Here is a 144,179-nt window from a genome sequence, read left to right as displayed (position 1 = left end):
TTGTGGAAAAGCATCTTTGTGATTGGCTAATAAAAAGCAGTTAAAACGTGGAGTACATATCATAGGATGAAATTTGGTCAACTCAACCACACCTGCTACTTGCATTTGGAAGTCACTGTTCGAATTTAAAACAATCGTGAACTTTTAACCTGCACCTGCACGTGCTGTTAAATGTTCGAGAAAATGTTGCAAAAAAATATCGTTAGGTTTAAAAAAATTATGAACTTTTAACCTTCACGTGTTGTAGAATGTTGTAGAAAGTGTGTTGATAGAATACGTTGCACTTCTGACTTCTATGTGTCCTTGAATATTAAAAAAACTGTTTATATGAAAAATTCAAAAATTACCAATAGAGAGAAGTTTTGCAATCTAAAAGAATCAAGCAACTATTCTAAATTGTTCTTTACATGTATTTATGTGTGGAGCAACACAATTACAGACACAACAGCACCTTCATTTCATTCAGACAGATCGCACAAGTGCGGAAGTCCGGAAGTCCGGGAGGTGTGGTGAGGCAACACGAGTGGGAGCTGTGTGGAGCTGTGTGCATGGCGGAGCTGGGCAGTGTGAGCCTCGGAAACCCGAACACCTTGAGCCCTGAGCGCTGAGCCCTGGCGGCTGAGGAGCGACCGGTGAAGTGCAAACAATCTGTACACCAGCAGAGCCAGTGGAGCCGCCAGAGCCGAGGCGTGCCGCGGGAACAGCTGGTGAGCCACGAGGATAGGGAATACCGGTGGGCTGAGGTGAGAGCAAGCCTACAAACGACTTCAGTGCCTATAAAGTGCCCTCCGTGCCTTTAGAGCCTCTATAACGCCAGGACGAGGGAGGAGGTTATAGGAGGCCTGAGGCAGAGCCTGTGGCAGAGTGGATGTGCCGGTGTTGGTGCGGCTGTTGGTGTTTATTGTGAATCCGTGGGCGGAAGGTGCTTCAAAGCTGCAAGACCGTGGCTGCACCCTGAAGGCCCCCTGAAAACTCCTGAAGATCTTAGGACCACAGGAGCTACAGGGGGAGAGGGCCATTGTCTTTGTCTTTGTTAAAACACATGTGCTAGGGGAAAGTGAGCACTTGGCCAAAAAAAAAAAGTGTGAGCAGAGTGGAAGCAGTAGTGGGAGAACTGCTGGTGCGCTGGCATGCTGACATGTTGTAGCACCAATGTTAAGGAGTCAAGAAGTTGTTCTGACATCAAGCCTTGCAGGAGTTGTCTATGACCCTAAAATTGCGCTATAACTGCAATTGTGTCTGCGATTGCAGGGATTCGCTCTCTCCGGGACTGCTACAGGTTATCTACGATACCCAACGGAGAGCAGGAGCTGTAAAAGCTGCAGGACCACCCTCATCGGAAAGCGAGCTTGTGAATTTTTATTTATTCCTTCAATCGTCCTGCATTGCCTGCATTGCCTAATCTGTGGCGTATATTGTGGCATATACTGTGGTACACAAGTAAACACGCATTGTTGAACAAGTATTTATATATTTTGAGGGGGGTAAATAAGGCTGCTATTTGAAATGTGTTCAGGCAAAGAAAGAACTGTGGGTACTCCAAAAAGACGTGCCTGAAAAACTCAAGCACCAAAAGTGCTAAGAAATACTAAAGCCTAAATTAAGGGGGTAAGCCAAACGTTAATTTCACCAATAGCTAGGATGTTTTAAAAATCTACTAAAATTCCACAGAAATTTGATTTTATGCGTGATCCAACAACTGCACTTTTGTCAATGCATCTAGAAGCAGAAATAAAAAGCCTGCAGACCCCAATCAAGCCAACAAATAATTTCAAAGATTATATAGATTTAATTGATGTAGACTGGGAATCGGACCAGGTAAACAAATTGCAAACTAAAAATCGTGAAGGTCAAATAAAAGAGCAAACAGAGGATGTGGATCCATTACATTTATTACATCCAGTATACCAAACACTATCTCCACAAACCGGAAATAGAGAGACGGATAAAAATAGGACGGAAAAACCAATGAAGGATTTTTTACAAATTGATAAGACCAAGAATACGTCCACTGCAGGAGCTCCGTGGCCAATTTAAGTAAAGGTTGATTTAAGGAAGAAAAATGAAGATTTAGTCAATGAATATACACTGAGCACTAAATAAGGAAACCAACAAAAATGCACAACGTGTATAAATAATCCTGTATACGGGCCTGTTATGCAAAATAATGCTTGCGGGGAGAAAAAGAATAAGGAACAGAGTTCTGAAAACCAAGAACAGGTGAGCATAAAACAAACAAAAACATCAGTAACTATAAACAAAATTGTAGGAAGCAATGATCAACCGGTATTTACAAATAAATATTCTACTAATAATAATAGTATGGCTTCGCCAAAAAATTTATCAGTAACAACAAATATAGAAAGTGGACATGAGGATACTAATATTTCAATGTGTGATAAGGAAACAGACATGGACAACAAAACAAAAAATAAAGACAACCAAGAAGTAGGATCCATATGGGATATATTTTATCAAACATCAGTATTAACTCTTGGAGCTCTAGCAGTACAATCTAATAAAATGGATACTCAAATTGATATACTCGGAGTTATGGCAAATACAGTCGCTGGGATTGAGCACAAATTGGCCGAACTGAATAATCTCATAATTAAAGCCCAAAGGGAAGCAGCTTCAAATTATCTTGAATGCACATGCGCTCCCTTAATTAACAAATTGGTAACTATTCCAGATGTCGTGAACACAATCTTAGAGGATGTCAAAGATATCGTCTGCAAAAAAAAGGAATATCATAGAGAGAATTGTTGTTACTCAGATAAAAATGTATCTGCTTTGATAGAGGAAAAAAATATGGAGCAATCGGGTGAAAAAATAGATACCGAGGCCTCTGCTATACCAAGCACGGCAATAATACTGAGTAAAAAACAAGATATAAACAAGAAAAAAGGTATTGAAACACTGTCGGATTCCTCATATGACCTGAAGGAAGGCGGAGAAAATGATGAGAATTTAATAACCTTTGAAATAACAAAAAGACAAAGGAAAAAACTACGTAAAGCCAGAAATAAGGCGAAAAGGGTAACTGTAGTAAAAACAAACAATAATATGGATACACCATTAAAAAAGGAAAGTGCAGCAAAAAAATAGATATCAAATGTGGTAAACAAAAATCTTCTTTACCGGACTGAATTTCATACGGGATCTTGAAATAAAATAAAATAGCTCAGAATAACAAGAGGCAGAATCCGTGGTATAAGAGTTTCTAAATGGGCTTTATTCCATCAAAAAATGGCCGACTCGAGTCGCGGCCTTCAGGTTCCGTCACCACGAGGGTTCAGGAAGTGAAGTACAATAATTTATTGACAGACATGCATTTTTATAATAAGTACATTACAATGAAACGAATGTAGAAGGCGTAACATTTGATAAGAAAAGTGACAAAACAGGTACGTAATCGAAACTAGGCGTAATAAGGAATAAAAGAAACATGATTGGTTAGGATTATCAGACATAGGTGGATCTATAAGATAATACTTGGCATAGATGCGCGCGCAGCAGCATGACGTGTGATTGACGTGCAACTAGGGGGTGAAGGGGACTTGACATTTAGCTCTACATGTGGAGACGAGAAGTCTGGGGGGTCAAGTCAACCTAATCCCAAATCATATCTAACATCCTATGTTTAAAGAACTATGTTATCCACAAGGAAGGACTCTCGGACAGAATCTAGTCTATACTGACTGTGTGCGTGCACAAACGCCTAAGTGTCTATATGAGATGCGAGGGGCAGAAAACTTTCCATGGCAGCAGGGCTATGAATCACTTGCAGGAGGACGGAAAGGCTGAGTCCTTTGCTTGTGAGCTAAAGGAAATGTTTACCTAAATCACTAGACAGGAATGCATCGGCTGAAGAGCAAAATAGATAATTCGAAGGTGAAATACAGCTTCTTGGCAGGCAGGCGAAAACTGGCCGAGGCAGGCACCGTTAGCTGCACAGGGAGTAGGGCAAAGTTCATGGATACAGATGCGAGCTCAAGCTGAAGCTGTCAAAGACAGAGAGCAGGGAAAGGCTTTGAGGACAGAATCGGGCCTACTTGCCTGAACTGTAAAAATGGAGTAACTTAGCCATATAAAGTCGGTGGCCTTTCATACTTAGGAATCGAATATCCAGCCCATCGATGGCGGATCTGACAGAGAACATGTCGACGGTAGACACACATATGTTTGCGTCTTAGAAACTGGAACTAGAGGGAACATACATGTACTTGTAACATGCATATAGAACCGTTGGGGTCCAAGATAGGGGACATAACTGATCAGGAAAATCCACATTTCCACATTCCCTCCTTGTCCCCTACTTGCCCTTCAAGAGATATCAATCTTCATCATTCCATCGATTTGCTCATGGAGCATCATTTCTTCTTCCTTCTTCTTCCGGCATTTTGAACGAGAACTGTGATATGGAATGCATGATGTGGCACACAGACCACAAATCGCTGGTCCACATTGTAGGCATAAACAACAACTGAAGAGCATAAGAAGGCCAATACCTAGGAAGGATAGAACTCTCCATCCCCAGGCTGATATCACACTCCAAAACCACCCGGACCACGTCCAAGTGCCTGGATTTTCGTGTATCTGGCTTACAATCTTATGAAGGCGTGTTATAGCTTGATATACAGATGGCGAATTTTCTGGTATGAATATGCAGCAGCTGGATCCGATGATCCTGCAAGCTCCGCCCCTATCGGCCAGGATGACGTCAAGGACAAGACGATTCTGGAGAACAACAATTCTCATCACTGATTGTTCCTCTGTCAGATTGCCTAGGGCGGCTATAGTCTCATTTACTACAGCTTCAAGAGTCTTGGTGAGTCTACGTATCAGCTTACTATTTGATATTGTACCTATATAGGGAAAGATACCTTTATTGAAATCTGCATACTTGTCCCATGCCGTCTCAGTATAATCGACAACTGGGAGATCTCTTCGCTCTCTATTGTGTACTAAATGAACATTTCGATAATAATCAGGGGGAGCTAGAAAAACAGGTGGCAGAAGGAAAGCTATGTAACAGGTACCATCCCAATCTAGAGGCAAACGCATATATGCAGTCTGACCACATATAAAGTAAGAATGGCGAGAAGCTCTAAATGAAGATTTACCTTGATCACTATATTCTACTGTAGTAACGCATTGGCTATGGCCCATGTGTATGGAACCAACTTTTCTCACACATAATTCACCCTTAACTGGAAATACTGACATAGTGGGCAGAATTAGTTCAACTTCGGATTTGACATTCAAAATCATAAGATTAGGCGTAAAATTACCTAATTTATACACTTCATTTTCTAAATCAGTTCCTGTTCTACTGGGGTGACCCTCCTTATTAGGGTGACAGACTTCGAATAAAACTAGATTCAGATTTCCCCATATCCAATGTTGTTGATAAACTGCTGTGTCTGGGTCTATGGAATTTAATAAACTAAACCATGCTCCACAGGAGCCATTGTGTGTGAACGGATGTGGAAAGAAAGGCAGAACTCCTTTGTTATTCTGATAGGGAGGGAGTCGGCCACACACCCAACAATTGGTGGCATTACTAGTCTGATGGGAATGATGTAACATACTAATGAATGTGTTATTGCGCAGCGCAAGTCTATAGGACAACTCATGTGGGGGGAATTCACTAAAAGAATGTTCGTCAGTTATATTGAAAGCACGTTTAGAAACAGGATAATACATATGCAACAATATACTTGCAGTAACTAAAAAACTCAAGAAAAACAAAATTAATAAAGTCACAATACAGTGGTTACGCAGTAATTTACAATAAGCATGTCGTTTCATTATGATTCTGGACTCTACATGATTCAGACCTAAGGGATACATGTCGGGACAGATTCAACCGCTTCACCTTGGAGAGGACTTAAACAATCAAATCGTCCGACAGTTTAGATCTGGACCTGAGTTTCTGCTTGTAAAGTTCGGTGCTACTGGCCTCAGCCAAAGGTAGCTTTGAGTCAATGGGGGAAGACACACGGGGAGTACTGTTTGTGTCAGGAGGAAGTCCATGAAATTTCTTTATATGGCTGGAATGCACCCAGCCTTTTCTCCCTTCGATCTTCACAGCTGTTCTGGTCGTCAGCAGGACCAACTTAGGACGCTTCCACCTTGGCTCCAGTTGGGTTTTCCGATCAAAATTCCTGACGAGAACATAATCGCCGGGAATTACATCATGAGGTTTCACCTCGGTGTTGTCGGGAAAAGCTGCGACTACCTGTGAACGACAAGATTGTAGTGCAGACATCAAGGAAGCCAGGTAATCTGTCAGCATATTACAATCAACATCAGTTATTTTACGGGGTATAGGCGTCCCCCACATATTCGGTGGTCTACCAAAGATCACCTCATAAGGGGATAGCCCTGTTCGAGAGTGTGCTACCATCCTCATGTAAAATAGCGCAACTGGTAAAGCTACTATCCAGTCCACACCTTTCTCCTGACATATCTTAGACAGTCTGATTTTTAAAAGTTGATTATGTCGTTCCACGAGACCTGCTGCCTCGGGGTGTCGGACACAGTGGAATTTCCACTGATATCCCAACAAAAGTGAGACATGTTTCATTAATTCGGATGAGAAAGGCTGGCCGTTATCTGAATATACAACACGTGGTAAACCGTACCGTGGGAAGAATTCTCGAACTAGCTGCTTGGCAGTAGTCGGGGCAGTGTAATCTGATACGGGATACGCCTCTGTCCAACGGGAGAGAGCGCAGACAACTACGAGAACATATTTGAATCCTCGACAACGTTCCATCTGAATATAATCCATCTGGAGGACTTCAAAAGGATGGTCAGGAGGCTGAAATCCACCCTGCTCTACGGGAACACTCTTTCCTGGATTAAACTGACAACATATCATACAGGTACGAACCTTTTGTTTAGCTGCTGCTCGTAAATGTTTGTTGAACCAAATGTGCTGAATGCTGTCTAGCATAGCCTTCTCTCCTAAATGTGCTGGACTGTGAACTGTAGCTATAATGACTTGAACCATGGAATCAGGGAGAAACCATACAGATTTCTCCTTCGTCATCCATCCTTGATCTGTCTGGATCCCTCCTAGTTCAGTCCACTTCTTTATTTCTTCTGCTGTGGCATGTGTCTGTATATCAATTACGTCAAGTGCGGGATCCTTAATTGTCATACACTGTGTTGGTGTCTGAACTATTGGCTTTGTCATGTCTAATGTGCGATTCTGAGCAGTCTGTTTAGCTGTTCTGTCAGCTAAATCATTGCCTTGAGAAATGATATCAGTAACCTTCGTGTGTGCTTTACATTTCATAATCGATATAGCAGTAGGTAGATGTATTGAGTTTAACAAAGCATGAATGAGGGGTCCGTGCTGAATGTGGGCACCATGGGAAGTTAAATAACCTCTCTCTCGCCACAACACGCCGAAGTCGTGTACAACTCCGAATGCATAACGTGAGTCAGTGTATACATTAACTTTCTTATTTGTGGCTTGAATACAGGCTTGTGTTAGAGCAATAAGTTCTGCTGCTTGGGCGGACAAAGTATCTATACAATTTGTCTCAATAACTTCAGTGTCTGTTGTGACTGCATACGCGGCCACTAAATCTCCTGTACTTGTTCTCATGCACGATCCGTCTACATACAACGTCAGGTCTGGATCTAACAACGGAACGTCTGTCAAGTCTTGTCTAGGTTTCGTCTTTATTTCAATGATTTCAACACAATCATGAGCTAGTGGGTCTGTTCCAATTACAGGTAATAGTGTAGCAGGATTCAATGTATTACACCGTCGGATCTCTATGTGTGGTTGAAACAATGTCAATTCATAACCGGTAAGTCTTGCTATGGTCAAGTGTTGTGTTTGTGTTCGGTTCACAAGAACCTCTACTGCATGTGGTACTTGTACTGTCAATGGATGTCCTAATACTATGGCATCGCTTTGTCTGATTGCTAAAGCTGTCGCTGCCACTGATTTCAGACATGCAGGCAAAGCCTGAGCTACGGGATCTAATGTACTGGAAAAATAAGCACATGGCTTGCGTGATCCTGCTTGATCCTGAGTGAGTACTGACAAGGCAGTACCTTCGCGTTCTGTAACAAAGAGTGTAAAATGTTTGCTATAACATGGTGTTGCTAAAACAGGTGCTTGACATAAAGCTTTCTTTAAGCTTTCAAAAGCTTGTGTATGTTCCTGAGTCCAAGGGAGAACAGTCGATGTGGCTGCCTCCTGTGTGGTTAACTGAATGAGTGGTTTTGCTAGAAAAGCGTACTGAGGGATCCACTGCCTACAGTATGAAGTGAGGCCTATGAAAGCTCGCACCTCCTTTTGTGTCTGGGGTATTGACATGTTAGCAATTAACTGGATGCGATCTGGTGTAAGCTGCCTTCCCTCCTTGGACAGCGAGTGACCAAGATAAATAACTCGCTGGACACAGAATTGCAGCTTAGAAGGAGACACCTTGTGCCCCTTGTCGGCTAGGAAATGTAAAACTGTCAGAGAAGCTTTTTCACATTCTGGCTCGCTTCTCGCTGTGATCAGCAGATCATCGACATATTGAAACAGTGCAGTATTGACTGGCATGTGGATACTGTCAAGTTCTCTCTTCAGTGCTTGGCTGTAGATGCTGGGGCTTTCTGTGAATCCTTGGGGAGCGCGTGAGAATTTAAAGCTGCGCCCATTTAAACTGAATCCGAACAAATATTGGCTTTCCGGATCTATTGGGACGCTGAAAAAGGCATTCTTGAGATCGATTACAGTAAAGAATGTTGCTTCGGAATCAATTGCTGTCAACAATGATGATATATCAGGGACCACAGGGAATTGTGGTACAATGCACTTGTTTAGTTCACGCAAATCAATAACCAATCGGTACACTGGTGGGGCAGTAGGATCAGTTCGTTTAAGAATCGGAATTATCGGTGAATTACATACATTGGAGTCTGTTTCTACAACTACTCCCTGGACAATCAGCTCATCAATGATTTTCAGCAAAGCCACTACAGCATCATGCGGTAACTTGTATTGTCGCATTCGTGGTAGTACCACTCCTGCTTTCAGGGTGACTCGATAGGGTGTAATGTTCATGCAGCCAACATCCGTAGGGCCTTGTGCCCATAGATGTACTGGTAAAGTCTGTAGTCGGGGATCCATGTCTCTAGACACATAGTGACCTTTAAAATCACGTAAAAACAACCTTACTCCTTCCGGAGAACAACATATTATGGCTCCTAGTGCTTCCAGAGTTTTAATTCCTAACAGATTTTCTGGGCATGATTTAGTAAGCAATAAATCTGTAGTTCGTGTCAAAGGTCCTATCGTAAGTGGTAGAGGCTGTGATACTTCATTAACAATAGGTTTTCCTGAAAAACCAAGGGAAATATTTTGAGAGCCTGAGAGGGGTGCCCCTGGAACTTCACTACGTTTTATGGTTGTTCGACTTGCCCCTGTATCGAGTAAGAATTTTCTATCTTGACCTAATAATTCACTATGTACATAAGGTCCTTCTTGATCTACAGGAATCTCGATAAGCGGTAAGTCAACTTCCCTCTCTAGGCTTGTTCATGCGTAACGCTGATACTCAGGGTATTCATACTGTGCAGTCTGATACATTTGTCGTGTTGTGGTTTGTGTGGCAGTAGCAGGCAACGGCGGTGCAGCTGGCACAAACTGTATGGGTTGCTGTGAGGCTGGCATGGACTGTTGTTGAACTGGCATGGACTGTCCATGCTGCATAGCTCCTTGTTCATTCTGATCTTGTCTAACTAATCGTGGTCTCTCCTTTGCAATACCTGTAGCTATATTACGTTTCAGGACTGGACAATCGTGTACATAATGGCCCAGTTGTTTACAGTAATTGCAGCTTCCTTTTACAGGAACTGCAGAATCACCAGAATGTGTCACACCCTTTTTGTGACCATCTGCTGGTACTGTCTGAGAAACTAGCATTTTCATTTTTGTATCCTTCATGCGTCTATGCTCGTGTTCTTGTTCATCCCTAATTCTATTGTGATGATACTGTAACATTTGTAGCATTTGTGACGGAGTGTTACTTTGCCAGGTACTCTCGAATTTCAATATTCTATTCTTTACTGGAGGCAATGCATTTTCCACTAATTTTGTCACAAATAAATGTGGATATGAGTCACTACTTGCTTTTATACCACTATTTATACCAAAACATTTTTCAAATCGAGCATAATAATCGCTTGTGTCTTCATCTTGCTTTTGTTTGCAGGCTGTGATTGCACCCCAATCTTCCTTTTTTGTAGTTAATAAACGTGGCAGTACCTGTACTAGTAAACCTGGTAACAGTTTAACTTTATCCCCGAGCCCTGAACCTGCAGTTCGGCCCCTTTCTTCCTCTGCTAATGCTGTCCAGTCTATCTTTTGGTCACCCACTTCCCACTCTTTTTCTTTCAGTTTTTTCATAAATGCCAGCAGGCAAAAGCACCTTTAATATCGTCATAATATCAGGAAAGGTGTACTCTCCCATTAGTAACATGTCTTTAATTTCTCGGTGGAAACCTGCTGGGTCTTTGTCATGACTAGGTACTACTTTCTTCATTTCCAATAATTCCATTTTTGATATGGGTGTGTAAACAAATACACGGTGAAACTCATTGTCTTCGCCTTTTATTGGGTGCACTTCTCGTAGGGGATTTTGTCTATCCATATAGTACGGCGCTCTCTCTCTGCGGGGCAGCGAGAGAGAATCCGGACTTACAAAAAGGACATACTGCTTACGTGACACTAATATCTCTTTAATTAGCTTGTTACTAGAACCTCTCCATCTGTTTGTGAGTAGTTCCGTTAATATATCAGGTAAAGGACCAGGGTCAGCATGTTGACTCTTATATAATATGAGGAGTTGCTGAATCATATAGATTCCAGCTAAACGTTGTTCATCTGTACTGAGATTAAAAAACGTGTGTGCTACGGTCTCATCACCGTATTTTTCAGGACTGTCAATCCAGTGAACGGCTGATCTGGCTAACTCTTGCTCATCCATGGAATCGAGGAAGTGGTAACCCCTTCGTTCTCGTAATATTTTATCTGCGGCTTGAAACGAATGTTCAGGAGACTTCAGATTTATTATAGGCGTCGGATACGTTCTGCTATTATTTGGGCATACTGAGTGTATGGGATCAGAAAAACATCTAGTATTTTCACAGGATCTTCCTCTGCCTACATAAGCTATGGTCTCTGACTGTCTTGCGGAATTTCCTGATTCGGACATTTCATCTTGCTCAAACTCGTCTGTTCCCAATCTCTCTTCATGAATACGCTCTATTTCTTTACGGTTTTTTCGGCACATGGCTATTATACAATTTTGCTTATCGTGTCTCCCTTCTGATATATTCTGACTCCATTTTGTAAGAATAAGCATTGCATTCGGGTCTACCCCCGGGCGGTCTTGATTTCTGATCACACAGTTTATGAGGAAACGTAACAGTTCCCCCTGTATTTCTACTTTCTGGAATTCCATAGCTCTGTTAATACATCCTGGATCTCGTCCTGTTTGAACAAAATGATATATGTTATCTAGATGCGTAGTCATTCCTGGTAACCTTGCTAAATACTCTGCGGCTCGCCTGATACGTAATGATGCCAGGACCATTTCGTCCTCTTTACCAACCACTGGGTCATATCTACAGTTTACAAGGAGTTCCTTAAGCGTACGTTCACTTACGAATTTAGGTGTACGTGAATGTGCTGACTCTTGAAAAACAAGTTTATTTATTCTGGGTGGTGTAAAGGTAATGCTAGCACCTCCCGTGGCCCCATCTGGGGCGTCGGGTGTGAATGGGTTCGTTGAACGTGACACAGCAACTATGGGTGTCGATACCCCTGTAGAATCGACTGCGGAAACAGATGCGGAAACAGATGTGCTTGCTGACGCTTGCGTCGGGACTTGCTGTTGCACGGGGACAGATACCTGATCCTGACGTTGAACCCCTACACCAGACGGTCTATGTGGTGCGGCGTTAGCATATTCGGGAGCTGCGTCGTCTAGATATGAGGAAAGAAAAACATCTTCTGCGGTTCTGGGATGCCCTTGTGGATGTACCTTAATTGGAAATAATGGGGGTGGCAAGTCTTTTGGCATTTCTGGAGCAGCCTTAGGTAGTCCTTCGGCTAGAAGGGGATACATACCATTCATAAGAGCATTTCTTTGTCTATTTACTTGTTCTGATTTCACTCGGATACCTTCCTCAATTAATAGACTTTCTTGAGCTTTATTTGAACTTTCTTTACTCCTCTCTTCTTGTCTACGTGCTTTTTCTGTTCGTCTATGAGATTCTTTACGCCATAACTCAACAGCGTCTTTCTGTGACTGTCTGACCTTTCTTTTCCATAACTCTTCCTCCACTTTCATGATGCACTCTGCATCCCAGGTTCCCGCTACGGGCCACCTTTGACTTTCCGGCAATCCCTTGGTATAGTCTACCCATAGATCAAGAAACAATATGGCATCTAAGCCATGCTTATGGTACATGAAATGCCCTGGAGTGTCCCTAGGAGGAATAGGAACTGCTTCTTCAAGCACCCCTTTTCTGGTAGTAATCTGTCTTAACTTCGAGAAGAGCGGCATATTGACAACTGATCTGATACTTACTCTTGAATTCACTAAATACGAAAAACACAATAATGAACAGTGAACAATGAACACTCATTCATACCACAATATTTGAACACTTTAAACATTAAACATTAAACATTTTAACAACGACCGACAATGATGACAGTCTGCCTAACTAATCACCACGCTGAATTCTTGACAATAACTGCATACTTCGGAATACTTGATATACTGCTAAACAGTACATATACACTGCTAAACAGTGCAGACCGGATTTGTGTACCCAAATCCGTCTTGACCGGCACAACCTATGTGCGCGTCAACACGCCTCCCCGGCGATGGTACTCACCGAGTAGCTCCTTGAAACGGAAGGCCTCAGAGAAAGGACAGGACTCGATGACTGCGGACAGCGGACCCTCTGGACATCGGGGTTTCGAAATAACTGGTGGGCCTCTGTATACCTCGGATCTTGCTCTCTCAGCTAGGCTCTGGTCGGGATACTTCGCACTTCTCACCGCCTCGTCTGGGTTGATCGCAGCCTCAGTCGCCCCCGCTTGACCGGAGGGAGCTTACAGGAAATCCTGCTGGTACGCGTTTATGGTCCGTCCAGCTGTGGCAGGAGACCGGGCCTGCAACGCACCGCCGGCGCGTGAGATGAGAAAGTGTCCCTGTTCGGGCGCCATTATGTGGTAAACAAAAATCTTCTTTACCGGACTGAATTTCATACGGGATCTTGAAATAAAATAAAATAGCTCAGAATAACAAGAGGCAGAATCCGTGGTATAAGAGTTTCTAAATGGGCTTTATTCCATCAAAAAATGGCCGACTCGAGTCGCGGCCTTCAGGTTCCGTCACCACGAGGGTTCAGGAAGTGAAGTACAATAATTTATTGACAGACATGCATTTTTATAATAAGTACATTACAATGAAACGAATGTAGAAGGCGTAACATTTGATAAGAAAAGTGACAAAACAGGTACGTAATCGAAACTAGGCGTAATAAGGAATAAAAGAAACATGATTGGTTAGGATTATCAGACATAGGTGGATCTATAAGATAATACTTGGCATAGATGCGCGCGCAGCAGCATGACGTGTGATTGACGTGCAACTAGGGGGTGAAGGGGACTTGACATTTAGCTCTACATGTGGAGACGAGAAGTCTGGGGGGTCAAGTCAACCTAATCCCAAATCATATCTAACATCCTATGTTTAAAGAACTATGTTATCCACAAGGAAGGACTCTCGGACAGAATCTAGTCTATACTGACTGTGTGCGTGCACAAACGCCTAAGTGTCTATATGAGATGCGAGGGGCAGAAAACTTTCCATGGCAGCAGGGCTATGAATCACTTGCAGGAGGACGGAAAGGCTGAGTCCTTTGCTTGTGAGCTAAAGGAAATGTTTACCTAAATCACTAGACAGGAATGCATCGGCTGAAGAGCAAAATAGATAATTCGAAGGTGAAATACAGCTTCTTGGCAGGCAGGCGAAAACTGGCCGAGGCAGGCACCGTTAGCTGCACAGGGAGTAGGGCAAAGTTCATGGATACAGATGCGAGCTCAAGCTGAAGCTGTCAAAGACAGAGAGCAGGGAAAGGCTTTGAGGACAGAATCGGGCCTACTTGCCTGAACTGTAAAAATGGAGTAACTTAGCCATATAAAGTCGGTGGCCTTTCATACTTAGGAATCGAATATCCAGCCCATCGATGGCGGATCTGACAGAGAACATGTCGACGGTAGACACACATATGTTTGCGTCTTAGAAACTGGAACTAGAGGGAACATACATGTACTTGTAACATGCATATAGAACCGTTGGGGTCCAAGATAGGGGACATAACTGATCAGGAAAATCCACATTTCCACACAAATTAGACGCATCCTCTAATCAACTTGACGTAGGAGGAAAATTAAGGAAAAAAATATTAGAAAACCAAGACAGTAATGTAACTGGGATGAAAAAAACCTTGAAAAAAAAAGAAAAATATTATGATATCATTACTAAGTCTGGGAACAATTTGGACAAACAAAATTCAGTCACTACAAATATAATTACACTAGCAGATAGAACTAGCCAAAGGCCTTGTTCTCCAGTATTTGAAGTAAATAGTGACCAAGAAAAAGAAGCATTATGCAAACTTAATGGAAATGTATGTGTAATAAAAGAGGTCACTTCTTGTGATATTCAAAATGAACAAACAATAAATATGACCCAAGTCATGAGGCCCCCAAATCTTCTTGAGCCTAAAATTGCAGTGCACAATCAGAATGATGAGCAAAACTATATGGGACAGTTGATTCAGAAGGCAATATATCACAACCAAAAAACTGCACTAAGTATAGGTGGGAACATGAACCAACAAAAAGATAATCGAGCAAGGAATGAACTGTGGGTTGAGAAAACATCGATTCATTCCTTGGAAGTCAAAGAAACAATAGAGGAAATGAGACAAATAAAAAAATGGGAGAACCTAGTGATTGAAAGAAGTGGTCAAAATCGGCAAATTACATATGAGGAACAGGGAAGAATTGAAGAAAAAAGAGAAGTATGCCTCTTAAAAAAGTATGCTCAAATTATTTTCACACCATTATATGACTCACGGGGTAAACACGATATTTTGAATTGAGGAAATATCCTTCGGCTATTGAAAACAATGGGAACATTGGAGAAAGTAACATCTGAAGATATTGAATGTGTAGGATTTTGAACTAATCCCGAAGGCAAACATCCCCTAACGCTCTTAACAGTGGTCTCTGGGTTTACAGCGGATTTAATCATGCAAGAGCAAGGAACCTTTCAAAACTGGGGGATATTAATTAGTCAACCGACTCCAAAGGTCTATCCAAAACCTTTTTTAAAAACAGAAAGCCCGACAAAAAAGCCAAAGCTGGCAAAAGATGATTCAGTTTTTTCCATATTAAAAAATCCCCTTGGAAAAACATGTCTTGAAGAAAAAAACTCTTCCAATAAAATAAAAGTGGAACATGCAAATGGCATAAATGAAAAATGGATTGTGACAGCTCTACATGGTGACGAAGAACATTGACAAAACTCAACACAGGCATTATTAGTAGAGCAGAATAGGGACAGTTTTATAATAAGAATGTGCTCATAGAATATAAATGGGATATGTAAAAAATTAAAAGATGCCCAAATAGATGCACTACCAAGTTCTAGTCGTGTTATACTGTTGCAGGAAACATGGGCAATAGACCCATTTATGTTACATCAATATAAAGGATATTTTAAACCTGCAACCAAAAATTACAAATGTGGTCGTCCATGCGGGGGGCTTGCAATATTTATATTGACTGATTTAAAAATACAAACAATTGTAATCTTCTTGCTGTAAAGTTGAGATATACATCGGGCAAAGGTAAGATTCAAAAAATCATAATATTGATCAATATATATATTCCACCAAAACAGAGCACTAGGAAAGAAATGTGTGCTGCTCTAAATAGTCTTCTTCTGTAGCATATTTTGGAAGAGCCATTGGCACATTATATCGTATCAGGTGATTTTAATATAAACTTATTAATACATTATCTATGGGAAGACCTTGTCCGGTCCCAGAACCAACAATGGGAAATCCATGAACAAATAACTGATCCTCGAACAAATATTAAGCAAAATAGAATGGGGAGAAACGTTTTGATGGACATGGAGGCATTGGGATTAAGAATATTGAACGGTAGATTTCCAATGGATATACCACCTGCTTGGACATTTCATTCGCAGAATGATAATTCACGAATTGATTACACAATGGCTTCATTATATATCTTCAATAACGTGATTTCCTACCAACTGAACGAAGTGCCGGACAGTGACCATAGTCAACAAATAATGAAGATAAAACTATCTTGTCCAAAACCTCAAAAATATTTGACAACGCAAGGCCAGATCTGTACAATCAATTACAGGAAACTCATATGGAAACCAAATAATGCGGATGATATAAAGGAAAAAACCCAAAACCTAGTTAATGAGTGTTTTAAAGAAACTGTGATGACAACAGTAATAGAGCAATGGGAACATTTTATACGGAAAATAGTGAAGTCTAATGAAAAAACTGTATGTGTACAAAGAAAACAAGTGACCCGGACTGAAATAAGAGAAAATAACATCATTCTCCCGTACACTGTGAGAAAAATTAGACGCACACGCAACAGACTTAGGAAACAGCTAACCAGGTTTCCGTTAAATGAATATATAAGGGTACAATTAAGAAATACTAATTATAACCTGAGGAAACTAAATTGGAATGAACAAAATAAAGTTAGACAAGAATTGTGGACAAAAATCTTCCACGCAAGTACTCAAACAAACTCAAGGGAATTCTGGAGACTGATTAACGGTCTGGTCCGACAGAATAAATCTGCCGTAGGATCTCCCCTAACTGAAGACGAATGGTCTACGTTTCTTATAAAACATCTAAACCCAGAGTCATCACCAAATATTGAATGCAACATACAGAAAAAGATGGATAAATTTGACATAGAATGTAAATATGAAATTAATATAACTCAATTACAAGTGGCCAAACTGATAAAGAAACAAAAGGATGGGGCACCTGGCCCCAACGGTATTCCGTTTGCATTATATAAAGAAGATCCAGAATTTTGGTCCGTATATCTAACTGCTGTCTTTAATGAAGTGGTTCAGAGTGGATTAATTCTGAAATCGTGGAGAGGGTCACTAATATCTCCTATCTTTAAGAAAGGAAATTGGCAATTGCCAGAAACCTACCGCTTAATTACCCTTCAAGATACTGATGCAAAATTGTTTGCTGGGATTCTATTGATGATTTTAACAGATTGGGCAAAGAAAAAGCAGGTGCAGACCTTTAATAAATCAAACAGGCTTTATTAAAGGTCTGGGAACCTCCACAAATATAGTAATATTATCCGTACTAATGGATAAGACAATCTTAGCAAAACAACCTTTATATTTCTGTTTTGTGGATTTTAAATCTGCTTTTGATTGTGTTGATAGAAATCTTCTGTGGACAAAACTTGAAAAACAAGGAATTCCTGATACATTGTTAAAAATGATTAAGCTTCTGCACTCTGATACTTGGAGCAGGGTGAGGATTGGTGATGGACGCACACTAACAAAAGAAATCCCCATGTCTAGAGGACTAAAACAAGGGTGCGTCCTGGCCCTCCTACTTTTTAATTTATTTTTAGCTGATCTTTCTACGGCTTTAAATGAAATGAATGCACATCCCCCAAAGCTAGCAGACAAACAAATATCCAACTTGTTATATGCAGATGATGTTATACTCTTAAGTCACACTAAAATTGGATTGCAACGACTAATCAATTGTATTTTAAATTTTTCAAAGGAAAATGGTATGATAATAAATTAAGCTAAGACCAAGGTAATGGTTATTACCAAAAACACGCCACTTAAATATAAATATAAATGGTTTTTGGAAGGCAGCAAATTAGAACAAGTTGTTTCCTATAAATACCTGGGTGTTATTTTTAATGACAATGGAAACTTCTTGCCACAAAAATGGATATTACAAGGAAAGCTAATACCCTGGTTGCGGCATTTAGGACTATTCAGAAAGCTATAAGTGACTTGTCTTATCGTCCCTTTTTAAAAGTAATTGCTGCAAAACTACTACCAACTTTAACATATGGGAGTGAGGCAATGAATGGGAAAGATGCGGGGATCATTAATAGTGCGGTTGCAAAAACCTATAAAATGTTATTGTCCCTGCCAAATAATGCCTCACAAGCACAGGTGAGATTGGAATTTGGGTTAAATAATCAGCAATATGCAAGGAAAGGACAAGCACTTAAAGTATGGAATAAAATAAAATATGACCAAGATAACCAAATGTCTCAGCTGTTGTGGCAAGAAGTAAAAAATAACAGAAAATTACACGCCTGGTCCTATCTAAATACAGCGATAGAGGAATATTGCATAACATCGATTTGGAATAATACAATTGCTCAGGAAAGCTTAAAAAATCTATTAATAAACTTACCAACCACCTATCCTTGATAAAGGATGAAGACATACTAGTGAAAAGGCTATAAACAAAAAAACGTACGGCTGACCAATGTTAAGCACACCAAATCCCAAATCAATACACAATTTCTTAATAGGTGCAAAGACACGTCCAGAGCATGCCGTACTTGTGCTCTACTGGAAAACCAGATATACAAACTCTTTTACAAAGAGACGGTGCACCAAGGGAAAAGTCTTTTCAAGAATTCCAATTGTTGTTCTTTTATTTTCATTCAACTTTCAGAAAAATCAAACTCAGCCAACGCGTTTCGTTCTCTACGAACTTCGTCAGGGCATAGATTGTTTCTAAGGAACGACCACCACAAATTTCAAAAATGGCCGACTTCCAAGTGGTATATTTGTTCATATAAAATTGTATACGACCTCTCCAAATATAGATGCGATCATAAATGTATCACCGGCTAGTTCAAATATTAGTCGGACTCTTAGTTCAGTCTGTATGTATCACAGATAAAAATAAAACAACCTTGTTGTTGTATATTTAGGCCCAATGTACAGGCTCCATTTTTCTTTCGAAACGGGCGCTATCTCGGGTCACCGGCGAAAACCTAAGAGAACGAAACGCGTTGGCTGAGTTTGATTTTTCTGAAAGTTGAATGAAAATAAAAGAACAACAATTGGAATTCTTGAAAAGACTTTTCCCTTGGTGCACCGTCTCTTTGTAAAAGATACTAGTGAAAAGGAATCATGCATGGCCAATTATAAACAGATTTAAGGGAAAAAAATGTTCAAAAATATCTTGAAACATCATGGTCTAAGAAAAACAAATACATATTCATTAAAGCTAGATTTGGTCGTTTGCCAGGATTATGTCACTTACCTCCATGGAAGAGAACAGAGGAGGACAAACTATGCAGGCTATGTAAATCTGGCCAGGAGAACATTATCCACTTACTGTGTCTTTACCCGGAGTTGGAATATGAAAGAAAATCCACTCTTAAGAAACTACTTAATAATCGTGGTGTAAGGACATGTAGGCAAGCCCTGATAGCATGCTGTTATCCTGAAGACTTACTAATGAATTCTGCATTTGTAAAATGTATATGTGCTGTTGGGAAAAAGCTGGATGTATTTAATATGATTTTATAATGGAGTGTGCTAATATATATTATATAAGTAAGTTTTTTTAAATATAAATATGATTGATTATTTTATAATTTTTTATTAACTTTGACGATATTTTAGCAATTTTTGTAAGATTTTAATTAATCAAACAAATAAATAAACTTGACACTTGAAACCAGGAAGAGGAACAATCAGGGAGTGGGGGGACGGGGGGAGATGGGCACAATGGCACACAGGCACAATTAAGTACAGCACAACTACAAACAAACCATGGCTAAAATGAAACACACCAACAAGGAGCACAAGTCACACAACCCGCCAACATCACACCACTGCACAAGCACAGAAGTGAAAACCACACTGCCTAAAAGGGAGAAGGGTGAACAAAACTTCATATGAAGGGACATCTCACACACAATGCAGCACACACACATAGAAAGAAGAGCACACCAATATCCAACACAATGTTGTCCAAACACAAACATTCGCACAATCGAACACAGGACACAAATGCACTCGCTTGTGGTGGATAAACGTCCAAAAGCATCAGTGCGAAACAGGCACGTGAGAACACATAAGTACAAACCCACAGTCCGGATGGGGTAGCAATTCATGTATGGCAGGCAGCCAGAGAGTCCGTGACACACACATTGGCATACAAATGAAGACACATCACATTTGGAGACAATTGAAAATGTGGAAATTTTATTTAAAAAAGTGCGTGTCTGTATGGCCAAGAGTAGTGCCACGATATGCAGACAAATGCAGCAGCATGCCTGAATAAGGAATGTAGGAAAAAGTCCATGTTCTCCTCGGGGCAGTCCATCACCAACACACGTCAGTGTCAAGCAGCATTGGTTGTCCATGCCTCGGACATGAGTCAACGCCAATGCAGCCATGTCCACTGTCATCTTGGGACATGTGACCAGATGCACAACGTGAAATGATGCAGCGGGACACGTGCAATGGGGCACATCGAGTCGTGGTTGCAGGTACCTTGTCACTCATCCATGAATGCGAGTGCAGCTGCGTAACCCACTATCTCTAATGAGTGATGGTTGGCCACAATATTTGACATGTCGTCGACGTAATCCATCAGCTGACTGGGACAGATGTGCTGACTCCAACCACTGTACCCAATGTGCACCAAAGCAGAATCGGGGAGTGGGTCAATTTGCTCACTGCATACTACGACACATGCAATCTCCCAGGCCCAGTTCCCAACATGCATGCCAAACATCCATGCATGCCATAAACGGGCATCACCATGAAACTTCTGGTTGTGGGCCAACAGGGGGTGCACACATCTGTCATAATCCATGTCAGCTACCCACACGTTGGAGAGGCAAACGTCCATGCACCACTCGGATAGGCATGTGCAACATTGCAACACAGGTTGAAAACAGGTGGCACAGACGCCGCATTGCACAACTAAATGCGCTCCCAATGACCTCCTTATGAAAAGAGCAGTGAGAGATAGTATACTGAGCAGTGAAGCGTGGACGCCTGCGGTTCTGGATGTGGAGCGGTCCCAGGCTCGCCAACGAGGCAACAATGAGCGAGCCAGCAGGAAAAGAGGGGCTCGATGGACCGACATCCAAGTAGGTGACTACGTGGTGGGGAAAGACCGACACCCCGGATCCAAGTTCCGCACGCCGTTTGAGCATGAGCTCTGGAAGGTAGTGAAGGTACAAGGAACTCTCATTGTGGCAGAGAAAGGAGATCAGCGGATTACCCGAAGCATGTCCTGGTTTAAAAAGGCTTGTGGTCCGAGTGAGACAGTGTCTGAGTCCGAGAGAGAGAGCTGTGGGATGAAGCTGATGCTGAAGTGCCGATGGAAGGTAGCACGTCGATCGAGGCTACTCCCGAAGGACAGGGAGGGGTGGCCGAGCAAAGTACCTCCGACCATGACCTTGACTGTCATCACCAGGAAGCCGAAAGCAGTGAGGACCGGAGCAGGCACACTCCCTATGGGTTACGCCGCAAACCAGAGCCGAGTTCCAGGTTGAGAGACTTTCTGTGCTAAGGGAGGCTGGATGAAACAGTGGACATTCAGACTGCCTTGAAGTTGCCTTGGGAAGCTGTTTATGTAAGTGACTTTAAGGACTTTCCATGTTGTTTGGTGAACTTACATTTATAGGTTGTATGGGATGTAGTGAGCCACCCGGCCACTGCAATACATTGTAGCGCAGTCAACTCCCTGAGCCGGGCGCGGACCAGGGAGTATATAATAAAAGGTGACATCAGCGCACGTGGCTGACGGCACGGACTGAGCAACTGAGTAGACATCCTTTATTGGGCTCCGCCGTCAGGAGTTAGGCCTCCCCTGCCCCACACCCTAGAAGTTGGTTGAAGCCCCGGCCGCATGTCCCAGGAATTATCTAAAGGCCCCCGTTAGGCTAGCCGAGTACCATGGAGGTATTAAAAGGCCCTCACTGAAAGTAAAGCAGAGACGGAGGTTGATGATTTTAGTGGGCACCCTGGAGGGCCGAATCACTGACTTTCCGCATATTTATTGACTCAGTGGAGTAACTAGGACTTTACTACTGAACACGAATTTTAGCAAAGCACTTCAACTCCAGTCAGGGCAGGGTGATGGGCGCTATATACATCCAGTTACAGTACAATATAAATGGAAATAAGTATTCTGAAAATCTCACTGCTGTGTCAGTTATTAACAAAACTATGCTCTAACACGGTAGCAGATTACTTTAAATAGTCATTGTAGCGTCGGAACGAAGCAAAATTGGCTCATAATCTATCTGTACTTTGGGTGGCCCAAACCGAGTAGTTTGTGAAAAAGTTACAGTGGAATTGTTTACCAGTTCCGTGTGTTTTAGCTCAGCCATCCAGGAATGTTCTTTTTATTCTGGGACTTATTACCCTGCTATAATGGTGTGTTAATAGGACTACAAACCCCTCAAGCAATGAAAACCAGTACAGGATGAGCTACTCGCGCCCATGGACCTGGGTAACGCGAGACCTTATTTTTTTGCAGATTTATACAGCCAGACTGGTTCCAAGATCATTAGAGGATTTCACATGAGCACCAGATTACATTACACAAGGTCAGATTTTCTTTTCTTTTTAGGCACGGGGAGATTAAGCGATATACCCAGAATCACAGGATGTTGAGCCAACACCAGATCTTGAACCTGGTTCCCACTTCCAAAGTTGGCGGCTCAGGCTGTTAGGCCACATTTCCAGCCCTTTTCAAGTGTTTTCTTTAGATTCATTCTGAGACATGTACCCTGTTTATAACTGTTACACGAAGAGGTCCCTTGCTCGCCCGAACACACCCCGCCCCATCCCCAAGTTCACGAACTTGTTGCCTGTCGACAAACTGGCGGCAGAGCGGTCCCAGAGCTCATTACCGAGGTGCGTGCTCTTCCGCGCGGTGGACAGCTTCCCCTCTGGGCCGCAGATACACGCTGGCTGCTCAGGCGCTGTGCTTGGCGTCCATTCAGCCAACAGCTAACGAGGGAGACGCACACTCAAACCTCTGGCCCAGTGAAGGCACAGGACTGGAGGAGCGGGGCGCACTTGTGGCAGGAGGTGGCCGCCTGCCTCGCGCAGAGGCCTGAGATCTCCCGCCACAGCCAGCTAATAGAAATCAGCCATTACAAAAATGGGGTGATCCAGTAGTGATCAAGGACCTGGGTAAGGTATGATACAAAAAACAACGGTCCTAGACCTTCATTTATAAATCAACAAAATGATTTTGTGAGCATTCATAAGAACAAATGAATCACTCATAGAACTTAATATATTATTTACAACAGAAGAGTGCAACAAACCATAGTCTGGTTCACCATGCATTTTATTTTCATGTCAAATGGTGAAAATCATATGTACGTTATCAATTTAGCAGAGAAGGTTGCTCCAGAGGGAACGTGCATAGGAGTGAGGGTGCTCTAGTGGAAAGTGGTGAGAAAGAATATTCAAAAAGATGGCAAAGGAAAGTATAATACATCAAAACAGTTGGACTGGTTTTAAATCACCGTCCTTGAGGGCCTGGCCACGCTATTCAATACATAATCACAAGTATATTTCAGTTTCAATTTACATAGAAATCAATTCCAGTATGGCACGTGGGGGGTAAATTTCGGGGTCCAGGCTAGATTAAGGGGGCGTCGACGTTTCAACCCGTCTTATGACCATGAGGGTGATTTGATCCTCAACCTTGCGGATCTTCATCAGGACAGGGTGGGGCAACCTAGGAAGGTATGGTGCCTTGTCACATACCTGTGGGATGAGTGGGAAAGAAAACAGAGGTCAGGTCGTTGCACTGGGGGTTAAAATCTATCAGCATAACTAAGCAGTATAAAGGTAGCTCACCCACCGTAAACTGTGATATTGATAACGTACATATGATTTCCACCACTTGACATGAAAATTAAATGCATGGTGAACCAGACTATGGTTTGTTGCACTCTTCTGTTGTAAATAATGTATTAAGTTCTATGAGCGATTAATTTGTTCTAATGAATGCTCACAAAATCATTTGTTGATTTATAAATGAAGGTCTAGGACCGCTGTTTTTTGTATCACAGCTAATAGAAATCATACTGATTAGGATTAGTGCAGCCAGCGGGCTGAGGCCGCTAATCTAATAACAATTCCCAGGGTTGCTTTACTCTGGGGAGGATTTGTCATGGATGCTGGAGGGGCAGGATTACCCTGGCAACATGGCAGGACTGGGGAGGAGACCCAGAGGGTGCCGCTGCCTGACTGGCAGCCGCACTAAGGGGAAGTGGCAGGGTCAGGCGGGGCCCGTGTCCCACAGCCAGATTACAGAGCTCGCCCTCCGTTCCTTACACTTTAGGGATGTTGTCCGACAAACGGGAGCTTAATTCTGTCAGAGTCCACAAGAGAACATACTCCTGCCCTGTGACAAAATGCCGTCCCTGCTGAGAAACACGATAATCTGCCCATTCAACAACAGGTACTAGGCAGGAGAGCTGCGCTGCGGTCACTGTTGGGCGCCTTGCTTAGAAAAACAACAAGCGCGCGCACCTTGCACTGAAAGAGGAGGAGGCAGCAGGGGTAGAGGAGAGAGGAGGGGGCCTGCACCTGTTTCCCTTGTGGGAGCGAGCAGGAACCATATGTTAATTACAAACACAGGGTTTCAAAGCTCGTTCCCGCAAGGGAATCGCCAAACGTGCACGCGTTGCCATTCAAAGCAACGTTTTTGCCTGCAAAGCTGACTCGATTTCAAAAGGTCTTTTCCTAAGCAGCGCATGTGCGCTGCATAGGCGAGACCTAAAAAAGTTTTTGAAGCAAGGATACTAAAAGAATATTATATAGGTTTTAGGCATGTGATAGTTACTTGCCTACTGGACTGTAATTAATGAATCAAGACTTAATTTTAATTGTGAGCCCTGATGACCGCAGTGTAGGCCAGAGGTAGCGGTCAGCAAGGGCCCATAGCCATGTGGCGTTGAGTTGAGTTGCGCAGTTAGTGGCACCAGAAGCATTGAGAGTGTATGAGCCTGTGATGCTGCTTGGTGCAGTCGGGCTGCACTGGGAGCAATGTCTCTTGCCTACTGGACTGCGTCATCTGCAATCGCGACTGTATCTGAATTGTGAGCCCTGCTGACCGCAGTGTAGGCCAGAGGTAGCGGTGAGCAAGGGCCAACAGCCATGTGCATAGGTTGGTGGCCCCACCGGCCTGCGTAGTTCAGGTTCAGTGGCACCGCGTGTCGCCTGCCTTCCACATGCAAATACGCCTCACTAATCGAAGGAAGTCTGGTGCTGTGGTCGCTGCTATGAATTTGGGGTCACTGCCATTCAGGAGTCAGGACACAGTTCCACATGTGGGATCGGCTTTTGTTGAACAGGGTTAGTGGCACTGCGTGTCGCTGGCCTTGCATATGGAAATATGCCTCACTGATCAAAGGGAGTCTGGTGCTGTGGTCGCTGCCACAGACTTGGAGTCACTGCCATTCAGGAGTCAGGACACAGTTCCACATGTAGGATCGGCTTGTGTTGAACAGGGTTAGTGACACCACGTGTCGCCGGCTTGTGTTGAACAGGGTTAGTGGCACCACATGTCGCGGCTTGTGTTGAACAGGGTTAGTGGTACCACGTTTCGCTGGCTTGTGTTGAACAGGGTTAGTGGCACCACGTGTCACCGGTCTTCCACAGTGTAGGCCGGAGTCAGCGGTCAGTAAAGGCCCACAGCCATGTGACGTTGACTTGAGCTGCACAGATAGGGGGCATACAGTCTTCTCAACCGATTATACTCTTTTACACAATTTGCATCGGCACTAATCTTGAATTGTTAGCCCTGCTAACCGCATTGTAGGCTGGAGGCAGCGGTCATCAAGGGCCCACAGCCACGTGGCGTTGACTTCAGTTGCACAGAGTTAGTGGTACTTGAAGCACTTAGCGTGTGCGCAGTCAGCGATGATGCGTGGTCCGGGCTGGCCGCACTGGTCGCAATGTCTGTTGCCTACTGGACTGCTTCATCTGCAATCACGAGTCGCTCTGAATTGTGAGCTCTACTCACCGCAGTGGAGGCAGGAGGCAGTGGTGAGGAAGGGCCCAGAGGCACGTGTTGTTGACTTGAGCAATGTCTCTTGCCTACTGGACTGCGTCATCTGCAATCACAACTCAATCTGAATTGTGATCCTTGCTGTCTGCAGTGTATATTGAAGGCAGTAGTTTGTACAGACATAAGTCCGCAGTGCTGTGCCGCTGGGGACCTGTGTGGCGGAAGCCAGCGATCAGCTGAGGAGGCTTGCGGTCACGTCGGCGGCCTCATGGCAGGGTGAGGGGCGCCGCGCTGGCAGTCGCTTTGCCCTTCCCACAAGTGAACCACGCCCAGAGCTCCGGCCTATTTATTCACACTCCTACGCTGAAGTGGCGTACCTCGGACCAGCCCACTCCAGTTACGCTTATGCTTACAGGGGGGGACAACACAGCTACATGACTGAGATCTTCCCTAGTGTTTGACATAACATGGTTGGGTCCACTGTCCACAACCCTACAAGCACCAGTAGTATTTGTGCACATGGAGAGGTGTGTTCTGCATAGGGAGATGTGTCCAGCACATCATCGCTACACTTTGCATTGTGTGCATTGTTATTCATGGGTGAATTGCTTCCTTCACATATAGTTTGTTCACACCTGTCTCAATATTCAGCTATTGTGTGGCTGAGAGGCCATGCCGTTTTCGGAAAGTTCGCTGTCTTGTTCTGCGCTGCCTCGGTGGTGGAGGGGGGTTCCTGGGGGTGGTGGTGAGAGTTATGGCGTTCTTGTGTGTCGGAGCTGCTTGATCATTAGGTCTATGACATGTCTTAATGTTCAGATGTGGCTCTGGGCTGGGCTCCCTTTTATACTATATGTAGTTGTTTAATATTTAAAAAACAAGAAGACATTATATAGTTTAAATACCAAATAAAAAAATTACAGTAGGGAGAGGGGTGGTACGGGGGGGAGGTCCTGAGGGTTGGGCAGTGGGTGTTGTGTCCTTCTTAGGTGTCGGAAAAAACTATAGGTTAAATGAACATTATAATTAGCAGTTAGCATTAAAAAAAACATTGAAATTCACTGAAAAAACCATAGGTTTCAGGGACGTTATAGATAGAAATTAGTATTTAAAAAACCTTTCAAATTCACTGAAAAAACCATAGGTTTCAGGCACATTATAGTTAGAAATTGGCATTTAAAAAAACCTTTGAAATTCACTGAAAAACCCATAGGTTTTAGACATGTTATAGTTAGAAATTAGCATTTAAAAAACCTTAGAAATTCACTAAAAAAAACATAGGTTTCGGGGATGTTATAGTAAGTTGGACATTTCACTCATACAAAACCATAGAAATTCCACCGTTATAGTTAGTTCAGCTAACTATAACTCGCGCCCCCGCAATGCACTGCTGATGACGTCATATATTACATCATTTATGACATGGTCAGTGACATCATTGATGACATCACTGATAACATCTCAAATGACATCACTGCTGACATCACTGATGACATAATCCATGTGACAATCTGATGCACCTCCCCACACACTAATATAACCTTTGATACACTCTCTGTAAAATACAGACTACCATTTTCAATACCATTGACACACTAATACCAGTTACTACATACCAACTCTACACACACATCTACCCATTCACCCATATAATCCCTCATACATGCAGTCACTGATCAGAAGAACACTATCAAATGCACTCATACACCTATATAGACATTGACACACCAGCACTCATCCTAGTCAGTTATGTACTCATCCTAGTCACTCATGCAAAGAATCAATCACAGTTCCATTGACTCATCTACACAGTTATACACACACCACCTCATTTATTCATACAGATAGTAACACATACTTAGTCTCTTATATAATCACTAACACAAGTATACACTCATACATACAACCACTCTCACACTCACTGACTCTCACATATAGTCATTTCTATACACCAACTCTCACATACACTGCCTTTTATATATGTACTTAGCTGGACATGTGCACCGAGCCATCGATTCACTCACCAAGACGCCCATACACACACTTACCCACCCATACAACTGTTTCCACCTGCACTCTTTAACTCATACACCCTGTCAATCAACCACTCACACATCTTTGCACAGAGTCACACATACCCCAGCCAACCACACACACACTCAGTCTCCTATACAAATACACAGGCAACTAATCAATAACCCATATAGACATTCATGTAGCTACTGACCAACCGATGCAGCAGCTTACACAACAACAGACAGTGATACAGACATTCACACACTTTAGACACTAACCCATGTATTCAGTAAGATACATTTAATCATTCACTTAAACAGTCAGTCATACACCTACTAAATCCTCCATCCAGACACTTATACATCCATTCATTCTTCAATACAGCTTGCTATATATATAATACATATTTAAATTTTAAAGAAAACCACATTCACTGGATGATGTCATCAGTGATGTCAGCAGTGATGTCATTTGAGATGTCATCAGTGATGTCATCAGTGATGTCACTGGCCATGTCATGATAGATGTAATATGTGACGTCATCAGCAGTGCATTGCGGGGGCGCGAGTTATAGTTAGCTGAACTAACTATAACGGTGGAATTTCTATGGTTTTGTATGAGTGAAATGTCCAACTAACCATAACGTCCCTGAAACCTATGGTTTTTTCAGTGAATTTTTAAGGTTTTTTAAATGCTAATTTCTAACTATAACGTGCCTGAAACCTATGTTTTTTTCAGTGAATATATATATATGTATATCATTACACCTATACATATAAATGCAATAAGAATTTCATAAAATGTGAAACAGTCCTCCTTATCAAAACATTTTATTGATTGATTTATTTAACGGATAGTAAAACAATAGACTTAATTAAAATGGTCTCGCAAGGGAAATACTATGCATGAAAATACATTTAGAAACCAATAACTTAAAAAGACACAAATGAAAAGACTACTGAGCTATAACATATGAGATATTGATAAAATAATTCACATGCTGTTGGAGGTAGATTCTCTATTGCATTTTGCATTACCCTTCATAAAATTGATTCTATTTAGATGCAAGCCTGCAAAGGGGAGGAAAAGCTCAGAAAAGTTTCATATTCCTTTAAAAATAAATATGTGTATAAAATAGAGGGTGTGGGTATTTTTGTTACACAAGCCTACTCTATGGTAGACACCAATTATTGGACCACTCGTACTAAATATGGTTGTCTATGTTTTTACAACTAGACAGATTACATAATTTCTCGCACAAGACCTGTAATGAAGCAAACATGTCTTGGGAGAGCTTTGGACGCTTTTCATATATTTTCTTTCTCTGAGAGACTATTTAGACAACACACAATAATTTTGTACATGGATATCTATCTCCCTTGCAAACCTCTTTTCATGAGACTAGATCAACCATGAACATTTTGGAGAAGGGTAATATAAAGCAATGAAAAACATTTGATATTCCACACCCCTAAGGAAAACCCGAGCTGACTAGGCACCCTTTATTGTGAAATCAACTTATGCATCTGAATGAAATGACTTATATGAGGAGTGTTGCATAGGATCACAGGTGCACACAGGATGAAACATTTGTCCTCGGTCTACATGCATTCTATTGAGGCCTGCCAGAGTTTTAGAAAAAGTGGACATGTCTATTGACAGGGCCTCCCAATCTGTAGTGAGGCTGTATATCAGCAATGAATAAATGAACAGGCATTTATAAATCTCTCTATTACTCCAAGGATTGTCCTGGTGCCCTACACCACTGCCCATGCACACATAGAAGGCCTAATTAGTTTAGACCTGGTTAAACAACCCCATATGTTGCAAAATAGCAGTCTGACAATTACAAGTTACAACACGTTTATCCAGGTCCATCAGGAGTGATGTGACAAGAGGGAAGTCAAATTCCAGTCAAACGTTGTAGACTTGAGCTGCTCCTCGAAGGAGTTCCACCTTTTCACTTGAGATTTGTGACTGAACACAATGTAAATCTTAACATATATGAAGCACAGGTCAGATGTAGGTGATATGCTAAAGAAAGCTGGTTAGAGGTAGGTGTCATCAAACAACATATGTAAGAAATGCATTTGTGGGTAATAAAAGGCTTTCAATTGTTCGAAAGGTCATAACTAACAATCATATTGGCATGATGGAGCGTGTCACTGAATATGATGAGCTTTGACTAAATGATACAAATCGGTTGCTCTTGTTTACTTTTCACTGACTTTGACCGGTAACTATTTTCATTCAGAATGTGGCACATCAGATTTTTTTTCATGCTCATAAATTGTCAGTGGCGGATAAATAATATAGCCAGTTTCAGCCTAAATTAGCAATTCCTATGTCACGTGAGATGGAATATCACTCGTTAATATGCGTACCATTACTTCGCAGGCTTTTACTACGCAGTTTTTACTTACCAAATACCATTACTACGCAAGTTTTTAGTTTGCACACCTTTACATTGCAAGTGTTAATGTATGTGAACTAAAAACTTGCCTAGTAATAAAAACAGACCTTTACCCAAACACTACACTAAATACTAAATACAAATACACTACCCTACACATAACAAACTCTAAAACACTACCCAAACACCCAAACACTACACTACCCTACACTACTCAAACACCACTACACTACCCTAAACCCTAAATCACTACCTCCAGCACGACCCTGCCCCTACCCCCAGTCCTGTCCCTACTCCCAAACACTAACCTTCACGACCCCCAACACTACCCTAAACCCTAAATCACTTCCCTACACTACACAACACCACAACACAACCCTAAAACCTAAAACACTACCCCCTGCACAACCCTCCCCCGACCCCCAGTCCTGTCTCTACACCGAAACACTACCCTGCACGACACCCCAACACTACACTAAACCCTACAACACTGCCCTACACTACACTAATACCACAACACTACCCTAAATACTAAAACACAATCCACTGCACAACCATCCCCCGACCCCCAGTCCGCTCCCTACATTACAATGCAGGCACCAATGCACAGTGGTGCAGGGGTCCTTCCCGCAAAAAAACAATCTCATGAGGCTTTTTCCTCTTTCTATGTGTGCACACATGAAGGAAAATATGTCTCCTTGTTACTCCTGCTGTGGGGAGGCATGAGGTTGTGGCACTACTCCAGGTTTACGTGATTAGGTAAATCTGGGACAGCATCAAAATCTATGGGTGTTGCATGGAAAAACCCACTGCATTGCCCATGGAACGCCTCCCAGGCACTGCTTGGTCTTACTCCATACCCTATGAGGCCATGCAAACCACGCAGAGTGGCTTTGGGTCTCCTCATAGATATAATTGAGAGGCTTGCACCACATTAGTGTCAAAAGAAGCGCAAGCCTCTCATAAATAAGCCCCTTAATGTTTACGAACACATCAATTTCATGACAAGAAATGCAAATCATCGGCTCTGATTTATGAAAGGGATCACACCTTGACACAAAAAGATATCAGCAGATTGGTATGCAGATTGGTTTTGTGAGCACAATCCTATCTGACATTTCATAAATGCATTGGACCCTCTCACACCGGCCTATCTTGCAGCATCCCCTCTGATCTTGGATGCTGATCTTCCTGTCCTCTTAGACGACAATTCACCAATATGCCATAATAGTAGAAGTGACATCACATATTCTCTGACCTCCATGAGTACAGCACAGAAAGTGGCATCACATAACCTATGCCTCTGTTGACATCACTGCAAATGATGACGTGGGATCTTTGAGCATGATGACACTGCTGAATATGAAAACCCAACAGCAGGTGCAATGCAAGCTTATTAAAATAAGAAACATGTTCTAAAACAGACACTAGCCTAACATCAGACATATACTGCTATAGTATGTGCAGGGATACAGTAAATACATATGAGAAATGTGGGCCTTCATGTACTGAGGTACAGCCATCATATGTTAGATGGCGTCATAATATGCCCCAGTATAACTTTAATGCCTATGCAGAGCTCCAGGTGCTAACTCTGTCATCAAATGCATTGGTAAACTACCACAGCAAGATTTTCTCAGACACTCATAATATGAACAGCAATGGTCAGCAGTAGTGTAAGCTTCTGACAAATACTGAAATTGAATACACAGAGGGTATGATCAATGGTAGCACCCAAGTTAGAGCTTTGACTAAGGTTGGCCCATTGTACTGGGATTTCCTGGTTTCTACCTAGAGAGTGGACACACTCTAAATCACAAAGCCTGGTGTATAAGCCATGGTTAACCAGTTGAAGAAACCTAGATAATTCTGCACCTGTTTCATTGCTCAATCTTATGAGATGGAAAGCCCTTATTGTGCCCTAAAGATGTAATTGTTTCTGTCTCCCAGGCCACACAAGGACAGTGCGTCTACAGCTGTGATCACTGATCAGCACTGCCTATAAAGCATCACAGTCTGAAGCTCACAAGCCATGAGAGATGGTCTGTCACGGAAATCTGTGACATAGAATGATATTCGTGTGGCACGATTACCTCCAGAATTATATTTTGGTGTGTTTTGCCAAGGGGCAGCTCCTCCGCTATGGCGGAGGAGTGTCACCCACTGCGTTTAAGCAGTGAGAAACATAAAATACAATAACTTAGAATTATTGTCATCCTATGTTTTGTGTCCTGCTGCTTTGGGACGCGCAGGTGAGCAGGGCTACTCTGCACTCCGAGGAGGGCGGGGAAGGAGTGGTTTGCCCACTCCTAAGTGCTCAATTACTGTCTGGTCGGCCCTCTCGGGGCATCTTAGTACCACATTCCGGCACACGTACCATCCGACCAGTCTACAGGACCCCGGGGGGCATTCCTCATCTGGGGCGCATTCTGTGTCATGTCCGGTGCCTAGCAACCTAGGGTCATGTACTTATACCTAGTCCACACAGTTGCCGACCTCTTTGTTTTCCTGCTGGCAGCGCTGTCACCCACCCTACACATACCCAGCATGCCGGTGGTGCAAATGGCTTCTATTTTGAGCATATTAATTGTTTACTTCTTTTGCTGGCAGACTTACAGGGCGATGTAAGGGCAGTTTGGTACATAAGGATACCATCTCAGAGAGTAAAGCATGAGGGCTCTATGCCAAACCCCTTAACTGCTGGGCCTCCCGCCCCCCAATCTCCCAACCCCCCAGCTGAGTCCTTTTTTGGCTATTTGAGGAAGTTTGTGCTCACAGCTCCATACTTTTTTTCCACATAGGTTATCCAAGTTGAGTCAATTTTTCTAAAAATCTGTTCATTCTAATGGTACCCAAGGTGTGTGGATTTACCTTGAGGGGAAGGAGAAGATAGACACAATATTCTGAAAATGTTAGTTTTTTTAGAACAATAGGAAAAAAGTGCTCCGGATAAAAGTGTTTGGTTTTTTTAACCTAAAAATGGCAACAATGAATATCTTGCTGTGTTAGGCACCATCTTCCCAGCTCTCAGGAACATGCAGCGCTGAATTCAAAAGAACAATATTTTTATCACAGTTTTGGTATTTTTGAAATAAGTAGCCCATTTTTCCTATTTTTTGTGCCCTCAACCTACTTCCATTTTGTCGTGGATCCAGGAAAGCTATAGATGTCTAAAGAAGTAGACTAAATTCCAAAATCAGCAAGGGGTCATATGTGTAGACCCCTCAGGCTTTTCCCAAAGAAACTAAGGGGCTTATTTACAAAAAAAAGTCAAGCAATGCACCGTAGCAAGTCACCTTGCTGTGCTACACTGCGTGACAGTGAAAGTGCTAGAATGCACCGCATTTAAGGTAATACAGTACATTCATGTCCTTTCTCCTGTGCTGGTGCCCTTTTGACAGTGCCCGTGTTGCATGCAGGAGTGTTGGAAGGGAAATCTTCCTGCACCACAAGAGTCATGGGAGGCATTTTCCTCTTTCTATGTGTGCTGCACACATAAAAGGAGGAGGAAAATTTGCGCTGCATTGCGTTACTCCAGATTTTTTAAAGCTACTCAGAGCTGCACAAAGTGGCTATGCGTGACTTCAAAAGTCTGACTTACAGGTTTGCGTCATGCATGTATGTGGTGTGAACGTGATGCAGGCCTCTCATAAATGAGGCCCTAAGTGTTCAAATAAAGAAATATTGAAAATGAGTAGGAAAGAACGGCCATTTGTGACGACGTTTTTATCTGTAACATTTTGTCACAATCGCCAATGTACAAAAGCAATATACTATTACTGTGGCTAGACCCTTCTAGTTTTGGTGATGTATAGGGTTTGTAGGCTCTCCAAGAACCCTAGGTACCTAGAGCCAACAACTGAGCTACACCGTACAATGGTAGAGTGAACAATCATTTGCAATGCAATCGGTCTCGCCTTTGGGACCTTATATGTATTTAGCTATGCAGCACATTAGCCTGGGTGCTGAAACATCTACTGTTCTTTAACATGGAGGGAAGGTAAGCACCAAACTGCGTGACATGCCAGGTATGGGAACACATGGAGAGAAATATTGCCTTTCAGCGGGAAATGGTATAGTCCAAAGCTCTGTTTTTATTATAAACACTGAAAATACAAGATTTGAAAAAAATATTATTGTCTACATGTGCTCGTGGAAGACAATTTATATGGACTGGAATCTAAAGAATGCTAAAGTGATTCTGGTATTTTACTGACCGCTGCTGATCTTTTTCTATCATGAAAGTTAAATAGAGGCAGTTGCCAGAAAAAGTTCAAAAAAGAAAGTCCCGAAGCAGAAAACAATTTTAGTATTTTACTGATCTCTGCTGGTCGTTTTCTATCAAGACAGTTAAATAGAGGTAGTTGAACAGAAAACAAAGGGTCAGATTTACAAGAAAGTGACGCATCTGTAGAGATGCGTCACTTTCCCTGCACCAACACGCAAAACCCTTGCGTCACCATGGATGCGCCGTTTTTACAACCATGGCGCAAGGATTTACAGATGCGACGCAACTCCAGCAATGCTCAGGGGCGCCCTATGCCTAACATGCTGCGTCACTCCTTACGCCTCCTTCAAGCAGGCGCAGGGTTTTGACGCAGCATGGACGTAAAAGTGACTCAGTGAAATCTTGTAGATTTCACTGCGTCACTTTTACGGGGTTTCCTGCGATGGAACGCCCATCCTGCACACATTAAACCTGATGCAGGTTTAATGTGGAGCAGGGCTTCACAACGTGACGCATCTCCTGGATGCGTCACGTTGTAAATGGGCCGCAACTTTTACGCTGCCGCTGCATCACAAAAGTGACGCAACAACGGTGCAAAAGTGACGAAAGGGGCTTGTAAATCTGCCCCAAAGTCCTTTAGAGGAAGCAGACAAGTCCTAGGGCTGATCTCCAGAGCCCACAAAGTACATACACTTATTAGTATATACTAAAGTATATACAAAAGGTCTTGAATTCTCGACCTAAAAATGAGTATCTCCAATGTATGTATTTCTGAAATGGGCACAAAACATGGAGTTTAGGAGCAGTGGTTGTTTGTACATTTCTGAATTTGTAGGTATCCGTACTAGCATATGATTTAAAGTGTATATTTCAAAATATCTTCTTTCTTACACACTGGCTTGCATTTGGAATGCACAATTGCATTAAAATCCATATGGAATACTAAATGGTCTGCTATTCTATGATGCCACATGTCTTCCGATAAAAATGATACATTACTTGTTGGGTTTGGTCTAGTGCTCGCGGCAAGAAACGGCCCAAAACCCAACATGGATGCATCAAATGTTTGCACTCCAACCTGACCCTTTTTTTGCAAAGTGTATAGCTGTGGATTTTGGGCCTTAACTTAGCTGGCACCTAGGGAAACTTGACAAACCTGAACATCTTTGAAAACTGGACACATAGGAGAATTGAGAGTAGGGTGACTTCTGTGGCTCTCACCCCGCTTTTATTTACTCAGAGTCCCTTGCAAACCTCAAACTTTGACTAAAAAACACATTTTCTTCATATTTCTGTGATGGAAAGTATTGTAATCTGCAGGGAGCCACAAACTCCCCAAGTCTCCTGATAAAAGTGGTACCTCACTTGTGAGGGTAGGCCTAGTACGGTGGACAGGAAGTGGCCCAAAATGCAACATGGATACATCACATGTTTCCACCCAAAACTGACCCTTTTTTTGCAAAGTGATAAGCTGTGGATTTTGGGCCATAGCTCAGCCGGGACCTAGGCAACCTAGCAAACTTACACATTTTTGAAAACTAGACAACCTTTGAACTCCAGGGGGGTGTGACTTGCATGGCTCTCACTAAATAATTTTATCCGGAAGCCCTTTCAAACGTCGAACGTTGGTAAAAAACACTAATTTTCCTCACATTTCTGTGGCGAAAAGTTCTGAAATCTGCAGGGAGCCACACATTATAAACCACCCTGATTTCCAACATGTTCCCCAATAAGGATTGGTGCCCCACTTGTGTGGGTGAGCCATAAGACCACAACACAAAATGCCCTACAGCGCTACGTTGAGAAATAAGCAATAAGGGTAGCTACGGTATTTGAGGCTGTGCTGTGGCCCCACTCATACAAACCTACGAACCACAAACATTTTTTTAAACTAGACAACCTGGGCAGTACAGGGTGGTGTGCCCTGCATGGATCTCATGAGCTTTTCATAACCACAACGCGCTACCTCAAACTTTGCCTGAAATCACACATTTTCCTTACATTTCTGTGATGAAAACTTCTGTAATCCGCAGAAATCCACAAAGTTCCTAGCAACCAGCATTACTCCACTTGTGCCGATAAAAATGCTGTGCAACGTGTGTGGCTGCCCCTAGTGCTTATGACAGGAACAGATGAAACTGAGGTCAATAGGAGTACCCGCGAGTCCAATTGATCTTGTTTTGATTTGTTTCTGTCATGGGCCCTAGTCCCAGCCACACAAGTGTTGCAGCATTTTTATCGGCACAAGCCACAAGTGAGGTGGTGCTGGGAAGTAGAATTTTTGTGGATTCTTATCACAGAATGTAAGGAAAATATGCAATTTCAGGTATAGTTTGAGGGTTTTAGGGCATTGAGGGTAAGAAAACCTAATGGAATCTATGCAAGGCAAACCACTCTGGAATCCCCTTGTAGTGTAGTTTCAAAATTGTCTGTGGTTCAAAGGTTTCCAAGTATAGTGGCTAAGCACAACCACAAATCCCACAGCTACCCCTATCGCTGATCTCTCCACGTGGCATTTCAGGGTTTTTATGTCGAGATCTATTGACCCACCCACACAAGTGAGTTACCATTGTTATCGGGAAACTTGGGGGAATGCCAGGTGGTAAGAAATCTGTGGTTTCCAGCAGATTCCACAAGTTTTCCTCACAGACATGTGAAGAAAGTGTGTGTTTCTAATAAAAGTTTGCGATTTGAGGAGCATTGCGAGTAAGAAAATGCTGTGAGATCCTCGTGAAGTACTCTATTCTGGACTCCCCCGGGTGTCTTGTTTTTAGAACTGTCTTGGTCTGGTAGGTTTTCCCAGGTGGCAGTCTACTCAAGCCCAACAAGTGTTTGCCATTCATCATTGTGAGTAGGACCATATTGGGAGCTAGACAGAGTCTTGTGGCCCATATGTAAAAACAACACCTAAAGGAATCAAATTTCTTCTTGTTTGCCACTGGAATGGAATTTCTTAGTGTACGGGGGAGCAGACAGGCTGTTAAGGCTTTACGGGTTAGGGTGGGCAGAGGGTTTGGATGGGTCAGAACCACCCCTTTATTTTATCAAAAAAAGATATTCTTGCCATACAGAGGGCTTCCTGGCCCCCAGGGGCAAATTGGGGCAAACCTCCTGTCTGTCCTGGAGAAGGGCAGAAAGAATGGTTTGTTCCTTATCTGACTGTGGGGGTATGGCTAATGCAAGAGTGTGATACCCTCATCACTTTCTTTTGCCCCAATGGCAAAATCCCTAGTGTCAGGATTGCAGGTGGACTTCCTACACCAAGGAGCGTATTTGGGGCACTCTCCTCAATTGAGACAAAACTCCTACCTGATGCCAAGGGCTGTCAAAAACACCCATTTGTACCTTCTTTTTTCTTTTTTATTAAACCGCCTTTATTGCATTTTTCATAACATTTAATTACCCCCCATCCAAGCAAACACAAAACAACAGAAACAGATTAATGTTGAGATAATGGCCACGAGATATGGTGAAGCTATATATATAATAACAACCTATACTTATTCTGATCACAACACATCATAATACCATACCACCGGATAACCAAAGGGGAAAGAGAGAAAAGGAGCAAAACAAAGAAAACCAAAGAAAGTATCTGAGGAGCCCGTGTGATCAAGGAGAAGCGATGAGTTAATTCATATCCTTGAGATACCAGCCAGTCCCTCACAGGGGCCCATATTTTAGGCCCCCTTTTCCGAGCTCGGTTACCTTTGTGTGCATAGACGGCCTTTTCCAGGTGATAGATTGAGATTAACCGGGCCAACCAGTGATTGAATGATGGAGGGGCTGGGTCAAGCCATGCTGACCCTGCCACTATTACACCTTCTGTTGAGAAGGTATGGCTTGATGCCAGGTTAGGTTGCACCCTCCTTTTGTTTGTTTTTACTCCATTTTGAAATGCCTGGTATTTAGTGAACATTCTGTCCACCACGGAGTAAATTGGGGTGAATACCCTTATCCACCCCCCAGGATGGCAGAAGGTCTGTTGGGCCACAGTGGGGGGGGGGGGCATGGGCCCACACCTGGGAGGGGTACCTCCCCCATATAAATACTGCATAGCTGTAGTGTCTGCAAATTGGGGTATTTGTTCCAATCCATCCAAAGATGGTGCAGAGAGACTGTTTGTGTTCTTATGTGAGTGGGGGCATGGCCATGTCCATGGTGGTAAGAGCCCACCACATATGTTTTTTCACTGGTGTCTAATGGGCTTTCTGCATCTGTGGGGCAGAAAGGGGGCCTTCACCCCCATTTGTCCTTCAGGGTGAGCAGAAAGATTGTCACCATAATTTTTGGTGGTGGGGCATAGCCATGCCCAAAGTTGGGCACCCCCGATCCCTATATCTTTTTTTAATTGACCCTAGTGTTTAGTGGGCTTTCTGCCCCCCCCTAGGGGGCAGCCCAGGGGTAATTACCCCCATATGCCCACTGGGGTGAGGGGTAGAAAGACTGTCTATCCTCTTGTTGAGGTGGGGGCATGGCCATTTTAAACAAAAAAGGCATTCCCTGGTGTCTAGTGGGCTTTCTGCCCAAGGGCATATTATGGGTTATCATACCCATCTAACCCGTCAGGAGGGTGCAAAGACTGGCAGCATATTTATTAGGGGTAGTGGCATGGCCATGTCCATATATTAGCAGCCCCCACCCTTATATACATATTTTTTAATTGCCCCTGGTGTCTGGGGGCAGATCGGGGGTAATTACCCCATCAACCCCCAAGGCGTGGTGGAAAGACTGCCTGTCCTTTTGTTGGGGGTGGGTTCCTTCCCATGCCCATGGTGGACAGCTACCACCCCTATATTTCTTTTAAAAAAGGGCCTTCTCTGGTGTCACCCCATCAGCCCTCGTAGGGCAGAAAGACTGTCACCATATTTTTGTAGGGATGGGGGTATTGGCCATGCCCATACTGGGCAACTCTCACCCCTATATTTATCTTTTTTATGTACCCTGGTGTCTATTGGGTTTTCTGCCTTCCCCAGGGACCGGATTGTGGCAATCATCCACATCTGCCCCTCAACAGGCCGATTTTGGCCCCAGGGATCCAGTGTGCAGCCTCAAGGCCCCAACCGTCCCAGCTGGCATTGCTGCTGCACGCAGGGAGCTGCTGATAATGCAGCTAGCTGCATGCAGGAGAAATAGTTTTATCTCTTTCGCTGCCCACATGTCTGCGGGCAGGGAAAGAGATGAAACCTCCACTTCCAGCATATGGGAGCACTACAGCTTCCACCCGCTGGAAGCAAAGTGTTTGCTTTTGCCTCCCGCCAAGCAAAAGCAAACAGCTGCATCCCGGGGGTGGGCACACCGGTACATAGTAGAAACCTGCCTGGGGGGCCTGGCGGGTGGTCCCCAGGGCCATAATTGGAGCGTGTGTCATGCCACCCCCTCTTTTCTTATAGTTGGCCCCAGGGAGATGGTGGTCCCTGGGTCCGCGCATCTCCTCCTATTCATTTTATTTGTAGTCCCGGGGTGGTGGCGGACTCCAGGCCCCATGGGGTCCATGCAGCCCCCTGCTTTTACTTTAACGTAAGCCTAGGGAAGGTGGTTGTCCATGGGGCAGAAAAATGCCCATGGAGGGAGGCCACATGCACCCTCCTCCTTTAATTTAATAATGGAGGCATGCCCTGGACTCGGCCTGCCTAGATGTTTAATTAAAAACAAGTTTGGGAGACCACACTTTTTCAAATTCTCAGTTTTGTCACAATTTCGCAGCTACATGATTTTTTAAAAGGGATTTTTTGCCCAGACAGGGTCCCTTGGGTGCTTGGGGGTCAGGGTATTCCTACCCTGCCCTCTTTCTTTGTTTCACTTTTTTTGTGGGATTCAGTTGAAGCCGAGTCCCAAGATGGCTCCAACACTTCCTGGTTGAAGTGTTGGCGCCACAATCAGAGCTCTGCAGATCTCAAGCTTGTCATTATTTGCAAACTAGCTGTGATCATAGATAAACAAATTTGGATTTCCTTTATGATTTCTCACAAATACTGAACGGATTACACCAAATAACAAAAGGCGCAATCTGCGGATCAAAGCTAGCTTTCTGCCAAATTTCCGTCCAGTGTTCTGGCTTCAGGCGTGACTAAAGAGTCAATGAGAATTAACATGGGAAACTCACTTTTTTTAACCCCCCCCCCATTTTTCTTGGCCCCTGCTTGACAGATCACCCAGACACTCTCTATGCACAACAAGATTTACCAGATTCGTCAAACTGCGCCAAAGATATAGCGAGTCAAAAATGCGTTTCCTGTGGAAACATCGCCTTTAATATAACTACATACTGGCGACTGCCAGTAGGTAATATAAATATGTATTTATAAATCTATACTGGCGGTTCCTAGTAGGTAGTTATAGTTAAGACCTATTTTTCATAGGAAAAGCATTTTTTTACTTGCCTATAACTTTGGCATTGTTTGACCAATCCTCATGAAATTGTCCGAAAAAAGTGTCCAAGTAGGTTTTGGTTGTCATGGAAAGTTTGTGGGTGATCCATGCAGTGGGGTTCGAGAACTAGGGGTGGTAAAAAAGGGTGCATTTGTAATGTTAACTGTTGTGAAACCTACAGGTCGAACCGCTGAATGGAATTACACCAAATTTGGCAAAAAGGTACATGTTGTTACCCAGACTGTGCTTTTTGTTATTTGGTACACATCCATCCGGTAGTGTTTTATAAATGTAGGCTAAAAATTATAGATATATCTCTGGTCATGGATATTTAGTGATGTTTTCGCGATTTATCACAGATGCAGGCCCCAATAGGAATGCTCTGATTGGCTGTATGCAACCTGAACAAAAGTTGCGGCCGTCATTTTATTGTCTGGTAATGCTTTCCGGGGCGGAAAATTTGTGTGAAAGCCCACATAAGGGGTTAGGGTGGAGGTACTCTGAGCCCATGTTTGAGAAATGGGTGTGTTAATGACATAAGTTAGGTGCTCTAAAATTGATTGTATTGATCGCACGCGATATTCGCGACGATGCTGCGACTGCCAGTGCGGCCCCCATGTACCATCGCAGGGACATCGCAAATATCGCAGTGACATCATGAATATTGGAGGAAACATAAAAATATGTTTATACACAACCTCACTGGTCACTGTCACACACTCATGTATGCACTCACAAACTCAGAAACTAATACACCCATTAACATACCCACTCACACACTTATACATCCATTCACATCCCCATTCAGATAGTTATGAACTCACTCACTACTAGGGGTGGGCGGAATTTGCGGAATTAACCTTCGCAAATTATCGCGAGAATGTTTAAAATTATCGCAAACAAGCAGAAATATCGCAAAGATGCGGAAGTTTTTTTCCGGCATGTTCGCGAGATTTTCTGCATGGTTGCGGGTCGCCAACTTACCCATGTGGTTGCTTGCGGGCGCGGCCATCTTGTTTTGAGTTGTTCTCGCGGTGCATGATCGCGAGAAGAAAGACGTGATCGCGCGACGCATGACGTCACTGCGGGCGCGAACTGTCGCGAGACAGCGCAAATGGCTAAAAACAATACAACATCTCATGGAGAACGCGACCGGATCAAGAAAACTTGTCGGCGAACGCAGGGATTCAGGTAAGGCGATCGCGCGCGCGCGAGAATGTATCATTTTACAGCGCGAGCAAGAAACAAATTATCGCCAAGCTGCGGAAACCGGAATTTTTGACATTTTCGCGCTCTCCGCGGAACGCAAAAATGTCAAATTATCGCAATTTCCGCGAACGGAACGAAATTTTTGCCCAGGCCTACTCACTACCCATTCAGGTCCTTATGCACCCACTTACAGGCACACCTATGTATAAACCCGTTAAGAGACTAATGCACCCACTTAGAGATTCAGTCATAGATTCAGGCATACAGTTTCATACCTATTTAGAGACTCTTACACCCACTCACAAAACCACCTCATCACTCATGCACTCACTCACAGACCCACTCAGATACTCATGCAACCACTTACAGACTCACTTGGAGAGTCACGCACCCATGTACAGACCCACTCAGAGACACCCACTTACAGAACCACTCACACATTCACATATGTAAACCTCAGACCCACTGAGACACTCAGACACACACTTACAAATCCACTCAGGCACTCATACAACCACTCACACACCTATACATTCACTCTCACACTCAATCACATACTCTCTCAGAGACGTAAGAACTCAGTCACTCACTGATGCACTCAGAAAGTCCCATATCAACTCACAAACTCACATATATATACACACACACACATTCACCCACTCAAGGCTCATGCATCCACTCACAGACCAATCCAGACACTCAACCTCCCATTCATGGACCTACTCAGACACTCATGCATGCACTCATTCACCCACCCTCTCAGAGACTTTTGCTCTCATTCGCAGACCCATTGAGAGTTACTCAGACACTCACACACCCATAAAGTCACACCCTCTCACAGACCCACCAAGAGACGTATGTACCCAGTCACTCATACACTTAAGACTCACACATGCACTCGAAGTCCCACTCAGAGACCCACGGACCTACTCACAGAACCACTCAAACACTCATGCTCCCAGTCTTAGACCCACTGAAAGACTCATGTACTTAGTCACAGTCCCACTCAGACACTTATGCACCCACTCACTTACCCACTAAGACACCCACTTAGACATGCATGTATCCACTCAAAAATCCAGTCAGACAGTTATATACTTACTTACAAGTGCACAAAGGCACTCATGCGCCTACTCACAGATTGACTGAGAGTCATGCAACAAATCACAGACCCACTGAGATACTGATGCACCCACTCACAGATGCACTGTGACAGTCATGCAGTTTGTTACAGAAGCATTGAAAGTCTGATGCACCATGTTACAGATTCACTGAAATAGTTATACAGTGAATGCAAGACTTACTGATACAGTCATGTATTCAGTTATAGATTACACTGAAAATATTATGCACTGTGTTATAGAGATATTAAGGGAGCTGTACATGCTAATATACAGTTATTTAGATAGCAATGTGTTTAGTCTGTTGATTATAATCCATTTTGCAGGTATAAGCTTTTAATGTGGTGGTGGCTATAAAATGTATGCAATTGTTTTGTCATTTCACAATGTATTTGTAGCAATCGCAGCTACCAATTGCATCGCGACGCCCGACATCACTGCGAAACAGAAAATCGGTTTAAATGGTTGCTTTTAGACAAACTCCCTACAAAAATATGACTTTAAACTGTGGGGTAGTAAACCCCTAGTGTCTAAAGTACTGTCCAATGTCTGCATATATATATTTTGCACCCCCTAAAAAAGGTACGTCTGTTGCGGTTACTTGAGTCATTGCGCCTCTCTGCTCAATCGAGAAAAAAACAGGAAGTAGAGTTCAAACCCAGTTTTAAAAAAAAGTTACTAAAATGTGAGTACAAACATGTTCTTAAGTTAGTAATGTGTGTATTGTAATTGTTAGAATTCATTTTTTTAGTTAACATATAGAAATGTGGTGGTGGTCCTTGAAGGTTTGCGTTTATTTTAGATTTCGCAACGTGATCGCGACGTTGTCGCAAACATAAACAATCTAAAGAAAAAAACTATGCTTATTAATCTACTGAAGAAAATTCAAGCTTATAAATAGACAACTTATAGAGCCATTATATACAGAAAACTACAATTTGAAAACCTTAAAAATGTAGTTAAAAAATTATAGGTTGCAATGACGTTATAGTTGAGAAAAAAACCTTAGAAATTTACTGAAAAAAACCAAAGGTTACAGGGACGTAATAGTTAGGAAATAGAATTTTAAAAAACATAGAAATTCATTGTAAAAAGCAAAGGTTACACGGACACTTTATTTAAAAACTAGCATTTAAAAAATCTTTAAAATTCACTAAAAAATCAAAGGTCCCGGGGATAGTAAAGTTAGGAAATGGAATTAAAAAAAACCTTAGAAATTCACTGAAAAAAATGAAGATTACAGAGACATTATAGTTCGGCTCAAGTTTCACTTGTACAAAACCTGAGAAATTCAGCAGTTATAGCTAGCTGAGCTAACTATAACTCATGCCCCCGCAATGCACTTTTTAAGACCGCAAATATTACATCACCCATGGCATGGTCATTAACATCACTGATGAAATCACTGATGACATCTCAAATGGCATCACTGATGACATCATCCACAGAATCTCTGACACAGCTACTCACACCCCCATATAACCTTCCCTATACCCACTCCAGCTTCCATAGTACCATTCTCAAAACTACTGAAACACCCATACCAGTACTTACACACCCACTTACTGATTCATAGGTCTACACACACACATCCACTCAGTCAGCCATACAGCCTCTCATACAGCAACTTGCTCACTAATACAGCCACTGATATATACACTCATACACCCATACAGCCACTCACACACTGTCAGTCACTCATAGAGATATTCTCACACCTACTCACAAAGATAGAGAGTCAGTCACACAGCCATTTATTCACAAATACAGTTATACACACACCCACTCCCTTATTCATACAAATACTAACACATATTCACTCAGACATACAGCCACTATTACAATCCTTTACTCACACATAAGTCACTCATATACTCCAACACTAACCTATTCTGCCAACCATACAGGCACTTATACACCCACTGATTCATCAATACACCTTGGTATATGTATTTAACATTAAAAACACTCACAGTAACTTAACTGGATGATGTCATCAGTGACTTCGAGTGATGTCATTTAAGATGTCATCAGTGATGTCAATCACCATGTCATGAGTGATGTATTATGTGAGGTCATAAGCAGTGCATTGTGTGGGCGTGAGTTACATTTAACTCAGCTAACTATAACTGCTGAATTTCTCTGGTTTTGTACAAGGGAAACTTGAGCCTAACTATAACGTCTCCATAACTTTTGTTTTTTTCAGTGAATATATATATTCAGAGTATTAGACGAAGAACAATCTTTGTTTGCTAATAACTTTGGCACCATTTGAAGAATCTTTTCATAACCTTCCAAATTAAAAGTTCATCAAACTCAGCCCTTTACTACATTTGCATATATGTGAATTTTTATCAACATCACTTGCAACTGTCATTTTTTTCAGATTTGAAATATTTGACATTTCTTTTGAAAAATATATTTATGACATTGATCATTGGAAAAACACTTGTCTGAATTAATCAACATGTAGTTCTAATGAAGTGATAATATGTACGTTATAAAGTAGGCATTTTCATTTCTGAACCTGCTTTGTATTATGAAAACTTCCTCACACATCTGATGCTGAGAACACAAACGAAAAAGCTGTGAATTGCATTGTTCTTCAAGCTGTGTGCTTGCTTTAAGTGGTATGTATAGGAAAGTACAAGCCTTTGAAAAGATCTGAAGAGTAGAGGGCACAACTGCTCAAGCAATGCCCACTATTGTTATTATAAGCTCCAAGTAAATTGTAATTGGAAGAGTGTTATTCTTGGCAGAGAATATTGCTAAATGTTCGAAGTGGAAAACTAGAACACACATAATCAGGTTGTCCTGCTTCAAGGCAGCAGGATGGAGCTGCTGATCCCAGCAAACATTGTCATATAAAAAACACCCACCTGGATAGTTATGCCATTGAAAACAGCTGTGACTGTGAAATTAAGGTATGGCTGCATGTCATCGAACATAAAGCGATGAAGGGAATCCATGTTTGGGGAAATACACCAATAGCCCTCCCACTGCATCATTTTAAAAAAACATCACTGGCCGTATTATACATTGTGCCCCAAGGGGGAAACCGGTGTGTGCACCCGTTTTGTGTGCCCCGGGGCACAATGGTATTAAAAGGACCACAGACATTTGTGCACCCTCTTCTGTAATACAGATAGCGCTGGTGCACATGTTGCACCAGCCTTATCAGAATACAGCATTCCCTCATTTGCATGGGGCATGGCACCATGCGAATGAGGGAATCAGTTTGCCTCTCCGACGGCATGATACTATGGGCTCGTAAAGGCAGCCATCTGTAGGGGTGAAAAGGGGTCCCCCGGAACCCCTAGACATCCCTTTGCAGGCAGATGCTGTCACTCACTGCACCCTCATGCAAGGGGATCTCTCTCCCCTCTTGAAAGTGAAGACAGGTCGCCGTCTGCACTGTGAAACACGGAGCAGCTTATAAACAGCTGCTCCGTATTTGAACTCAATGGTTTCCCCTGTGGGTAGCATGAGTTCAGGGCTGTCCTTCAGACAGCCCAATCTATTTAAAACCAGGCCCTCTCACCCCCAGCTATGTCCAGGAGGGACCCCAGATGAATGGCGATGTCGAGGCAGGCCCCACACCATGGGTAAGGTCCGCTGCAAGCCAGTTCCTCCTCGTGAGGGCACCCTAGGCTCAGTGGTGAGGCTTAGTTCTCACTCCACTCTAGCAAAATCTGCTGGGCAGGCTTAGGCTCACCCACCAGGCAACATGGCGATTTTTTTTGAAACCGTTTATTACAAGTCTCAAGAATATACAAGTATGGGCCTACAACCTTCCGGCCGGCCGCTAGTAATGATAGGAGCATAAGACATACATTTATAAAACACGTGGCGTTGCAGAGGAGCATGCTCAGGAGGTAACAACGTCATAAGCCACATCAGCCAGACCCCACTATACGGTTTCATTTTAAATTACGAAGAACAAGAAAAACCACACCCACAAGGCAACCCACAATCGGAAATAGCAGCACGTGCTCCCCTAGAGGGGGGATCCCAACTATCCACAGGAGTCTAAAGAGGGGGAAGAGAACAGAGCGAGGACTGGGGGAACCCAATGCCCAGTACCGGGGGAAGGAGTCGGCTAAGGGGACGGGGCTGGCGAGGTATCAGGCAGCAACGGTGGTGCACAGATACCCCCGCGGTAGGCGTTCCAGGGGCCCCACACTTTCACCCATGTCCCAGGCTTACCCCTCGCCACATACACCACCTTTTCTCGAAACATGCACCAGTCCATGTGTTCTTTCCAGGCCGATACCGTCGGGGGCCTCTGGGATCCCCACAGTTGAGCAATATCACGCTTGGCTATCATATATCCCAGAGTCACCCACCACGTCTGCGGCGCCGAGTAATCAGTCGGTTCCCACACATTCAACAGGCATCTCCTCGCTTCAGGCAGCAGCGCCACATTCGTAACCACTCGCAGGACCTCATGCACACCACGCCAGAATCGCTCCACCTCCGGGCATTCCCACAAGATATGCAGAAAGGTCCCCAAAGCACCACACCCACGCTTACACAACCCATCTTCAGCATAGCCCATACGCAGAAGCTTTGGCCCCGTCATGTAGACCCGGTGGAGTATCTTGAGCTGGACGAAGCGAAGGCGAGCCGGTATGGCCACCTCCTTCGGGGAGGCCACCGCGGAGGTCCAGTCCTCGTCGTCCAACTCCAGCCCGTCGGCAACCCAAGCCTCACGGAGGGCAGTCAGCAAGCCCGAGCGGTCGTTGATCAGTTTTTTGTAGATCAGTGAGATCGTGCTGTCCGGGACGTGTCCATCCAGCACTCTATCCTCCAGGGGGGAATACTCCGGGATGGAGGCAACGTCCGGGAAGACGGAGCCCAGTGCATGACGGACCTGCAAATACCGAAAGTACTCACTGCCCTGCAACTGAAATTCCGTCTGCAGCATCTCGAACGTTTTAAATCCTCCCCTCGTCCAGAGATCCCCCACTTTGCTGATGCCTATTATGTCCCACTTCTCGAAGCCCTTCGAGGTCCACAGGGAGCCCAACCGCTCAGACGCATATAGCGGTGACGCCCGGGTCAAACGGTCCTTCCACCCCATAGCTGCATTGGCCGCGTGCCACACTCGCACCATGACACGCGTGGGGCCCATCAGACGAGCGTCGGGCGCGCTAGAATAGAGCGCTCGATTGTAGTCGCCACCTGGCAGTAGAATCTTGTCCATTTCAAATGCCCGGTTTAAGGCGGGCCCGTATAGGCCATGGTTAATTGCAGCTAGCTGGGAGGCCCAATAGTACCGTTTAATATCCGGGAGGGCAATCCCCCCGTCATACCATGGGAGCGTCAACTTCGCCAGGGCAATACGCGGCCTCCCGTCCCAGAACAGGCGGCGTTGCAGACTCTCCACCTCACGGAAGTAGCGCGCCGGGACTAAGTCCATAGTGTTCTGCAAAGCGTACAGGAAGCGTGGCAACGACATCATCTTGAACAATGCCGCCCGGCCGAGCGGCGAAAGCGGCAGGCGCCGCCAGCGCGCGACGTCCTCCTTCAGGCGCTGGAGGGGGGGAAGCAAGTTCCGTTCGTAGTGGGCCTCCGGGTCCAGAGTAATGAAGTACCTGAACCCCCGCGAGGCGATCTGGATCGGACAGCCCCGCGGGAGGATGGGAGCCTCCCCAGAGAGCACATACACACATGATTTAGCCCAGTTGATGACAAGGCCGGAGTTGCGACCGAATGAATGTAAAACATCAACCAGTACTATTAGTGATTTACGTGGGGAGGCGAGGTACAAAAGGATGTCATCAGCGTATAGGGACACGCGGTCCTCATACTCGGGGGTCCAACGGAGACCACGGATAGAAGGATGCCACCGCAGCCACTCCGCCAGGGGCTCCAAGGCAAGCGCAAACAGGAGCGGCGACAAGGGGCAACCCTGTCGCGTGCCCCGGCCCAGCTCGAACGGGGCCGATACTCTTCCGTTCACAACCACCTGCGCCAATGGGCCCGAATACAACAATTTGACCCAACTGATGAACCCTGGGCCAAATCCAAACTTCGCAAGCATCTCCCAGATGTATGGCCACTCAAGCGTATCAAACGCCATGGTGGCGTCTAAGGACGCCAAGATGGCCGGTTCCCGTATGAATGGGACACGTGCGAGCACCCCATGCAAACGCCGCAGGTTCAGGGCTGTGTTGCGATGGGGAATAAAGCCGGACTAGTCCTGATGAACCAGATCGCCCACCACGCCGACCAGCCGATTGGCCAGTACCTTGGCGAGAATTTTGGGCTCCGCATTCAGTAGCGAGATAGGCCGATAGGATGTAACCCGGTCCCGAGGTCTCCCCTCCTTGTGGATCACCACGATTGTAGCCAGACGCTGGTCCAGCGGGAGGGAGCCCAGCGAGTGGGCCGCCAGGAACATTGCACGGAGGTGGGGCGCCAGTGCATCCGGTACAACTCGATAGGGATACCATTCGGGCCCATGGCCTTGCCAGAAGCGACCGAACGTATGGCGAGGGCGATTTCGTCGGAGGTGGGAGCGGCGTCCAGCGACACCCTGTCCTTCCCGGAAAGGGACGGCAGCGCGATATCCCTGAGCAGGGCACGGGAATCCTCTTCAGAGCAGGAAGAGACCGGGGAATACACCTCGCGGAAATAATCCGCGAAACAGGAGACAATTTCTTCTGGCTCAGTTACACACACACCATCCGTTTTCTCAATCAGCGGGACCACACGATTCGCTCTCTCCTTTTTGTCCAACCACGCTATCAGTTTACCAGCCTTATCACCCACATCATACAGTCGCCCCTGTTGCTCTCTACTGAGGCCCCTGGCCGCCTCCGTGACGAGGGCCCTATAGGCCGCCTGCTTGAGTTGGAGGACATGTAGTGCAGCATCCGTCACCCCACCTTCTAGATTACCCTCCAATTCGGCTATTTCAGCCTCCACCCGGGTCACCTCCTCCCGCTCGCGCCTCCGGGCGTGGGAAATAAGGGATAGGGCCTCCCCTCTGAGAACTGTCTTGAAGGCCTCCCACAGGGAGATAGCCGAAGGCACGGACCCTACATTCTCATCAAAATATCGCTGCAGGGATTTAATCAAGTCAGCGCGAATGGTGGGGTCGCGCAGGTACCAGGAATTGATTGGGACTACCCTACCCTCACCCCTCGGAAAGACATCGAAATGTAACAGGAGCGGGGAGTGATCTGAGATACCCCGTGCCAAATGGCGCACCTCTCCCATCCTCCCGACATAGGCCGCCGGGACAAGGACATAATCAAGCCGTGAGAGACTACCATGGGCCCCAGAGTGGAAAGTGTACTGCAGCTGCGTGGGATGTTTTAAGCGCCAGCAGTCCACCAATCCCAGTGTATCCAAGAGGCCGGATAGCCACGCCTGTGCCCGGGGGAGGTCCCTAGGGGGGTGGCGATCCACAGTACCAGAAACCACCGCATTAAAGTCCCCCCCCCACCACCAGAAGCCCCCCCGGAAGGCCAAGGAGGAGGCGCCCCAGGTCTGCAAAGGTGGTCGACTGCAGCCCCGGTGGGACGTATACTGACACAAAGACAACCACTTTGCCCTCCATTCTCCCCACCAAGACAGTGTAACGTCCCCTATCATCGTGGAGCACCTCATCAATTTCCAACGGGAGCGAGTTCTTTACCATGATGCCCACACCCCTTGAGCCTGACTTGAAGCCCGAGTGGGCCACTAGGCGGTAGCCACGCCGATTCATGGCACAGAAGGAATTACCAATAAGGTGTGTCTCCTGCAGAAAGACTACATCGGGCGAGAGTCGCTTCAAAAACTGCAGGACCACACCTCGTTTGATCCTGTCCCCCAGTCCATTAACGTTCCAAGACAACAAAGTTAATTCCCTACCCCCCATCATACACAGAAGCCATCATTCGTCCCCCCGAGAGCACCTTAGAACCAACACAAAAATAAGTTTGCCTTGTGATAAAAACGAACAACACCCCGTCCCTGCCCACCCACCCCAACAGAACTCCCCCCTCCCTGCACCCCTGCATGAGCCCAAACAGCCCCCCCAACGTGCAGTGTGCCTGTCGCCCCATAGATAGTTAAACTAACTAGACCCCCAGAGGAGGAGGGAGAACCCCCAAGAGACCCCACACAACCTCCATAGGAGGGGAACTTACACGAACAGACGCATGGTCAAAAATGGCATCAATTTCGTCCAGAGCGAGGCCTAATATTAGTCCCTCAGACCTGATCCGGCGAGCCCTCTCCCCCCACCGCTCCCCCCCGCCCCCCCGATCCCGATCCCCAGACAGAGTATCCAGCCAGTCCCCGGCCGCTTCGGGACGATCAAAAAAGTGTGTGCGACCATCCACCTCCACTCGCAGCTTAGCTGGGAAAAGCATGGCGTATTTGAGGTTTAGATCCCGAAGACGGCGTTTGACACCGAGGAAGCTCAGTCTCTGCTTCTGGACCGCTGGGGTGAAATCAGGATAAAAATTTATGTCCATATTTTCAAGTCTAACCGGTCCCTGTAGTCTGGAGGATTGCAGGATAGCGTCTCTGTCCCGAAAATTGAAAATCCGGGCAATGAGAGGCCTCGGAGGGGCTCCGACCTTATGCCTTCCCCCGGGAACCCTGTGGGCCCTCTCCACCGCGAAAAATTTACTCAGCCCCCGTGGCTGGAGATGGGTAACAATCAGGTCTTCCACGAAGAGGTCCGCCGCCACCTCCTCACGTCCCTCAGGCACCCCGATGATGCGGATGTTGTTCCTCCGGGCCCGACTCTCGGAGTCCTCCAGGCGGAGATCCATCAGCGCACTCGCCTGACTAAGCCGGCGCACCTCCGTTTGTAGGGCCGCCACATCTGTCGTAAGGCCCGATGCGGTGTGGGCCAAAGAATCGACTCGGTCGTTGGTTTTGGAAAGATCGGCCCTTACCAGGCCAACATCCACGAGGACCGAGTCGATCTTCTGCGCCAGTGTATCGAAACGCTGGCCCACCGAGGCCTTCATCTCGGCAATGGCGCCCATGACATCCCGCAGAGTCAGATCCGTGGGCAGATCAGGAGCATCAGTAGGGCCCTCAGGGGACCTGCGTGGCACCTCGGGAGATCCCTCCTGGAGGGTATAGCGGTCCATGCTGTTGGACTGATGGACTGCGCCACGCCGGGTCGATTTTATCTTTGCCCGGTCACCATCTTGTTTCGTGGCCATGGTCCCAGTCTCCCGGTCGCACCAGCCACGTCGTGAAGGGCAGGCAAGCCGGTTCACGGGTTCCGGGGGGGGGGCCACCTCAGATCTGCGGGGTGGATCACAGCCGGCGGGCAGGCAGGGTCTCGCAGCGAGGCCACACCAACACACGAAGCCCCGCGTCCCAACCTCGCAGAGACAGCAAGGGGGGTGCGAAAGCGAAAGTGAAAGTGCGGGGTACGCGAGTCGCCAAGCCCTGCCCGCCGCTGTTGTTCACTTTGTCCCCGGATCGCCCCACAGCTCAAATCCGGGGTTCGGCGAGGAGAAGGCCGCAAACCTCGATCGGTGCTCACGCCGGTGTCCGAGGTCCGATTTGGAAGCGGAAAACGTGTGCCACCTCAGCTCAGGCTCACCAACACAGTCCCCTCATCTAGGACAGGATATTTTCAGGATAGTTGTAGGAGGTCGCGGAGGTCCTCGGGAGCCTCGCACCTACGCGGCCATCTTGGTTGCGCGCTAGGCTCCTCCCCCCAACATGGCGATTTTGCAGTGCTCCATCCGTTCAGTCAGCTTCGGCCAGGCCGATTCCCCCAGTCGGATTCCATGGCAGTTTCAGCTATATATGGCAAGGTAACACTGGGTGGGACTCAATGAGGATTCTGAGGCTCCGTAGTCTCAGGAAGCACATAATAATAGCAGGATTCTAATAGGCCGCTGCAGAGCGCAGAATTACCCGTCCACTCTTGCTGCCATCTCAGCCATGCCCCCAACCAGCCCTTTGCCTGTGCCACCAGCAGGAGCGATCTCTAAACATGCAGTAGTTCCCAAAAGCATGTCCTACTCTCATGCCGAGAATACCAATAGTACAAGAAAGTGGGGTTTGTACAGGATCCAGGCTCCTAAGCTGGTATTCTTAAACGATTCATTATATGTAACTGCCACAGTTTGCATTAACTCTTGGAGTGCAACACACTCCTCCTCTGTAGTAAACTGGGCTGCTCGCAGATGCCCCCCATATTTTACCCCATTTGAACTGCTAGATGCTGTAGTATTTGATCTGAAAGTGTGCTGAGTCCTGCTAACCGGGAACAGCACCATTGAAACTGTAGATGTGAATTGGTACACCGAATTGGCAAGTACTTTGCACCCCTGTAAAGCCCTAGTATCAGCCGCGGCCCATGGAGGGAGTTCCGTGGGGCAGAAAGGTAGGGCCGGGGAGGGGCAGTGTGGGGGGTACTAAACACCGGAATATGGATAATTGGAGGTAAGTTAACAAATAAATAAATAAAACGAATTTCGTTGCGCGCCCTGCATCGCAAAATGCGATGCAGCGCGCACTACGAAATTAGTAGCATTTTAAACTTAATTCTATTTCAAGTGACTGGTAGTCCATCAGACAACATGGGCTGACATAAGGGCAATACCTATATGTCCAGCTCCATGATGGCCCAGCCATGTTCTTTTGTAATTGGTGTAAAACACTGTGCTTTTTAACCTGAAACAAAATGGTGGTATTGAGCTTTAACTAGCCAGTATCTAGGTGGAAATTTAGACAGTGTTCACCAAGTTACCCAGTGATCTCATACCATGGCGGCCTTTTTCAAAGGTTTGCCACCAAGACAGAAGTCTGACCTCATGCTGAGGAGTTTGTGCCGCTCCCAGAGCAAGAGTCAAAGAACTGTGTGAGCAGGAGGTGACATATCTGCCCACACAGGATGGCTAGTAATTAGACTGGTTTTGAGGTGAGCCTCAAAGGTTGCTCTGGCACCACTGGACAAAGGAACTTGTTCCCTACACTAGGACAAAGCCTCACCCTGCCCCAGGAACTGTTTTTCACTGGCAGGTAGGAAATGATCAATGCAGGAGGCGTTTACCTTCACAAGTCTGACCATACTTCTAGTGTGTTGCAGCTCAGTTGTACAGTCGAGAATAGTTTTGGCAATCTTGAATTTAGGGTAAATATCAGGTTCTGAGTAGTTTTAGTGATATACACTCACAAGATGTCGATATAAGGGGCATCCCAGGCACCTGTGGCGCCACCATGCACCCGCTGCACCCGCTGCATTGCGACTCTACAGATTCAAGAAATTGGTTCCACAAGGAAGGCAAACTCCTGCAAACTCCAGACTTTATAAGAACTCCTTGGGCTAGAGGAACTGGTACCCTGCAGGTGGCATGCACAAACCGCTAAGTCCACGACCTTGAAATCCTGTTCCCTGAGCCGTCTGGCATGGCCACTCAAAGTCCTTGGGCCGGTGGCTTCTGGGAACTGTAGTCTCAACCCTCAGCAAGGCTCAGATTTCTTCAAAATTCCCCTGGTCCTCTGGATAAAGATTTTCTCACCTGGAGTGCTTGCAGGCACAAAGTCTTGTTGGTAGTCAGTCTTACTACAGCCTGCTTTACTCTACGCATCAAGAGAAGAGATTCACCTGCACAAATGACCAACCAATCCTTTGGCTCCATCGTAAAGACCTTGCATTTGTTTTTACCTTCTCTTGGTACACCTGCCAGCTCCCTGGTCGCGGGTCCTGTTGAACACTATGGATAGCCAAGAGCACTTCTGCACCCAAGTCTCCCAAACCATTTAGATTGGATCTGCCTGGAGACTCCTGGTCCAGGGCCAGCTCCTTGCTTAAGTTCCAAAGAGTTTTGCTCAACTCGACGTTTTGATAAGGTACGCATTTGAACACTGCAAGCATGATTGACAGCTCTGTTTAAAAGTTAAATGTTTCCTCTGCACCTACTCCCCTGAGCCAGGTAAAATTGTGCTAGCTATCGTGAACTGGTATAGGGACACACAAGACCTTAACTTCAAGTGGGTTCGGTTGAACTCACTCTCTAAGTAACCAATTGCATATATGTGTTTTTCTCATCGACAGAAACCTTAATATTTTCACATTGCAAAGTACTGATTTATTTAATGCTTTAAAATTGATAACTCTGGTTCTACTGTATGTATTGATTTTGTTTTGGTGTCCACAAATATATAAAAATCAAGCTATTTCTTAAAATTGGTGTTGGATTTCTCTTGAGTCGTGTCAATTACTTATTGTCTATGTTGGTGATGTGAAATGCTTAACACATGTTCTTCTGAGTAGTCTGTCTGCTCTTGGCTGCTCTACCAAGACTGAGAGAAGGTGTACTAAGAAAGTTCCCGGGGTCCATCTTTGTGTATTGGGCTAGTAAAATGATAAGGCTCCCCTGCCATACCACTCTATACCGATACTTGCTAGGTTACATCTCCCTATGCCTTACATGTTAGCCCTCTCTGTTTACTTTACGGCAGTTGTCACACTGTGTCTCTGTTATACCTTATTTGATGAATTATATGTTACATGAGATCAAACTGCATTCAATGTTTCTACGATATGCTTTAAGGTGACCCCTGTTTGGGTGGCAATAGCCTGTTTTACAATATTTTATGGGACTCATCTGCTGGTAATTTTGAACTTTAACACAAGGACACTACTATCCAGTGCCCAGTATATGTGCTCTGATCCCAAAAACGAAGTTGAGATTGCCTTAAAATGCAATCTCCACCAACGGCATGTAAAATTAAATGTCATGTGGACTAAAGCAACTACAGTGTACCATCTACTCTGTGACCCTACAAACTTGACACAAGCCTACAGCGAGGCCTGATCCCCTGCAGCCTGCAAGCTCTTGTGCTTGCAGCAAGACCTGTAAAAATAAACTTGTTCTCAAGTCTCAAAACCTGCGTTTAAGCGCTAAATAAATCACCCTAAAATTAACTTATTGCCCATAAGGTACGGTGCAGAGTACCACAAAGTGGTGCATGCCTAAATGAATGTTAGCATGCACCTACAGTGACTAAGGGCCAGATGTACGACCATTGGCAATTGCGACTCGCAAATTGCGCCAAATTGTGAGTCGCAATTGCCAATGTACAATCGTTTCTGACACACTGTTTGCGATTCCCAATGGGGTCGCAAATTGCATGCCTCATGCATATTAGTGAGACTGTCGCAATTTGATACCCCATTGAGAATGGCTGGTATTCCCAGGATGGTGGCCTGCTGAGGTCAGCAGACCTCGATGTCTGGGACTGCTTTTAAATAAAGCAGGTTTTTGTTTCAATGCAGCCCACTTCCTTAAAGGGAAATGGGATGCATTTTTTAAAAAAAATAATCTTTTTGTTTCATTTTTTAAGGGCGGGTAGTGGTCCCTGGGACCACTGCCAGCTCTGAAAAAATGTTGTGCACCCATTCACAAATGGGTAGAGGTCCCCTGGAGACCCCTTCCCGTTTGCAAATGGTTTACCACCCTCTTGAAAAGGGTGGTAAACTGCGAGTGTTTTGCGACCCCAATTGCGGTCGCAAAACATTCTTACATAGGGTTCAGACTCTCTATTAGGAAGGGACGCCCACGGAACACCCCTTCCCAATAGCATGTCGTTAACCCTATTTTGCGAGTCGCTATTTAATTAGCGACTCGCATAATAGGGTTAGTACATGGGCCACAGGCTTTTTGCATGCGCAAACTGGTCTAAAACCCATTTGCGCATGCAATAATCCATCGTGCATCTGGCCCTAAATCACCAAAAGCTTTTTTTGACTGGATTGGGTCAAGCTGTTCCCGTACTGGTAAAGCAAATTAAATCACCATTTCTGTATTAACAACTAGGAAACAACGACAGAAAAAGTCTAAGAACGTTTCTTAACTGTTTTTAAAAAGCCAATTCATGAGTAAAGTATTATAACTGTTTAGTAAATATAACTTTCAGAAGCGTTATATTGACCAGCCAGAGCCACTATAGGCTAATTGGCCGTAGTTTGGTCCTCCTGCCCCACTCTCCTCTGTTTGTAACAAGAAGTGAAATTCCGTCCAGGAGCCACACAACAGACAACTTTGATTAACAGATTAATATGATTGGGAGGGATGACCCATCTGATCTCAACAGAATATGTAGGAGGGGGCTATGGGTGGGTGGAACTCGCAGAGTTAAATGAAACCTCAGCGAGATTCTGCGGAGTGCCTCGCGCGGGCGGAATCGACTTTGCGCTGCTATGGCTGATTTTTAACGCCAGAAGCTTGTTCCGCATTGTAAAATCAGCACAAACTGAGCCACGTGACGTGTCAAAGGGCACTGCTCTTTGCTGTCACTCAAGTAGATTTTCTACTCTAGCAACAGCTTTCCCACCGCAAATGGTTGCTACCGCACATGGTGAGAAAATCTCATTAGAGGATGCCAATTCAGGCTCAGGCTGCCAACTTACCATTGACGAGCAGTGCATGAAAAAAACTCCGCCACACAGCATGTGGCGGAGTTGTGCAGGAACTTTGTATTACATGCTGGTTCCCCTAATTGGATTTTTGCTGTTATGTTCTTATTTTACTCATATATTTGTTCTCTTTATTATAAAATTGGTTGTGGAGTTTCAATGTGTTTTGTGTGTCTCTTTCTTCAGAATATGCAACGCTAAGTTACTTTACTTATTGCCTTCGATTTAGGCCTGACTGCTTTGTGTCACATTACCAGGGATAGAGCACATGTTTATTTTATTCAATGTGTGTGACATCTAGCACATGGTGGCCCTTTCATTTGAGGTGGATACTTGCCCATCCCAAATTAAAATCCACTTTCCTAAGATGTATATTTAAAAGATGTGCCATCTTTTCCTATGAATAACACAAAAATACTTCCTGAATGTTCACACACACCCCAAGTACAATAAAACTAGAACCCGTAGCACAGAAGAAATGCAGGTTTTTTTCATATTGTAGTACTCTGAGGCTCATGTTATTAATGCATTTCATCTTCCCACGCTTACAGCACAGCACTAACATATAAAGCATAAAATACCCACTCAGCACCATTACAACAAACTCATCTAAATGATTCCTTGTGTCACTTGTATTACCTCCTCATGTGTCTTCTTTTCCCCATTATTTACAAATAGTGGAATGCCTCATTCAACAGGCAGGACTTACCTAGCTTAACCATAATTGAAAAAACACAAAAAACATACTTGTGTTCCCAAAATATAGTTCCTCCCATTATTTTAGCTCATAAGAATGCACCAAAGGTAGCACTCTTCTATGTTTTTCTCCCTCACTGTGAACAGTGATGCATACTTAATTTAGTTAAAACATTTGCCATTATCTGATAGTATATAGAGGGGATACTTTCTATTTTTCGGTGTTCCCTGCAGCCGTGCTTTAGCACGTGCAGGGAACATTCTGGGTCACTGTTGCTCCATGGCAGGAGGTCTTACTCTAGCACACCTATCTGCCTCTCCCTGTGCTGGCTGTATTTCCTCTCCCCCAGCCTCTGTACATAGCCAGACTGGGAAGCCGGGCAAGCGGGAAAACCCACCGGAGGCTGGAGCATCTAAAGGCCGGTTTCAGTCTCCGGGAGGCTGGTTGTTAGAAATGGGGGTCTCTAGTTGGCAGAGGTGGGTATCTTTGTCCAAATAGGGGGCCTTGCTTCTAGTCAGGTTAAGGGGGATACACTCCTAAAATAACGTGGTAGCTTGGCTCAAGCAGACAGGCTTATCTCAGGGGCAGTGTGTAAAGCATAAATAACAAAAACAGAACGACCGACCAGGGTCCAGCTCAACCAAACACGTGTATTGTTAATAATCAGAAAGTTGGTGCAAAAACACTTCCTACATCCGTCGTCCGAAGATGCAAAACGAATCAAAACATAAATCCAAAGCTGGAAGGTGCACTCATTGAGATTGTGACGATATAAGGTTCTGCCTTGTACATACATCGCTACAAAATTAGTAATACGCAAGCCCTGACGAAGTTCCTGTATGGAACGAAAACGCGTTGGCTGTGCACTGTTCATGTTATAATCATCAGAATTAAAAGAAGAAAACATCACATTAATTGGACTATTTGATTTAATGTGTTCAATCTCAATGAGTGCACCTTCCACCTTTGGATTTATGCAGTGTGTAAAGCATTTGTGAACACATACAGTAATAGAGCGAAAACACTACAAATGGACACCCCACCATTTTAGAAAAATAAGTTATCTTTATCTAAACTTAAAACAAGACCAAATGACTAAAATCCACTGTACAGTTATCCAGTTATCTTCAAAAATAGATTATTCACTCAAATAAAGTGGTGTCAGGCCCACACAGAACAGTACCTTGGAAGATGGTGAAAACAAAGACAGTTCACGGCGTCGGGGAGGTGCGGCTTCATTGGCGCTGCGTGGCGTTCGACTCCTAATGGCCCCAGGGGAGGTGCAAGCTCTGTTCCTTAATGCAGCGCAGGGGAGGTGAGAAGACGGTTCCTTACTGTGTCGGGGAGATGAAATCATGATGGCGCCAAAACCACTGTTCCTTATGATGGCACTATGTCGATGGATTCGGGGAGTCACCCACGTCGAGGATCGGCTCCGCGATGATGAAGTCGGCTTCGGAGTCAATGCCGTACAGCATCAGGCATCGGGCCCACGTCGCAAGTTGGAACAGCGCTCACGACTTCGGGCAGGTTACGGCGTCGCATGCTGGTGTCAATGTGGCACAGGGGCCGGCGTTGGGTCTACTTCGCAAGTTAGAGAAGCCCTCACGGCTTCAGCACAGATTACGGCGTCGCACGCCAGTGTCGGTGTTGCAATTTCCTTCTGTAGCAGCTAAAACAGCAGTTCTAGATGTAGGCAGACAGAAGGGGTGAAGTCTTTGTGTTCCTGAGACTTCTGAACAGGAGGCAAGCTCAGTTTTCTTCAAGTAGGTGACATAGCTAAACAGCAAAGTCCTTCTTCTCCTTTCCTTGGCAGCAAGTAGCCACTGCAGGCCAACCCCAGGCAGCAAACAGGCACAGGGGCAGTATTCCTCCTCAGCTTATCCGGCACTTCTCCTTGGCAAAGGATCCTCTTGATTTCCCAGCAGTGATCTTAAGTTCTGGGGTCTGGGCCCCAATATTTATACTACAAAATCCTTTGTTCCCTGAAGGCAGAGTGTGTCTGTACCCAGCCAAAACCAGTTCTGTCCTCACTGGTGCAGCTTCCTGGCAGAAGGTGGATACAGCATTGTTGACGGCAGACCAGGCCCATTCAGGTGAAAAGCAAATCTCCTTCCCCTACTACAAATGCAACCCAGGTCTATTCAGCCCAGCCCTGACTCATCAGACTTCTGGAGCCACAGCCCTCTCCTGACCCCTGTCATCCAAAAGCCAGACATGCAATACACAAACCTAGCAGAGGCACACTGGATGGTTAGGCAAGAAAATACCCACTTTCTAAAAGTGGTATTTTCAAACACAGAATGTAAGAATCACCCTCACTAAAAAAGATGCACTTTAACAGTCTGAGTTCAGGCATACTAAACTTTATTTTCCTATTGTGTTCCTGGTGTCAGTTATGTTTGTAAGATGTTATAAACTAACTCCCCATTCTGGCCTACGGGACCAGATAGCCTTGCAGTAGTAAAAGACGAAATTGGCAGTATTTCACTATCAGGACATTCCACACACATCAGGGCATGTCCTACCTTTCACATACAATGCACCCTGCCCTCAGGGGTACTTGGGCCTACCTTAGGGGTGACAACAGAAAAGGGAAGGTTTGGGGACTGGCCAAGTCGACATGGCAGTCCCAGACTGCACGGAGGCTCTGCAATAGCAGGCCTGAGCCCCATTTTACAAGCTGCTTCTGTGGGTGGCAGAATCAGTGCTGCAAGCCCACCAGCAGCATTTGATTTACCTGCCTTGGGCACACATGGTGCACTGTACTAGGGTCTGACAAGTAAATCAAATCAGTCAATCATGGAATCACTGATCCATCACATCAATTTACAAAGGGAACACTTGCACTTTGGCACTGAACAGCAGTGGCAAAGTGCCCAAAGCATCTAGACCAGCAAAAACACAGGAGACAACAGCAAAACAAATGGAAGGGAGACCCACACCAATGGTGCCAGGTCTAACACCGGTTTTCAGTTAAGTCCTCAGAAGTGGCAGTGTGAGTTACGGACACCCCCCAACCCCTCTTTCAAGGGTCACGCTTGCAAGCATGCTCTCTATGTACAGTATGGGCCCTTATTTGATCAAATTTGCCAGAGCTGCTTTGGGTTCCCAGTCTGGCTCTGTCTCTGTGGTATCTGTTGTGTGGCAGTTTTTGTCTATGACCGTTCATGGGGGAGTGGAGGACCACGTGCTCATTGTGGGAAAAGCCAGGTCTAAACATTTCCTCCTTTGGTTGGAACATGGGTGTTGCGGTTTTGGCTGTCAATGAGCGACTGCTGCCGAGTGTTATGCTTTATCCAGTGATGGCAACAAAGATGTGGTGGTCTTTGTTTATTACAGCTATGGTAACAGAGAGCTGAGTTAGTGTCCTTCAGCTACACAGTGGTCTTCGCCTCCTGGGTTTGTCTGCCCTACCTACTGGACTAGTTTTCTAGCCCTGTCTTTTTGTGCCCAGCTCTGTCATGGCTCCTTAAAAACTGTTCACCTTAGAGGCATCATTGTTTGACCCAAGTGCAAGGACTTTCATGGATCAGGCTTCAAAGGGGCCCATGGCCTCAGTTTGCTTGGTTTTGTGTTCATGTCTGTTTTTAGAACTACTTGTCCTCTGATCTATGTCAGTGACAGGATCCATTGTGGGCATCTTTGAATGAGCATAATATTTTACAAACTGCATTCCTATAAGGCTGCTATGTATGTACATACATTCTTGTTGGCTAACTTGGCTAAACAAAAATATTTTAGAAAACAAAAGGTTTTATGATCGCAACCTTTGCCACTACTTTTTTTCCCCAATATCTTCTTGCATCTATTTTTACATTTTCTGAAGACCGGTGTACCATAGTCCATTCATGGAAAGTATCTGTAAAGGATCTCACCTATATTTTCCACAGGAACGTCAAGAATGTGAAGCAAGGTCCACAACCTCTCCAATCACCCTATGGCACCTGAGATTAAACAAGGTGGCAAATGGTAATCTGGGGAAGAAGGGAAACAAAACAAGGAAAAAAGGGAAAAACCTCCACGCAGTGACTCAGATAACCTCCGGACTCATCAGGATAAGGCAAAACACTGTAAATAGGAAAGAGTCAATACATAAGTACAAACATAGAAACATATGTTACCTTGCTATCCTTTATTCTTTGTTTTCCCTACCTTGGAATTTCCCTTCTCTTGAAAACTGGTTATACATATAATTGTGTTTAGAGCTTGTGTCTGGAACTAGAAAAGACAATAATCAGGTAAGTAAGGGACCTTATGCGTAGGGGAAGGTACTACATGTAAGGGTCTGGCTAGGTGCCTACCTGTTCACCGTATTATTCAGGAAAAGTAAAATTTCTTAAACTCAGGTAATATAAACTGGTATCACTTTCCCTCCTAGATCCTAAAAGGGTGGAGCGGATCCCCACAGCACTGAGAGCACAGGATCAGGTAAGTGACAACATGTATTTAAACATAAAAAGAACAGCGCAATGTACTGGAAATTGCTTTGAAACAATAATGCTTCTTATTGTCTCTATCTTTTTCTTCTAGGAGGAATATAGTCCCACTGCGTCTTTCAAAACTTATAGGGCGGCAAGAGTTCCAACAAAAGTGAGAGCACGGAATCAGGTAAGTGAAGTGAAGAAAGGAATAAGTAAAGCAGCGCAGAGCGCTGTTACCACAATTTAACATTGATGCTGAGCCTGTCTTCTTCTTATCTCCATATCATTACTACAGGTCTCCGAGGATTGAAGTAAGAAGCACGGGACGCCAGGGAAAAATGACCCGCCACGAGAGACGCCAAGAAAGACGCCAAGTCCGACGCAAGGAGGGCGACAACCCGGAAGAGCTGCAGGTAAGAGATCAGGAATCCAGCAACAAGAACGCAAAGCACAGTCGACAGGGGAAGGCCGGGCTTTAGCTTGTTTGACCTGTCCCTGCGCATGCGCGTTCCAAGTCGACGGCCATTTTAGTAGTTTCTTGGTCCCCGCGCAATCCTGACAGTACACCCCCCTATGGGCCCCCCTACTGAATTGGGTTTGTCAGGATGTCTTCTGTGAAATAAACGTACCAATCGAGGGGCATGTACTTGACTAGCTGGTTCCCAAGTACGTTCCTTAATCCCATAACCCTTCCAATGTATCATATACTGGAGTTTGCGTCTCACTCTACATGAACCTATAATCGCCTCGACCTTGTATTCCTGTTCCCCATCCACCATTACAGGTGTAGGGACATTAGGGAGACGTGTGCCCGGTTCTACTGGTTTCAAGAGAGAGACATGAAACACTGGATGTATCTTCATTGAGGCGGGAAGGTCTAACTTTATAGCTACAGGATTCACCACCTTACATATTTTGTAAGGGCCTAGGTACTTGGGCTTACATTTGCAAAATCCTCTCAATGTCAGGTTCTTAGAGGATAGCCAGACCCCCTTGTTTGTATCCAGGCTCTAAGCATCTGTGAACATCAGCTCCCCTTAGCTTTGGCCTTTTCCAGATTCATCTGTGCTACCTTGTGTATATCTTGTAATTTTTTACAAAGTCTATGGCTGCAGGAGTAGAGCAGGAGAAGGAAAGTGGTAATAGCATAGTTCGGGGATGAAAACCATAAGTGCAATAGAAAGGCGAGTAAGCAGTGGAAGAGTGGCAACTATTATTATTTGAGAACTCTGGTATCCATTCCATCTCATCCCAATCAGTAAGAGTATATAAGACCTGGCACCTGATGTATTGCTTAAAGCATTGGTTCATTCTCTCTGTTTTGCCGACTGTCTGAGGGTGGTGACTAGAAGACAACCGTACATCTATGTTTAATAAGTCCCCAATCCCTCTCCAAAACTTAGAGATGAACTGAGCGCCCCTATCTGATATCAATACAGAGGGAAGGCCATGTAAGCGGACTTGCTGGATGAATATAGAAGCTAACACTTGAGATGTGGGGAGGCTTGTCATTGGGATGAAATGGGCCATCTTGGGCAATAAGTCTACTACTACGAGGAGGGTAGTATTTCCCTTTGCAGTTCTCGGTAAGTCTACTATAAAATCCAGGGAAACTGTGTGCCAAGGAGTAGGTGGTGTAGGTAAAGGTTATAGCAACCCTGCAGGGTTCTGATGAGAAGCCTTTCCTTGGGCACATACTTAGCATGTCTGAATATAGCGTCTTGTGTCTATTCCCATGGTAGGCCACCAAAATTGTCTGTGTAGTAAATCTAGTGTTTTCTTATATCCTGGATGTCCTACAAGAGGATGATTCTGACACCATTCTAAGGCCTGTACTTGCAGCTCTTGAGTGGGGAGTACCAGCCCTCCCTGCACATAGGACAATTTTTGTGCTGCAGTGACTTCTTGTGTGCCTGTTATTTCTTTCATGCCTGTGGATGATTGTGCCTCCTTAACTGAGTTCAGAAAGTCTTCTTCGGAACACAGATCCCCAACTATACGCTCCCTGGCTATTATACGAGGAGGTTCACCTTGTGGTTCTATGGGCCCATAACCTAAGTGAGACAAAGCGTCTGCTTTCCCGTTCTGTTTTCGTGCTTGAAATTATATGGCAAAGTCGCAGTCACTAAAGAACTGAGTCCAACGTAATTGTCGCATCGATAAAGCTCTTGCGGATCTTAAGAATTGCAAATTACGGTGGTCTGTTAAAACTATTATCTTGTGGTTTGCCCCCAATAAATACTGCCTCCATTCCTCGAAAACTCTTTTTATAGCCAATAATTCCTTGTCTCCTATGGAGTAGTTTAATTCAGCTGGAGCTAATTTATGTGAATAGTAGGCCACTGGATGAAGTATTCCTGTGCTTGGATCCCTCTGAGAAAGTACCCCACCAACTGCCACCTGTGAAGCATCAGCCTCGACCACAAAGGGGCATGAAGGATCAGGATGCCTTAGTATGGGTGCGTGTGTAAAGGCTTCTTTTGGTTTGCAAAAGGCTGCCTCCGCTTCGAGTGTCCATTGAAATTTCACTCCTTTTTTCAACAACCTAGTTATTGGGGAGGCTAAATCAGAAAAACTACTAACAAAGCATCTGTAAAAATTGGCGAAGCCAAGAAAGCTTTGTATCTCTTTGACATTTTGAGGTGCTTGCCAATGGTGAATGGCCTCTACCTTCTGTGGATCCATACTAAGTCCCTGTGGGGAGATTATGAACCACAGGAGGCTAACTTGCTGAGTATGGAAGTGACATTTCTCCAACTTGCAATACAAATGATTGTCTCGTAGTCGTTCTAGTACTCTACGTGAATCACATGTTCCTGCATGGAGGGAGAATAAATCAAGAGGTCGTCAATATAAGCAATGACAAATATATCCAGCATGTCCTTTAGTACCTCACTGATAAAAAACTGAAAAGCCGAAGGGCATTACATAGCCCAAAGGGCATCACTAGGTATTCATACAACCCATATTTGGTACAAAAAGCTGTCTTCCACTCATCTCCTTCCTTGCTTCTCACTAGATGGTATGCCCCTCGCAGGTCCAACTTTGTGAAAACTTGGGCGTTCTTTATCTGATCATGAGGGAGGATATTAGTGGTAAGGGATACCTATTCTTAATACGAGGAGCAGTCTAGCGTCTGCTCCTCGCACACTATTTAGTGGGCTATGGCGCAAGCGCGCAGCGTCGACATCTCCTGAGGCTTGAGCCGGGAGATCGAGACTGCCGCGCTCTGCGAGGTGTACTGTGTACTATTGCTGTGAATCTTGAGGGCTTTTTAATTTCATTTTATGCTGAATTTTTAACGTTGTTTTAATTTCATGCTGAATAATTTTAAATTACCTAAATCTTAGCACCCTGCACTTTGGGGCGTCTCCTACCATTCATTTCGCCTGCACAAGATTTCCTGTACTGCGATCTGCATCTCCCGCCCGCCATCTTGGTAGTAATACGAGGAGCAGTCTAGCGTCTGCTCCTCGCACACTATTTAGTGGGCTATGGCGCAAGCGCGCAGCGGGCGCGCCGGCGGCGTGCCAAAGGCGCGCCAAAGGCAAGCCCGTCTGCGCCCGTCTGCGCCGGGACGTCGCCAGGCGCCAGGGGCCCTGTCTCTGCCATTGAGAACCCTAGTAAGTGCATATTTGTATTTAGTGGTGCCGCTCTTAGATCTATCTGTGCTAGATCACCGGCAACTAGTTTGACCTGCCACAACTCGGTACCGCATTCTATTGAAGGACCCTTTTCATGCATACACTGCAGATTTCAGTGTAACTGGGAAGCGGAGACCCCCCCGGGACAGACCTTTGGGCAGTATCATATCAGGCCCCCTGTGTCCCCTGCCACAAGCACGATCAGCAATAATTGCACACCACCCCCTAACAATCTACGGCTCAACCAATGGAAGGGTCTTTTGATTAACGTGAGATCGCTCCCTAAACATTCATCTGAGATATGGGATTTAATCACGACTAACATGCCGGATGTGAGTTTTTTGACGGAAACCTGACTGAAACCCACCAGTGGTCCAGACATTAAGATTGCTGTCCCGGATGGTTACAGGATTTTACGCCTTGACAGGCCGCTAAAAACTGGGGGGGGGGGGTTGCAATTCTTTATAATGATCGGGTAAAACTCTCTATCTTTGATCAACGAACTAATGCTCTAATCGAAATCCTGATCTTTAAGATGGATATGGTCATCCACGACTCCTGGAGGGGGGCACTAGTCTACCGCCCTCCCGGGCCCATAAAGGATTTCTCCGCCCAACTAATGGAATTAATCGCCCCCCATATGATTGCGACGGAGAATTTCCTATTACTAAGTGATTTTAATATACACAGTGAGAATGTTTTACTGCCAGAAGTAGCTGCCTTTACCTCTGACATGGCTACCCTGCACCTCACTAAAAAGAACGAGGGTCCCACACATACGGCCGGACATACTATAGACATTATTTTTTCTAATTCAGACCGGCTTATTTGTAAAACCCCTCGACCCTTGTGTTGGACCGACCATGCCCTTATCAATTTCCAAGTGGAGTACTCCTCTACGCCTCCCACTACGGCAGCACATCTTCAATTCCCCTATAGAAAATGGTCTAAAATCAACCCGGAGTCTTTTGCATCAGCCTTTACACCTCCTAGGCTTTCCCCGACTAACAATATAGAAGATAATCTTATTCTTTTCAACACCACTGTTTTATCGGCCATTAATTCAACCGCTCCGGTAAAGACTTGTTCCAAAGCCCCTAGGAATAATCTGGCGGTATGGTTCACCCCTGAGTTGCGTATAACGAAAAGTAAATGCAAAAATCTTGAAAGAAAGTGGCGACGCACCAACTTAGACAGCGATAAAGTAAATTTTAGAGTAGCGTTATCGCTCTATCACAAAGAAATTAAACAAGCACGCAGACTATATATAGCGGCGCAATTGAGACTAGCAGGTAATGCGCCAAAACTCCTTCACCAAATCTTGAAAGATTTCACCTGCCCTAAAGCTTGTGATTTGGACAACCTGCACTCCCAATCTCTCTGTGACAAAATTAGCTCTTTTCTCATCCCAAAAATCGACACCATCTATGACAAATTTGCTAATACTGCGCCACTCCTCAATGCCTGATGACACTGTTAAACTCTCTACCGTCAACCCTGCATCTCTGATATCCTTCCCCCTATCCCACAAGAGGAGACCATTACATTATTACGCAATGTTACATCTGGCTCTCCCGTAGATGTTATGCCTGCAAGATTAGGAGCATCCCTTGCGCCTGCACTTGCGGACTCTGCTACCACGCTGTTTAACTCCTCTCTAAGCACAGGCTTAGTTCCCCTTTCTTGGAAAGCTGCACAGGTCATTCCCCTACGCAAAAATAACAAGCTTCCCATGGATGATCTCGCCAACCTTCGCCCTATCTCCCTCCTCCTCTATTTGAGCAAGGTTCTTGAGAAATATGTTAACAAACACATCTCGAACCATATCGAAACAACCGGCTACCTGGATCCGTCACAATCAGGATTCCGTGCAAATTATAGCACTGAGACGGCCTTGGTTGCTGTAACCGACTGTATCAGACGGACGTTAGATCAGGGACAGTCTGCCATCTTGGTCCTTTTAGATCTCTCTGCCGCGTTTGATACGGTCGACCATCGGACCCTGCTCGAAAGATTAAGAGGGGCGGGATTAGGAGGTACGGCGCTTAGCTGGATAACCAGTTTTCTTACTGACCGTACACAAACCCTGAACCTCGGTCTTTTCCGTTCCTCTACCGAGTGTCTGACCAAGGGTGTGCCACAGGGCTCATGCTTGAGCCCCACGCTGTTCAATATCTACGTGGCCCCCCTCGCTTCTCTTTTAAGATCTCTTGGATTCATCCCCATTTCTTACGCGGATGACACTCAACTTATCTTTCCATTTGATAAAACCTCTCCTTCTGCTCAAACCTGTTTTTCCCAAGGTATGCTGGCCATCTCGGAGTGGATGTGCAGTAATTTTTTACAGCTGAATGCCAGGAAAACAGAAATTATTCCCTTTGGAGAAGCCACCTTCTTGTGGTCCCCAACCTGGTGGCCTACTGAGCTGGGGCCCGCCCCATTGCCTAAGATCACAGTAAAAAATCTGGGCGTCCGCTTTGACCAGGCCTTTTCCATGATGGACCATGTCTCTCACACCGTCAGTACATGTTTCTTCACTCTACGTCTTCTGAAGAAAGCTCTGCCATATCTTCCAGACCTTTTCCGCAGGACACTGGTCCAGGCCCTGGTATTAAACAAACTGGATTATTGTAATTCTCTAATGGTCGCTGCTAACGAATCTGCTCTTAGCCGTCTGCAAGTGGTGCAAAACACCGCTGCACGACTGGTCACTAAAGCTCCCAGTAGATCACCCTCTATTCCGCTTCTTCGGCAACTGCATTGGCTACCAAGGAAGGTAGGAAACGAGTCAAGTTCAAACTTTGTTGCTTGACCCACAAAGCATTGTGGGGTCCCGGCCCCTCCTACTTGACTGAAAGGCTTCATTGGTACATTCCCAACCGTGATCTGAGGTCTGGATCTAAATCGATGTTACTCGTTCCAAAGATTAAGAGAACGCGCCTGGGCGGCAGATCTTTCTCCTTCCAAGCTCCTTTGGTTTGGAACCAACTACCCCTTCCGCTTAGACAATGTTCCGACTTTCTTGCGTTTAGAAAGTCTCTTAAGACCACTCTCTTCTCGGAATGATACTACCTCAGCACATCAGCATTGGGTGGCGAGCGCTGAGAGACCCCTTCGGGGGTGATTCACGCGCTTTATAAACTATGTAACATAACATAACCTGTGAAGGAAAGACTTTTCTCAGGAGTACTTGAATCAAGAAGAATATGCTCCCTACAAATGTCGTGGTTGAATGTTAATCTCATGGATCTCCAATCAATAATCGGGCTATGTTGACATAACCAGGGTAAACCTACAATGACTGGAAACTGGGGAGATTGTATCAGATCGAATGCAATGTTTTCTTGGTGTTTCTTCTCAATAATCAGCTTTAAACTAACCGTAGCATGCTTAATGGGACCAGATTTCAAAGTACTACCATCAATTGTTGTAACCTCTTCCCAAGAAGATTAAGTCACCCAAGGGATTTTCTGACTCTGAGCCCACTGAGCATCCATAAAATTACCTGAAGCACCTGAATCAACCATTATTTGTACTTCTACCGCCTGATGTTCCCATGCTAAACACGAAGAGAGAAGAAAGTGATGTGGCTGAGTTGCCGCTACCTCCATAGATGAGACAATTAGGCCTGAATTACCCAAAGTCCTTGTATCCTGAGACTTCGGGCTCACTAGTTTTCTGACCGCTTTGTCTGTCTTGGTTTGACAGGACATTCCCTAAGAAAATGACCCTGTTTCCCACAGTACAAGCACAATTTTTTATCACACCTTCTCTGTTTTTCTTCTTCACTGAGGGGCCATCTTATGCTGCCTATCTGCATAGGTTCAGGTTCATCTGTTTGTCTCTCACGGTCAATTTTTCTTTTCCGATAAGCAAAGACTCTCCCCTCTGACCTGCCTCTTTCTCTCTTACGCTCACTAATTCTATGATCTAATTTGACCACTAAGTCGACAAGGGCAGTACAATACTCAGGAGGGTCTACCACTTGTGCCAATGCATCCTTTAAATCTTCTCTCAACCCTTTGTAGAATAAAGCACTTAGTTTTTCCTCAGGCCATCCGGCCTCAGCTACTAATCTATAGAATGTGGAAATGTAGGAGGTTAAATCCTTGGTTCCCTGTTTCAACGTTCACAGTTCAGTGTCAGCTGAGTGTGTAAAAGTGTGTCTATCAAACAATTTTCTGAGTTCTCTTCTAAAGGCACTATAATCCGGTAACAATGGGTCATTTCTTTCTGTCAGAGGTATCGTCCAATTAGCCGCAGATCCCCCTAGATAGGAAATAACAAATGCTACCTTAGCTTGGTCTGTAGGAAAACAGGAGGCTTTACACATAAAATGGTGCTGACACTGGCTAATGAAGGCAGCAAACTTAGTATGATCTCCAAATAAACGCTCAGGAGGTGCCAAAGGGACCGTCTGGGGAGTTGTTACTTGTACTACTGGAATATTAGCACCTGGATTAGGGTACCTTACACCTGGATCAGTTCTCATTTCTCGCTGTATGGAATCCACCCTGGTAGAGAGGGATTGTGTTTCTAATTGTAAATTACCTAACATGTGGGCTAAATCAGCTAAAGTAACCTGATTCACATCCATGGCGTCCAGGAGGAAAGAAATGCTATTCTTTTTTGGCTTCGCGTTCTGTAATGGATCTCACCTATATTTTCCGCAGGAACGTCAAGAATGTGAAGCACGGTCCACAACCTCTCCAAATCACCCTATGGCACCTGAGATTAAACAAGGTGGCAAATGGTAATCTGAGGAAGAAGGGAAACAAAACAAGGAAAAAAGGGAAAAAACTCCACGCAGTGATTCAGATAACCTCCGGACTCATCAGGATAAGGCAAAACACTGTAAATAGGAAAGAGTCAATACATAAGTACAAAAATAGAAATATATGTTACCTTGCTATCCTTTATTCTTTGTTTTCCCTACCTTGGAATTTCCCTCCTCTTGAAAACTGGTTATAAATATAATGGTGTTTCGAGCTTCTGTCTGGTACTAGAAAAGACAATAAGTCAGGTAAGTGAGGGACCTTATGCGTAGGAGAAGGTACTTCATGTAAGGATCTGGCTAGTGCCTACCTGTTCACCCTGTATTATTCAGGAAAAGTAAAATTCCTTAAGCTCAGGTAATATAAACTGGTATCACTTTCCCTCCTAGATCCTAAAAGGGCGGAGCGGATCCCCACAGCGCCGAGAGCACAGGATCAGGTAAATGACAATATGTATTTAAACATAAAAATATTAGTGCAATGTACTGGAAATTGCTTTGAAACAATAATGCTTTTTATTGTCTCTATCTTTTTCTTCTAGGAGGAATATAGTCCCACTGCGTCTTTCAAAACTTATAGGGTGGCAAGAGTTTCAACAAAAGTCGCCCTAAGTGGGATGGGTATTCCCAGACGTGGGACCCGTGCTCACTACGCCACTGGAGTCAAGCTATCCTGGCTGATGACGGCTGATAGCCAGAAACCGGTCCTAGGATGCTTGATTCCGGTCCAGGGAAGACATGGCTTGGCAGTTCGGGCTGGACTATTCCCATGAGGCACAGGGTCAAGACTGATTTGCATATGGCCATGTCTGAACTGAGGTGGCGTAGTGGGCAACAGAACGATGGATTTAACCCAGATCTCTTGACTGGGGGAGAATGTCTGCATTGTCAGCATTCCGTCCATCATTTGTTTGTTGTAACGCCAACAAAAGTGAGAGCACGGAATCAGGTAAGTGAAGTGAAGAAAGGAATAAGTAAAGCAGCGCAGAACGCTGTTATCGCAATTTAACATTGATGCTGAGCCTGTCTTCTTCTTATCTCCATATGATTACTACAGGTCTCCTAGGATTGAAGTAAGAAGCATGGGACGCCAGGGAAAAATGACCCGCCACGAGAGACGCCAAGAAAGACGCCGAGTTCGACGCGAGAAGCGCGACGGCCTGGAAAAGCTGCAGGTAAGAGATCAGGAATCCAGCAACAAGAACACGAAGCGCAGTCACCAGGGGAAGGCCGGGCTTTAGCTCGTCTGACCTGTCCCTGCGCATGCGCGTTGCAAGTCGGCGGCCATTTTCGCGCAATCCTGACAGTTTCATTCTACATTTCCTATTTTTGGTTCATATACATTGAACTGCTATAATGAAAATTGGCAGCCTTTCTAACAGGGAAACAACCTTAACAACATGGGCTGAGCCATGAGTGTCGTTTCCCCCCAAGCTGAACCACGCTTGGCTTAACCACGCATATGGCTTAACCACGCCTATATGTGGTTAAGGCAGTGCGTGGATTGGGTGGGCAGGAAGAAGAAGGATCGGGAGAGGATGCGGTCTGATAAGTGGGGTTGGAGCTGGGTTTTGGGGGTGTGAGGGTAGTTTATAGGGCAGAGGTCCGGGTTTTAGAGTTCAGCGCAGGGGGGTTGGTTAATTTTTAATGGGTAGGGGTCAGTTTTTAGGGCTTAGAGTAGGCGGCTGGTGTTGGGGTAATTTGTAGGGCATGGTGTCAGTTTTTAGGACTCAGGGCAGGGGGAAGGGACAGTTTGAGAGCTGGGGGTAGTTTTAGGCTCAGGGCGGGAGGTCAGTAGGCCTGGGCTAAAATTTCGTTCCGTTCGCGGAAATTGCGAGAATTTGACATTTTCGCGTTCCGCGGAAAGCGTGAAAATGTCAAAATTTCCGCATTCCGCAGCTTGGCCATAATTTGTTTCTTGCTCGCGTTGTAAAATAATGCATTCTCGCGCGCGCGCGATCGCCTTACCTGAATCCCTGCGTTCGCCGACAAGTTTTCTTGATCCGGTTGCGTTCTCCATGAGATGTTGTATTGTTTTTAGCCATTTGCGCTGTCTCGCGACAGTTCGCGCCCGCAGTGACATCATGCGTCGCGCGATCACGTCTTTCTTCTCGCGATCATGCACCGCGAGACAACTGAAAACAAGATGGCCGCGCCCGCGAGCAACCACATGGGTAAGTTGGCGAGCCGCAACCATGCAGAAAATCTCGCAAACATGCTGGAAAAAAACTTCTGCATCTTCGCGATATTTCTGCGTGTTTGCGATAATTTTTAATATTTTCGCAATAATTTGCGAAAGTGGATTTTGCAAATTCCGCCCACCCCTAGTGGTCAGGAAAGTTTACAGGGGTAGGGATCAGTTTTAAGGGTTCAGGGCAGGGTGCTTGGGTCGGGGTCGTTTTTAGGGCATGGGGACAGTTTTAAGGACTCAGGGTGTGACAAAAGAGACAGTTTTCTGTGCTCAGGCAGTTTTAGGCCTCAGGGTGAGAGGACAGGGACGGGACAGTTTACAGGTGTCGCAGACAGTTTAAACCACTTCCGTGCTCAGAACGGCTCCAGGCCGTCATGAGTCACGGTAGTCGTGTGCTCATGACGGCGGGAGCCGTCCGACCGTTCACTGCTCCGCCCATGCACGGCTAATTCCCCGCCTGTGCGGGCGAATTAATCAGTGGGCAGAGTTCGGACGGCTCCCGGCCGTCATGAGCACACGCCCACCGTGATACATGACGGCCGGGAGCCATCCTGAGTACCTGGGCGCCACGCCCAGCCCCGCCCCCCTCGCACCGCAGCAGAATTTGCCACGCGTGGAAGGGGTTAAGGTCCCAGGGTGTGGGAGTAGGGGCCTGGATAGTTTTTTAGGGCATGGGGTCAATTTCTAGGCCTCAGGGTGGGGCGGGGTAAAAGGGACAGTTTTCAGGGCTGGGGTGTGATCTTTACCACGCAATTGCATGGTAAAAGTCATGCATGGTAACGGCATGCGTGGTACAGACGTGGTTGTGGTTCAGACCGCATGGCTCAGGCATGCGTTGTTGAGGCATGCATTGTTCCAATCATACAATCTTTCAAATGTGCCAAGAGGCAGGCACAGAACACGCATACTAAATAAACAAGGGTAGAAATGTAGATCACAATGCAGCGCATGTGTATCATGATCGAGCAGATGCTTGGCTGTGTGGGTTTTTTAATTCTGTCAGAAAATATGTTTATATATTTTCTGAAGCCAGTACTCATATCCAATTTCCTATTAGTCCTATTGTCGTACGTGTCATTGCTTTCCTGGTAATAGATAGATATTACATACAAACCAGGCCTGATTATATGCCAACATGGGAGCACTGAATCTTTGGAGTGCAAGCATGTCAGGATTAGGGTCTAGAAAATAATATTCTGAAAGGTAATACTAAAAGTGTGTCTGCTAGGTGGCCATATTATTTTCGAACATTATTTTCAAAGCTGCAAGTTGCCATTAATTGCACTAACAATATAGAGAACCAAAAATATCTGAAAGCTGCAGGACAACATAAAATGGTTAGAGCTGCAAGACCATCTGCTACTCCACAATTCAGTGTTGGAAGGAAATACAAATGGCAACATTTGCCTGTCTCTGTAACTGAATGACTGCTGGCATTCCATAGTGATGCCATGAGGAGCTGCTCAGAAGTTCCCCATCCATACAGCAGCATTGGAGTGGAAGGTATAAAGGCTATCCACGATTTGGGTGGGACAGACACAAGAACTGATTGCTATGGAGGCATGCCAAAATGCTATCCGACTGCTGACCAAATGACTTTTTTATATATGACCTGCTATACAAATAGTTTGGGTATTCTAATAACCATTAGAGAATACAATAACCATGAGGCTGACAATATAAATGTAGAAATTAGGTAAAGACTGGACTAATTTAATTGAGAAATTAGGGATGTGTCATGTAAAATATTTGAGGTTTTTCTAATGTTCACCTTGTTTTATATTATAACAACTACATTTACCGAAATATTCAGTCTGATACATAAGATTTATGTATGAATAGTGTTTAAGAAATAATCTTATATTGTAAACCATTAACACCTGTATGTGTTCGGTGCTTCTAGGGGTCAGGGTGGGGATCTGTATCTACATACAATAGTCCTTCCTCAGATGAGAGTTACTCAGAGGGGGCTGTCCGACTCCTGACACTCCTTATCTGAGTCAGCATAACTCACACAGATTCACAAGGGAGTGCATCCTTGGTGTATTTGAAGTATAGTGCAGTGAAATGGTTTATAGTCCCTGTGATGTAGTGCAGTGCTGTCGGTTAGTGATTGTGCGATGAAACAAACCTTAAATATACGTTGGAGGAAACAAACAAGTATTAAGTTTGTTCTTGGAGGTGAATTGGTTGGATTCAAGTTAAAGAGGAAGCAGCTACCTGTAGAAAAATCCACGTTTTGACATGTTCCTCCAGGAGTTTCCTTTTTATAAACACAGCTGACCACTGGGCAATGAGAGGCTACTAACTGCATATAAAATTTCATAATTCATATGAAATGATTGGAAAGAATGAGTTGCCTATTTGCCATTTATGCCTCATCAACACAGGCAAGGAACATTAAGTAAAATAGTGTTACTTTTCCAGGAGACTCAACCATAGCCTAAGCAGACACTGGTGAAAGGAGGAAGTGGGAGTCTGACTGTTGATCCACACAATGACAGCCCTGGCCTTCTGTCAATCGTACGCACATCAAAGGTAAAATAGTGCAGGCATGCATCTTTGTAAAGGCATCTCCAGAGAACTGTTTTCACCTCTCTTCAAGGGAGGGATAGTAGAGGAGTAAATGTAGTGAGGAAATAATCTTCATATAAGCATCTCCAGAGACATACCGGCTCCCCTCTTCATGGGAGGGATAGTAGAGGAGTCAATATAGTGAGGAAATAATCTTCATAAAGGCATCTCCAGAGACATACTGGCATCCCTCTTCAAGGGAGGGATAGTAGAGGAGTGAATATAGTGAGGAAATGATCTTCGTAAAGACATCTCCAGAGACATACTGGCACCACTCTTCAAGGGAGGGATAGTGGAGGAGTGAATGTAGTGAGGAAATTATCTTTGTGACGGCATCTCAAGAGACATACTGGCACCCCTCTTGTATTGAATTGTATTGTATTGGCACTTGTATAGTGCATAGCTACCCGGAGGCATCCCAGTGCTGTGAACGTCTGGGGCTAGGGGCACTGATCTTTTAGGGGAAGAACCAGGTCTTAAGTTGTTTCCGGAACTTTAGATGGTTCGGTTCCCTCCGTAGGTGTAGCGGGAGGTCATTCCAGAGTTTGGAAGCGTTTAGCGAAAAAAGCCTTCCGCCACTTCTCGCCTTCTTTATTCTGGGGACCATAGCAAGGTAAAGTTCATTTGAGCTCAGTTTCCTATTTGCCCTGTGGGGTCGGATCATAGCATTTGTCATTCTGGGCCTTCCTTCATTCAATGCCTTATGGTCTGTACAGAGAGCCTTAAAGTGAATTCTCTCCTGTACTGGAAGCCAGTGGAGAGAGTGTAATGCAGGTCTGGCTGAGCATCGGTTAGGGAGGGCTAGTAGAGGAGTGAATATAAGGAGGAAATGATCTTCGTAAAGGCATCTCCAGAGACAAAGTGGCACCCCTCTTCAAGAGAAGACTAGTAGAGAAGTTAATATAGTGGGCGTATTTTCGTTTGATGTGGAGAACATGCTCCCTGATTTGCATGTGCAAGCCTGGAGGCGGGAATAGGTTACAGGAGAAGAATCTGAATATCTCTTTCTGCAAAACTATAGGAAAAACACAGACTCTTGCTCTTTGGAATGGATTTGGCATAAATTAAAAGATTTACTGCAAAGACAAGATGGGGTTTGCTGGAAACATTATTTTCATCGGAATAGAAAAAATATATCATTCACTGCTTGTTGAACACAATAAAGTAGGGCTTCCCCCACGTAGTAATCACAATGCTGTTGGGAGAAGATGGAAAGAAGATGGAAAAAGAGTATTCCTGACTCCTGTAATAGTAATATGGACTTATTGACTCAACATTGGCACCAACAACTGAGCAGCAAGTTGTTAAAATATGTAAGGAACTATGTCTAATTAAATTATCTAATGTAATTAACTATGTCTAATTAAAATATGTAAGGAGCTATGTCTAATACATGTAGAAAATAGTGCAGTCAACTCATTGATGACTAAAACCAAGTTTAACTAAGGGTAAAAATGAAAACTATAGAAATGACAAAGCATAAAGTAACATTTGTTTCTGTAATGTGCATCATCAGTAGCACATTCAGATTGCTCTTCAGAGGGGACATAGCAAGCCATAGAGGTGCTGTGCACGAACCAGTGAGGCTGTGGAAGCACCCCGTGACTCAGATTTGCTCTTTCCTTTCCATTATCTTTCCTAGCTTCATTGGACCTCTCTGATCTAAACTCACAGATCTTCAGGACTGAATTTCCTGCACCCAGTTCCCTTGGCTCAAGAACCCTATGTCTATTACTGTCCTCTTGAACATGGACCAATACAGATTCCTGGCACACAGCTGCTTGACACAGGTTATTTCCATAAGTTAGTTTTCCCAGAAGAGAAATGCCCAAATATCTTTGTGGACCAGAACAGGTTCCCAATACATTTTAAAATTGCAGTGGTTCGTACCGAAAGAGCAACTAATGCAATTGTAGAGTGGTCCTTTTAAATCTATAAAACTACCAATCACACTTTGTACAGTTACAGATCATAGTGCCACTACCATTTCCACAGAGCTTTGAGTGCTAAAATCCAAGAGAATTGAGGACAGATACAGGATAAAGTACTTTTTTCATCTTGCTGACTTCATCCCTCCTGAATAGTTCACCCCACTCTGTTTCAAACTGTCCCCCACACCTAGCAACCCTCTGTCAGGGTATCATGCTAGATGGAGGTGGCGAGTCTGCCAAAGACATCTTCTTTAAAATAACCAACTGTGATCATTTTAATTATTCAGCAGATGTCAATGCAGTGCACTCAGGGGAACACCCTCCTAGCCCTCGATATTATTTGTGTTCCCTTTGAATTCAAGATACAGACAACTTTTAGGAAGTCTTTCAGTAAATGTATCATCCGGGCAGTGAAATAAAAATGTGCAAATAGGGCTCACCTGAAGTAGGCATCTCATCAGTGGCACCAACACAAAGAAAAATTGGTGGGGTGGGGAAACGGGTTGCGGGGGTAGCGTGGGAGGGTAAGCTCAGGAGAGGTAATTAACAAATACGAATTTTAAAAAAGGAAAAGGAACAAACGTACCTACAGCTGCCAGCCACCTCCCACGTTGCGCCTCTGTCTTCCTGGTCCTAGCAGACACTGGGATTATGTTAGAGACTCCCTGTGAAATCCCTGCGCAGCTCTCATACTATGAAAGCAGCACAGGGATTGGCCTGAGTGGGCTGAAAAGACGATTATTTCAGGTCAGAGTCTGTGGGGTTTCTCCAGTCCCGCTGTTCAATGCTGCCGGGTTGGAGATACCTGAGTGCGCATGGGTTTGGCTGGCCTGAGATAGCCAGCCAAACTCACATGTGCACTTTAAAGTGCACATAGCACTCCTCCTTCCCCCTCCCAAGGCCCCGGCCCACCCCTTCCTACTGCACTCTGGCTCAGTCAGCAAGTGAAAAATAAAACAATGAAATTAAATCATTTTATTTGCCAGGTGTTGGCTCTGAGCCAGTGGGGCAACTCTCCTTCACCATTGCAGAGGAGCCACCCCTGCATCTCCATAATACATTGCAGTTGTATAAGATATGAAACATCCTATCACTCAAAGGTCACACTGCTAAAATAGGCATCTCCGATCTGATAACAGATGTGTGTGTCAGGCCCAATTATATTTAGGATAGGACTGTGGCATTGACTCTACTTTCCAAACTTGAGAGTCAAATAATTAATGAGGTCTGTAGCAATAGCTGTCAGTGTTTGAGTGCAGCATGCACGCAGGCTGCAAAGTGAGAAACATTTTCAGAACTGACCTTCAGTAGTAGCACATTCTACCCTGTGATAGTATTACTGTTTGAAAGGAGTGGGTAATTCATTTTTAAAGAATTGTGTCCATTAACTTCAGGGCAGGACTTTAGTAGTAGGATATGAATTGAAACAGCTTCACAGAGCACATTGGGATTGAGCATTTCCCATGGGTCTTAGCCCCCACCAAAAGTCATAAATCTGGTATTTTTTTATTTTATTTGTTTATTGTTATTTCAAAATGTACAATACACAATAAATGTTCAGATTGCATAGATATGACATGAACATTCTTAGCAAAATAACAGAACAGCTTAAACGAGACAGAGGCATTATATGCACATAAAAAAAGTGAAAACATCAATCGGCATTAAAATTGCATAATATGGAATCCACCGCCGTGCGATGATCTGCGGAAGAAAAGTCAGGCATTTATTTAAAGAAAAAAAAAACGTGCCGTGTAATATGGATATCAATAAACATGTGAAGCTAGGGGGTTTACGTGGGAGGGGCGGCAGTGGGCAGCGTTGGTGATCCAGAGTGCTGCATGGTGTCAGTAGTGTAATTGGATAACCAAGTAAGGAAGGGACCCCAGATATCTTTAGGTCTAGACGCTTGAAGCATAAGATCCCAGTATGTGTTTAGCTGCTCCTGTCAAAACGTGACGTCAAGGACCCAGAGTTTGGCGGAGGGGGAAGTCCGCTGGCCCCAGTGCATGACAACATGATGCTTGGTCAGCAAAAGCAACATAGCCAAGAGCCTGCGGAGTTCCGGCGCCACATCCCGCACATAACCCAGAAGACACAACTTGGGAGATGTGGAAAGCTGCGTACCAAGAATCTCATTGGATGAGCTGAGAATCTCATTCCAATAACATGCTACTCCGGCGCACTCCCAGGCCATATGCATGAAGGAGGCATCCGGGGCCGCACATCTCCAACAGCCCGCGTCTGGGCGAAGGCCCATCCGCTTGAGCTGCAAGGGTGTTCGATTTATACAATGTAAATATTTGAAATGGATGAGACAGAGCTTATTGTTAGGTGACAATAGTTCTAACTGGCCGCAACAAAACTTCCACTGTGTGTCAGTTAGCAGATCTGTCAGGTCCACATTCCAGCGTGCCATTGCTTGCAGCTGTGTTACCGGTGAGAAACGTTGCATGCTGCAGTAAAGCTTGGTAATTAGTTTGTCTGGAGATGAGTTTGTCAGTATCTGTTCTAGGGCAGGCAGCTGTGGGGGCGGCGCTGGGAATGTGTCATATATAGTGCGGCAAATATCCCTTATAGAATAATATAGCAACATATCAGAAAAGTTGGTCGACTTTCCTGGTGGAGACGTGGGTGGGGGTAGGAACTGGTCTCCTGGGTACAGATCCCCAAAGGTTTCCCATCCCAAATTCTGTGCACGAGCGATTTGACCCCTATCTTCCAGAATAGGGATCTGAGGGTTCTGTGCCAGCGGGATGGAAGACGCATATAGCACCGAATGGTGAGATTGCATGCAGAGCTGATTCCAGGCCCACCTGAGAGTGTCCGGCGTGTGTATAGTAGTCTGATGACGTTTTCAAGGTTGATATAGAGCTGCTGTAAGGGGTATCAGTGTGACAATGTCAGTTTCTACCGCTACGTGTGGTTGAAAGGGGGTAGGGAACATCCAGTAAGCATAGAGACCAAATCTGGAGCTCCAAGTCCACCCTGTGCCAGTGGTAAAATGAGTATTTCCCATGCTCTGCAAGGTTGTTTCCCGGCCCAGACCAATGAGATCATCAGGGATTGTAACGTTTTCAAAAATTATTGTGAAAGTTGTAAGGGTATGTTAATAAAAAGATTAACACATTTTGGATAAATCTGGTATTTGAAATGAAAAAACAGGGCAAAACATGCAAAGTAGATGGACCGTCCAATACTTTTGCTAAACTGACAAAATATTTACTCACAAATTGTCCAGTGAAATGTGGGAAAGAACAGGGTAATGCAGAAAACATAATCAATGACACAATCTGCTGATGACTGTTCAGTAAGGGACACATATCCCTATGTAGCATCTCTAGGATGTCTTATAGAGGTGTGCTCTCCTGTCCATCAAATACAGTATACTTTGCTATTGTTCTTAGTGTGAATTATGTTGTGCTTTTGTCCCTAGAATGTAGATTAATGTAATGGGTTATAGTCTGCAGAAACCATTGCTATAGGTTAGTACTACTCCTGGGCAACATTTAGATTACAGACCACCACCCCCATAATTTTTGGCATTTTGCATTAAGTTTGTTGTGCAAAGTTCCCTAACATATACTGTGAGAAATTGGGTTATTGGTTGAGGGGGGTGAAACCCTTATTAAGCAACAACCACATACCTTGTCAGGCTGAACTAAAAAAAAAAGTCACAAAATTAAGTTTTTTGAAAACGGTTGCGTGACACCTTCTGTCATCAAGTAATAATGCCAACATAAGCCTTGGAATACAACGGCTCAAGAAATCATTCTTTACCTAGGCAACAATACCAGGACACAATTATGCGAGATTTAAAAAGTCGATCGACCACTAGCACATAGTATTTGCCGAATGTATACACATCATCTGGATTGATGGAATTACTTCACAACCAAACCAGGAGAGCTTGGGCACAAGAGCACAAGGTGTTTGTGGCCATGAACTAATAATGAATATTTTAAGCCCTGAAGAAGTCTCTTGTAAAGAGACGAAACGTGTTGGCTACAGTGCGAAAATCTGTGTTAAGAAGATTTGAATAAAGAAATTCCTGTGAAAAAGAAATATATGAGCATTAACTTTATACATCCTGTGACTTTAAACTTTAATCATCATATATATATATACAAAGAAAATGGTGTGTGCTGATAATTTTCAAATGAAATTAAGCTGCGCTAAACCATCTGGTAGGTTGGCACAAAAGCAGTCAGGCTTACTTAAGGGAAAAGTATTTATGCAGCATTCAATCAGTAACTAAGTAAAAACAAAACACAAGGAAAATACCGCACCAATCTAGAAAAATAGTAAAAATTAAAAAGCATACAAAAATACCAGAACAACAAAAATCCAGTCAGTAGAACTGGAGAAATGCAGGTAAAAGTAGTTTCAAAAGGCGCAAAGTGTCAAATAGAGTTATCCGGGCATGTCAAACCGGGACAAAGTCACAGTTTCAAGCTGACCCTTATGGAACTCAGGCTGGGTACAGGACCGAGTCTGGACCCCTGGAAAATATACCTGGTTGTACTTGGACTGAGATGGGAGGTTGCGTCTAGGTGTGTTGGTTCCGATAGGGCCACTGATCAGGAGCTGTGAGGTGCCGTGATGCGAGGTCCTGCGTCACACTTCATTGGTTTTGAAGGAACCCACAGTTGGGCCAGGAGGAGTACAGTCTGACGTCAGCCATGACGTCAGCCATGGGTGCAGGGCCTGGAGTACACACTTTTGAGATCAGGACTCACTCTAGAAAAGGCTAGCAGCAGGACACAGGCAGATCCAGTTGAGTCTGGGCAGTTTAGCAAATGCAGGATGGGTCTCAGGAGCTTGTTATGTCCCTGTAGGTCAGAACGGCAGGGCAGTCAACTAGCACTCAGAGTCACTTTGATGGTTATGGATTGATGATGCAGCTCCAGTCTTCCTTCTTCAGGCAGCAGGGCACTCCTCCTAGCAGCAGGGTTCCTTGAATTACCTGTCTCTCTGCCCTGGTCCCATTCTGCCTGCAGGCACTGGAGGCTAGTGTGAAGTTATTTGTGTGTGAACTGATGCAACATTTCTGTAGTACAAGTGGGGATGTGCACAGCTCCCCTCATCCATCCTGCCTTGGATGGCTCATCCTTCCAACATTTAGTCCATCTATTGTGTGGCTGTCTGGGAAGAATACACAAAGGCCATCTGCCAACTACACCCAGTCATGTGTCCCAGAAAACAGGCTACAGGCAATAGATGATTAGGACAAGTAAATGCCAACTTTCTAAAAGTGGAATTTAAGAATTGGGATTTAAAATCCGACTTTAGCTTTCAGGAGGATTTTAAATTACAATTCCGTAGACACCAAACATGACATTTCCACCTACTCCAAAACAAAAGTTATGACTTATTGAATGTAATAAATGTCATGAGGCAACTCAATGTTATCCAATGAAAGAGTAGGCCACACAAAAGTGAAAAATGAATTTAGAAGTTTTCACTACCAGTAAAAAATACATGCCCAACTTCTTAAATACAATGCATCCTGTGTGACTTATATGTAATAAAAAAGGGGCAAGGAGTTTACTTTGTCAATTGCCCATTTAAAACTGCACATACGCTGCAATGAGAGGCATGATGTATGTTGAAAAAAGTTACTTAAGTGGGTGGCACACTTAGTGCTGCAGGCCTACTTGCAGCAGTTAATGTACAGACCCTGGGTGCATGTACATAGTGGTGCAGCAAATAGCGTTTTACAAGAGAAGGGAGAAAAAAACATGCTTGCTAGAAGTGCATCCAGTAGTATTAAAAGTGAATCAAACATAACTGAAAGAAGTATATGGAATTGGACGATAGATAATAGTTAAATCAACACAGAACACAGAAGCATAAGATTGGGAATCACTAATGTGAGACACATTAGTACATTTCATCAAATCGCAAATAGAGACTCACAAAATGAAATGGTCTTACATCTGGCCTCTAGTTGTTTGGTGCCAAATGTATGACCATTTTAACAGTCACAAACGGATAATCAGATTGTTTGCGACTGCTAAAAAGGGTGGTAGCATCTACAAACCTTATTTTTTTCTGAGTTGGTAACCTATTACCGACTCACAATATAGGGTTTGTGGGTCACTTTTTACAAGGGGCGTCCCAAGGGTGTCCACTGGTATGTACGATTGTTTCGCAACCGCAGTTACCACCTACTTCAAGTAGATGGTAAGTCAGTGGCAGACGGGAAGTGATCCCCAGAGAGCTTCTACCCCTTTGTGAAAGTATTAGAAAATATTTTTTAAGAGGAGGCAGTGATCCCATGGACCATTGCCTGCCCTTAAACAATGAGACAAAAATGTTCTATTTTTTTCTTTTAAACACATCCTGTTTTCCTTTAAGGAAAATGTGCTGTGTTTGAAAAAAAAGCTGCTTTATTAAAAAAAAAAAAAAAACACTGACATGGTGGTCTGATGTGTTCTTACCCATTCGTAATAGTTCGCAAATTGTGACCAGCCTCATGCATATTGATGGGGCGGGTAATTTGCAACCCCGTTGGGATTCTCTAAATGTGTCTAAGACACATTAATGCATTCCGTTTTGCGAGTCGCAAAAAAAATCTATTTGTGTGACCCGCAAAAACGGAATGGTCGTTCACCTGGTCCCTGATGAAGTGTTTATGTCCTTCAAAATGGCTCTGTGAAAAAACCCTAAATTACATGCAAGTGACTAATGAAAAGAATGCGAATTTACTATTCTGGCCCTGCATACAAATTGACTTTTTTTTTTACAATGGTCCTATTTTGCATGTCGATATTTCTTTAAATATGCGGATACTTCCATGTCCTGCCTCCCACCCTTTGTGCGGTTGTAGAATATTAAATCAATAGTTGTAAAATGTATGGCCTATCAGAGATCCTTCTGCGCAGCTGTTTGTTGCATTGTAGCAGTGAAGGGGCAGAGCAAGTGATCGCATTAGTCACAAGGACACTTTCAGACATGTCCCTAATTCTCAATCGGACGCTTTTTTCTGCTGATTCCTCACGCTAAATTAGTTCATTTTTGTTCGTTTGTTAGGCAATTACTGTCGAGATTTCTCTCTTGGCTTCTTCCCCTCTGTCTTCTGTGCACATTCATTTCTCTCTGCACAACCCGCAGTGTGTCTCTGTTTTGTCTGGAGGCTCTCCTCAAAGTTCTGCGACTTCGGGGACCTGCGAGGGGGGAGCGGCCCTCTTTGTCTTGACAAACATTTGTTTGAAGCTGGCCTCGGAGAGCCTCGAGCCATCGGCATTTGTGTACCAGATAAAAAGCAACAATAAAGAAATAAATTGCCAGGAAAAAAAAATGTCAACTGCTACAATTCACTGCATATTAGAAATTGGAAACAACGCAATCCGTCACACGGTGTAATTAGTTACAGCAACAGTTTGGCACAGCTTTGAAATTAGTAACCGCGGCAATTTATCATGGGGTAGTAATTAGTAACAGTGACAATTTGTAACATATTAGATATTAGAAAACGCAACACTTCATCGGGCGCTCCAAAAACAGTAGTTGGGGAAAGATGGTAAATTATTTAGGCCACCTCGAATGAAGAGAGCTTTCATTGAAAAAATAACACATTTTATACAGATTTTTTTTATCGATCATTCGAAGTGCAGGCTGTAATACACAGAGGACGCCATTTACAAAGGCAAATTCGATGGGACCAAATGTTACTTTTTATATGCATAGTAGGAACCCACAAAAGGGATGCCGAGGGGCATGAATCCATCCCCACTGCGGAGTAAGCAGTGTATGGACCATCCTCACATGCCTGGGGTATAGGGAAAGGAAAAGGCGTTCACTACAGGAGAAATGTCTACCCTGTAGAGAATATTTTTTTTTTTGGGGACTGTTTTTTTTTTTTTGTTTAAGTGCATTTGCACAGGAATTTCTTTTCCCTTGTGTGGAAGAATCCACTATGGAAAACTCCACGGAGAGTAAAAAGGAATCTTTAGGAAAAGTTGTATCACATTCCCAGAATTCCGGGTACAACCCTGAACCTGGCATACATTTCTCAGTGTACTTGTTTATTCTGGCCTCTACCTGAAAGATAGTGAGGCTTAGAGAAAAAATGCCTATTATATTATATCCTGATTACATTCAGCATGCTCTTTAACCTTTAAAAATGCAGAGATCCAGCCCAACATTACAACAGTAGTGGCTGCTACTGAACGGGGGTGGTGGGGCGGCAGAGGGAGGGGGGAATCACAAAAAAGTCACTTATCTTAATCCCGTCACCCACCGCCTTTCCGCCGTGCTCCTGTCTGCAGCAGGAACCAGTAAACACACAGCCTGCCAGAATCTCCTGACAAATCAGCGTTGTGATTGGTTTGAGCGCTGTGGTTCGGTGCTCAGACAGGGACTGGGAGGCTGTACATGTTCTCCACCCAGGCTGTAATGAAGCCTGGGTGGAGATCATACAAAGTTTGCATGACGGTATGACTGGCCGGAGACGGCCGGTCAAACCGTCATATGCAATTAAGGTGCAGCCACCACTCCTCCTCCCTATGACGCGGGGAGCCCAGCCCCGCCCGCTCTAACCTAACCTGCCTTCAACTGCAAGCTGAATACAAAAAACAAAATGATAAAACTACACCACACTTTATCGGTTAACAGGCTTGGTCAGCACACTAATCTTTCTGATTTTCTGGCCCAGTCCAGCTAGAGACCACTTGTAGCAAGGTAGGGCTCCAAGGTAGGCCACGAGGAAAGGTCGCATGTCAATGTGCAGTTCAGACAAGCATTATATGCTCCCTTCATGACTGCACAGTCCATCTGGAGCCTCTGCTGAGACGGTGCAATCATAATATAGTACCAAATGACCCAGAATTCCTTTCCATGCAAAGCAGGGACTAGAGTGCATTAAATAAAATTGCACGCTCCATATGTAAAGGCCCAGAAGATGAGACACCAGTCCACTGCTTCACATGCATCAGGCTTGTTCGAGCCACCCGTCTCTGTGTGTCTCTTGTGCTGGCTAGCTAGAGATAAACTGTTTTTGAGTTGTGCCTAAATGTAGGTGGGCCAAGGAAGAGAGTTTTCAACAATCGCACTATAGTTGCTGAGTTGAGGTGCTGTGAGTGAGCTCAAAATGTATACTAAGTTCAGAGATTTTCCAAGCAGGGGGCCCCAAACTTTTTTTGGCCCTGGGCTCTCAAAATTCTTTAGACTTCTCTGTATGTGGGGCATAGGACAGGAAGACTTTCCACGATTGGACACACATCAAGAGGTGATGTGGCATTATTAGAAGACATTAGTAAATGTGAATATGACAGAGGACACAAGAGGGCAGATGACAGGCAGTTGCAGAAGAGAACCCTAGACAGCCAAAATGAAAAAGTGCATGAGATCACCAGGAGTGGAGCTATGACTATCAGAATGGAGCTGATGGATGGGCAGCAACTAAATAAGGCTTTTTTTTAAAATAGACTGGATTGAAAGAAAAGGGCATAAGAGGTAAAAACCAAAAGTGTTTAATGCTTGTCATTTTTTTTATTTGTAACTATGTAGCACGTTTTTGATTTATCTCAGTTCCTGTATTTGAGGCTGGATTTTTACAGGTTCTGGTTCTCTGTACAACTCATAGTCTTGTGTTTGTAGGATGATTATTTTAGAGACCTTTGGGAGTATATTCAATGGGAGGATAGGCTCACCCTCACTTTCTTACTTTTTTGATGTTTTAATTAATTGTATTAGTATTATTTATGTACACAAAGTATATGTATGTGTGTTTATATGTTTGTGTGTGTGCATGAATGTATCTGAATTTGTGTAGCACAAACATATCTAAAACAAGAGAGCACTGCAGAGACAGAGAAGGATGCAATATTGCAGTTTGAAAATAGAGGAGGTTACGTGGGTGGATGGTACAAGAAAGGGGCTATATGAAGGGATTGAAGTTAGAAGAGGGCAGGAGGATGTAGGTGGGGGTAGCATCATTGAGGAGATATATGTTGATGAGGCAATCAGGTAATTCAGATGGTTCATGGGCAAGTGGAAGCTGTTCAGTGGCAGCAGGATCAAAAGATGGGGAGGCAAGTTGTGTTTGTTGTCAAGGAGATTGGTGGGTACTTTGCTGAGAAATCTAGTCATCACGACGATGGATTCAACCCAGATCTGTTACTAGGGGAGAGTGTCAGAAAAGTTTCAGCACTCCGTCCATCATCTCCTAGTGTTTGCTTTGTTTGTCCTAAGTTTGCAGGGTAGGCTCAGACCTGGGTCCCTTGCTCACTTTGCCACTGGATTCAAGCTAGCCTGGCTGATGAGAGGTGTTACCCTGAATCCGGTCCCAGGATGCTTGGTTCCAGTTCAGGGCAGACCTGGCTTGGCAGTTCGGACCGGACTGTTCCAATGAGGCACAGGGTCAAGACTGATTTGCATATAGCTGGGTCTGAACTGAGGTGGCGAAGTGAGCTAAAGAATGATGATGGATTCAACCCAGATCTGTGACTTGGGCTGAGTGTCTGAAAAGTTTCAGCACTCCATCCATCATCTCCTTGTGTCTGCATTGATAAAGCTAATGACAGCATTTGAGAGGGCCTTTAGAATGAGGGGGTTAGCTCTCAGTCCTGTGGTTCACTCATATGGGAGTAGATACCAGTAGCTGGGAGGGATAGGCTCAGGACCCTAGAGGGAGAATTAGCAGAACCTTACACCCACACGAAGCAGTGTCGGATCAGAAAGTTTGTTCTCACCTCGGAGCAGTACAGGAGAAAGTTCAGGGACACCCAGAATGTCAGCGCCCAATCTTGGGTGGACTTTGTAGACATCTCAGTAAAGGTACTAGAGGGCTAGATACAAGGCAAAAAGGTAAGTACTTATGAGGGGCTCTCTAATCTGTTTGTGAAGAAGCACATTTCGAGAAATTGTATCTCAGAGAAGTTACACCAGTATCTAGTTGACTCTAAGTTGTCCAGTCCTAAGGAATTGGGGGAGACAGCTGTTAGGTGGGTGTGTATAAGAGTATTCAAGAAGTCCCAGAGGGAGTGAATCCAAGAAGCAGTTCCACTAAAACCAAAGGAGGGACGTGATAAGCCCACCAAGAAGACTCCATCAGTATCCCTGGACCCCAAAAAGGAGATGAGCAAATCAGTCCAACTCTGACAAGCACAGCCAGGGTTACCAAGGGCTAAACTGATACTTGGATAACAGGGTCTTTTTTGACTGTCAGCAGTCTGGTCACTTCATCAGTGAGCCAGCCTGTTCCAAGGAGGTGGCTAACACTGGGCTGTCCAGTGTAGCCCTAGGGGAGGACTCCTCAGATGAAGAGGCCGTCTTAGCATTTTTATTGGAGACAGGTCCAGATGGTAAGGGGGTTATCCCTGAGGGTAATCACTTCCACTTTATTCAGGTGAATGGGATCCCTACCACTGACCTGAGAGGCACAAGTGCCAGCTAAACCATCTTGAGTGACAGGTTGGTGTCCCCAGAACTGTATATGCTGGGAGAAACAAGGAGAGTAAGGCTAGTCCCAGGAAAGGTAGTATTCCTTGGAAAGGTAGGGTACCCATGGCTGGTATAAGTTGATAGTCAGTGCTGAACTTCCCTTCGATTGTATCGTAGGCAATGACCTCCTAGAGATTGGTCCGATCCCAGTTGGGGCGGTCATCCAGGGCACCCCCAACCCAAAGATCCTGGAGAGCCAGTCATTACAGTTAGGAGACTGGGGTCCCAGAGAACGGGAAAAAGAAGAGAAAAGGTGAGCTACTCTTAATGAGAGATCCAGTTAGCCAAGAGACATCTCACCCAGTAAGAGGGAAGCCCAGATTTTGCAATAAGACTCCACCTGACTAAAAGGAAATCCTGAGCAGTCAGCCAGTTGTTTAGCAGCAGTGTGTCACCCCTACCCTGACAGACAGAAGATGGAGTGGAAGAAGGGTGTCTGCCACAAGTTAGTCCCCTTGACCCTGCTGGTCGTGGTGGGGTTACTTAAGTGTGTGGTGACCCCTGTGAGTAAGCGAGGTATTGCCCTAGCAAAGATAGAAGAGGTGGGCATGTTACTACCCCAGATAACAGGGGTGGAAGAAACCAACAAACCTGTAGTGGGTTTTCAACTTAAAATGGGCCCATTCATTGTTGAGGGGGATCAATTGCCCAGAGGGAGTGACCTTAGCGGAAGTATGTGAGGCAGAGTAGGCCAGTCAGTTTTCTTCACTGTCTTTCGCACCTGACAAGCCAGGTAAACTCTTGCAGGGTTGAGCTGAGTCTACTGGGCATGATGGCTTTTGAGCAGGCGGGGAGGGTTGAGTGAGGAAACAGTATTTGTGCTGTGTACCCCTACGTTTTGCCACCATTTGTGAATGATACTGGTAGTTACTGACTTTGATTATGCCCTGTGCCCTGCAAACCTGGCCTAGGGCCATTGCGTGGTGTAAAAGGTATATGGTAATTAGGTGTAATTACAATTGGTTCTGGCAGCCTATCTGTAAGTACCTATTCTATGGTAGGGTATGCAGGCTTAGAGGCCCAGTACATTAAATGCACTTAGGTGTGCACTGCTGTGTTGTCTGCTGTCATTTGAAAAGTGATCCCTGCCTTGCAGGCAACTTTTAAAATAAAACCATGTACAAATGTAACTTTTGCATTAAAGGTACTTCCAAAGTCTTTAACTACCTTATGTTTACATATAAATCACCCCTAAAGTGTGCCCAAGGAGCCTCAAGGGTTGGGTGCCATGTTCAAATAAGCAGGGATATAATAAAATATGTATTCTATACCCTGGTGAGGAAAAAGACAGCAAATTCAGTTTTTGCCCATTGTAATACATTAGCTCCATAGGCTAACATGGGAAGACTTTATTTAACATTAATAAAGTCTATCTATTAACAGGCTGAGCCAAGCTGCCTTAATGAGGTGTGAAGTGGCCTGGGCTGAGAAAAAGGAGACATCTGGTGGTAGGAGATCTGCATTAGCAGATGCCAGGACAGGAAGGGGGATAGGTAGACAAACTGGTCTTCAAAGGGAGAAAGACAGTAAGGACAGGAACCAGGCCCACCTCCACTTCCTGCACACCCAGCTGGATGGGAGCCCCTGAAATTGAATTAGAGGAGAATCTGAAAGGAAAGTGTAAGGGAATGGTAGCCACACTTGTGGGTGGGCTAAGCCAGACAGAAATATCCATGACAGATTTTATCCGTTTTGTGTTTGACCACTGTCCAGTAAACCTTTTAGAATTTGACCAGGTGCATCGTGGGAACTGTAGTCCCAACTCCAGAAGGAGCAACTCTGAACTTGTGGAACCTTGGATGGTGTTGTCAACCCTTCCAGACCCCAAATGGACCTTCTGGAAGATGATCAAGAAGTTTTGAACCATTTGCAGATTTATTTATAAAAAGCTCCATAAGTTGTCAGACCCGTCTTCGAGAGTCAAGCCGGTGACTTCAAACTGTGACTCGGCCTGAACTTCAGGCTTGCCCCACTGAAAGCTCCGGAGCTCTTTATCATCAACAATGAGAACCAAGACATCACAGAGGCCTCGCGTTGAAGCAAGTGACTGTCATCAAACTGCAAACTGGCATGCCAAGGAGACTCGCTTGATGTCAAGAAAAAAAGAACCAAAAAAGTGACTAAGTGCAAAGGTAACATTTTGACCAGCCCAAAGCACCACATTGTATCCGGCCCGTGCTCCATCGTGGTCAGCCCGAAGCTTTGACTTGGTAGTGGTCAAGCACGACCAGATGTCCCTGCTTGACACTTTAACCTTTGAAGCACTAGAAAGCACATTTTTACATTTGATGTTTAAAAGTTCATATCTCCGGTTCCCTACATTGGAGTTTTGTCATTTTGGTGTCATTTTAATTAGAAAAATATTTCTTATTTTTATAAATTGGATTTGGATTTTTATTGTGTGTTGTGTCTTACCTATTTATTGTTATTGGTGTTTTTAAAAGCGTTACACACCTGCCTCCTAAGTTAAGCCTGACTGCTTGTGAGCCAAGCTACCAAGTCTTGAGAAAGGACTGATTTATTGAGATTTTACTGGACCTTATATGCGCTTGTAGTGTTGTTACTAGCTGTAGGTACCTACCTGCACCTACTAACAAACCACCTTCCAACACATATGAATTCCAGCTGGAGACAGATTTTAAGCTATCGATTCAACCTCCTGGACATGAAAGGTACACTTCACTAATTTAGCATAGAGATGACTATCAGGCAGTTTGTGCAAGAATGTTCGGACATGTACTACAAGTTCTGCTTAAGAATCAAATCATCAAGAGACAAATCGTCAAATCAGACATTGTCAATATAGATGACTACACATGTACCCAGAAAGTTCCGTAGAAACTTGTTGATAAAATACAGGATCACTGTAGGAGCATTGCTGAGTCTGAAGGGCATGACAAGATATTCGCGCAAACTAAACTTGGTTTAAAATTATGTATTCCACTTGTTACCCTTCTAGACTTGCACAAGATGGTAGGCTCCTGGCAGGTCCAGTTTTGTATAGATTGTAGCAGTTTGCACCAGATTCAATAGGCTAGAGATTAAGGTCAGAGGATACCAATTTTTAACCTTAATCTGTTTTAGGGCCCCATACTCGATACAGGTCTTAAGTTCCTCCTATTTTTCAGAAACTAAGAACAGTGTTGATGAAACCAGGGACTGAGACAGCCTGATGAAACTGATCTGCAATATTTCATCCAAATATTTATATTTCCATTAGCTCATAAATGTAGCTATATGGAATTTGGGATGTAGGGTTTTAATCGATGCAGAAATCGAAGGGTCGATATTGGAGTATGGTGCTAGCCTTACCTTTATTGAACCCATCCAAAAAATCTCTGTAAAAAAAGGAACTGTTTCATCTTCCTTGGGAACTGAGGCCTCAGATATACAAATTATCATGTTTGAGTTTCTCTAACAGTTCTCATGACAAAATTGTAACTGCAATGTCATTTGTTGAAGCAATCAATCAGTTGTCCGGTTTTGTTTGTGAAGCTATGGATTCCCCAAAACGGTCTTGAATTGTGGGGCAGTAATCAAGTCAAATGTCACTAATTCAGAGTGGAAACCTTGTATAATCATAATCACACCTGTAGTGGTTTTTATGACGGGTCAGGAGGGCAATTCCTTGCCATCAATAGTTTGTACTGATTCTGGCATTTCTTTTAGAGTAGCCGGTATTCCTAAGTCCAGGCAAAGATATATCTAAAAAGTTGCTCATGGCCCCAGAATCTAAAAGCATTTCAGTACACTTGTAAAGCGAAGTTCCAACCTAACTCCGGCGTGGCTCATGAACCGTAAGTTGGCAAGTGAGAATTGGCGTCCTCTAGCACAACGTTCGGGTGCTAGGAGGGCTCTCAGGTAGCTTTTCCCAACGTGAGTTGTTGTGGGAAGTCGCGGCTGTTCGCAGTGAGAAAGCTGCTGCTAGAGTAGAAAATCCACTTGAGCGGCAGCAAAACCAACTAGAGAAGCAGCGCCTTCTAGCACATTGTGTGGTGCTGCTTGCGCTGTCGTTTTAGTGCGGTACAGGCCCCCAGTGCTAAAAATCAGTGAGAGCAGTGTGACCTGCTGATTTCCACCCATTCGTGGAACTCTGTGAAATCACACTGAGTTGTCATGTAACTCAGTGAATTCCACTGAGTAGAACTCCGCGAGTTCCATCCATCCCTATCAGCAAATCCAAGTCATTGCGTCTGGTTGATGTGCTGTATCCCTCTATAAAGGAGAATTAATATTGAGATCATTGGCATATTTAAATAAAGGTTGGAGTTATTACTAGGGCAGTGATTTAGGGATGAGCGCATTTAAAGAGCACTGATGGATTCAACCCAGGTTTGTGACTAGAGGTGAAAAGTTTCAGCGAACCGTCCATCAACTCCTTGTGTTTGCTTTATTTCCCCTAAGTTGGCAGGGTATGCCCAGACGTGGGTCCCTTGCTCACTTTGCCACTGGATTCAAGCTAGCCTGGCCAATGAGGGGTGTTACCACAAAACAGGTCCCAGGATGCTTGTTTCCGGTCCAGGGAAGACCTGGCTTGGCAGTTCGGTCTGTTCCCATAAGGAACAGGGTCAAGACTGATTTGCATATGGCTGGGTCTGAACCAGGATGGTGAAGTGAGCTAAAGAACGATGACTGGGGGTGAGTGTCTGAAAAGTTTCGGCGTTCCGTCCATCAACTCTTTGTATTTGCATTTGAATTTCATAGACGAGGCGGGCACCCGATGGGGATCATTGAACTAGTAATTTGGTGCCAGATATACAGAGTATGTTTATGGTTACAAACAACCTGATTCAGGTCCATGGAGCCACTACCAGATTAGATCGGTTAATAAAGATCCATACTGGTGACAAAAATACTGGTCTAAAATTGCAGCTATTGTTTTCTGACCACTATTTAGTACATCTGGCCTTTGATCCCTACTGTATTCTTGGGTCTTTGACTCAATTGCCACCAAAGCGTATACCTTTGTCTTTTCTATGTAAATTTATGCCCAAACTGCCGGTGACTTAAAAAATTAGGAGGATGGCCCATTTTCTTTTTCGCACCCAGTGCATGATACCAGGATGCTGCAAGTTTATTTAGCCTCAGGCTGGGATGAAGTACAGCAGTTTTTCCATTTAGGGAAGCATTTTTGAATTTCACTCCACTCTACTCTGTGTATCTGCACTCTACTCTGCATCACTGCACTGTGCACTAATTCATTCTACACCACTTTACTCAAAAACAAAGCACTCTTCGTCACTGCACTCTAGGCCAATCTACACTGCACGACTAAACTCTACATCACTAAACCTTATTATGCAACATTTTACACAACAGCACTCTATGCCATTGTACTTCACATCACTGCACTCTACGACACTCTATTCTGCTCTGTACCACTATACTTTACACCACTGCTTTCTACGTCACTCTACTCTGATCCACTCTACGCCACTTAACTCCACACAAATGCTCTCTACACCACTCTACTATACATCAGTGCACTCTACAACAGTCTACTCTCACTCTCTGGCAGTGAACTCTACTCCATTGCACTCTACTTTCCACCACTCTACTCTATACCATTCTACGCTGGTGCACTCTATGCCAGTGCACTCTGTGCCATTACCCTCTATGCCACTAAACTCTGTTTCACTCCACTCTACACCACTGCACTCTACCCTGCCCCACTCCACACTATTCCACTTCACTCTGAAACATTGCACTCTCCACCACTGAACTCTATGCCACTCTTCTCTGCACCACTGCACTCTATGCCACAGCACTCTACTCTACTGTACGCCACTCTACTGCACTCTATGCCAATGCCCTGTTCACCGCTACACTCTACACCACTCTACTATGAATCTCTCCACTCTACACCACTGCACTCTCTGCCCATCCACTCTAAGCCACTCCATATATTACTACCTTGAAACCCAATAATGTTGATTATCAAAAATAAAATCTATGGGGCATATTATCAAGCACGGCGTTAAAATTATTGCCGCTTTAGTGGCAAAAAACTGCAGCTAAAGCGGCGATAATGGGCTTGATAATATGCCGCAGAGAATTCCAATAGACGCTAATGTTGACACCAGAACATGGGCTTCTATGGGAATTCTCAAGGGCATATTATCAAGCCCATTATCGCCGCTTTAGCGGCAGTTTTCTGCCACTAAAGCGGCGATAATTTTAAAGGCGTTTCTTGATAATATGTCCCTATGCCACTGACCTCTACTGTGAAACAAATCACTCTATGCCACTGCACTTCATGCCACTCTATCCACTCTGCAACATTCCACTCTACGCCACGCCACTCTACAAAGCTGCATTGTACCCTGCACCACTCCACACCACTCTATTCTACGACGCTGCATTCTACACCACTCTATTTAGAAAACCAATACACTCTATACTACTGCATTCTATGATAATCTACTCTGGTTAACTGCACTGCATGCCACCATACTCTGCAACACTCTACTCTACACCACTGTACTCTATAGCACTCTACTCTACAACATTTCACTATACAGCACTTCACACTACATCACTCTATGCCCCTGCACTCCTAAGCAACACACTCTATGCCACCCTACTCTATGCTACTGCACTGTACAACACTCTACACTGCAACACTGCACTTTCTGCCAGTGAACTCTATGCCTCTCTATTCACCACTACTCTACTCTGTGCCACTGCACTCCATGCCATGCACTCTACTCTGCTCCACTCTACTCTATGCCACTTTACTCGACTCTATGCCAATGCACTCTACGCCAGTTCACTCTATGCCAGTACACTCTACGCCACTCCAATCTACTGTCCACCCCTGCACACTGAGACTGACACTGCACTTTACACCACTTCACTCTATGCTTCTCTACTCTACTCTGCACCACTCTATTCTATGGCAGTGCACTGTACCCCACTCTACTATGCATCACTGCACTCTTTGCCACTGTACTCCACTCCAGTCTAGGCCACTCCACTCTAATCTGCACCACTCCTCTCTACACTAGTCTGGCTATGCCACTCTACTCTGCAACACTGCACTCTATGCAACTGCACCCTACACCAATGCACTCTACGCCACTACTCTATGGCACTGCACTCTGCCTTGCACCACTCCACTCTCTCCTGCCCCACTTCACTCTACACCACTTCACCCTACTCTGAAACAATCTACTCTAAGTTGTTGCACTCAACACCACTGTACTCCATTCCACGTCACTTCATACCATTGCACTCTAGTCCATTGAACTCTACATTGCAGCACTCCACTCTACCCTGCACCACGCCACTCTAGACCACTTTACTGTACTCCAGAGAAATAGCCAAATAACAAATTAACCCCTCGCATGAGCCGGCCAATGGCTGTCGCGAGCACTACCTCGGTAGTGCCGCGCATGTCCGTTGGCCGACGCGGCCCCCGCCCGCGCAATAAATTACCCGCACCGTGGCGGAATTTACGCCATGGTTAACGGGTGAAAGTGTGCCGTTTTGATTTTAAAGCCACTTGACAGCCGATATTACCACTATTTTAGTGAGCTGTCTAGTTGTTTTTGGGTCAAAAGAGGAGCTATATAGGAGGGAAGCTAGCGTGAAAGCACTTTACGTGAGAATAACACTACACAAATTGCTTTTTGTACAAGGAAACTGGGAAACAATAGCTTTGTAAGAAATGACTATTTTTAGAGAAAGAACAAAAGAACAAAGATGTTTTTAAAGTGTGCTACACCCTGTTTTGATTATGAAGCGACTTGACAGCTGCCATTACCGCTATTGTAGTGAACGGTCTAGTTTTTTTTGGGTCAAAGTAGAGGCTATAAAGTAAGGAAGCTGGTACGACCGTCGCCGATGGCATGCCAAGGGCAAGCATGTCTGCGTGCGTCTGCGCCCGTCCGCACACCAAGCTGCTGGTTTGGAAACAGAGGGGCTAAGGTAATAAGAAAGAATCATCTACTCAATTAAGTAGCTAAAAAAGCTTATGTCAACTATAACTAAGGAAAGGAGTGGGGAAGGGAGTCTGGAGCACAGAGAGGACATTACAACAACTCTAATCAATGTGAAGGCAGAAGGAGAAGATATCAAGATTGGTTTGCTAAATGCACACTCATTGGTAAAACACACTTGAGCTAAATATTCTTTTTTAGTAAGGTTCATAGCTAGGATTGGCTAGGAAAGATAATGCAGAAGTAAGTGTATTTGTTGTTGCAGATCTGGTAAGGCTGTCAAAGTGCCAAGATACCAACAAGGAGAACGTTTGTGCTTTACAAATATTTGTTTCTCACTTGCTCTGAAGCAAACTACTCTATGCCACAGCACTCTATGCCACTGCACTCTACACCACTATACTCCACTCTGTGCCACTCCACTCTACACCTCTGCAGTCCAGGCCACTACACTTTACACTGCACTACTCTGCACCACTCAACTCTATGCCACTACCCTCTACTCTAAACCACTGCACTTTACGCAAATGCACTCAACACCACATTTATTAAAACCAATGCACTCTATGCCACTGCACTCTACGCCACCTACTCTGCACCACTGCACTCTATGCCACTAAACTCTACTCTGCAACACTCTATGGCACTGCACTTTATGCCACTACACTTTATGCCACTACACACAACGCTATTCTATTCTGTACCACTCTACTCTGCACCACTCTACTCTGCGCCACTCTACTCTATGCCACTCTACTCCATGTTACTGCACTCTACGACACTCTACCCTGCAAGACTGCACACTCTGCCACTGAACTAAATGCCACTCTATTCTGTACCACTGCACTCTATGTCACTGCATGCAAAGCCACTGCACGCTATACCACTCTACACCATTATGCTCTATGTCAGTGCACTCTACGCCTGTCTATTCTATTCTGCACCACTGTACTCTACGCGCTCCTCTCTGCTCCACCCTACTCTGTACAACACTATTTTGTACCACTTTACTCTACGCAAATGTACTTTATGCCACTGCACTCTATGCTACTGCACTCTAGTCCAATGCACTCTACAGCACAACACTCTGCATTACTCAATACCACTTGAATCTGTTGTGCACCACTGCACTCCATGTCACTGCACTGTACACCACTCTACTCTACACCACTACACTCTATGCCACTCTAATCTACACCTCTGCACTCTACCCTGCACGATTCCACTCTACCCTGACCCACTGAACTCAGCGCTACTTCACTCTATTCTGAACCAATCTGCTCTAAGCAATTGCACTCTACACCACTGCGCTCTACATCACTGCAATCTACTATGCACTATTGTTGGTAGTCCTTCCTTCTCGCCACCCAAGGTTCCTCCTCTATTTAATTAAGCCTGGGGTGTGGACGCGCTGCCCGTGCACCTAAGGTGTGCCAAAGGCAAGCCTGTCTGTGCTCGTCCACAGCCGCCAGGCACTAGAATTCTTGCTCCTTTTAGACCAGAATGTATTCACTATACAATTGAAACATTAAATAATACTAATCCCTCACTCAGGGACACCTGTTCTCACTCTCTGGCCAGCCTGCCTATCAATTGTCAAGAGTGCTCTTAGAGGCCTGGCTTTCCCGATGTGGTCTCTCCCGACGTGGTCTCTACTGGTCCCATGGTGGAGAAAACAATCGTACTTCCGCCATAGCAGAGACTTCATAGCCAATTCTCCTCTTAAATTGCCCATCCCTGGTGAAACAAAACAACCCGCTTTCCTGTTTCTTACTGAAACCTGGTTAAATAAGGAATGCTGACCTGATATTGCGGCCACCCTCCCCCTCGGATATGTGATCATTAAAAACAATTGAATTGGGAAGAAAGGTGGTGGTGTTGCTTTTATTTCTAAAAACACCTTTGAATGTAGAACTCGCTCAGTCAATATCATAAACTGTGAAACCCCGCTATTCTTTCTGAATAGCTTACATTTTCAGGCCTTCTTCTTTATCACCCTCCTGGGTCTGCCACTGACTTTGTACCAGCCATCACTGAGATAATTGCTTCTCACAGCCTGTACTCAGCAAACTTTACTTTACTGGGGGACCTGAATATTCACTTTGATGATAACAACTGTACAGTAGCAACTAACTTTAATCATGATCCTGCGGCAATGCAGTTTTAGCAGCTAGTTGGGCTCCCCATGCATAACAGAGGCCACATATTGGACTCCATTTTTACTAATCTGACTAATTTGATGACCACTGACCCTCAACTGACTCTCTAGTCCGACCACTTGTTGATCAAACTATCCATCTTAAACACAAGGCTGCCCCAACCAGAAATCCATCAAACCAGACTGTCAAGACCTTGGTTCAAACTGAATGCCACGCTTTGAACCAAGGCACTAAAGTCCTCAGCTTGGAGTCTAGATGCAGATGTTAATACCGCCTATCAGGCATTTGTGAAATGGATTGAGATACCACTAGAGGTGCTCATCTCGAAAAATATGCAGATGATCTCTAGTTATAATACAAGCACTTCTTAGTTCACCTTGGAAATCAGGTACCTAAAAAAAGAGTGCAACAGAGAGGAGAGAAAATGGAGGGTGAACTATAAAGAAGAAAAGAAGGTCATCTATATAAAGGTGTTAAAAAAACATTACACCATTAGGAAAGACAGGGTATCCGATTTTGCAGATAAGATTGGCTAATCCCAACACGCGTCAAAAGATGTCTATACAGTTTTGTCCTCCTTTTTAGAGCCAAAGGTTTAAGGGCCTGCCCCTCCCCCCACCTCCCACTAAGTAGCATTGCGATGAGGTGGCCAAGTCGTTTTTTGGTAAGGTCAGACTCTTCTATGAGTCATTGTTTGGGGACTCAAATCCAATCCCTGCAGTGAATGATGTACTGTGTGACAAAACAATCTGTCCTAAATTATCGTTTTTCCCTCAAGTATTTTGTAATTTCACTCTGGAATCAGTAAAAATAATCAAATCTGGCTCCCCTTTGGACCCTGTACCAATAGATATTCTGATAAAAGGCAACAACATCATAATTCCAGCCCTAACTAGTATGTACAATCGCTTGCTTGGCAGCGTTAAAGTCCCCCTGGAAGCACGCGATAATCAGCCCATTGTTGAAAAAATCCCACTTCAACCCCGCTAGAGCTGATAGCTATAGACCTATATTCCCGCTTCCAGGTGTCAGCAAGATTCTAGAGAAACTGCTCAATGGACATCTGACTGCGTTCCTAGAGAATTTGCTGCATCACAAAAAATAAATGATTCAGGCCTGGCTAAAGCATTAAGACAGCCATGCTACTAGCCACAGAAGATCTCAGTATAAACCCTGGTTCAAGGAGGAGCAGCGGTGCTTATTCTTCTGGATTTAAGTGTGGCCTTTGTCACTGTGTCCCACCTGGTCCTCCTGCTTAGAATGGAGGCACTTTTGGGACAACGGGTAAAGCACTTGAATGGTTGTCCTCCTTTCTAGATAACAGATGTTTTCAGGTCAGTACTGTATTGTATTGTATTGTGATTTATAGAGCGCGATTGCTGCCCAATGGGCGTCCAAGCGCTAAAGGCATAAAAAACAAAACTGATGAGGGATGGAAAACGAGCTTAGGTGGACTTAGCAAACAGGTAAGTTTTCAGCTGCTTTCGGAATGAGAGTAAGTTGGGGTTGGACCTGATTTGTAGCGGGAGTGTGTTCCACATCTTCGCGGCGTTTAAGGAGAACATCCTTCCTCCGGTCCTGGCTCTTCGCACTCTTGGGACTACGGCTAAAAAAGCTTCCGTGGATCGAAGGTTTCTGTTAGGATGGTATTGAGTAACCAGTTTGTTGAGGATCCTTGGACCAGACCCCCAGAAAGCTCGATGGGCGATGCATAGTGCCTTAAATGCCACTCTCTGCTTTACTGGGAGCCAGTGTAGGGCGGCCAGGGCAGATTTTGCAGACTGCGTCCTAGGAATCTGCAGCAACATGCGTGCTGCGCAGTTTTGGATGACCTGCAGTTTACGCGTGGACAGCTCTGGGGCCCCCACATACAGAGCGTTATTTGAGTCCAGCCGGGACTGGATCAGGCCCTGAACTGCCACTTGTTTAGCTTCCCTAGGGAGGAGGGGGAGGACCTTCCTTAGTGTTCTAAGTAAGCCAAGACAGATAGCAGAGAGTTTAGTGGCCTGGGTGGAGAAGGAAAGATTTTTATCCAGCCATACTCCCAGGCTTTTTACACTCTCTTTGGGGATGGGGGGTGTGCCCAAACATCCAGACCACATGGAAGGGATTAAGGTGGGTGAAGCGGTGCCTAGGAGCATGAGCTCCGTTTTATCTCCATTCAGCTTTAATGAAGAGCCTGTCATCCACTTTTTTATATCCTCCAGGCTGTTTATCAGGTTTCCTGAAGTGTGGCCGGTGCTTTCCTGCGTCAATGAAACCACTAGCTGGGTATCGTCGGCATATGATACAATTTTTATGCCTGATGTGAAGGCCCAGTGAAGGCCCAAATCTGTCAGATGTTCAGCAGTTTAAGTGTGGTGTGCCCCAGGGCTCCTCCCTGAGCCCCATGCTTTTTAACTTATATGCCCAGCTCCTTGCTGACATTATCTGCTCTTCTGTCTTTACCATGGTGTCCTACGCTGATGACACCTACTTCGTTGTCTCTCTGACACCCAACATCAATTAAGCTGTGGCGAATTTGTCTATATGCTTGGAATAAGTTAATACCTGGATGGCCATACTGTAACTTCCTAGGGCAACTTCAAATGCTATTTTATCTTAAACCATCAAATAAACATAAGGAGAGACAAAAGTGATTAGAAAATACAAAAATATTATTTACTAATATTTCTTTTTTTCACAATTAAAAGCATAAACAAAACTTCATACACACCAATTCATCTATTCATACATCCTCATCATTCATAAGTATCCACATGCACAGGCGTCTTCAATATATGAGGCCTTGTTCATTAAGCTCTTATGTACATAGTCCAATACATTTGGTTACTTGAAAACATTCATGTGTTTCAAACACTTTTTCTCAAACTTAGGCCTTGTTAATAGGCTTTTGATGTATAACCTGTGTCTGTGTCTTGAAGTAAATGCAAATCTCAGGTGGTTGCACGACGAATAACTGGATGGCCTCCAGTTGCCTTAAGTTAAATGGCGACAAGACAAAGGTTATGGTGGTGGAGTATGGCCCTTCTCTTTGAGGCCAGATTACTTTTCCTACTTGTCTGGGGGATTGCCAGTACCCCACACCAGAGGTCAAGAGCTTGGGAGTTTGTCTGGATGCTGGCCTCACCATGGCTTCCCAGGCAAAAAAAGTGGCAGAGACATGCTTGGGCCTACTAAGAGCATTGAGGAAGACTCTGAAATGGCTCCGCGCTGAAACAAGAACTGTCGTACACGGCCTTATACTCTTGTGACTTGACTGTTGCAACTCGCTCTACTTGGGTAGTCCGGCATATGTTGTAAAAACACTACAGATCATACAGAATGCTGCTGCTAGAGTAGAAAATCCACTTGAGCGGCAGCAAAACCAACTAGAGAAGCAGCGCCTTCTAGCACATTGTGTGGTGCTGCTTGCGCTGTCGTTTTAGTGCGGTACAGGCCCTCAGTGCTAAAAATCAGTGAGAGCAGTGTGACCTGCTGATTTCCACCCATTCGTGGAACTCTGTGAAATCACACTGAGTTGTCATGTAACTCAGTGAATTCCACTGAGTAGAACTCCGCGAGTTCCATCCATCCCTATCAGCAAATCCAAGTCATTGCGTCTGGTTGATGTGCTGTATCCCTCTATAAAGGAGAATTAATATTGAGATCATTGGCATATTTAAATAAAGGTTGGAGTTATTTCTAGGGCAGTGATTTAGGGATGAGCGCATTTAAAGAGCACTGATGGATTCAACCCAGGTTTGTGACTAGAGGTGAAAAGTGTCAGCGAACCGTCCATCAACTCCTTGTGTTTGCTTTATTTCCCCTGAGTTGGCAGGGTATGCCCAGACGTGGGTCCCTTGCTCACTTTGCCACTGGATTCAAGCTAGCCTGGTCAATGAGGGGTGTTACCACAAAACAGGTCCCAGGATGCTTGTTTCCGGTCCAGGGAAGACCTGGCTTGGCAGTTCGGTCTGTTCCCATAAGGAACAGGGTCAAGACTGATTTGCATATGGCTGGGTCTGAACCAGGATGGTGAAGTGAGCTAAAGAACGATGACTGGGGGTGAGTGTCTGAAAAGTTTCGGCGTTCCGTCCATCAACTCTTTGTATTTGCATTTGAATTTCATAGACGAGGCGGGCACCCGATGGGGATCATTGAACTAGTAATTTGGTGCCAGATATACAGAATATGTTTATGGTCACAAACAACCTGATTCAGGTCCATGGAGCCACTACCAGATTAGATCGGTTAATAAATATCCATACTGGTGACAGAAATACTGGTCTAAAATTGCAGCTATTGTTTTCTGACCACTATTCAGTACATCTGGCCTTTGATCCCTACTGTATTCTTGGGTCTTTGAATCAATTGCCACCAAAGCGTATACCTTTGTCTTTTCTATGTAAATTTATGCCCAAACTGCCGGTGACTTAAAAAATTAGGAGGATGGCCCATTTTCTTTTTCGCACCTAGTGCATGATACCAGGATGCTGCAAGTTTGTTTAGCCTCAGGCTGGGGTGAAGTACAGCAGTTTTTCCATTTAGGGAAGCATTTTTGAATTTCTGATTAAGTATGTCATATTCAGTTCCTGTAGGATTATTTTTACACGCCATGAGACTGGGAATAAAACAAGCCATTTTAATGACTGAAACAAATAATTTTCTTGTGGGGTAATTCCCAAAGGTCGATATGAGATGCATGTTTGAAAAATTGGATAAGACTGAGAATATGCCACTCATTGGACCCAAAGCTTTTATAAATGGGGACATTTTATATGCCTTAATGCGCTTTTTTATTTGCTTATGATGTTTCCTGGAACAAGAAGGTGCTTCCTCTGTAGACACAAGCTTTACGCAATCAAGACACTCGGTGCCACTGCAGTCAGCCCCACTCCACTCTGCACCACTGCACTCAGTGCCATTCCAATCAGCGCCACTCCACTCTACTCTGTGTATCTGCACTCTACTCTGCATCACTGCACTGTGCACTAATTCATTCTACACCACTTTACTCAAAAACAATGCACTCTTCGTCACTGCACTCTAGGCCAATCTACACTGCACGACTGAACTCTACATCACTAAACCTTATTATGCAACATTTTACACAACAGCACTCTATGCCATTGTACTTCACATCACTGCACTCTACGACACTCTATTCTGCTCTGTACCACTATACTTTACACCACTGCTTTCTACGTCACTCTACTCTGATCCACTCTACGCCACTGAACTCCACACAAATGCTCTCTACACCACTCTACTATACATCAGTGCACTCTACAACAGTCTACTCTCACTCTCTGGCAGTGAACTCTACTCCATTGCACTCTACTTTCCACCACTCTACTCTATACCATTCTACGCTGGTGCACTCTATGCCAGTGCACTCTGTGCCATTACCCTCTATGCCACTAAACTCTGTTTCACTCCACTCTACACCACTGCACTCTACCCTGCCCCACTCCACACTATTCCACTTCACTCTGAAACATTGCACTCTCCACCACTGAACTCTATGCCACTCTTCTCTGCACCACTGCACTCTATGCCACAGCACTCTACTCTACTGTACGCCACTCTACTGCACTCTATGCCAATGCCCTGTTCACCGCTACACTCTACACCACTCTACTATGAATCTCTCCACTCTACACCACTGCACTCTCTGCCCATCCACTCTAAGCCACTCCATTTATTACTACCTTGAAACCCAATAATGTTGATTATCAAAAATAAAATCTATGGGGCATATTATCAAGCACGGCGTTAAACTAATTGCCGCTTTAGTGGCAGAAAACTGCAGCTAAAGCGGCGATAATGGGCTTGATAATATGCCGCAGAGAATTCCAATAGACGTTAATGTTGACACCAGAACATGGGCTTCTATGGGAATTCTCAAGGGCATATTATCAAGCCCATTATCGCCGCTTTAGCGGCAGTTTTCTGCCACTAAAGCGGCGATAATTTTAAAGGCGTTTCTTGATAATATGTCCCTATGCCACTGACCTCTACTGTGAAACAAATCACTCTATGCCACTGCACTTCATGCCACTCTATCCACTCTGCAACATTCCACTCTACGCCACGCCACTCTACAAAGCTGCATTGTACCCTGCACCACTCCACACCCCTCTATTCTACGACGCTGCATTCTACACCACTCTATTTAGAAAACCAATACACTCTATACTACTGCATTCTATGATAATCTACTCTGGTTTACTGCACTGCATGCCACCATACTCTGCAACACTCTACTCTACACCACTGTACTCTATAGCACTCTACTCTACAACATTTCACTATACAGCACTTCACACTACATCACTCTATGCCCCTGCACTCCTAAGCAACACACTCTATGCCACCCTACTCTATGCTACTGCACTGTACAACACTTCACACTGCAACACTGCACTTTCTGCCAGTGAACTCAATGCCTCTCTATTCACCACTACTCTACTCTGTGCCACTGCACTCCATGCCATGCACTCTACTCTGCTCCACTCTACTCTATGCCACTTTACTCGACTCTATGCCAATGCACTCTACGCCAGTTCACTCTATGCCAGTACACTCTACGCCACTCCAATCTACTGTCCACCCCTGCACACTGACACTGACACTGCACTTTACACCACTTCACTCTATGCTTCTCTACTCTACTCTGCACCACTCTATTATATGGCAGTGCACTGTACCCCACTCTACTATGCATCACTGCACTCTTTGCACCATACTCCACTCCAGTCTAGGCCACTCAACTCTACTCTGCACCACTCCTCTCTACACTAGTCTGGCTATGCCACTCTACTCTGCAACACTGCACTCTATGCAACTGCACCCTACACCAATGCACTCTACGCCACTACTCTATGGCACTGCACTCTGCCTTGCACCACTCCACTCTCTCCTGCCCCACTTCACTCTACACCACTTCACCCTACTCTGAAACAATCTACTCTAAGTTGTTGCACTCAACACCACTGTACTCCATTCCACGTCACTTCATACCATTGCACTCTAGTCCATTGAACTCTACATTGCAGCACTCCACTCTACCCTGCACCACGCCACTCTAGACCACTTTACTGTACTCCAGAGAAATAGCCAAATAACAAATCTGTTTTTAACCCCTCGCATGCGCCGGCCAACGGCTGTCGCGAGCACTACCTCAGTAGTGCCGCGCATGTCCGTTGGCCGACGCGGCTCCCGCCCGCGCAATAAATTACCCGCACCGTGGCGGAATTTACACCACGGTTAACGGGTGAAAGTGTGCCGTTTTGATTTTGAAGCCACTTGACAGCCGATATTACCACTATTTTAGTGAGCTGTCTAGTTGTTTTTGGGTCAAAAGAGGAGCTATATAGGAGGGAAGCTAGCGTGAAAGCACTTTACGTGAGAATAACATTACACAAATTGCTTTTTGTACAAGGAAACTGGGAAAAAATAGCTTTGTAAGAAATGACTATTTTTAGAGAAAGAACAAAAGAACAAAGATGTTTTTAAAGTGTGCTACACCCTGTTTTGATTATGAAGCGACTTGACAGCTGCCATTACCGCTATTGTAGTGAACGGTCTAGTTTTTTTTGGGTCAAAGTAGAGGCTATAAAGTAAGGAAGCTGGTACGACCGTCGCCGATGGCATGCCAAGGGCAAGCATGTCTGCGTGCGTCTGCGCCCGTCCGCACACCAAGCTGCTGGTTTGGAAACAGAGGGGCTAAGGTAATAAGAAAGAATCATCTACTCAATTAAGTAGCTAAAAAAGCTTATGTCAACTGTAACTAAGGAAAGGAGTGGGGAAGGGAGTCTGGAGCACAGAGAGGACATTACAACAACAACTCTAATCAATGTGAAGGCAGAAGGAGAAGATATCAAGATTGGTTTGCTAAATGCACACTCATTGGTAAAACACACTTGAGCTAAATATTCTTTTTTAGTAAGGTTCATAGCTAGGATTGGCTAGGAAAGATAATGCAGAAGTAAGTGTATTTGTTGTTGCAGATCTGGTAAGGCTGTCAAAGTGCCAAGATACCAACAAGGAGAACGTTTGTGCTTTACAAATATTTGTTTCTCACTTGCTCTGAAGCAAACTACTCTATGCCACAGCACTCTATGCCACTGCACTCTACACCACTATACTCCACTCTGTGCCACTCCACTCTACACCTCTGCCGTCCAGGCCACTACACTTTACACTGCACTACTCTGCACCACTCAACTCTATGCCACTACCCTCTACTCTAAACCACTGCACTTTACGCAAATGCACTCAACACCACATTTCTTAAGACCAATGCACTCTATGCCACTGCACTCTACGCCACCTACTCTGCACCACTGCACTCTATGCCACTATACTCTACTCTGCAACACTCTATGGCACTGCACTTTATGCCACTACACTTTATGCCACTACACACAACGCTATTCTATTCTGTACCACTCTACTCTGCACCACTCTACTCTGCGCCACTCTACTCTATGCCACTCTACTCCATGTTACTGCACTCTACGACACTCTACCCTGCAAGACTGCACACTCTGCCACTGAACTAAATGCCACTCTATTCTGTACCACTGCACTCTATGTCACTGCATGCATAGCCACTGCACGCTATACCACTCTACACCATTATGCTCTATGTCAGTGCACTCTACGCCTGTCTATTCTATTCTGCACCACTGTACTCTACGCACTCCTCTCTGCTCCACCCTACTCTGTACAACACTATTTTGAACCACTCTACTCTACGCAAATGTACTCTATGCCACTGCACTCTATGCTACTGCACTCTAGTCCAATGCACTCTACAGCACAACACTCTGCATTACTCAATACCACTTGAATCTGTTGTGCACCACTTCACTCCATGTCACTGCACTGTACACCACTCTACTCTACACCACTACACTCTATGCCACTCTAATCTACACCTCTGCACTCTACCCTGCACGATTCCACTCTACCCTGACCCACTGAACTCAGCGCTACTTCACTCTATTCTGAACCAATCTGCTCTAAGCCATTGCACTCTACACCACTGCGCTCTACATCACTGCAATCTACTATGCACTACTGTTGGTAGTCCTTCCTTCTCGCCACCCAAGGTTCCTCCTCTATTTAATTAAGCCTGGGGTGTGGACGCGCTGCCCGTGCACCTAAGGTGAGCCAAAGGCAAGCCTGTCTGTGCTCGTCCACAGCCGCCAGGCACTAGAATTCCTGCTCCTTTTAGACCAGAATGTATTCACTATACAATTGAAACATTAAATAATACTAATCCCTCACTCAGGGACACCTGTTCTCACTCTCTGGCCTGCCTGCCTATCAATTGTCAAGAGTGCTCTTAGAGGCCTGGCTTTCCCGATGTGGTCTCTCCCGACGTGGTCTCTACTGGTCCCATGGTGGGAGAAAACAATCGTACTTCCGCCATAGCAGAGACTTCATAGCCAATTCTCCTCTTAAATTGCCCATCCCTGGTGAAACAAAACAACCCGCTTTCCTGTTTCTTACTGAAACCTGGTTAAATAAGGAATGCTGACCTGATATTGCGGCCGCCCTCCCCCTCGGATATGTGATCATTAAAAACAATTGAATTGGGAAGAAAGGTGGTGGTGTTGCTTTTATTTCTAAAAACACCTTTGAATGTAGAACTCGCTCAGTCAATATCATAAACTGTGAAACCCCGCTATTCTTTCTGAATAGCTTACATTTTCAGGCCTTCTTCTTTATCACCCTCCTGGGTCTGCCACTGACTTTGTACCAGCCATCACTGAGATAATTGCTTCTCACAGCCTGTACTCAGCAAACTTTACTTTACTGGGGGACCTGAATATTCACTTTGATGATAACAACTGTACAGTAGCAACTAACTTTAATCATGATCCTGCGGCAATGCAGTTTTAGCAGCTAGTTGGGCTCCCCATGCATAACAGAGGCCACATATTGGACTCCATTTTTACTAATCTGACTAATTTGATGACCACTGACCCTCAAGTGACTCTCTAGTCCGACCACTTGTTGATCAAACTATCCATCTTAAAAACAAGGCTGCCCCAACCAGAAATCCATCAAACCAGACTGTCAAGACCTTGGTTCAAACTGAATGCCACGCTTTGAACCAAGGCACTAAAGTCCTCAGCTTGGAGTCTAGATGCAGATGTTAATACCGCCTATCAGGCATTTGTGAAATGGATTGAGATACCACTAGAGGTGCTCATCTCGAAAAATATGCAGATGATCTCTAGTTATAATACAAGCACTTCTTAGTTCACCTTGGAAATCAGGTACCTAAAAAAAGAGTGCAACAGAGAGGAGAGAAAATGGAGGGTGAACTATAAAGAAGAAAAGAAGGTCATCTATATAAAGGTGTTAAAAAAACATTACACCATTAGGAAAGACAGGGTATCCGATTTTGCAGATAAGATTGGCTAATCCCAACACGCGTCAAAAGATTTCTATACAGTTTTGTCCTCCTTTTTAGAGCCAAAGGTTTAAGGGCCTGCCCCTCCCCCCACCTCCCACTAAGTAGCATTGCGATGAGGTGGCCAAGTCGTTTTTTGGTAAGGTCAGACTCTTCTATGAGTCATTGTTTGGGGACTCAAATCCAATCCCTGCAGTGAATGATGTACTGTGTGACAAAACAATCTGTCCTAAATTATCGTTTTTCCCTCAAGTATTTTGTAATTTCACTCTGGAATCAGTAAAAATAATCAAATCTGGCTCCCCTTTGGACCCTGTACCAATAGATATTCTGATAAAAGGCAACAACATCATAATTCCAGCCCTAACTAGTATGTACAATCGCTTGCTTGGCAGTGTTAAAGTCCCCCTGGAAGCACGCGATAATCAGCCCATTGTTGAAAAAATCCCACTTCAACCCCGCTAGAGCTGATAGCTATATACCTATATTCCCGCTTCCAGGTGTCAGCAAGATTCTAGAGAATCTGCTCAATGGACATCTGACTGCGTTCCTAGAGAATTTGCTGCATCACAAAAAATACATGATTCAGGACTGGCTAAAGCATTAAGACAGCCATGCTACTAGCCACAGAAGATCTCAGTATAAACCCTGGTTCAAGGAGGAGCAGCGGTGCTTATTCTTCTGGATTTAAGTGTGGCCTTTGTCACTGTGTCCCACCCAGTCCTCCTGCTTAGAATGGAGGCACTTTTGGGACAACGGGTAAAGCACTTGAATGGTTGTCCTCCTTTCTAGATAACAGATGTTTTCAGGTCAGTGAAGGCCCCAATCTGTCAGATGTTCAGCAGTTTAAGTGTGGTGTGCCCCAGGGCTCCTCCCTGAGCCCCATGCTTTTTAACTTATATGCCCAGCTCCTTGCTGACATTATCTGCTCTTCTGTCTTTACCATGGTGTCCTACGCTGATGACACCTACTTCGTTGTCTCTCTGACACCCAACATCAATTAAGCTGTGGCGAATTTGTCTATATGCTTGGAATAAGTTAATACCTGGATGGCCATACTGTAACTTCCTAGGGCAACTTCAAATGCTATTTTATCTTAAACCATCAAATAAACATAAGGAGAGACAAAAGTGATTAGAAAATACAAAAATATTATTTACTAATATTTCTTTTTTTCACAATTAAAAGCATAAACAAAACTTCATACACACCAATTCATCTATTCATACATCCTCATCATTCATAAGTATCCACATGTACAGGCGTCTTCAATATATGAGGCCTTGTTCATTAAGCTCTTATGTACATAGTCCAATACATTTGGTTACTTGAAAACATTCATGTGTTTTAAACACTTTTTCTCAAACTTAGGCCTTGTTAATAGGCTTTTGATGTATAACCTGTGTCTGTGTCTTGAAGTAAATGCAAATCTCAGGTGGTTGCACGACGAATAACTGGATGGCCTCCAGTTGCCTTAAGTTAAATGGCGACAAGACAAAGGTTATGGTGGTGGAGTATGGCCCTTCTCTTTGAGGCCAGATTACTTTTCCTACTTGTCTGGGGGATTGCCAGTACCCCACACCAGAGGTCAAGAGCTTGGGAGTTTGTCTGTATGCTGGCCTCACCATGGCTGCCCAGGCAAAAAAAGTAGCAGAGACATGCTTGGGCCTACTAAGAGCATTGAGGAAGACTCTGAAATGGCTCCGCGCTGAAACAAGAACTGTCGTACACGGCCTTATACTCTTGTGACTTGACTGTTGCAACTCGCTCTACTTGGGTAGTCCAGCATATGTTGTAAAAACACTACAGATCATACAGAATGCTGCAGCTTGCGTCTTACTGAACATTCCTAAATCTAACTCAATGTACACTGCACTGGCAAGTCTCCACTGGCTCCAAGTTAAGAGAAGGATAGAGTTTAAAGCCATGTGCATTGCTCACAAGATAAAATATCCCCAAGTCCCACACATTCTAAACCAGCTAATTGTCTCACACTACACTCGCGAGTCCTGATGTCAAACAACAGCTCCCTCCTGGCTATCCCAACAATTAGGTGCTTTGCATTCTTGGCATCGAAGCACTGGAACTCCCTTCCCCATAAATTGGAGAGCAAACCACAATCTCATGAGTCCTAGAAAGCAATTGAATACACATCTGTTCAGTTAGTCACTACATCACCTCATCATTGCTATGACTGCTAGCACTGGGAAGCCCGTGTTTAGGTAGCCACGTGCTCCGCAAATCAAGGTAACATAACCCTACTCTACTCTATCCCACTACACTCTACACTACTCTACTTTACGCCACTGAACTCTACGCCAATGCACTATACACCACTTTACTCAAAATCAATGCATTCTATGCCACTGCACTCTATACCAATCTACTCTGCACTACTGTACTTTACGCATGTCTCTCTAGGCCACTCTACTCCACCCCACTTTATGACACTACACTCTACGATACTCTACTATATAACACTCTTCTCCATTAAAATCTAATCCACTCTACTCCACTCAATGCCACTCCAATCTACGACACTCTACTCCACTCTATGCAACTCTGCGGCACTCCTCCACTCTACTATACTCTAAGCAACTCTCTCTATCCCACTCCATGCCAATTTGCGCCACACTATTTTACTACACACTTCTCCTCTCTACTCCACACCACTACTCCACTCCATTCCACTCTATGGCACTCCACTCTACTCTACACAACTCCACTCTACAACACTTCACTTTATACAATACCCTCTTTGCCACTCTACTCTGCTCTTCGCCAGTTTGTGTCACTTCATGTCACTCCACTCTGCAACACTCTACTCCACTCTAACATCCACTCCACTGTTTGATACTCAACTGTACTTCGCTCTATGCCCTTCCACTCTCTGACACTCCACTCCCTCCACTATACCCCAGAGCACTCCATGCCACTCCACGACATTCCACTCCACTCCACGCCACTCAACTCTACTCTACACCACTCTACATCACTCCACGCCACTCTATAACACTGTACTCCACTTTATGACAGTCCATGCCACTCTCCTTTACCCCTCTAACTTTTAGCCATGGTGATCATTAGCCACTCTGATTTACAAAACGGCTAAAACATATTGGCAAAGCCAACAGTTCTTGCATAGGTGAAACCTATTGGCTTTGCCAATGCTTGTTTCTAAAGTCAATGGAGGTGCTCCTTCCACACACTTTCTTCATCATTTGTGTCTCATGTTATTGACATGATTCCCCACTTCCCATACACAGACAGGGCATGCCTATCTTATTACCAGCTCTTTATGTATTCTTGTCTAATAATACTTTGAAAAATTTCTTTGAGGTATTAAAGGAGCCGGCCTGCTACCTGAACTCTTCAAGCAAATGGCATAACAGCTCAGGCAGTGACTGCAACCTGTAGATTAAAGGGGCATAGAAACATTCTGGTTTAATATCACTTTTCCAAATTATTAATGAAACCTGAAATTTTGTGTTCACTTTATATATCCTAAGATTTTGTGGTAGGAGTGTAAAAAGATTATGTGGCGGAAAAAGCAAATTATGAGGAAAAATGCGTCACATTTTGTGATAGTATTACTTTATTATTTTGTCGTTCATTCATTTCTTAACACTGTCTGAACATAGGTTTCAAGTAATTAGTGCCAGTTTGACACCCAAATATGCCAACAAGCATCAGAAAGAGGATGACCGGTCAACCTTTGCATAGGGACTTAAGGCCTGATTATGAGTTTGGTGGTAAGGGAAGCACCATCAAAACAGCATCGGAAACCCCACCGCCTAGTTGGCGGTCTGCCTGCTAGATTATAATGTTGACGGTTTGCAGAACGAAAGAACGCCGGAGCACCATCTTCACCGCCATCCATTCGCCGACCACCTACACGGCAGTGGCATGGGGAAATCAGCTACCCGAAAGCTGGAAAGACATCAATTCCATCATCTAAATTACAAAGTGGCCATTCGTCAAGACAATTGCGGCAGGGAAACCGCCTGCTTTGAATCGGCAAAATCTAAGAAAATGGGGTGCAAACTCACCCATTTCCTTATTTTTTCTTCAGTCTTCAACATGGAACCCTTCGTCCAGGTCCCCATTTGCAGTTGCAATTTAACTATGAAGAAAATAACCCCGTTTGAACACATGGTCTGGACTTCAGTAATGGAAAAGTGATTGTACAATATATTTTCCCACATGTATCATGATGTGTGTACATGTCACACACCTGCATTGAAACATATGGAACTATATATTGTGAATTGCTGAACGTGTACGGCACTGGTCCCCTGCCATCAGAGACACTGCCGCTGAGAGACAGCCAGCCCATCCAGAACATCGTAATCTGCTCTGCGGTTTACCTCCAACACAGTGGTTGGGGAGTGCTGTCAGACGTTGCCATCCACAACATCATGATACGGCAGACGGGAATACCTTCAGCCCATCAGAGTTGTCAGTCCCGCTGCGACTGCAGAATGCTGGTTAGACCGCCAAGCTCGGAATCCGCCTTTAGACTGGGAGGCAACATGCGCAGCCCTTTATCTTTAGTAACTTTCAATCCATTTGAGCTAGAAACAAAATGTGTTTCAGTTAAAATCTGCACTTTGTGATGTTAATAATTCTAAAGTAAACAGTTGAGTAAATGCAAGGAGGACCAAAGTAGCTCTCCTTGCTGTTAATCTGGTGTTTCATGCCACAGTAAATTCAGCAGTGTTTATTGCCCCAAATCTTACAATATCTCAATACCAGTGCTTTATTATGTGGATTATACACAGTCACTGGATTTACCTGCTGTAGGTTTACAAAGTGCGATGAGCGCCTTGAACGATTTTAATAGGTATAAAAAAGTATAAATGAATCCCCATGAAGCTAAAAATCTTGTTTGGCAGGGACATCATGAAAGTGAAATGTTGGCAGCTTTATAGCAACATGATTGAGGGTGCAACCACTTAGAACTAACTCGGATTATTGGTAGAGTACCACATCAGTGAGTTAAGCACGAGCTAAGCCATTGAGCCTCTAGGTCCATTTTTTCTATACAAAGATTAACAATCAACTCCCTAGTGAGTTTGCAGAAAGAACTTTAAGGATTATAGAAGCTAAATACTGACCAACTCTGTATTGCGGCCAAGAGGCATTCATTGGTAGCTTGGCGAAGTGGCTGGATTTTCAACAGTGCTTGGTATTTTGAACAATATTTCTACTCTAGAGCTCTACTAAACACTATCAAATCAAACAAAAACTTGTCCTTAAAAATCAACTACTGTCAGCAATGGCACAGTTTTTAAAATTCTGTTTCAGGGCAAAGGCAGCCTCAAGTTCTTCATTCAAACTGAGCACCATAGAAGATACAATTTTTCAGGATTGCTCTAGCTTATTGGGGTCTACTTGACTTCGTCACGGCCAGTTCCAAGCCCAGCTGCGAAAGGGGGAGGGTTATACGTGGGGCTAGTTACCCCGCCATGTAAATAAATACTCCCTACAGAAACGTCATCCAGGACACCAACAGACATCCCGACCTTGGAGAGTGAGTAATATCTTTCACAGAGAGCTGTAATGCCTTGTGGTGAAAGCCAGAAATCCCTCGAAGCTTCAGCGAGACCAGATAGACACAGTCTGGACAGAAAAGACTGGCTCCAGGAGGATAGCTGCTGTATACTGCACACGAGGAAGAGAATGTCTAACATATTCAGGAAGTAGCACTGATGCTAACAGCAGCGCCCAACAGAACTCTGATTGTATGGGAAGCCCATGGTCCATGAATCATCTCAGCAACATTCCACACATAGAAACAGAGGATCAACATTAATGTTATGCACCTACAAATGACAGCAAAAAGAGGAAAAATAACAATCTATCCTAGAGGAATTTCTTGAGGAAGATGTTAGACCTGGAACCTTTTGGCGTTGTTTCTCCTGTCTTTTTGCTTGTGGCCTCCTGTTTCTGATTGTATAATGGACTTAGTTTTTGCTGGTGTTTGGACACTTGGGGCCTCATGTAGGTAGCCAAATACCGGTCGGTAACGGCCGATTTTCGGTAAATATGCCGTTACCGACCGGTATTCAGACAAGTGAGATGTAGGAGTCCAAAAACCACTTTTCGGTAAATATGAGGCGGTAAATACCGATTCATATTTACCGAATTCCAAAATACCGATTCAGAGTTACCGAATACATAATTAACGAATCGGTAAATATGAAGTGGTAAATATGAAGTGGTAAAAATGAAAATGACATGTAGGAGCACTCGGTAATTAAGAAATCCAAGAAAATCAGTAAATTAGAGTCGGTAATTAACACGGATTGAAAGCAGGTGGTAACCATCAACAGTGCAGATAAGCAATCCCAAAATGCAACAGCGTGGACAACATGCCCGCTATGTACGTCATTGCAAGGCGCCTACATCTACAGGCAGCAGGACTGAGGGTTTGGCGACGGGAGGAACGCATCTACAGACAGCGCATCACACTAGTCCAGCTGACTGATGCAGTGATACATGAGAGGTACAGGCTACACCCCGAAACCATCATGGACTCAATCAGGGACCTGCACCCACTCCTGGACCAGCCAATAAGAAGGGCGCACGCCATACCCCCACATGTGCAGGTGCTCTGCAGCCCACATCTGTTGGCATCCGGCAGTTATCAGGTGGTGACAGCTGCGGTGGGTGGTGTATCCCAGAGTTGCCCGTCCCGTTCCCTCAGGAATTTCCTGGATGCCATGATGCAGAGAATGCACCACTACATCAGCTTCCACAACACACAGGCTGCACTGCAGTAAACAAAAACAGACATTTCTCACATGGCACAGTTCCCCCATTTCATTGGCTGCATTGATGGTACACACATCCCAATCTGTCCACCAGCTGACACAGAGCACATCTACAGGATCAGGAAGTCCACCCACTCCATCAATGTGCATACCGAATTGAATGATTTTGGGAATGGTCCTGTGGGTGGCAGAACCCAAAGGTGGGCGTATGCTACTTACAACGAAGTCTGCAAGTTGTCGCACAGTGAGGCGGCTTCCAGATTGAGAGCTATTGACCAAGCAAACATGGAGAAGGCTTTTGCCGTCATAGATAATAGCTTTAGCACTCTCACTTCTAGGATTCATACATGAGACAATAGGCACATGCAAGTACACGGCGCATGCAATGTACAAGCCCCGATTTTGGCGTGCGTCCTACGAGGTATCCCAGTGCCTGTGATTACACCTTCTTTCACTCTGCTTGCAAACGGTATTTATTTAATTTTGATTAATGAAGCTTGCTGCGGGATGTGAGTGGGAATCCCGTACATAACTGTCTCGCATAAAGTTGTCTGCTGCAATACTGTTCTTTTTCCACCCCCGCATGTGCGGCGGGATGTTTCCATCTGGCCTTCGATTCCAACCTTGAAAGCAGAGTTCAACAAGTTGAGCAGAATAGAGCGCCATTGTCCCACAAAGAGGTGCCTTTGACTTCCTCTCGTGAAACATTTGTCCTTCACGTTGCTAATACGCGCACTGAGGTACAGGCGCCTCTGAACACTGACCTCCCCCTGCATTTCAGCTCTTTGATCCAAACTATTATCAATGCCTCGTCCACGACCAGCCTGGCTCATTTTTTTTAACATGTGGGCTCAGGGCCCCGTGACCTCTTTCCTAACTATTTTTGGTGTAATTCCGGCATTTGTTCATTCACTTTTCTCGAGCATCTTTGGAGGTGTTCCGCTGCTTCTGGCGCTAGTGGCAGGTGTGCTGCTTTACCTTTTCGTACTCCGGAATGGCTGCTCCTTCTGTGCCACACGAGCACCTATCCCGTCTGCATCTTCTTCGTGATAGGATGCTTGACTTCTATGGTACTTTGCCATTGGCGACTGTGAGCCTGGCTTATGGATTATCCTTCAGGTATTCCTACTTCACCTGCGTACAACCTGTATTACACTGCCTGGATTGTCCCTTTGAATGGCCTCTGGATTTGTGCTTGACCAACATGGTGTCTCCGGTGCCGGATTTCGATCGACTGATGAGGCCCTTAGTGTCTCACGAGTTGTCCTGTTCTGGTGTCCGGATCATGGCGTGTGGTGCGGCGCATGGTATCCTGGGTAATTGGGACATCTCAGTGGCAGCCTACGACTTCTTGTCCATGAGCTATTTGGAGGAACATTCCGGGTGCCCTCTGATTGTGCTAGAGGCTCCGTTGGTTGGAGAACACGTATGTTCCTTTTCTTTACTTAATTGGATGGCTGAGACTTTTAGTGGCCCTGCAAACGATTTTTTGTTGGAAGCCGTGGCCACATATGCTGCCTATACATTCATGGATTAACTGGATTGTCGTCCATTGCGCCTGTGCTACTGGACAGCACCCTGGCGCAACATTTATTTCTCTTATTTCTCGTTTTTCTCTTCCTGATGGTCGGCTTGAGTTTTTTACTATACTTGCATTGTGTTTTTTGGAATTTTATGCTGCAATGAATTGGACTTTAGGACTTTGGCGCTGCATTGGTTACGCCTTGTTCTGCTCTGACGAAACTGAACTCTGCGTTCTCTCTTTTCTTGCCTATTACATGTTGCTTCGCTCAAGGGGGCGTGTAGTGAGTTCTCCCTGAATACGTACATACATTGTTCAGTTAGCATAACCACGTTGAATATTATGTAGCCATCTTTTTGTCTTTGCACACGACACTGCGTTTACATGTTCTTTCTTGAATAAACTGCTGACTTGAGACTTCCTTCAGACGAGTGCATTCTGTTGTTCCCATCCCAAGCTCTGCGCAGCGACCTTGGTCTGTACATGCTGTGACACACAGTCTGGAATTTTACACGATGAATGTTTTCCACTCTAGGTTGTTCGACCCACTATTTAGCCATGACACACGCGCAGCTGCAATTACCTGAAAGTTGGTGCTTTTCATATCACAGACATCATGTTTATTGTTCAGACCGAAGACGTGCCTTCCTGCGAGACGGCTCCTGATGCTCCTGTGATGTGATTTCACTGAGCTGATTTTTGAGGTATGGGGTCCCCTATTCAAGCCTGAGAGACCTTCTATTATAACATGATTATGATATTGGCTACTTGGTTAAGGGAAGGTGGTAGTATCCTCGGTATTTTCCGATTCGCTAAATACCACCTCGGTATTTACCGATTCGGTAAATACCACCTCGGTATTTACCGATTCGGTGAATTCCGATTCGTGATTACCGAATGTTACCGAATCGGTAACTGTTACCGAATTTTTACCTACATATAACTTACCTATTCTAATTTACCGATTCGGTACGGCTCGGTATTTAAGAACCGGTAAAATTTATTTACCTACATGAGGCCCTTGGTATTTTACCACTTCTGACCTGTGCTAAAGTACATGTGCTCTGTGTCTAAAATGCAATGGCGTTTGGTTTCTCCATGATTGGCATATTTAATTTACTAGTAAGTACCTCGTACATTGCACTACATGTGCCCAGGACCTGTAAATCAAATGCTACTAGTGGGCCTGCAGCACTGATTGTGCCACCCACATGAGAAGTCCTCCAAACAGTTTCAGACCTGCCAATGCAGAGCCTGTTTGTGCAGTTTTTAACTGCCACGTCGACCTGGCAAGTACACGTACTTGCTAGGCCCTAACCTTTCCTTTTACTACATGTAAGGCACCCCTAAGGTAGGCCCTAGGTAGCACCAGGGGCCGGGTGCTGTTGATTTAAAAGGTGTGATGTGCTTTTATGTTTTACACGTCCTGGTAGTGAAAAGCCGCTAAATTTGCTTTTCACTACAGCAAGGCCTATCTCTCCCATAGATTGGCATTGTAGCTGCCATGTAGCATTTTAAATGGGCATTCCCATTTAGGAGCTGATGGGTATGAGTACTGCACCTCTGACACCATAACATTAGAAAGTCTTCTGGACTGAGGACATTCTGCCAGGTAGAAGAGCTGTTGGGCTCCCAAGAGGGGCTGCCACTTTGCTTCTTAGTTTGCTGTGTTGGCCTGCTGTCTGCTGCCTCTTGCCAGGGAGTGAGAGGGCTGGACTCTGCTCTCTGCAGCCTGCTTTTTAAAGTATCTCCAAGGGCTTGTGTTGAGCTAGCCTTCTGTTGGAAGTCTAAGGGTCATCAACGACTTCACCTGCATCTTGCTCCCAGTACCTGGTCTCCCCTGCTGTGAGTCCTGACCTGTCAAGGGATGCCAAACCCAGTCCTGGACCATTAGAGGTAATTCTGGTACTGCAACCAAGAAACCGACGCATCGACTCCAAGGGCTACTTCGGAACCGGTGCATCCCTGTGAAATCAACGCATTGCTGCTGCCTGAACTGAAGACATGGTTCCCACTCGCTGAGTGCAATGCAATGACTGCGACTTACAGCGCAAGCCCAGATGGTTTTGCAGCGCCTCTGAAGTACAGCAGCTGCATGAGTCTGGAGCACCACTTCACTGAAGTCTGTGATGCACCGCTCTGACTCTGATGCAGCACCTGCAGCCTGTTGTTTCGACATCAATGCCGTGGAATCAATGCTCCACGCTGTGACATAGACACATCATTGACATCGTGTTGCCATCAGGGCCTGAGGTTTCGCACCTGCAACCAATGCACCACCTCCTCTGTGCCTCGCATTGTCCCCAGGCGCTAGCGGCTCAATGACTCTGCCCCACCTCCAGGAACTGACTCCTTCCTTGGCTACAGTGACACATCAACTCCTTTGCGCAATACATCCTCCCCTAGAGCCAATGTGACAAGGACCTGTAATGAAGTAAGGAACTGACGCATCACCTGCCTTCGCGACATCTCACCTCCTTTGGGCATCGCACAATCTTTGAAATTGTGATGCATCCAAGGTACTGTATTGAAGTTTGTGCAACTTCTGTAGCTGGCCCGCGGTCCATCGCAGTCAGACTGAACTTGTGGATTTATCTTGGTTAAGCGCAATCAAATAGCCGCAGTTGGAGATATTATTTTCTAAACGCTGTAACTGCATTTAATATTGAAGGATTCATATCTTGGCTTGTGTATGTTGAATTTTTATCATTCTGGTTTTGTTTTACTCAGATGAATATTGGCTTTTTTTCTAAAATGTTGTGGTGTTTTCACTGTGTTACTGTGTGTGTGTGTGTGTGTGCACAAATACTTTACACATTGCCTCTTTAGTTTAGCATGACTGTTCTGTGGCAAACTACCCGAGGGTGAGCACAAGTAAACTTTGGGGGTGATTATGATGGCTGGCGGATCACCACAACCCAGCTCGCGGTGGCGATCTGCCAGCCATCACAACCACATTAACCCCCGCCATATTACCATGGCGAGGGGTACCTCGGCAGACGGGAAGTCCGTCCGCCGCTTTTCCACCAGTCCACAATTGTTACGATTGCCGGCCGGGCGGAGCTCGGGCATTATATGGTGGCGGTGCCTGGTGGTAAAGGTTTTTCCATGGCAGCGATGCCGCCATGGAAAGGCTGGCAGGAATTGCTTTGGGGGCCACTTGCGGGCCCCTGGGAGGTGAGGGGGTGGGGTCTGCACTTGGGAGGTACCTATGGTACCCCCCTTCATTGCCACCTTGTGCATGGCAATGCACAGCATGCCTCTTTGGCATTGGGGCGGGTGCTGCTTACAGCAGCACCTGCTGCAATGTTGAAGATGCGGAATACAACCGCCAGGGTGGCGGTAGCATCCTAAATGGCAGTGCGGGACCGCCGCACCGCTGGTAACCGGTCCCAGCACCGCTAGGGTGGTGGGCCGACTAATGTCCGCCTGCCATCCTAATAGGGCCCTTAGTGTGGACTACACTTTCCCTGGCTAGAGTGTGGGTCCCTACTTAGACAGGGTGTATACCACTGTCATCTAGAGACTCCTTTTCTAAGAGGAGACATCACCCTACTGATAGGTGACCTAAATGCAAATAGAAGAGTGATAGCACTGGGTACGAAAAAGTCATGGGTAACCATGGATTTGCGAAATGAATGAGAATGGTGAAAGGCTCGCAGATCTCTGTGCCCTGAACAGTCTGGTGAAATGCGGTAGTGTATTCACACACAAAATAATCCACAAGGGTGTCACCAGACAATTTACCAGAGATTCAAATCGACCATGTCTGCATTGCCAAGAAGTTCCAGAGCACCCTGTGTTATGAGCCCCAATGTACCCAACTCTAGGCCTAGGTAGCTACATGACCTTTTACCTGCATGTGTCCTACCTTGCTCTGCAAAGTGGTTCTAGCACTGACCTTTTACCCAGTTATGTGCTGAATAAATGTCGATCAGTTTCTTTAAAACTGGCCTCATTTATTATGCATGAGGATTCCTAGTATCATATCCTAATCCCCTGGCCAAGACGTACACAGCAGGGTTAATATATTCTGTATAATAACTATGTAAAAAAGTCATAGCTATCGTCATTATTGGACGACAGGCCCACTGTACATAATGGCAAACCATTACATATCCAGGTAGAACCCCCGAGGGTACCTTTCAGGTATAAAAGAACCACATCTTTACTGGACAACCAGAGGAGAAGCTTCCATGCTGACATAAGATGCTGAGGCCCCTCCACACAGAAACTCCAGCATGCAGTGGTCTGACATCCCTTGAGGGGTTTCCAACTAAAGACCACGACGGGGTCCTTCGTTCTCTCCCATCAGGTAAAGGGGTTGGCTCTTTCCTAGGGGATTTTTGGCTTTACACCCACATACATGCTAGGTACATTTAGGTACAATTAGATAGGGTCCGCATAGTAGGTGTGAGCTTGATTACTGCCACGTATCTATATGCCTGCATATATTCACTGCTTTGCACCATGGTAGAATTCTACCCTTTATTTACTCTGTTGGTGCTTGTAACCATATACATCTGTTTCTACTGAATGATTGTCGCAGCAAACATGGTTTATACTAGAAACACGCTGGTCCAATAAATGCTTATTGAAAATTTCCCCACCGTTTAATCTGTGTATCTCTCTGAGAATAAGTGAGCATAATTGACTGAGCAAAGGGGACTGTACTGTTACCATGATCCCTGAAGGATCAAAGGTTGTGATGTTCGATAGTTGCTAGAAACTATTCGGGCTTTGGTAAGGTTAAGGGGCATACGGTGTTGCTGTGAGCTAGCTGCTAGCTGGTCTAAAGGCTAACATATCCTGCAGAGGTGTCCGAAATCAGTCTGAAAACCAATCCCTTAGTTTATGTTGTCTAAACGTGCAGATCCTATATAGATTTGTAGGAACTACACGACACCTGCAGGATGTGATAGTGATGAGAGGAAAGAATGTGGTGTTAGACCATCACCTTGTCCTGGCCTGGACAAAGCTGTAGAAAAAATAAATGGAACCAACAAACCAACACTGGTGATATAACACCACCCTCCTCACAGATGCACAGAAAAGGAGTGAATACTGAGTCCCCTTCAGTAACAAGTTTCAAGTCCTTCAAGAACAAGAGTGCGACAGAGACCCAGCACAAAGTCAGTGGGAGAATATCTGTCAAGAATTCCTGTCATACAAGGGAAACACGCCCTTATGTAAACAGGAGAGCTGTTACATAACTCAAGGGAAACACGCCCTTATGTAAACAGGAGAGCTGTTACATAACTCAAGGGAAACACGCCCTTATGTAAACAGGAGAGCTGTTACATAACTCAAGGGAAACACGCCTTATGTAAACAGGAGAGCTGTTACATAACTCAAGGAAAACACGCCCTATAAAGGGAGGAACCGGGAGGTACAAGGCTGTCGGATATTGTGTTTACACCGACGTACCTGCTTCGTGAAGAGCAGTGTTCAGGAGTGGTGCTCCAGTAAGGCAAGAACGGAGGTAGGTCGAGTCGTTACTCCCTGGGCCGTGTCTTGCCCCATCGTCACCTGTGAAGGACCCGGAAGCTCTACCGGTCAACCATTGAGCTTCGCTTTTTGACTCGGCTGAGTCCAAGCGCAGTGGCGCTTTTGCTGGTTGGAGTCGTAACTCCCAGCCCGACCAGAGACACAGGGACTGCCAGCTGTAACGCACACCAGGAGGTGTTTGCCGCGTTACAGACTCGGAAGTCCACAGGATCGATCGAGCGGCTGCTCTCGGTTCAGTCTTCTTGCTTGTGATTGGGGTATCGGTGACGCATCACCAGGAGGTGACTCCGCGTCCCGGTGCAGTCTGAGGAAGAGTCCCTTCAGGTAGAGACCCCGGCTGGGTGTTTCCCTGACTCCTCGATTCTCCCCAACACTCTTCGTGCCCCTCACAGCCTACCGATTGGCATTGTCGGCCATTACATTTCTGCCCTCTGTTGGCATACGCCGGGATCGGCGTATATGCAGAGGACGGTTAGGACCATCCGTGCTGTGGGCTGGTAACGTACTTAGCCTGGAGGATTCCAGTGACTATAACTTTTGTTTAGTCTTTGTATTTTATTTGCCTTCATTAAAAGAACTAACCCTTCACAAGTGGTTGCGTCCTCATTGTCGTGTCTGTTAAACGATCCTGAGACGTTCAGGGCGTTACAATATCAAAGAGACGGTGATATCAATCTGCCGGGAAATACAGGGTCCCAAGAAATACCAGCATAAAAAATGGATTTCCAAAGAGACTCTCCGTAAAATCCAAGAAAGAAAGGAAAAGAAAGCTGCTGTCAACACCAGCCGAACAAGAGCAGAAAAATCAAAAGCTTAAGGTTAATATACCAAAACCAACAAGGAAGCAAAAATAAGCTTACGCGTAGACAAGCGAAGATTCATCGATGGTCTTGCCACTGAAGCCAAGGAAGCAGCAAGCCATTGAAACTTGAAAGAACACTACAACATACCAAGGGAACTCTCCAGCAGATACAGCAAGCCAGAAGGACCTGTTAAAGGCAAAGCTGGGAAAACTATCATGGGTTATGAAGGCCAACAACAATTGGTGGAGCACTTTGAAGAACTGCTCAACCAGGCCGTGCCGCAGTCTTCACCAGACATACGGCCACCTGCCAATCGACATGCAGCAGTCCAATCATGTAGGAAATACGGCAAGTCATCAAATATATGAGAAATGGGAGGCAGCAGGACCCGACAACATTCCTGCAGAGGTACTCAAGGCTGGCATTTAAACATCAGTAGACAACCTCCACCCCAAGTTAGAAGGATCTGGGAAGAGGGAAAGGTGCTGTCAGATTGGAAGGAGAGATATCTCATCAAGATTCTCAAGAAAGGTAACCCCATGCAAAGTGTTCAACAGAGTCATACTGAACAGAATGAAGGAACAAGTTGATGCTCAGTTGCCAGATCAACAAGCTGGCTTCCACAAACATAGTTCCTGTACAGACCAGATTGCAACACTGTGCATCACCATTGAGCAGTCAATGGAATGCAGTTACCTCCTCTATGTCAACTTAATCACCTATGAGAAGGCATTCGACAGCATGGCCAGAGAGACCCTTAAACTCCTCCGCCACTACTGTGTGCCAGATAAGCTCAGAAGAATCATCAGTAACTCTTACGAGGGAATGACCTGCAAGATAGTCCATGGTGGACAACTGGTTGTTTTCTCTTGCCCTTTCTCTTCCTGCTGGCCATAGACTGGATCATGAAGACATCCACAGCAAGGAAAAGAAATGGGACCCAGTAGACACCTTGGACGCAGCTTGATGACCTGGACTTTGTAGGATTCCTAGCCCTACTCTCCCATACCCATCTGCAGATAGAAGAGAACACAGATGAGGTGGCAGCCACTTCAGCACAACTTGGCCTCAACATTCACAGGGGAAATCCAAGATCCTGAAGGTTAACTTGGCAAGCACAACTCTGGTCACTCTTAAAGGCATTGCACTGGAAGAGGTTGACCTGGGCAGTGTCATGGACAAGCGGGGCTGAACAGACGCTGACATACAGGCAAGAATCGGCAGAGCAAGAAATGCCATCATTCAGTTAAAGAAATTTGGAGCTCCAAGGACCTAACACTGCGAACCAATGATCAGGCTTTTTAACACCAACATAACATTGGTCCTTCTGTATGGAGTAGAAACTTGTAGGACAGCAGTGGCCACCACCAACAAAGTCCTGACCTTCATCAACACCTGGCTGAGGAACATCCTCCAAATCCACTGGCCAAACACCATCAGGAACAACGACTTATGACAGCAGACTTTCCAACTCCCTGTTCATGAATAAATCATGAAAAGAAGCTGGGGCTGGATAAGTCACACCCTCTGCAAGCCCTCTTCAAACATCACCAGGCAGGCCCTGAACTGGAACCCACAAGGGAAAAGAGGCACTGCCAAGAAACACCTGGCACAGGGGCCTCAAGACTGACTGCAAGGAGATGAGTTACACCTAGAGTCAGATTGAAAGAAAACCCCAGGACAGAGGTGACTGGTGAGTCCTGTTTGATGACTTATACCCCAGGAGGGGTAGTAAGCATAAGTAAGTATGTATTTGGCATCTACTTGGGTAATGTATTAAACTCTTTGGATTTGTTAGATATATGGCCTAATAAAAATAATTGTTCACTATTTAAATGCATTACTAAGCGAAAATGATGTGCCTTGTCTTACTCGTGATGCTTCCTGTCCAAGTCCTGCTCCTTTTGCATCACACACAAATGTGAGTTAAGTTTCCTGCAAGCCTCAAAACTATTTATTGTTATTTTTTTTCCTTTTTCTAAATGTTTCTGCCACAAGTGCTTGTGTGTTTGTTTTTTGCTTTTAAACCATCAAGAGTTAACGTCTAGCTGGTCAAATTGTGAAATGGAGCCATTTACCTTTGTGTAACTGCCCAAAGAGGATATACCTCACATCGTTCATCTGTGTCCTGCTTTACTTACTGAACTTGAAACCCCGTTTCATGGCACTCAGCGATCATATATTATCTTCAGCAGTAGATGTTTATTTGAATACCCCTTCCCCTTAATTAATTAAAAGTGTGGTGAAATAATTTGAGCGAGTTGCAAATTGTTCAAGGTTACTACTTAAGCTAATCAAAAAACTATAAATTAATTTCTACTATTGTGCCTATTATCTTAAAATATCCAGATATTTCTTTCAAATTATAATTGCATTCTTTACAGTGGTGATTTAATCATCTTTTCTTTTAGATTCTGCACATATTATCAGTGCACTGATGTAACTTGTGAATTGCAAAGGTTTTGATTAACCAATAAAAAGATGTATGGCCTGATTTAGAATGTGGTTCCTCTCTCAGAGCAATTAACTAAGCATCATAATATAAAGTAAAATATTGAGTTCTGACCAACTCTAAATGAGGCAAGCGGACTTTCAGTATGGCGGAAAGGATACTTTGTAGTCGTTGCAATGGAGTACTTTTCCACAGCACTCTAAATAAGTCCTTTGTTTGTTTATTCTTTTACTATTTATTTTTCATTCCTATTTATTTGTTTCCTTTTATGCAAACACGAGAATGGAGATCAGCCATGGTCCAACAGCCTTCACAGAGGACCAAATAGGACCAAAGACCCAGGAGAAGGGTTTACATACCTTGGAGACTCATTCATATGTTCTTGAACATTGGCCCAAGGGCTGCATTCCCATGGCAAAACTTGTTTTTAATTTTTTTTTAATTGGGATTCCCTCGCATAAATAATCAAGTCAGAGAATTCGGTCACTGTCCCCTTTTAGCTCTTCCAAATTTATTTTACAGGATGCAGGAACAAGGCTCAAATCCTGCAACTGTGGATGGAAAAGAAAGGTTTATGGTGGGCTCATCCAATTAGATTTTTTGTGAGTGTAAACCTGAACAGGACAATGAGTGCAAAAAGCTCCCTCGTCCACTGGGTTTTTGAATTTAGATTTGCAGTCCACAGGCCTGTGTTTGAGAACTGTGTATGGGCAAAAAGTCTAGGGGGCATATTATCAAGCCAGGCGATAAAATTATCGCCGCTTTAGCGGTTGAAAAATGCCGCTAAAACGGCAATAATTGGCTTGATAATATGCTCTATGGAATTCCAATTGAAGCCCATGTTAAATGTGAAGGACATCTAACCTGAGCTTCAATTGGAATTCCATAGAGCATATTATCAAGCCCATTATCTCTGTTTTAGCAGAAGTTTTCTACCGCTAAAGCGGCGATAATTTTATCGCCTGGCTTGATAATATGTACCCAAATATCTTTAACTTTTAACAGTTTCAAGCCCATCCTACGGTTGTATGATGTTACAACGCATGCTTTTACCCTACATGGCATTACTACGCAAATGTTACCCCGACTTCTGTTGGGGGTGTGCTGAAGTTTGGAATAGTATAATTTACTATTCCAACTCCAGTCTGTGCAACAGTAGGGAAGGTGTTGGAGTTAAATCTAACACCTTATACCCCCTACAGCAAGCCACTTTTATGCAGGGTAAAAGCATGTGTTGTAATGCATGATTTGAAACGGTTGTTTCCACCGTGGGTCAAATGTTTTCATGTGCTAATAGCACGTGAGAACCTTTTTCCCCAGCCCTTTTAACTTTGTCCATACTGTGATGGATCTGCAGTAAAGGCTAAATATGCAAACTGTCTTACAAATGTCAGACAGGTTTGTCAAATGATACAACAATTACTAGAAAATAAATAATTGTATGACTATTTATAACTTTGGTGTGTGCCACTAAGGTGGGGAAATAACACCTTTCATCCTCCCCTTGATCAAAGGGGAGGTGGGGAATGGCCCTCCCAAATTTGCCCAAGGGTGAAGGGATAAATGAACTGTTTCTCCCTCGTCTTGTCCAATGGTCAGGGGGGCAAAAAAATAGAAATCAAGAGCAGGTGAGCATGAGGGCAGTCACTCAATCCTGCACCTTGTTCCCAACTGAGCAGATTTTTTTAAAACCTCTTCTTGTGTTTGCAAACAGAGGGCGACTTTTTGAAAATTGAATTGAGAGATGGTTTCTGATCCTCGGGTCAATTTTCTTATATGATGTTCGTGAACAATGAATAAGTAAATAAAAAACCTTGGCAAAGCTAATTGGTTTGGTATGTGTTTTAAATTCCAAGCAAGACCTATTGGCTCTGCAAATATTGTACCTTGGGGGAACACAATGGGGATTGGAAGTCAAAGTAGGGTTGTAGACAAATGAGCTGCAGTGTTGAGGTGGCTGGGTTCACACAGGGGTGCATGGTTGGGCAGCATATAATGGCTGCAGTTATGGTGGATCCAAAAAAGAGAAGCAGCAAATACACGCCGGGTGGTACGCAGAGTCTGCAGAGGGCCAGGTGAACACTAACAAGCTACAGAAGATCGGGGATGCATGAAGGGGAGTCAGGACAATGGAAGGGGGCTAGAGTGGGGCAGAGACATTCAGAGGGAATGCAGGGCAAACAGGCGGCCTACAGAGAGAACGCAAGGGCCTTAGGTACACAAGTAAGGTACAGTGACACACAGAATCTGCACTGGGGCAATGGCAACCATGGGCTGTAATGGACGCGTGGCATACAGATCAGAGGTGCAGTTGGACAAAGGGACACACAGAGGATCTTATGGGCAGAGCACAACACCTTAGATGCATGAGAATAGAAGGGGCAGAAAAGAGCAGCAGTAGGGCAGGGGAGAGAAAGAATGGATGCAGCGAGGAAGCGGTTGGAGCGAGGTCTTCCAGGGGTAGAGGGACAAACGCAGGGGCGACAGTGGCAGTACAGATTGGCATGTGGCTACAGGTGTCAGAGCTCACAGATAGGCTGCACATGTGTGAAGGGGGTTCATGTAGGGCAGGTGGCTAAATACATAGATGAGAAGCAAGGGGCAAAACTTCACATAGAGGGCCAGCTTGTGCCAGGCAGTGGTCACCCAGGGGATTTAGCTGGCGTTAGCACACAAAGGGCCTGCATGCAGGTTGGCAAGTGGCACAAAAAGTGAATGTAGCGGTTGTGGAGGGCACACAGAGGGGCAACAAGAGACACACCCACCATCATACACCAACACACCTCCCATCATATTTCCTCACAAACAACATCATACACCACACCTCTCACCATCGTATATCCACAAGTAACATATTTTGCCAACATAAACTACATCGTATGCCAACACAACCAGCAATGTATGACAGCACAACCACTTAAAATGAACATCATATACAAAAGAATTCACCGTCATGCATCACCACCAGTAGCATCATATGCATCTCATACTCTACATCCCCCACAGTTCATGTTCCCAACATCATATGTTACATGCAACCATTATCATATATCCACATAACCCACATTAAAAAAAACGTGGAATTCTGTAAAACAGTGACGTTGGAAGTGGTTAACATGATATGTTACTATGTATTGAGCACACATTCACCAGTCGGTTTCTTGACTAATTAGTTGACAAGGCATTGCTGTAAAGACTTAAAATTCATGAGTGAAAATGCTACCTTCCTATTGAGTTGCAACCACTGTGCAGAGAGTCAGCCTTAATTTCCACTCCCAGCATGCAGTCTTCATAAAATGAGACACTGCTTCAGATAAAAGATTACACACTGTGAGACCTGTCAGCCTTAGGTTGGTCTTTCCCCAAACTTTTTGCTTTACTCCTCCATTTTTGGGGATCTCGTTTTGTCAGTCATTAGACTCTGTGCTCTAACCAGTGTGTGTGCTCACTTCCTTGAACATGGTAAAATTGGCGTACATTCAGTTGTCACATTTAATTTACTTATAAGTCCTTAGTAAAGTGGTACTTCCTATACCCGGGGCCTGGAAATTAAATATTATTAGTAGGCCTGTAGCACTGATTGAGCCACCTACTTACGTAGCCTACCACCCATGTGCCAGACCTGCCATCAGACATTCTGTATCTTTGTGGAATTCATATTTGAGTTGGGACCAAAAATAGTGTTACCAAGCCAATCAGGAATTTTGGGCTCTCAGATTGAAGTCCAGAGGGAATTCTGCAGGTAGAGCTAGTTCTAATAATGCTTTGTGCCGGTGTAGTGCAGTTAAATGTGCACAGACTTGATTTTAGGATTTACACTTTGGGGGTGCAGATATTGATCTGGGCTGGAAAATAGCTACAAAGTAGCTCCAAGTAGCACTTTGAATCAAGGAGGCATCCCATGTGTGGTCCATGGTCATTCCCATGCACCCACCTATGAGTTTGGATGAAATCCCTATCTTTTAAAAAGGTAGATATGGCTTTGTGCCCGAAAATATCTTACCAAGCCAGGAGTAACAGTGATCAAATGTTTTCTATTTTCTCAACTTTTCCAACTGTGCACGTGCTGTACAGTGCAATACACATACAATCTTGGAAACATTTGAAACTGTGCCTAAAGATAGGAGCTTATTTACAAGTCCCTTGTGCCTAGGGTGCGTCACTTTTTTGGACTCACCAGCAGCACAGTGTGGTGCTCCCTATTTACAAGAGCACGTAAAGCCATACGGCCCCTTTCACTCAGCACTTTGCCTGAAAGGGGCGTGTCATGTGTGCTGCTGTGGGTGTTCCCATGCAACACACATGGATTCTGCTGTATTCCCAGATTTGCAACATTTCGTAAACCTGGGAATGTGTCAGAATCCTACGCCTCCCCAGGAGAAGCACTTATATTTTCCTTGTTTTTTCCTCTTGCTATGCGTGCTGCATTCTGCAGCTCACACAGAAAGTGGAACGTGGAAAACAATCTCCCTCAAAACGCAGACACCCTTGCACCATGGCGTAAAGGGGCCTGTGTTGGAGCATGGCAGCCAATTGTGCGCCAGCACAGAGTAAAGCACATGGATGCGACATATTGTTGTAAATGTCATGCATCCCTGTGCCTTGAAAGTGACTCAGCTCGGCGCAGCCAAATGGCTTGTGGTGCTGCGCTGTGTCACTTTCTTGTAAATAGGGGACATAGTATTTTGTAGATTACACTTCCAGTAAAAAAACATGCTAGACATTGCACTACTGATGTGGAAGATAAATGTCATATGTGAGCTGCAGTATGTGTGTGCAGCAACAATATGCATGATCAAAGAGTATTGCTCCAAAGAGCGTCAGTCTCCTTTGACTAGACTGCATACTGAACCTACTGCAGTGACACCCATAAGGACTGTTTCATGTAGATGTCCCTAGTTTAATACAGTAGCGGAGTCACACCTAAGTGTGCTTTGTAAGCCTACAGCGTGGAGGACTTAATGTATGAATGTTGAACATCCCAGATATGAAGGAATATAAAGTACAAGGATATCCCCACAATGAACAGTTGCAAAGATCCGTTTATCACTGTGTACGTACAGCTACGCTTTCCATGAGCTGGCCTAGTTAGGAATAAAAGCTCAATTTCTTTAACTTTACTTGGAAAAATAATAGATTTTTCATTTCTTTCAACTTGTTATTAAAAATGTAATGCAATGTTGTACGTAGATGTTTGATATCCTTAATGGAAAGGCAACTTAAAAAAACAATGCTTTTTACTGCCTAAAACTAACTGGTTTGGAGCCGGTTTCCTCAGCAGCACGCCCCAGGTACTATAAAAACATCCCAGACTGGCTGTTATCAGTGGTGGCCGCTAGCATGGAAAAGTGGTGGGGAAACGCAGGGGACAAAGAGAATTCAAAATAAAACTTACCTCTTACTGCCTACATCCCACCGCCTCGTTGCCTCACCACACTCTACAGCTCTCGATGCACAGGCTCTCAGACTCCCGTGCACCAACCCAGACACAGTTCTCATGCTAGTATTACCCAGTATGAGAGAAGTGCTCGGATTGGGGTAAGTGGGCTGGTTTCATGCTCCAGCAGGGACTGGGAGCCTATGCTCTTGAGCCTGGCTGATATATCCAGGCAACAGCCTGCAAATATCCAAGTGAGCATCTCAGGTGGCCATCCTAAGACAGCTGGCCAAACCGACATGCGCACTTGGTGCCCTGTGCCCACCACTCCTCCTGCTGCTGTTGATAGCCCTGCCCTAACGACTTGGCTGCGGCTCCCTCCTACATGTAAAATAAAATGATAATAAAGCAGTTTTATTAATTGCTTTATTATCATTTTAGTTACATGTTTGCAGCTGATTCCAGTAGTGGGGAGATGCTCCTCCGCAATAACGATGGGGCCACCCCTGGCTGTTATGAGAGGCTGTCTGGAGGACAATTGCTTTGCCTCGGGCAGCAGTAAGTCTGAAGTGGTGCAAACAAGGAGCACTTAGCAGGGATACATCATGTGGGAGATGAACGGATTGCAAGAAAGAGGTGAGTTTTATTGGGAATGTTGCCGCACTTCGGTGGAAGGATTTCTTCAATTACTAGAACGCACGCTTACAGACTTGACCTCATCACCTTCTCAGAACATGCTTGGACCTGCAAAGAAATATCAAGAAGGAAAAAGACTGCTTGGCAACTGGAGAAAAGAAGACCCAAGGATCTCTAAATGCTGCTGACACTCATAGATTGGAACTTCTCTCCAAAGGTGACATGGTTCACCTACTGTTACTGCATGGGGACAAAAAATACAAAAGGGTTCCTTGATCTGATGAACGTCCAGCTGACCATTGTGGACTGGAACCTGAGAGAACCCTGGCTGAATTCAGACCACAGGTCTGATGTATGAAATTTACTTTCAGAATAAGTGACTGACGTTTTAACAATGGAAAAGAATTGTGCAAACCGATCTATGCACAAAGTTGTACAAACGGGATGGGACTGCATGTAAAAATAAAAGTTTATTACATTTGTACAGCTTGTTTGAAAGTTAGCAGTGGATCCCTGGATAACTGGCTACCCCTGTAGGAAGCTGGCTCTGTGTATACTATACCAAAGTAAGGCATAGTGTGCACGGAGTCCAGGGAGTCTCCAGGAGTATAGCAGAGGCTAAATTAGATAAGTACTAACAGCTCTCTTTTTGGTCGTGGGGATGAGCGGTTAGGCTTATCAGGAGGCTAGGTTAAGCATTTATTGAGTTCACTCAATCAAGGACTGATTTCATACACTAAGAGACAGAATCCAAACCAATTGTGTAAGTATAAAAAAAGGTATACTTATGTTTTATTTCTAGAACCAAGCAGGACTTGGTGCAGGGAGGTAAAATATACTTGCAATTGTAAAACTTTGCAAGGTAAAGCATTTTCGAATGGATTTGCAATTGTTACAGGTTTGTAAATGTGTTAAAACCAGTTTAAACTACATAGAAATTACTTTTGCATTACTTTTGGATTACATCGACTACTCGGGTGGTTGGACTAGATAGCACACCGTGGATCCCACAATACAAGTTAAAAAGACTTTTTTCAGGTCTGCATTATAGTTACTTTTCTTCCATACAAAAGTTCAACTCAACACTTGGCGGCCGGGTGCAGAGTGCCAAGGCGACGTCGGCGACCCTCTGGATTCCAATGGAGATCTCCAGTTCGGTAAAGTGCTTTAGGTCCTTTGGTGCCTTTTGTTCGATATTGATCATTGTGGTGTCTTTTCCTTATAAAATATTTCTTGATTTTTTTCTACAATGGTTTTGGAATTTTATTCTGTCTTAACTTTAATGCTGATTGGCACGTGTGAAATTAACACATTTCTCTTAAAAATTGCATGCTGCTCATGCCATTGCTACCATGTGTTGAGCAGAGATGTTCTTAAAACTGTGCTGTGACCTAACCGGAGTGTTTTTATTACATTCATAGGGGGCCCATTACCAACACATTAGAGCACGTTCTGAAAGACACCAAACATGTATTTGCTGAAAATGAGACCCAGATAGTTGTGCATCTCTTTTTGTGAAAACTATGGGGCAGATTTACAAGCCCCTTGCGTCACATTTGCGCTGTTGTTGCGTCACTTTTGTGACGCATCGGCAGCATAAAAGTTGCGGCCCATTTACAACGTGACGCATCTAGGGAGATGTGTCTCGTTGCAAAGCCCTGCGTGACATTATACCTGCGTCAGGTATAATGTATGCAGGGCAGGAGTTCCCATGCAGGAAAGCCTCGTAAAAGTGACGCAGTGAAAACTGTGTGACTTTTAGGACGCCACTGCGTCAAAACTTACGCCTGCTTGAAGCAGGCGTAAGGAGTGATGCAGTGTATTGGGAATAGGCCGCAACATGCATTGCTGGAGTTACGCCGTGCTTGCGACACAACTACAGCAATGCGTGACTCTTCCATCAACAGATGCGTCAGAGTTTCTGACGCATCTGTCAATCCTTGCGCCATGGTGCACCGTATTGTAAATACGGCACATCCATGATGACGCAAGGGTTTTGCATGGTGGTGCAGGGAAATTGACACATTCTACAGATGCGTCACTTTCTTGTAAATCTGCCCCTAAAAGCTTTAGTTTGGGGGAATTGATATAACTCCATAACTGTAAAAGTAGTTCCATAAGATGATAAGCGCGGAGCAGTAGTTGCCACTTTGTGTTTCTGAGCTGGGCCTCTGCAGTTCACCACTGACTGGTAGTGCCATTAAGCATGAAAGCCATACATCGTGTAAATGGGTGCGTGATCACCTTCTGCACCTGTGCATGGGTGAACATAGGGCCCATGATAAGGGCCCTGCCATATTGTTTTAGAAACCACTGATATCATGTGTGTTATTTCAATTAACCCGACTGAGAATATGTAATGCTGCAGCTCCCAGGATGTACTCATTGGTTGAATGAATACACAGGGCCAGCTCACTGAGCAGACTGTGCGGAGAGGGGCCTGGGCTGCCCTCTTTCATATGAATGCATTAACTGGCTGAACATTTGCACACAAAGCAAACCTTTATAAAATATTGTTTTCATGTTTTTTTTTATTGTTTCGTATTGTATCAGCTATCTAATACATGTAAGTGCTTCCTTTCCTTACTCGTTTGGATTTTGCAACTTCGTTTGCATTTTAGCAGAGATGTGACGCGTCTCTTGCACGTGATTAATTTAATATTCCAAATTGATCCTGACCTTTGAATGGTTTAGGCAGGCCTTGACTTAGTCCTGAATCTCAAACTCATAAGGGATGTGCCATATGATACCTGTTTCAATGCTTTCTTATCTGAGTGGAATCTCTTTCTCCCAAAACCACCAAAGAAAAATATAGGTGCAAAATGAGTTGAAAGAAGGCTTCATTCCATCATAAAGCATGGTGTTTAGTCTCCCATCTCATTTAGCCAAGTGCAAATTCTAGAATTCAAACTTCCTACTCTTATTCTATAGTAAAAAGCATTTTTTTTGCAGAGTTTTGTATAGCGCGAACTTGACCCGAAACAGGTATCAGAGCGCTTTACATAGCACCAGTTGCGTTACATTAGGACACACAAGTGTTTTGGATTTTCCTTGTGTAGTTGAGTGTTTTCTCTAGTGCTCAGTCACTTATGAGCACCCAGGCGCAGTGCTTACAGAACAAAGGATGACATGTAACACTATCAGTGATAACAACAGTTATTTAACTAGGGAACACAACTCAAATGAATATCAGAAGGGTGGGATGAAAACTCAATGAAAAAGCTGATTTTATCTGCATAGAAAAAGAGAGGAACAAAAAGTGTATGGTATATAGGGATAGCATCAGAGATATGTACTTATTAAGAAGGTATATTCTGAAACAGTGAATTTTTACTTGTCTGCAGAAGGACATAATCTTGGAGTTCAGTCTTAGTTTGCTTGATAGTCAGTCAGTCAAAATCACCTTATTCGGTTAATTTAAAGCCATAAAAGTACACTACAAAAAATCTGAGAAAAACATTAAAAACATATACATATTTATTTGCTTGATAGTGAGTTCCAGAAGAAGTAGCCCCACCTCAGAATGAATCATGTTGTGAATGTGTTGTTCAGATACTAGGGCATTCCACGAGTGGTGTGTGCGTAGTATGCAGACCTCTTTTACAAAATGAGATTTTGGGCAAGTCAGAGAGGTACAGTGGAGAGGTAGGGTGCAGTGCTTTGTACTTGAGGCAGCTCAGCTTGAACACACTTCTTACCTTAAATGGGAGGCATCGAAAAAGGGAAAAAGGGAAAAGTCGGGTGTTATGTGATCATACTTTCTTGAGGAATATAAGAGTCTGGTTGTAGCATGGAGTGCGGCTTTCTGGGGGTTTAACCGATAATTGAGGCTGACGGTCCAGACTGCATTACCAAAGTCTACAGCAGACTCCCACAATTCGCATTGGTAAAGCCAAATCTTAATAATGCATTAATTTAAACATATTCAAACCCTATCAGGATAACATTTCCACAAACCACTTTCTGAAAGATAATTTCTTGTGCGTTGTAAAGAGGTACTTCTGAATGAGATGCATTTTGAGTTTGTAGTATTGCAGTTGACCATCATTTGTCAATTAAAGTTCAACTGTCTTTTTATGCCTTTGTTGTCAATTTAGGGCCCCCTGATCCTGAGGGACCCCTCAAGCTACAAACGTGTTCTCAGTAGGCACACCACTTTGGTGTACCCTGAAAGGGGAGACCTTCGATTGTTTCCCCGTCCTGTAGTCTCAAGGAGATATCACCAGTGGACCTTGCAACACATGCTGTGGCTATTGATTGGGTGTTATAGCTTTTAGATTGCAATACCTACACCCAGGTGTTCTATCTATAGGTCTAACCATTTAGAGTAAATATAGAGTTTAAGCCACTACAGGATTAATGCTTGTTTCAGATCTTTTCCGCCGTTTTGAGCTGAACAACCATTGGAAGGTGTGCCCACTGATAATGTGTTGTGAACACTGGCAGCGCTTCTATTATATGGGTTCTCCATAGCCATTTTTGGGAGGATGCATGCTGTTCCCTACCCTACTCCCATCTGCTGTTCTTTATTTCCATGGCTGTCTTGAAAGACTTCACAGGGATTACAGCCAGAGAAGCATCCTAAAAAGGCTACCAATCCTTCCACAGTTGGCGAAGCATTTTGGAGAGAGTGTCTTGCACATGTTCTTAAAGGCCTTCAATCCAATTCTTGAATTTTACTAACTCTTCTCTTAAAAGCACCAGGATGACAATGAGCTTCAGCTTGGCATGCAAATTGCAGACTGGAAGCAATATTAGGAATAGATTACACAAATTGAAAATGCAGTTCTATAGTACATGTCTGATGCTATGAGGTTGTTTTACTCCTCCCAAACTATTTGCGAGGTTTAAATAAAATGAGTCTGAGGTAGAATTTACTTGGCATAACCTAAAGCAACTGCGCTTCTGTAAACTGTACAAGAATATATATGGGGCTACTGTATAAGGGATATGAGGTCAGTGACAGGTTATTGACAACTCACTCTTCATACACCTTTCAGGTGGGGTGGAGGGTGTCTGAGTGGAGCTATGCCAGAGGTCCGGATACAGCATGGTACCTTCAAGTAGGCTCTTGCGGGCTAGATCAGCGCTTTAATGTCAAGGTAGACACACAATTTATTTTGTAATCAAACCAAAACCAAAAATGTTTGTTAAATTATACAGAACTATCTACAATGGTAAGAAGCTTCCATGAACATGCACTAAAGAAATAAAATGAAGTATAAAACACAAAACATTTACAAGCTGTGTATTTAAAATATCCTCATTTACATAGTAAGTGCTTAACCTGAAAATCTGGCATGGATCCAGTCCTCCTGGACGTACAATGGCCACTCCGCATTATGTCCACTAGAGCAAAAAGGTTGCCCAAACAGTTATTTGATTCAAGTTCCCCACACCTTTTTAGAATGAGTGTCTCCTCCCAGTACCAACATTTCTTCTATAAAATGTCCAGTGAAGGTCTGTTTGCAGGGACAGTATCATTATGCAAAACTTAATATGGAACTGTCCCTTTAAAGGAAAGTGCTGTCTTCTCCCTGGCAAACAAGCGTCACAGATTCCAGGCTTTGTGCCCTGTCAGTTTCCAACATGCAACACAGACCTGCCTACCTTGTCGAGAGGCTAAGGAGTCTGTTTCGGTCCCACTCTGATGATTATAGGCTAGTACAGCAGGGATGTTTTCAGCCTCTGATGCTGCAGGGCTTTGTTTGTGTTTGCAGCAGAGCAAGAGGCCTAAAGAGGCGGAGGGGGCGGGGGGGGGGGGTGGGCATGTTAAAGCTCCTTTTAACAGCGCACTGTCATATTCTTCAGAGCAGGCCTGTCATGTTTAGTGAAGTCTTTGCCCACAACGCCCCTCCCGCTGGGAGGTTAATTGGTGTTTTCTCAGCCAACTGGAAAAACACTTGATGTCAGAAGAGATGGGAAGTGAGGGGGCGGAAGGAAGAGTAGACAAGGGACTTCGTTTGATTTTTTTTCTGAGCTTCAATTTCAGCTGTGATCAGACAACATGCTTAATGCAACCGAGAGAGGAAGGAGGGACATGGAGTGATGTCGGTGCACTGATTCTGTGTCGCCGCGGAGATGGCGTCTCGAGCCATTGAACGCGGGCACTTGTTGATGCCGTGTCAAGAGGAGTTCAACATGCACGGTAACTAATTCATCCCGCTCCCCAGTACAGTGGAACCATGAGTTGTGTTTTGGGTGGAAGGGGCGCCAGGCAGCCATGTACTGCACAACTCATCCATCAAGAAATTAAAAATATCTTCAAGAACCAGAAACCTCCTCGTATGACAGAATATGCGCGTTACTGGACTCTCTGATGCAGGGGAGAGCGACCACCTCACGTGACCTTTGTCTCTTTCATTTCTTAATTGATCCTCCTCTCTCTTTGTCTCTCTGTGACATGTTGATGCCTGTTGAGGGTCAGTTTCTCTGTTCAATAGAAACCAGGGCTGAGGAAACCGTGCTCTTGTCATGATGCCACGTCAAAACAAGGTACGCTGGCAGTTCATACTTAGCATGAATTTGAGTACTTTTGATTTTTTTTTTTAGATGAACATTGTATTGTATCTTGTGTCTTCTCTCATGCACCTTTTCTTCATTTAACTCTGTCTGCTAAATAGTGTAGGTCGTCAATGGGCTCTACACAGAATTTAACACTGAATTGTAACAAATTAAGCGGCATATTATCAAGACAGGCGATAAAATTATCGCCTCTTTAGCGGCAGAAAATTGAAGCTCAGGTTAGATGTCCTTCACATCTAACATGGGCTTCAATTGGAATTCCATAGAGCATATTATCAAGCCCATTATCGCCGTTTTAGCGGCAGTTTTTTGCCGCTAAAGCGGAGATAATTTTATCGCCAGGCTTGATAATATGCCCCTAAGAGTTTCATAATAAGTAAAAAAGTTAATAGATCCGAACCAGCCCAATTTTTATTTTTTATTTATTTGTTATTTGGATGTACTCAGCGCATTATACATAAAGGTGTCAAAGCGCTAGCACTGGTGAACAGACAATTGCAATGAGAGGAGCCCAAAGCACGACCATCACAGAAAAGTCAAGTTTTCAGTTGCCTACAAAAGGCTGCATGAGGGATTAAACTCGCAGTGTAGATGGGCAAAGCATTCCACAGCTTGGCAGCTGCGACTGAAAAACAGGGGCTTCCCCATCTGGTCTTCTGATATCTAGGTATTACAACCTTTCTAAGAGAAGATGACCTCAGCTGTCACGTAGGGATGTACCAGCGAGAAGCAGTTCTCAGGGTCATCGGCCCCTGAAGATGGAGAGCCCACGAACCAAACCAAGGGCTTTAAAGATCACTTGCTTCCTGACTGGCAGCCCAGTGAAAGGTACGGATATCCTCCCTGACTGATGTACATTTGGGTACATCCAAAACCAATCAAGCTGCTGCATTCTGAATGACCTGAAGTTCATTCAGTGTGGACTTATTAAAGTTTAGATACAGGACATTGCAAAATGTAATTAAAGCAATAACCACTGCCACTCCAAGTTCAAATGGTATGAAGGGAAATACCTTTTTAAAAATCCTAAAAATGAAGAAGCAAGAATTCACAGTCCTCTTAACCGGAGTGTATTGTCAAATATGAAGGTATTGTCAAATATCACCCCTAGGTTTCTTGTCGAGACAACAGGAAGAGATAGGCGGTCACATGTCTCTGGCCACCAAAGTTCTGATCATATGGAAATCTGGTCCCTAAATATCAAAATCTCAGTTTTTTCAGCATTGAGTTATAGCCAATTCTTCTTCATCTAGATGTTGTTTTTAGTCATACAACATTTGAACTTTTCTGCAATCATCAGCATGTTATCTGCTATGGAAACGATGACTTGGATGTTGTTTTTATTTTATTTTGTATTTATTTAATGCGTTTTTATATAGCGCGGACTTTACCCGAAGGTGTCAGAGCGCTTCACAATAGGAGCAGTAATGATACATAAGGAGAAAAATTACAAGTGAGCATGTTACAAAATCAAACGTTACGTTACATGAGGCAATAGTGATAATTGTGCAAGTATCAGGAGCAAACAAAATACAAGAGGTAGCAAACGATACGTTACAAAAGGAAAAAGTGACGTGTGCAGGTTACAAGAGCAGACAAAGTACACAGAGGTAAAAAAGTTGCAATAAATGGCAGACACTCAAAACACTAAAACAAAAGTTACGTTACATGAGGCAGTGGTGGCCGTTGTGCATGTATCAAAAGCAAACAAAATGCAAGAGGTAGCAAATGATACGTTACAAAAGGAAAGGTGACGTTTGCATGTTACAAAAGAGTACAAAGTACAAGTAGAGGTATAATACTGCACTAAATGGCAGACACTCAAAACACAAAAACACACTGGGAAGGCACTTCTATAGGCATGGAGAACATAATTTCCTATAATGGAAGGACTTCCTAGAGGGCGTGAATTAAATTTGGAAGTGTCTTTGAAGGAGGAGAGCTTTGAGGTTAGTTTTGAAGGCCTGGGAAGAGGTGGTGGTCTGGAGCTGAGGCGGAAGTGAGTTCCAGATTCTCACCGTGTTGTCTGAAAAGGATTGGGCCATCGATCTTTCCTTCTTGAAAGTGGGAGGTTCAAGCAATACATTTTCAGCATTACGTGATGGTCTGGAGCCTCCAGAGAGTTTCAGTTTATTCGCCAGGTAGCGAGGGGAGGAGGAGTGCAAGGCTTTGTGGGTGGTACAGGCAGTCTTGTAGATAGATCTTGCCTCTATGGGAAGCCAACGGAGGGTGGATAAAATGGGTGTGATGTGGTCGCTTCTTTTGGCCCCATAAATGAAACGAGCTGCTGAATGGAGAACAGACTTCAGGGGGGACAGGTGGGTTTTGGGGAGGCCAGCAAGAAGAGAATTGCAGTAGTCCAATCTGGAGAGAACCAGCGATTGGACCAGGGTTTTAAGGTCATGCTCCGGGAAGAAGCGACTAATCCCCCTGATGAATACAGGCCCCAGCTAGGCCCGCAAGGCACAAGGGTTCGCTCTCCTGTAACGGAATCTATAAGGAAGTTGGCACGGAAACTGCAAAGTACAAACACAGCATTTATTAACCCTTAAGGGTGGTCCTACAATCCACATAACACCCTTCAGTATTACATGGAGTAGTACAAAGAACTTGCGTACATAGTCCCCTTTTATACACAACAGAGGGGCTCATAAGTGGGTGGATACAACATGAGGTCGAAGAACATTACCGTTTATGGTCATTCTCGATACTGAATCAATACATGGGCGGGGCCAACACATTCCTCAAGCCCGCGAAAACACATGGTCAAGCAAAGCTAATTATAACAGATGTGGTCAAGTCTGGGCATGCGCCAGATGGACAAGAGGGAGCTATTTATAAACTGTTACTAGGCAGATTACAAGAGCAACTAACACAGAGGTCGGACTCTCCTCGTGGCGAACACGTGGCAGCATGTCAATACAAAATGGAGTCCGGACTTCGGTCAACATAACGAAGAAAACATGATCTAAAGGGAAAAGACATTAATGTTTTCAGTAAATGCTTAATCACATTGCTGTTTTAATTTACAACAGACGACCCTTTCAGCATTTACTGAAGACATCCGGTTTCCAAGAATAATCATCATATATGTCAATTATCATCATTCCTTTAACCTCTTTAGCTAGACCCTTTTGGTGAGCAACATCGGCAATAGCTTTCTTATCTGGAATGCAGAATGAAATGCATACAGAACAGCACAATGGTCCACATTGAATACACATACAGAAAAAGAACAGAATTGCTATAATAATACAGAGACCAGTTAAAACCTTCCATCCCCAGGCAGTAACCAATGCCCAAAACCATCCAGAAAAGGACCAAGTGCCGTTTTCTGTGTGGATTTCAGCTGCTATTTTATGCAGCTTGTTAATGGCGTTATAAACGGATGGCGTATGATCAGGAATGAACACACAGCAGCTACTTCCAATAATTTTACAGGCTCCTCCTCGATCAGCTAGCATTACATCTAATACCATACGATTCTGCAATGCAACAATCCTAGTTATTTGTAACTCTTCCGTAAGATTCCCAAGAGCAGCAGCAGTCTGATTAGTCACAGCTTCTACCACCCTTGTTAATCTTCGGATCTTCCTACTATTCAAAGCGGCTCCAACAAAGAAAAACAGTCCTAAGTTAAAGTCAATATACTGTTGCAAGCTGGTATCGGTTTGATCCACATCATCAATTGATAGAGTACGTTTATATCTATTTACAGTCACATTATTCAAAAGTTTCAAATCCTTATGATATGACGCGGGTGCTAGGAATACAGGAGGTAATAGGAATGATACATAGCATACCCCAGACCACCCAGCCGGCAAACGGTAATAGCCTTTATTTCCACATACAAAGTAGGTATTATGGGACGCTAGGAAGGTACTGTTGTTTAATCCGTCAATGTTCAATACGGTTATGCAATCACTGACACCAACAGGGATAAAACCCACACTCTGGACACACAGGTCCGCTTGAGCTTGTGCCACTTGGATCACAAATTTGTCCTTCCCCACAGTGTCTCTGGTGTTCGTGAAGATATAGGGAATGGATTCATTGTCTGGTCGGTACTCTTCCCATTCCCAAATTGTCCCATTCGCTTGTGGATATCCATTTTTGTCCTGATGACATTCCTTATTAAGTCTGAAAAGCAACCGTCCCACTGTCGGTTTCCGAGTGGCAAACAGCAAAGTGTACAAGAGCCATTATGGGAGAAAGGAAGTGGTATGAATGGCGTACCTCCTTTCTTCTGATGGGCCGGCATCATCCCACATATCCAACAGTTCGTAGCGTTCGTAGCAACGTGGGTATGATGCAGCATCTGGATGAAAGTGTTGTTCAAGTAAGATTGTCGATGCTTCAACTCTTGATACGGTAATGTATAAAAGTAGTGCTCCTCAGGCACCGGAGTTGTCAACACAAGTGTTTTCCGAGCAGGAG

This window comes from Triturus cristatus, chromosome 8 (genome assembly GCF_964204655.1).
Source record: "Triturus cristatus chromosome 8, aTriCri1.1, whole genome shotgun sequence".
Lineage (NCBI taxonomy): Eukaryota > Metazoa > Chordata > Amphibia > Caudata > Salamandridae > Triturus > Triturus cristatus.
Note: the sequence above shows the minus strand (reverse complement) of the source record.